This window comes from Podarcis liolepis (genome assembly GCF_965112155.1).
Source record: "Podarcis liolepis genome assembly, chromosome: 10".
NCBI classification, from domain to species: domain Eukaryota; kingdom Metazoa; phylum Chordata; class Lepidosauria; order Squamata; family Lacertidae; genus Podarcis; species Podarcis liolepis.
This window is the reverse complement of record NC_139562.1, coordinates 23,147,330-23,266,903: the sequence shown is the minus strand read 5'-3', so window position 1 is coordinate 23,266,903 and position 119,574 is coordinate 23,147,330. Positions and strand designations below refer to the sequence as shown.

General features: G+C 42.4%; 2 protein-coding genes and 2 long non-coding RNA genes across 10 annotated transcripts; 3 read left to right on the top strand and 1 right to left on the bottom strand.

Annotated features, from left to right (window-relative positions):
- The first annotated feature begins 3,884 nt into the window (after window positions 1-3,884).
- Window positions 3,885-31,309, top strand: SVOPL (SVOP like). Of its 5 annotated transcripts, none has more exons than XM_083462046.1 (16): window positions 3,885-4,109; window positions 5,982-6,111; window positions 7,387-7,478; window positions 9,772-9,870; window positions 11,697-11,768; window positions 12,710-12,834; window positions 14,463-14,526; window positions 15,182-15,307; window positions 15,760-15,888; window positions 17,104-17,177; window positions 20,034-20,245; window positions 21,394-21,505; window positions 25,380-25,461; window positions 26,594-26,683; window positions 27,409-27,522; window positions 31,127-31,309. In XM_083462046.1, the coding sequence occupies exons 2-16, from the start codon at window positions 6,033-6,035 to the stop codon at window positions 31,136-31,138; spliced, it is 1,482 nt and encodes a 493-aa protein (XP_083318172.1). In that variant the 5' UTR covers window positions 3,885-4,109; window positions 5,982-6,032; the 3' UTR covers window positions 31,139-31,309. The 5 variants fall into 5 exon arrangements, with proteins under 5 accessions (XP_083318172.1, XP_083318171.1, XP_083318173.1 ...); XM_083462045.1 differs by having other exon boundaries at window positions 3,885-4,163; XM_083462047.1 differs by lacking the exons at window positions 3,885-4,109; window positions 7,387-7,478 and having other exon boundaries at window positions 6,053-6,111.
- A 1,806-nt stretch (window positions 31,310-33,115) lies between these two features.
- Window positions 33,116-73,126, bottom strand: TRIM24 (tripartite motif containing 24). Of its 3 annotated transcripts, none has more exons than XM_083461925.1 (19): window positions 72,467-73,126; window positions 57,985-58,103; window positions 57,260-57,407; window positions 56,123-56,255; window positions 54,754-54,870; window positions 52,423-52,537; window positions 49,071-49,217; window positions 47,283-47,400; window positions 44,901-45,178; window positions 44,268-44,435; window positions 42,420-42,599; window positions 40,959-41,094; window positions 40,191-40,251; window positions 39,611-39,779; window positions 38,948-39,237; window positions 37,191-37,326; window positions 36,083-36,157; window positions 34,531-34,680; window positions 33,116-33,852 (listed from the first exon to the last, which is right to left on the bottom strand). In XM_083461925.1, the coding sequence occupies exons 1-19, from the start codon at window positions 72,846-72,848 to the stop codon at window positions 33,643-33,645; spliced, it is 3,132 nt and encodes a 1,043-aa protein (XP_083318051.1). In that variant the 5' UTR covers window positions 72,849-73,126; the 3' UTR covers window positions 33,116-33,642. The 3 variants fall into 3 exon arrangements, with proteins under 3 accessions (XP_083318051.1, XP_083318052.1, XP_083318053.1); XM_083461926.1 differs by having other exon boundaries at window positions 44,268-44,432; window positions 72,467-73,117; XM_083461927.1 differs by lacking the exon at window positions 33,116-33,852 and adding an exon at window positions 34,444-34,460 and having other exon boundaries at window positions 34,491-34,680.
- LOC310687256 lies at window positions 69,770-107,234 on the top strand. The gene is made up of 2 exons (XR_014516340.1): window positions 69,770-72,139; window positions 105,412-107,234. It is a non-coding gene; the product is annotated as an uncharacterized lncRNA (long non-coding RNA).
- Window positions 73,262-82,759, top strand: LOC310687235. The gene is made up of 2 exons (XR_014516311.1): window positions 73,262-80,595; window positions 81,663-82,759. It is a non-coding gene; the product is annotated as an uncharacterized lncRNA (long non-coding RNA).
- Window positions 107,235-119,574: the final 12,340 nt, after the last annotated feature.

Genomic DNA, 119,574 nt, shown 5'->3' with positions numbered 1-119,574 from the left:
AAGCAGAAGTAGGTATTACTGTGTTTAATAGGGACATAATTCTAGGTCGAGAGCTAACAGACTCCTATCTTTCATTTCCTGCTCTTCCGCAGACTAGCGTACAGTTAGGGATCCAGGGATCCCATCTCATTTGAAACCCTCTCTTCATAATATTTATGGCATCTGGTGGTAACACACATGAACTATCATGTGGCATGTTGAAACCCATTGACAAAAACCAAGGGCTGCAACAAGCCATTACTTTTCTACTCACAGAATAATACTGTGTGGATATAGCTTCATATCCTAGTGTTAAACTTTTATTTCTCCATGGAAGATAGCTGTTGAAATGTCCTATGTATTTTCATTAGAAAGTTAAAACTGCTTGTTCATTGATTTGGTAGCACAAATGAATAAATTGCTCAAAACCAACTCAGGTGTGGCTGTCTCTCTTGCCAACTCATGAAGATTTTACCCCCCAAAAGCATGTTTAGATATTGAAGTTGATCAGGTTACCAAATGGCCAGTAATCCTCTTACAAGATCACATTTCTTTATCCTGGCAACTGAAGAACACAAACAGGATTCAGGAATGACTGAGTGTTTTCAGCATGTAAACATAACTTCATTGTAAGAACCTGCATATTATCTTAATTGTTCCACAGCTTAACATTAAACTAGCTGGAGATTTTCCCACACATCACCATGAGGAACAGTCTGATCTGGATCATAAGCTATTAAATGTAGATGTAAAAAAGAGGACTTACCAGCTGCAGACCAGAAACAAATACTTCCTCTCTTCTCTTCCCTCTTTGAATAAGATAAATCAATAGCCCTATTGCACCTGAAAGATGAACACATTTATAACCAACTTAAGGTGCTGCAAGATTCTGCTGTTTTTGCAGACACAGTCTATCACAGTCACCCCTCTGGAAACTCTTTTATACGGGATTAGCGCTTTTATAAAGTGCCACATAATATTTGTTCCATATTTGCAATAAATGAACTGTTCAGTGTGGCAGCACCTGTTTTTCTAGAACTCCCTCCTTAACAATATTAGACAGGGCCTTCATTATACTGTTTTCGATGTCTGCTAAAAATTTCATTTAAGCAAGCCTACTCAACCATTGCATTTTATTATGTACATTTGTTTTTAAAGCCTGTTGACTTTATCTACGGGCGGCATTCAGTTTATTATTCCTGTTAGTGGGAGCCCATGCAAAGAATTCTGCTAGTGCCATGTGGCTTTCCCTTCTCTCCTCCCCTTGTGTGTCCCCAGGGCCCCTCAAAATTGGATCAGGTGGAGATCAGCTGAACCCCCCAAAAAGCATGGCAGGGAGAGGGCAGATTGTTCCGTCTGTGAAGCTGAAAAGCTTGTGCTGATGGAACGACTATCCACAGCGCTTTGTTGAATTCCTCCCTGTATTTATTGGGTGTTACCCAACTAGGTTTTACTCAAAGTAGACCTATTGAACTTAATAGACCTACATTAGTAATGTTCATCTGTTTCGATGGGTCTACTCTACATAGTTGAATACCACTCATTATGCCTTCACAAGTCTGGTTTTGTTGCCATCTTCCATATTTTATACCATTTCATGTGAACCTATTTAGTAAGCTGTATATAAATATTGCTAAATAAATGTGGAACGGTGGAAGCTGCTTTATATCGAGTCAGAATCAATATTGTCTACACTAGGTGGCAGCTAACCAGACCTCCTGCCACCGCCTAAATCTTTGGGAAAGCCAACGAACCGGGTGGTCAGGTAGCAGGTCTAAAAGGGCTTCATTCTTCCGTGTTGTCCCTCTGTTCTCGCTCGATATCCCAGATCTTCCAGAACACAATCTGCAAAGAAGAAATACCACACGAAGGGGGTAGAAAGGCAGAGTGAAAAGGGATATCCCATTTCTGTTATCTGAGCTGAGGCCCTGCATGCTGGATTGTTCATGAATGATACAGGAACATAGCAACCTGCCTTATCCTGAAACAGACCATCAAGACATCTAGCTCAGTTCGCCTACACTGAATGGCAGGAGCTCCCAGGGTTTCAGGTAATGGACATCCCCAGCCCTACCTGGAAATACCAGGGATTGAACCAGAGGCCTTTTGCACATCCATAGTAAGGATGGGGGATACATTTTATTCGGATTTAGTAACTTTATGCTTTCTGGAACAATACGAAAATGGAAACATAGCCGTCCTTTGAAAATCACGCTTCTCTGAACTTTGTGGCGCAAAATTTAGCTGCAGTCCTGTATCTGCCCTGTAGTTTCTTATGGAATACTGTGTTTTGATGTGTATTCCACCCCCCCCCCCAAAGCAGTTTTGATCCAAATTGAGCAAAACAAAAAGCTAGCAGAATTTTAAGCCAGTAATGTGTACACAGGGACACTGGTGGTGCTGTGGTCTAAACCACTGAGCCTCCTGGGCTTGCTGATCAGAAGGTCGGCGGTTTGAATCCCCGCGGTGGGTTCAGCTCCCGTTGTTCGGTCCCTGCTCCTGCCAACCTAGCAGTTCGAAAGCACGTCAAAGTGCAAGTAGATAAATAGGTACCGTTTCCGGCGGGAAGGTAAACGGCGTTTCTGTGCGCTGCTCTGGTTTCAGTGTCGTGTTGCACCAGAAGCGGCTTAGTCATGCTGGCCACATGACCCAGAAAAACTGTCTGCGGACAAACGCTGGCTCCCTTGGCCAGTAAAGCGAGATGAGTGCCGCAACCCCAGAGTCGTCTGCGACTGGACTTAACTGTCAGGGGTCCTTTACCTTTACTTTTACCTAATGTGTACACAGCCCAAGACTTTAGACGCAGCTACTCTCAATGCTACCAGACAGCACATCCCCCCTCCCCCCCCTTTTTATTGGCATTGCAAGGTTTTGTTGCAATGGTTTCTTTCCAAAGGATTGGACTTTAAGTGGGGGGAAAGCTGGATGGAACCAAATGTGTGTGTGAAGGCCAAGGCCTGCTACAAAGTTTGTTTAATCTCTCCCAAACCCCAACATTTCAAATGCATGGAAGTCCTACAACATGGCGTAGCTTTTCCCATCCTGGTGTCCTTCACATGCTGTTGACAATGACCAACATCATCCCATGATGTCTGGGGCTGATGGGAGTTGGAGTCCCACAGTGGCTGCAAGGCCCATTAAAGGTGAGCATGTTCTCAAGTGATGGTTGCAGATTCATCAAAATCCTGGCCGAGTACATTGAATAGGACAGAAGCCGGCAACAAAGTCTAGTGGTGCATATTGAAGTTGCCACACTTCCCACCTCACTAGCTTGCACACATGGGTCTCCTATGCAAAGGAAACATTTCGCTGCAGCAAAAATCACTGCCCTTACCAGCTGACAGTCTGCCATAGGGCAGGGACAGCAAACCTGTGGCTCTTCAGTTTACCGCTGCATTGGTCAAGCTGGGTAGCTCAGTGGGGTAGAGCATGAGACTTTTAATCTCAGGTCACGGGTTCAAACCCCACATTGGGCAAAAGATTCCTGCATTTCACATGACCCTCATGGTCCCTTCCATCTCTACAATTCTATGACTACAGCTTCCATCATCCTTGACTATTCACCAGGCTGATGGTAACTGGGGACCAATAAGAAATGGACGACTACAGGTTGCCCATTGCTGCCCTAGGCTAAGGCTGGCTTGGCCTTCTCGTCAGTTCACCAGGACTAACCCACCAGTTTTCTTTAGTAGGCTGCCCAGAGCAGCTGCACGAACAGGAAATTCGGATGGCTAAGGAGTTTGTACTTTTGCAATTGTACTGTAGTCCCTTCTCCGGTTTCCTTCGGTCAACAATAGTGAGCGCTGCCCTTTTCAAGAGGTGGTGATGATGGGGTGGGGGAGGGTGGCTGGTGATGGTGACTCACGGAAATCCAGCCTCCTTATCCCCATTAGAAGTGTGTTTCCTTGAATTGATAAACGTAGCCTATGATTATACCCTCGTTCAGATACTGCAGGTGTAATAGCCACCTGCTCACTTTCTCAAAAAAGGCAAGGTAATAATTGCTCTGAAAAATCTTAAACCTGAAATCTCCCACAAGACAAGAGGCAGAGATTTTAAAGCACGGAGTACTTCAGGCTATGAAGAAAGCCACCACAAAGCTGCAGCAAGCGCAATCGACCCACGAAAAGGTGTGTATTTGAAAAGAAGAGGGGAACAAAATTTCTCCATTTGGTAATTGAAAGGTAAGAAACTTTTACTGCGGAAGCAGAACAAGTCAGGTGCTTGAACAGTTGTTCAATTAACAAATGAGGACTTAGTATTAACTAATAAACTCGTGTGGCAGACTGGTTAGCATGCTGGAGAGAGCTGGATTCAAAGCAACACTCAGCTGTGAAGTTTGAGCCAGACATGCTATCTATCTGCCCAGCCTACCTCTCAAGGCTGCTGGGAGAATGTTAAACAGGATGAGCGAACCATGAAGATCTCCCTCTCTTCCTTTTTAAAAAACGTAACTAACTAAGCATTGAATGGCCGTTAGCAATCCTGTGCATATTTACTCAGAACTAAATCGCATTGAGTTCTATGAGCCCTACTTCCCAGGAAACTGGGTGCAGGATTGCATCCTAAATAAAAAACCTCTGCTAAACATTGCTGCGCTCCCACGTTCCTGCTGTGATTTTCCTGTCTCTTCAGTTACTGCGAGGTTTTCAAATTATACCAACATGCATGCAGTTATCAATTTATAAGAAACTTGCTATTGTTCTTGCCCGAGGCAGAAGGAGGGAGGGGAGATGATGACTTCATTTGGATTTTTAAACTGTGCTTAATGCATTAGAAGTTTTTTTGCAAAAGAGTACCCAATCCAGATGGCGATCACGCTGGGGAAGCATCACAGAACTGATAAAGCAGAATTATGTGTGGACTGTCCAGTATAAATGCACCACTAATGTACTATACTTTTATCAATGGCATGTTCCAGAACACCCCTCGCACCAGCCTGAAGGGGTCGAGGATCTATAGCTGCTCATCTCTATCACTAGAGGCAAGGATGAAGAAACTGTGCCCGCCTTGCCTTGTGTCATGCACAGCTGCAATAGCTGAGGAAAGGGGTCTTGCTCTTTGCAATAGGGTTGTTGTTGTTGTTGTTGTTGTTGTTGTTGTAAGTTTGGTGAAACGGAAGGCAGTATGGCCGAGTCCCTTCTAATTCCAGAGTGGATTCAATTGCTGGAACAGCCAGACCAGCTTCTTGGCCATGACCCTCTAAGTCTGGGTCACTAAGGTTAAAAAAAGGAAGTGGCTCTGTGCCAGAAAGCAAATGGGTCGGGCCTTCTCCCTCCCTCAACTGTCTATTAAAAAGACAAAAGACGGAGTTGAGGTTTGTGAGCTAGAAGATAGAAGCAGGCTGCAGGCTGGGCAGCCGAGAGTCAGAACCATGCCTGATTTCTGCTGGGGTCGAAAGCTGCAGCTATGGGGGAAGCAAGGCCCTTTTGGGGTGTTAATGCAGTGCACCCCTCTAACTGTAGGCTCAGGATGTATATATGTGTAAATAAACCATATATCCTAATGACACCAAAGTCTCTGCAGTTGCACATTCTGAGGAAACCGAACCATGGGTAAACGCCTGGAATGTCGCACTGCTCTGAGATCAAGTGTGCTTATACAGATACATATACAAATTTAATAAATACAAATAATAATAATAATAATAATAATAATAATAATAATAATAATAATACAGATACTTGTTATATGATTAGTGATTGCCGAGACACAAATCTTGCCACACCTCCCTATGCCTGGCGTATACTAAAGAGATTAACCTGGGACATAAACTATATCACCAACTGCCAAGGACCGGGGGGGGGGGGCATCCTTTCCCCCCAACATATGCCTTATATCTAAGTATACGTCTCTTCATGAGCTAACCTGGACTGAATCTTGGGACCTTAATGCACTTAATATTCAATAAATATCAGCAGTCTATGAACATTTAAAGCACTAATGCCACAAATTCAGTTCGTGAAATGTTGGTTTACCATCATCCTCTTCTTCCTTTTTAGCCGTAAATACTTTATCCAGCCAAAACCTCAATATACTAATATAATTTGAAGATGGATGACAAGGAGAAAGAAGGAGTGGGTGACATTGCCCTGGAGGAAATGGGAACTCAGAAACAGGAGCCAAAGATAGGTAATCTACTTCTGGGCATTCTTTTCTTTCTCTACCCACAATAGGCCAGGAGTTCTTGACTAACCTTCCATCCAAGTTCTGATAGACAACCACAGCTGAGGACCTTCTAGAGTTGTGTTTCCATTGTTTCCCAAAGAGGTGTGCTAAGTGTGCTGATCTGCTGGGGTTGGTGGAAGTGGTAGTCTGAAACATCTGGAAGGAACCATTGAGGAAGGATGTTGTTGACTAAATCCCACCTGATTCTCAAGTCCACTGGTAGCTTCAGTCACTCCTCTGGTGGTCTGAGTTCCCCTATGTTTATTCTTGCCTCTGTAGTGTGGAGTTGTCCATGCTTCATTCTAAATCTGAAATGACATTTTGCACAAATAAGACAAAGGGAATAATGTTATCAACCAACTGGCCAAATTCAGTACTTAAAATTACTAAATTCAAAAACAGGAATTGGTAGATCTGTTTCTTTCTATTCTGGGCCATTTTCTCCATGTTTAACCCATACTTTTGTTCCATTTCTGTAAAAATAAATAAATGTATAATTAAAGATCCTCCCAAAATGTATATGTAAATATGTATTTTGATGTATTTAAGTTATCAATACCAGCATTGCAACTTTGAGAAAGGAGCAAAATCCAGTAGACAGCTGAATCTTGGCTTGCACATTAATCCAAGAAGCACAAATCTGGTCGTTTCATCAAACAATTTGCAAAGGCTAAACTGCTCAAGCATCCCTAGATAAAAGTGTCCATAATTGAGAACTGAGGTGGTGGGTGGAGAGAGAGAGAACCAGTTGTGGGGAAATAGACATTTCAAATTTTGCAAGCAAATAGAGTTAGAATTTGCCTCAGGATCCTTCCCCCTTTCCAAATTCATTTCGGCTCTATTTTCTGCCCCCAGGGCGATTCTGCTGATTTCTCCTCCTCCCTAATCTTCAAAGATTCTGGCAGCTAAAAGATCTAATTCCATTTAAGCTAGTAGAACGTTTTGTGCTCTTGAAAACTCCCCGAGCTTTCCTGATCGTTTCACACAGCAGCTTGATAGCAAGCCAGTTCTCTTTTGTAAGGCTGTAGACTCTGTGTGGATAGTGTCCATATATAGATTAATCACTAGGTGGCACTCAGCTGCACAGGGGTGGAGCCAGGAATGTCCTGTTGCTGTTCCGTTCTTGCTGGAAAGAGACAATAAAGTTCTTGTTTACCCTCTTGGCTTGGGTGTTCCGTAAGCCTTCCACTACAGTGGCATTACTACTACTAACACTGCCTCTCTTTCTTAACGTTTTAGAGCAGAAAACGTTTACGGTGGAAGAAGCTGTAGAAACGATTGGCTTTGGGAGGTTTCACATTGCACTCTTTTTGATCATGGGCAGCACTGGTGTAAGTTTCTGATTCTGAAAATATTCATCTATGTGCAACATTTTGAAAGAATAGTTTTATAAAGCATACGGATTTGAGAGGTGGTTTTTGACCACTTACCTTTAGGAACATTACTCATGTGTATGAGCAGAACATTTAAACTTAAAACAATTAGTTAGCCAAGTTCAAAATGCCATCCCTTGCATCATCATCATCAATATCATCATCATTTTATTTATACCCTGCCCATCTGACTGGGTTGCCTCATCCACTCTGGGAATCTTACAGCATATTAAAAAAAATAATGAAACATTAACTTCCTGATACAGGGCTGCCTTGTATGTCTTCTAAAAGTTGCACAGTTCTTTATCTCCTTGACATCTGAAGGGAGGGTGTTCCAAAGGAGGGTGCCACTACTGAGAAGGCCCTCTGCCTGGCATTAAAGTGGAAACTTTGGAACTAGGCTATACAGTTTTATTGTAAATTATCCAGCCTGCGGATTCCAACAGTAACAGAAACAGAAACAAGGCAGGCAAATTCTACTTCTAGATTATAAAATACATAGTCGAGTTCAAAAATGGAGTCTCTACTTGAGTGAAGAATTTCCGTCTGCCTCAGAATCATGGTGGGAAAGGGGCTGAGTTTTGAGACAAGGGGAAGTAGAAAGGATTAAACCCTTTTGCCTTTTTCTCACCAGAGAATTCAAGGGAAGTGACCTCACACAGTGCCTTCTCTAGTAATCAGGAACTCTGAGTCTTAACCCCTTCATATCCTTATTTAACAAACATGCATTTTTAGATTTTGGCTGCAAATCCCCACAGTTTACACACTGAGGTTTCTTTTCAGTGGCTAAATCAGCACATATCAATTGTTTTCCCCCACCCCACTAGATCTCATCTGATCAACATATATCTAAAAGAACAAACAGCCCTAACTTTTGAATTACAGGAAAACAGTTGCAGAGTCAATTACGGTAACCTAACCTACAGAAGCAGAGTACAGTGGTACCTCGGGTTAAGTACTTAATTCGTTCCAGAGGTCCGTTCTTAACCTGAAACTGTTCTTAACCCGAAGCACCACTTTAGCTAATGGGGCCTCCTGCTGCTGCTGCTGCGCAGCCGGAGTACGATTTCTGTTCTCATCCTGAAGCAAAGTTCTTAACCCGAGGTACTATTTCTGGGTTAGTGGAGTCTGTAACCTGAAACATATGTAACCCGAGGTACCACTGTATAGCCCTCCATGCCATGTGACAATTGCAGCATTCTCCAACCTGCTGCCTTCTCTTGGGTGTTGTCGGACTGCAACTCTCATCATCCCTGACCATTGGCCATGCTCCTTGAGACTGATGAAAGTTGGAGTCCAACAAGAAATGAAGGGCACCAGCTTTGGGAAGGCTGTGATAGGGGATGGTCTCAGGCAGAGCGTCTTAGTGTGTGTCACAGTCCTGTGGTGCCAGCCACGGCAGAGTTCAGTGGAGGGGGAAGCCAGCCAACCAGCTGAGGCTCAGGGGTTTACTTGCCTGAAGGCAGAGTCCGTATACAAGATTCAGTCCAATTCTAAGGTCAGGAGGATCTCAGCTCATGTAGTCAGACGATCTGGGGGTCAAGAAAGCCAAGGGTCCAAGGTCACGAGAACCAAGAAGCAGCAAGGTCTGGTCAGGAACGAGGAATCTTGTTTCCAGCAACTGACTGAGGCTGGAAACCCTGCTGAAGAAAGCCAGAGCCAGCTGGTTCTCATCAGGAGCAAGAAGGCTGATCAGTAGCAGGTGGAGTCACTTTGCCTTCTGCTCCTTCAAGTGAAGTTGACTTTTGGCCCATGACAGTATGAGAACTTGGGGGGTGATAAGCAAGTCCTTGTTTTTATTGTCTGTGAAATGGTGGGAGGTTTGCCTATGTACTGTACTTTTCCGTGTATAGGACTATGTTTTTTTTATTTAAAAATTATGCTAAAAAGTGTGGGTCGTCTTATACATGTATAGTGCATAGGGTGGGTGTTTGATTGGTTGCTTCCATGGCTGTCAGAGGCTATTGGGCATGTTATTGGTTGCTGTGTCAAGGCCTGGTGCTGATTGGCTGACACTGTGACAATTGGGCTGGCGATTGGCAGCTTCTGCCGACGAGGGGATAGACGAGAACCAGATTTTGCGCTGCGTGCAGGTGAGCAATTTTTGGCAACCCCCCTCCAAAAAATGCTCAACAACTCTGAGCCATCTCTTAAATTCTTAAATTTGAGTCCCCCCAAATAGGGGGCTTCTTATACATGGGGGCGTCTTATGAGCACAAAAAATGGTAACTGCATGTGCTTATCCCTGAAGGTGGCTGAGGCCATGGAGATAATGTTGATCGCTGTGGTGGGTCCTGTCATCCGCTGCGAGTGGCAACTTGGAAACTGGCAAGTGGCTTTAGTGACAACAGTGAGTAGAGTTTCTAACTTTTCTTCTAGGTTGATAAAGGTGGGGAAAGAAGCTGTAGAAAACGCATTTCCCTCTACTGAATAGCCATCGTATTTTTAACCATCTAGCTAGGAATGTTTGTGTTGTCTCTTCACTGCCCCTGTGTATTTTGATATGTCAATAATAACATCCTTTCTGGTCCAATTCTCACATTATGCTCTAGGGAGGGAGAGAAAAAATATTTCAGTTCACAGTATGCAAACTGAAATGCAGTCGTCCTTTGCACTTCTCCAAATATTGCAATGTAGTTCTCGAAGCAAGTAATGCGTAGAAAAATACATATAGCAGCTATAGTGTGTGTGTGTAACATTTCTGCAAACAATTTTCCCTACTACAGAGCATTTTGCACAGTTTTTCCCTAATACAAAATGCATTGTATTAGGGAAAATTGTTTGCAGAAATGATTGTACTAGGAGAAAATAGCGCTAAATTGCTGATAAACCTTCATGATAACGTTTTAGAAAAGGAATTGTAGTCACAATTAATTCTTTTGGTTATGCAGTACACTGGACAATTTACATATACTAACTGGAAAATTGATTAAGTGATTATGTGATTGGAAATTTGATTAACTGATTAAATGAGTGTTCAATATGTGCATTATGGTTTAGTAGAATATGGAAGAATTTGCTGGGAAGTTTAATTATATGGATATGAATACAAAGGGGAAATCTGACTTTCTTATAATGCGACAGAAAAAAGATTAAAAGTTGGATAGAGGAGAGTATGAGAATATACAGGTGGCAATGGAGGATATAAAGGACATTTTCTCTAATGAATGAAAAAATATGAAGACGGGAGAGAGGAAAAAGAATTTTAAGAGAAAATAAGCTAGAGAAGCTGAGAAATCTAAGCAAGGAGAGGAGAGCATTAAGGAGCTATTTCATGAGAGAGATTCAAGATTAATGGAAAAATTAATGAAGTATCAGAAGCAATTAAAAGCGATGATAAAAAGTTCAAGAGGCTCAGAAAGAGGTTCAGACACAAGATGAAGCAGGGAGAAAATTAAGGAAGTGATTGATTAGGATGCAATAACTGGTCGAGAGATTGCTATTGAACAACACCTACGCAGACGTGATGTTAGTAAATTACAGGCAAAGGCTGAATTGATAGATTTAGAATTAAGACAGATAAATTTGAAGCTGAGAGGAGTTCTGGAGGAAAGAGAAGGGGATTATTTGGTTGGTTGGAGGCAATATTCAGGGGGTTCTTAGAAATAGATGAGGGTTGGAAAACTGGCACTGAAAGGGCATCTAAGATGAACTCAAGACACGCAAAAAAGAACAAGCTGGTTAGATGGCAGGTGCCGGGTGGATGGAAAGTGTTAAAGTAAAGGATGCAGCATTAAAGAAAAGAAGAACAGGAACAGCATTAAAAACCCGCAGTCATAACACTGAAGTACTTGTAAATACAGTCGTACCTTGGAAGTCGAACGGAATCCGTTCTGGAAGTCCATTCAACTTCCAAAACGTTCGAAAACCAAGTCACAGCTTCTGATTGGCTGCAGGAAGCTCCTGCAGCCAATCAGAAGCTACGGAAGCCCCGTCGGACGTTTGGGTTCCAAAGGAACGTCTGCAAACCGGAACACTCACTTCTGGGTTTGCGGCATTTGGGAGCCAAAACGTCCGAGTTCCAAGGCATTCGGGATCCAAGGTACAACTGTATAAGTTCAGAGTTAAGATTTTTAACAATATGCTTGAGACAGAAAACCCATCCTAGATGGCACTCTCCCTTTGGTCTGAATGCCCAATAATTTACCAAGATTCATTTATTTCCAATCCCTTCAGATGGTGTTTTTTGGCTATATGATATCCAGTGTCATCTTTGGAGTTCTAGCTGATAGATATGGCCGCTGGAAAGTAAGTGATGCTCTGTCTTGGTTGGGTCTCCGATTTAAAACTAGGGAAAGTTGCCATTACCTTTTACTGCTTCTGTGTTTTTAACACCAGCCTGACATGTAGGGATGTAGCAGGATACATTTCTCCCAATCAACATAGGAAGTAATTTATTTATTTTGCAATCCTTTTTTACACCATATCAGACCGAGATCTTTTCATGCTATGCTGTCTAGGATCACTATAACTGAGGATCCCAGGGATTGAACCTCGGGCCTTCTGCAGCCAAAGCATGTGATGTAGTAGCAGTAGTAGTAGTAGTAGTAGTAGTAGTAGTAGTAGTAGTAGTAAATGTATTACTTACACCCCAACCATCTGGCTGGGCCTCCCCAGCCACTCTGGGCGGCTCCCAACAGAATATTAAAAACACGATAAAACATCAAACATTAAAAACTTCCCTAAACAGGGCTGCCTTCAGATGTCTTCTAAAAGTCAGATAGTTGTTTATTTCCTTGACATCTGGTGGGAGGGCATTCCACAGGGTGGGCGCCACCACCGAGAAGGCCCTCTGCCTGGTTCCCTGTAACCTCACTTCTCGTAGTGAGGGAATAGTATAAGGAAATACAGTACCCACATAATTTGCTGTAAGTATGATCAGTTCTTTCCACAAATAATAATAATAATAATAATAATAATAATAATAATAATAATAATAATAATAATAAAAAAAAATTTTATTATTTGTACTGAGCTCATCTGACTGGGATGCCCAAGCCTTCCCTACCCAGGGCTGCCTTCCGATGTTTTCTAAATAGCCCCATGGCTATTGTACAACTGAGAATGTTGAACAATGGATGGATGGCCCTAGGCAACATTAAATCAGCACAGTTCAATACTGTCTCAATGGCCAGTGTTGAGTTTTGCTTGGGTGTCAGCTGACCTCCTTTCTCTGTCTGCCCTTTCAGATTTTGTTCATCTCTTTCATTTGGGGAGCCTATTTCTCCTTGCTGACATCGTTTTCCCCTTCATACATCTGGTTCGTCTTCCTCCGGACCATGGTGGGATGCGGAGTCTCTGGCCATGCTCAAGGGTAATGTTGTGTTGCAAACAGCATGGGAGTAGGAGCATCAGCAGATGACAGCTGAGAACGCCACATTGGGCAGACAGATTATCCATATCAATACGCATTTGCTGATCACTCAGTTTTGCGGTTAGGGAGGTGCTTCTGGTTCTGCAGCTGCTCTGGGAAACTCAGGTTGCAGTGAGGCACAAGCCACCTTGTACTGAGGGCTTATCCACACTTCCTCTCATCCTGCTGCTTTCTCCCAGGGAAAACTGCTCTTTAGTGCTCAATCGAAGCAGTGGCAATTGGGTTTCTGCAGATTGCCATTTGTTCCGATTTAAAGCTAAAGAGCAGGTTTTTCTTGGGAAAGGAGCGGGGCAAAGGGAAAACCATGCAGACCCATGCCTTCTAGACACAGGACAAGTGATAGGGTTAGGGTTAGTATTGCCTACACTGACTGGCAGCAGCTCTCCAGGGTTTCAGAGATGCCAGGGATAGAATGGGGAACCTTCTCCATGCAAGGCAGATTCTTTACTACTGAGCTGTGGCTCTTCCCCCTTATCATCTCTCTGTGAAGTTTTGGTGTATTAGGTAATTCATATACAGGTTTGCCCTGGGCAAAGTGTCCTCTGGTGTACTGTAACAGAGATGGATTTAGGGGAGCACGTCTGGTTTGGTTACATTGGCTGCAGGGCATCAGGGACACTGCAGCTATGATGTTGAATGGAATGCAAGAGGTGGGGGCACCAAATTTTGGCGTCGCACAGGGTGCCACTGAAATTTGAGACCCCGAGGTCCATTCCTGGCTGTGATGGACTTTCTGGCTATACTGGAAGCTCTAATGACAGGGCTTGAGGGGGTCTAAGGTAAAGGTAAAGGTACCCCTGACCATTAGGTCCAGTCGTGGCCGACTCTGGGGTTGCGGCGCTCATCTCGCTTTATTGGCCAAGGGAGCCGGTGTACAGCGTCCGGGTCATGTGGCCAGCATGACTAAGCCGCTTCTGGCGAACCAGAGCAGCACACGGAAACGCTGTTTACCTTTCCGCCGGAGCGGTACCTATTTATCTACTTGCACTTTGATGTGCTTTCAAACTGCTAGGTTGGCAGGAGCAGGGACCGAGCAACGGGAGCTCACCCCATCACGGGGATTCGAACCGCTGACCTTCTGATCAGCAAGTCCTAGGCTCTGTGGTTTAACCTACAGCACCACCCATGTCCCTTGAGTGGGTCTAGCCATCTTTAAATTCGCACAATGCCCCAGACTGATAGGGGCACTGTAGATGCAGTAAGATATTAGGTTGGGGGTAAATTGAAAGGAGGGCTAGGTTGAGCTACCAGGCACTGCTCGGAGTGCTGGGTCAATGTTTTTTTTTAAGTGGGTGAGGGTCTAGGGAGCAGACATTAGCAGTAGGCCAAATCAGCTGCTCAAGAACGTCTGGAGTGATGCTAGCTATCTTCCTATACATATCTAACTATTGCGTACCAAGTGAGCAGAATGCAGGAACAGGCACTGCCAGTCACAGAATCACAACTTGGGCCAGCTGGAACTATGGAAATAAACTTGGATATGGCTTATATATTTCTTTGTCTCTCTGTAACCTTTTTCTCTTCTTCTTCTTCTTCTTCTTCTTCTTCTTCTTCTTCTTCTTCTTTAGGCTTATAATAAAAACAGAATTTCTGCCTACAAAATACCGAGGCTATATGTTACCGTTATCGCAGGTAAGCTAGAAGTTATGCTCACTGGAAAACAAAATGTGGAAATTGCTGCAAGTTTGTTTTGGCTCAGTCTGGCTCACAACTGTGCGTTCTGGGTGACTGCAGGTATATTTGCATCTATGGTTGTCTTCAGGTGTGTCACATGAGGCCTGTTTTTGAACATGCGCACCAGCTCAAATTTGAAAGACTCAATATGAAAAAAATCACCTCAGGATTTTCTGTGTTTTCTATAAGGCTTCCACATGCCCCAGAATTGCACAATTTCCTACTTCTGTCTGTGAAATATCTCCATCGTCTATCTGTGTTGCTACCCTTTGCATCATGAAATGTGTGCACCTTTATCCAGGGAATAAATTTATTCTCCAATAAATTGGATGCTCCATATATCACATTCTGAGAAAGTCTGGCAGCTGACATTCAACCTTCCAGGGCCAAGTTGATGAGTACATTGCTTACTTTATCAAAATCCGTATTGACAGTTTCCTAGTCGGAAGCCAGAGCGCATAACTAAATCTCTTTGCTTAATAATATTTTATGTGGCAACAGCAGCTTGGAGGAAATCATGAATGCTGATGTGACTGTGTGATGCTAAAACAAATAATGAGAAGAGAATCCCATCACCTTGTGTTTTAACCTCTGTTTCCCCCCCATTTGACAGGTGTTTTGGTTGGCAGGCTCCTTATTAATTATTGGACTGGCGTCAGTGGTTAACCCAACCATTGGGTGGCGGTGGCTAATACGAATTGCCTCTCTGCCGGGCATCGTTCTCCTCCTAGCATTTAAGGTTTGGAAGACTTACAACCAAGTTACTAGTATACACAGTTACATTCTGCTGTGGGCTAAGTCATGTAAAATGCCTGAGCATGCTTGCTGATCTGATCAGTCTTTGGCTGTGTCCAGTCAGACAAAGCTATCTGGTCTGGAAATTGTGGATATAGCCAGCAGCAAATTCCATTATCATAGCAGCACATTTCCCAGGACGTCTTCTGACTAATTATGTGTGGTCCACCCTCGTCCCCATGTGCACCTGCCGCTCACGTGGGCGGAAAAAGTGTGGTGTGAATTGGCCAACACAGTGTCTTTGTATTAATGTTGCTGTGAGTTCTATAAGCTTGCAAGAGATGCTGAGTAAAATCTGCTCTTTATGTTAGTAAGAACTTGGCAAGAAGGCTGTAACATGCCAGGTGATTCTAGAAGCTCTGCCACTTAACTTTTCTAACCTGTTTGCCTTTGCAGTTTATCCCCGAGTCTGCTCGCTATAATGTGTCTTGCGGGAATGACAAAGCTGCTCTTGCAACGCTGCAGTGGATTGCTAAGATGAACCGATCTGTTATGCCTGAAGGAAAGTTGGTAGAGCCCACTGATGTAAGATTCAGAATACTGCCATGGTACAGACTGATCAGATGACAAAAAACAAGGAGCTCCTCTCAGTCCTCAACCCTTTCATGCCCTCCTTCCTTACTTTGGATAGGTTAACACAGTTAACCTACTTTGCAGTACAGTGGTACCTCAATGGACTTCTCACTTAAATCCGGGGGTGGGGGGGAAGGTTCCCACCGCTGATTTAGGGCAATTTCATTGGTTCTTAGTTTTATTTAGCTTTATTTCGGGTGCTCACAGACAGGACACAGAGATGATGTCCTTCCCCTGTATCAGGGCCAGTCCCACATGAGGAAGAAGCACAAGAGAAACACAGCAGCTTCCCTGGTGCTCCACAAACACACATACACTTCTACAGATCCAGTGTGGTGTAGTGGTTAAGAGCGGTAGTCTCGTAATCTGGGGAACCGGGTTCGCTTCCCCGCTCCTCCACATGCAGCTGCTGGGTGACCTTGGGCCAGTCACACTTCTCTGAAGTCTCTCAGCCCCACTCACCTCACAGAGTGTTTGTTGTGGGGGAGGAAGGGAAAAGAGAATGTTAGCCGCTTTGAGACTCCTTCGGGTAGTGAGAAAGCGGGATCTCAAATCCAAACTCCTCTTCTTCTACTACTACTAGCCTTTAGGCCGCGGCCCACAGGTCTGAGCCCTACAGAGCAGTTGCGGCAACAGTAGGGCCCCTCCCCTCTTCTGGCTTACATGCTCTCCTCTGAGACTTCTCCTGCAGGGAAGTCATTGCTGCTCTTCCCTTTTCAAGCCCCTCCTAGTTCTAGGAGGTGGTGGGACCTGTCTCTTGCCTGAACCATCCCTTCTTCCTCCCATCATGTCCTGTGTGCCTTACTTGAACTGCCCTGACTCTCCCTTCTCCTCTGGCTCCTGCCTTGCACATCCCATAAATCGCTGGTCCTCTTGCCTGGGTCCCCCGACTCCGCCACAAACTCTTCACAGCCCTGCCGTTCCCTGACACCCTGCCCTTTGTCTCCAGCACCTGGTATGCAAAAGTATGCTACCTCTGTATATTTTGTTGTCATGGCTAATTGCTGTTGACAGATACATACTCCACAAATCTTTCCACTTTGCTAGATGACATGGACTCTACCCCTGAAACTGCCTCCAAGCTTGGGGCTTCAGAATTGCAGACTTCAGGGCTTCAGCCACACATTCCCAATGTGTTTCATGCTGTCCCTTTTCCATTCTTTTCAGGAAAGAAGGGGTAGGTTCAAAGACCTAATGGATCCCAAGTACTTACGGACCACTTTGCAATTATGGATTATATGGTAAATGTGTTTGATTTGCTTCTTTCAGATGACAATGCATAAGCAAATTGAAATCGATGGAATCGGTCAAGGGAGTAGGCTCAGATGCAGCCTAAGGATCAAAGCTATTATTCAGAAACTAGTCAGTCAGAATGGGAGAAAATTGGTTATGGTAATTGAACTTACAATTCCCTTTTCCCCCCATTTCATGAAAAGGACTATATTCTGCCAGCTGCCTCTGTGTTGCAGGCAGAGGGACCAGAATTGCAGCTAATGACATTCCGCTTTAAATCTATTGCTCGCTCTCTCTCTCTTTTATAATTTGGGAAAGTAAATGTGGATAAAAGATGAATACAAAACAGATTATAAGACTGTATGAGAAGCACTTGTATATGTCTAGATCCTTTGAAATGGTGCTATTGTATAGAATTACAGTGCAACCGCTGCTTGCCAGAAATTCAGTCCATGATCTTTGTTGGACATGTCATTTAGCTGTTTGAACATGCCCACATGCCCACACACTCTGAATTCTGCTAAATGCATTGTTATAGCTGCGAGACATAGTGGTACGTACACAGCAAACCTGTCCATGCATTTGGGGCAAAATGAGCTTGCTTTATCTTGCAGTGTTGCAACCTGTCATTGGACTCCCAGTCCCTTCATTGCTCAAGTTGGGGTTTTTTGCTCATCTGTCTAAAAAGTGGCTCATGGGTTCAGGGTGGAGGGAACTAGAAGAGGGACTTAGTCTTGGTAGAATCCCCAATACATGCTAGCATGTGAACAGAACCTTTGCCAATCTGGCCATATGTTCAAAATTCTGCTCCAATAGACTATTCAATGTCCAATGATCAAGACATTTAGAGCTGATGTGTTATACAGTCTTCATGTAGAAGTGTAAACCTGTAAGAGAGTTATATGTCCATGCATAGATAGATTCACATACATAGACATTGCATGTAACATTTTACCTCTACCCAGGAGGGATTTCATAGAACCATAGAATTGTAATAAATGGGGAGCTGCCACAGAGAAGGCCCTGCCCCCTGGACCACACCCATCAGCAGAACCACCAGCAACTCCCCCCCCCCATGGATCTTAAGGCCAGAGCTAGTTGATATTGGGGGAGAGAATTTTCAAAGTACTTTGGCCCCAAAGCATTTGTACATCTTGAATTGCACCTGGTAGCTCATGAGTAGTCAGAGCAATGTTTTTAAGATTGGTAGCGCATGGTCCCAACCTGCTGCCCCACTCAGCAGCTGCATTTTGCACCAGCTGTAGCTTCCAGATTATGTTTGCAGGCAGGCCTGCACAGAGTATATGGCAGTGCTTCAAGGGGGAAGTCACCAGAACATGATGCCAGGATGTCCAGGAATGGCCATAGCTAGCAAAACCGGCTGGAGATGGATGTAAGCACTTCTTGCCACCCAAACCACTTGGTCCTCTACTGACAGATTTTAACTGAGGAGCATTCTCAGGCTACATATCTGTTCCTTTAGGCCATAGGTTTCTCTAGGGGAGTGCAACAGGTTGCCCTCCTGATTCCTGGGCAGGAGAACCAGCCACCCAGAGTATGTCTGTCTCATCCAGCCTATCACTGCCTTCAGGCCGCTAGCACATTCAAAGCCTTGTGCAAGCAAGGAGCAGGGAAGGGCAACATGTTTCTGGGTGTTTGGATGTTGCTTTCCCCTCCTTTTGAAACTGCAGGTTTTTTCATTAAACCTGCCAATGTCTTAATCTGTTTATAATTGGTTTGCAAATACTCAATAAACCATTTCTACTCCTTTCTAAAAATAAATAAATGTTATCTTGATTTCTTATTCTCTCGATATAAATTAATTTTTTAAAAAAATAATTGTCCAGTAGCACCTTAGAGGCCAACTAAGTTTGCTCTGGGTATAAGCTTTTGTGTGCATGCACACTTCTTCAGATGTTCAGATTACTTTCCCGGTTAGTTTCACCATTTCTGCGTAGTCCATTAACTTCTGTATCTATTCTTCTCTCGTCGGGACCTCTTCTTCCTTCCATTATTGGGCAAATAACATTCTTGCAGCAGTGGTTGCATACATAAATAAATTTCTATACTGCTTAGGTAGTTCTGATCCCATAATTCCCAAAAGAAAAGCTTCTGGGTTTTTTTAAATAAATGTTATCTTAAACATCTTTTTCAGTTCATTATATATCATTTCCCAGTAAGCTTTAACTTTATTACAAGACCACCACATATGAAAAAGGTACCTTCTTTCTCTTTACATTTCCAGCACATATTTGATTTGGATTTATACATTTTTGCCAATCTACTAGGTGTTAGTTACCATCTATAAAACATTTTCATATAGTCTTCTCTTAAACTATAACATGCTGTAAATTTTATATCTACGTTCCATAAACATTCCCATTCTTCCATTTCTATTATGACCAATATCTATTGCCCAGTGTATCATTGAAGATTTCACTTGTTTATCCTTTGTCTCCCATTCCAATAACATATTATACATTTTAGACATCACTTTAACAGGTCTCTTTCTAGTTGTGATGTTTGTTCCCCAACCCCCAACCCCCCCGCTTCATATCCTTTTAAAATACTCCATTCAGGTGGTGATATTGAACATCCGTGAGATAATCACTAGGTTGAAGAATTTCACATTTCGGCATCTACTACAACGGAACTAGGATTTATTTGTAATTGTTTAAAAGTGCTCCAGAGGTGTAATTTAATAGCAGGCCTTGTTTCCATATTGTAGCACAGAGCTGTTTTATGAATTGCAATTATTTTCAGATCCCACAGTAGTTAAGCTCTGCGTGTTATTAACTGGCTGAATTGCTGTCGCAATGCCCTCAATTCCTCTCCTTTCTAACATTTCCCCCTCTTTTTCATAGGCTTGGGATATCCTTTGCTTATTATGGTATCATCCTGGCCAGTGCAGAGTTGCTGGAGAAGAATCTGGTTTGTGCCACAGGGGGAGGAGGAACCAGCAAAGGGGATGAGTTGGGGGATTATTCCGAGGAGATCCACAGCCCGTGCCTCTGTCATCACTTCGCCCCGTCCGATTACCAGATCATGATCATCAGCACAATTGGAGAGATCGCATGTAACGTCTCCTGCTCTATCTATTTAAAAACAGGGCGTGGGTAAATCTCTAAAGCAGAGGCAGAGAAGCTGTGGCCCTCCAGATAATACTGGACTCCAGCTCCCATCAGCCCAAGCCAGAATGGCCAGCAGTCAGGAATGATGGGAGTTGTGGTCCAACAGAATCTGGAGGGCTACATCTTCCCCACCTCTGTTCTAAAGGTCACAGAACAGGAGCTACAGACCCACACAAAGGAATCTTAGGAAGTGTACAGGGAGGGCTAATTTACTTTTTATTTTCACTAGCTATCATCATTGCAACGTTTAAAAGGCTGGCTGCACAATAAAGTTGTGGCCATTTTTAATCCAGAGCATTGTTGGTTTAAGTTTGTACTGTCCCACCTCACACATTATTAGGCCAGAGACGCTGTGACTGGGACCATGTCTCCATTTCCCTTTTCAATGCGCTCTCAAGAAAATAAATCTGTGGCCCTTTTGCCACTTTTCCTTTCCCCCCATTCAGTGGCGTAGCGTGGGGGGTGCCAGGGGTGCCGGCCGCACCGGGCGCAACATCTGGGGGGGCGCGCTCGCTGCCTCCGGAGTCGCCGAAGAGCCTTGGGCGCAGGCTGTAGCGGAGCCGCATGTCTCGCGGAACCGACGAGCTGTGCGCACGTCCGGGCTGAAGGCGCCCGGCAGGCAGCGGCTCTCAGCGCTCGCCGCGGAGGACGCGCCAGGCAGCCCCTCCTCACAGCCCCGCCTCCGCCGCTGCTGCTGCAGCTGCTGGGCCGTTGCATTTTCCTCGCCTCTCTGCCCCCCTCCTCCTCCGGGCAAGCGGCGTCGTTTGGGCGGCAGCGCCAGCGGCAACTCACAGGTTAGGGGTTGGGGGGGCGCAAATTACTTGCCTTGCCCCGGGTTAGGGGGCGCAAATTACTTGCGTTGCCCCGGGTGCTGACAACTCACGCTACACCGCTGCCCCCATTAACTCCGGTAGTGTATATGTCCAAAACATTCCCAGTAATCACAGAGAAGTAATAAAGCAAGTACTGTAGCTGTTGAAAGTGTCTTCCCTGAGGCTGGAGTGGGGCAAGTATAAACACAGCATAATAGCTCAGTCGGGTCACTTGATTCTGCAGCCTGACGTTCTCCCCTCTCCCCTTTCTTGTTTTCCAGTAAATCCTCTAAACATTCTGGGCATCAATTTTCTGGGAAGGCGTCTCAGCCTGACAATCACCATGGGATGCACTGCCGTGTTCTTCCTCCTGCTCAATATATGCACTTCAACGTAAGTGTTTTCAGGTGGGGTGTGTGTGTGCTAAGTAAGATTTAAACAGTCCTGTTTGCACTGCACCTCGCACCTTTCCTGCACTGGTGCTGTCTACACTCTGTGTGCTAGTCGGTTAATTCTGAAAATGCAACTCACTTTCATCCCTCCCTACCAGAATGGCCATTGCTATTTCAGGAACCACACTCTTCCTAGTTGCTCAGGGTTAAAGATGGCAAGAGCTATCTGCAGCGCGGATGCTTCCGGCGCCTGCAGAAACTCAGCAATGTGCTTCCTTACCAACATAGCATGCCGCAGAGAGCTTGATCCAGAACAGCCACTGCTGCCAACCGGATGCCCTGCAGATGTATTTGACTGCAGCGCTCATCAGACCCAGAGGGAGCCAATTTGGCAAAGGCTGATCTAGAACTTTAGCAGACTCCAGCTGACTGTAACTGGCATCTTGAGGGTTGCAGGAGGTCACCAAACAGGGGGAATCCTGGAGTTAATGCACCTACAAATGTGACAGAACTATAATTCATGGGGGAAATTCAGGTTTCTCAATGCTAATGTAGGAGAGGATTTGCAGGCGAGATTCAGCAGGCAGGAGAGAGTGCTTAGCCCTTGCGGTCCTGCCAATTCTCCCCTGCACAGCAACCCCTCAGTTGTTTTTAGTTAATTTTCTCCCCAGTTAACTTCTGAAACCAGAAGTAAGCCTAGACAGGGCCGTAGAATGACCTTGTGGGACATTTGCTGAGAAAAACGGGCACATTTGGAAGAGGCTAAGAACTCCTCCTTCCCACAGCTTTTCCCTATAACTAGCAATGGGCCCATCTGTCAATCTTTGTTTCTCTCAACTTCTCATTTTTTCTTCAATTTGGTTCTTTGCACATCTCTACATCAGATTGTGATTAAAAACAACTGCTCATGAAAATTCACCAGTTTTGAGTGCACATTTCTCCCAACAGACTCAGCTTTGCAAGCACTTTTGTCTGTTATTTTCACCAAATATATGCACTTTACTTTAAGGCACATTTTATCCCAATAAACACATTTTTGTACACATTACTTGATTGACATCACCTTTCTCCTTCTCTTCCCCTGAATTTCTCCTTCCTTACCTGTGGGGAAGAAACTAAGGTAGGGAGAAGGCCTGGTGGTATGACCAGAAAAGACCAAAGTTGCCACGTATATACAAATGGATGCAGGTGTGGACACCTCCGGTCATGTTCAAATAATGCTCAAAAGTGGGCAAGCTTTTATAGTAAAGGCCTCTTGCACCTCCATTAGCTCAACAAAAGATGGTTTGGAAACTTTCATTTGCCAGATAACGTCCAGTTTTGCCTTCTAATAAATATACATTACAGTTTCCTACAGCAAAGGTGGGGGGACGCGGGTGGCGCTGTGGTCTAAACCACAGAGCCTAGAGCTTGCCGATCAGAAGGTTGGTGGTTCGAATCCCCGCGACGGGGTGAGCTCCTGTTGTTCAGTGCCTGCTCCTGCCAACCTAGCAGTTCGAAAGCACGTCAAAGTGCAAGTAGATAAATAGGTACCACTTCGGCGGGGAAGGTAAATGGCATTCTGTGTGCTGCTCTGGTTCGCAAGAAGCGGCTTAGTCATGCTGGCCACATGACCTGGAAGCTGTATGCTGGCTCCCTCGGCCTATAGAGCGAGATGAGCGCGCAACCCCAGAGTCGTCCACAACTGCACCTAACGGTCAGGGGTACCTTTACATGCAATGTTTAGGAAGCTTATAGTTTCTCTCTTTACTCTAGGCAGTGAGCCTAAACTATGGGCTGAGTCAATATGGCCACTCTAAAATTATGTGACGAAGCAGCGTGAACTTCAAACCAGTTTTGCTCCAGCATGCAGCTCCTGGCAATGAAGGGCGTTTGTGCCAGTGGAGGATGTTTGAGGATGCCAGGGTGAACAAAGTGTACCAGCTGATTAATACCAAGACTTTAATCTTGGTTAATTGCTTGACTTACATAAACTTGCAATAAACCTTCTTGTTATTATGAGAGAGAGAGAGAGAGAGAGAGAGAGAGAGAGAGAGAGAGAGAGAGAGAAAATGTCACAAACAAAAATGAATTATGTTGTTTCAGTGGTGCAGGCGAGTCAGGTATCTATCCTGTATCTATATCTATATATATGCAGAGCTAGAGCTGGAGATATAGCTATATACTGGTTTTCTGCTTCTTCTAAGGAGAGGTTTGAGTAACTGCATCGGACATCAAATCTTTTAGTATCTACTACCCCTCCCCTAACACCCCATACATTATATGCTAGGATACTATAGCTCAAATCCCCTATTTTTATAGAGTTCTGGGAATGATTTGGGATACAGGATAGGTCATATTTGGTGGAGGGTCCAGGGCAGCAGCAAATGCCCATCTGCTAGAATATCTTTTTTTGTTTTTTGTTTTATGCGCTCTCTGCAAATGTATGTGTCTCTTGTGACTTGGCTCATTCAAACCAGTCGGATTGCATTGGCGCTTGGAACATCCAGGTCTTTGTTCTAGAGTTTAGGCACACGGTGAGCACATTGGAATGCACTCCGCCGGGAGATTAGAGTGGTGCCAAGCGTTTGTTCTTTTAGGAAGCCCTTTCCAATGTTTGCTTGTTTTTTGTTTTTTATGTAACCAGGATTTTTCAGGATAGCATTGTTAGATATAGCTCTTGCCGCTTTTACAGAAGGATTTCGCGTATTATTTTTGTTTTAACTTTTTTTGTAAAAAGAACAATAAACTCTAGGTGAGGACAGAATGTATCTTCTGGAAACTCTTGGGAAGATGCCACATTTATGTTGATAGGGTAAAAGGCCATTGCTCAGAGCAGAACATCCGTTTTGCATGCTGTAGGTTCCTGGGTTCAATTCCCAGCATCCGTAGGTAGAGTTGGGAGAGGATCCTGTCTCAAAACATGGACAGCCATTGCCAGTCCCTGTAGTAGAGCCTTGTGTAGGCAATACCGAGCAATAGACAAATGTTCTGACTCATTATATAAGGCATGTTTTTGAGCACAGTTATTTTGCTGAGACCCTTGATCACACATTCTAGTAGTATATGGCCAGGGATGTGTGTGATTGGCTTGTGATAAGACTGCAAGCTACGTATTTATTTGTTTAAACCAGGTTTCCTCAAACTTAGCCCTCCAGATGTTTTTGGCCTACAACTCCCATGATCCTTAGCTAGCAGGACCAGTGGTCAGGGATGATGGGAATTGTAGTCTTAAAACATCTGGAGGGCCAAGTTTGAGGAAGCCTGATATAAACTGTTTATATCCCAACCTTCCATTTAAATGCACCACAGGCAGCTTAGATCATATTAAAACAGAGAAGTTGTGGGGCCTCTCCAGGTGCTGTTGGACTACAACTCCCATCATCCCTGATAATCAGCCATGCTGAGACTGATGTAATTTTAGCTCCAGCGACATTGAGAGAGCTGTAGGCTTTTCATCCCTGAATTAATCTCTGAATCTGAAAACGCATAAAAAGCAACAGGAAATGTCAGGGTTCCCTTGGAGCAGACTAGAACCACAAAAAGGCTTCCAATCTTTTTAAAGCGTTTCAGATGGATCCTTCCCATTCTCTCTCCATTCCCTCACAGCTCTCATCCAGGTGCAAACAGACTTTCTGGGCACCACAACTACCATTACTTGCCGTGGGAGAGTCTAAGTGGCTCTGCTTATTCTAAGGATGCCCACGCACAATTGCTCCAAGCATCCATTCTCTCCTGTGTGCTGTCTTTGAAAAAGGTCGCCACTTTTGAAGTTATTCATATAAAAACCCCCTTTATGGAATTCTTGGTACGACGTACAATCTAGGACCTCAAATCAAATGCTGGATAATGATGTGAATTTCCCCATGCGTCCTCTTTCTTCCTTTTCTAACCAGCTCGGGCCTCATTGGTTTCCTCTTCATGTTGCGTGCCTTGGTCTCTGCAAATTTCAACACCATCTACATTTACACAGCGGAGGTGAGATGCTTTTGAACCCGTGAATTGTGGAAGGGGAGGAACACACAACAGATGTCTTTCATCATAGCTTTCCTTAATAAATGGGAAATGTAGATTGACAATTCAGCTCAGTGCATATTTACTTAGAAGTATCATTTAATCCAATGAGACTCCCACGCTGAGTGAGTATGGGGTTGAAGCCTTAGCTGGGTAGCTGGAAGGAGCAAGCAGGCAGTGCACAGCTAAAAATATTTCTGTTCAGTTCCTGGGATTTGGATGGTGTTGATATGCGTGAGCAGCACCTGACCAAATGATACTTCCTTTCTTAATGAGCACCATGCTTACCAATGAAGGATAGTCTTATCCACACATTAACTACAGTACCACTCCTTTTTGTGATTTAACAGAGCATTGTATGCTTATATTGCATACATGAACAAATGATTTAGCAGCTCATAAAGTTGGTTTGCAGCAGAAGAACCACCTCAGACCAACTCTTGCTCGGTAGTAAATGCTACTCTGTTCTTCACAGGCTGACATAAGAAAATCTATGTTAGATAAGTATGGAATAATTTATAGTCTTCCACTTTGAGTCACCTGTTCTCATGCATATCTGAAGTCCAGAAGTGAATTGCTGAGGCTGATTTTGGCATTAGTTTTTTTTGTGTGTGGGGGGGGGGGTTAGGACAAAAAAACCCCTCCTTCAACATCTGGAAACCTGAAGTTGGACATTTTATCATTTTTTGCTGTCCAAGAAAATATTTGAAATGTCCAAGTAACAAAACAATAACCAAGAAAATTCAACATTTTTATATTTCCAAACAGCAATGTTTAGCTTTCATTGCTTTCATTATTAGCCTTTGTAAACTAAATGGGCACAAAAATTAAGCATATTGTATTTTCTCATTTAAATTAATGGGGCTTTTTAAAATAAAAAAGCCTTATTTTTGACTGGATTCTGCCAAATAAGATTTTTAAAAGCAGTATCTTTTACAACATTGTCAGTAGAATCTTCTGCAGATACCATCTCTGGGTCAACGGCCACCTAAACTCTGAGACCCACAATAGATGCTCAGTTGACAGTTTCCCGGTTTCCCTTTCCTTCAGTCTATACTGTAGATCTGAGCTTGAATTATATATTACTGTATTACAGGTTTATCCAACTATCATGAGAGCTGTTGGCCTTGGCGCTAGTGGTTCTGTATGTCGTATTGGTGCTATGGTGGCACCTTTTATAGCCCAGGTAAGTTGACTTTCAATAAAGTTACTTAAATATATCGATTCTTTGGTTTCTGACCTAAGAGGATGATACCAAAGCTAATGTTGACCTTTGTCAAGCTATTCTTGCTTTTGGAGGATCTTCAAAGGGTACCTCCAGACTGCTGTTTTAGTGCAAGTGTATTCCCCAATAAGTTCTTGACGCAATAGTAGTGTGTTTATGCTGCATTATTAGTTGTTCTGTGATGCTTTTCCAATGCTACCCTGCCTGGAAGGGCTATGGTGCAACAAAAGTGGGGCAGAAAACAAACCAGAACATTCATAATATAAAAAGTTACAAGTTATGAGATGTGCACTGATTGCAAATGAAGTAGTATAGCCGCCCTGAAACCTTTGCCACACAAACAGTATTGAAAGAGGAATCATGCATGACCCCGATAGCATCACGAGCACAAATCACCATGGACATGCAATTAAAAAATGATGTCTAGAGCAGTATTCCCCAACCTTGGGTCTCCAGCTGTTTTCGGACTACAATTCCCATCATCCTTGACCACTGGCCTTGCTAGCGAGGGATGATGGGAGTTGTAGTCCAAAAACAGCTCTTCTTAAAGGCTTCTGCACTGGATTGTTGGCCAACATGCTAAACTTTGAGAAAGCTAGAAAGGAAATCCTATGGGCTTAAAAAAAAAAAAAAGCTTTTGACCAAGTTGCATGGCAGCGTTGCACTAATACATTGTTTCTTTGCAGGTGCTCATGAATGCTTCTTTCTTGGGAGCACTTTGCCTTTTCGCTTCTGTTTGTATCGTGTGTGCTGTCTCTGCTTTCACTCTGCCCATTGAGACCAGAGGGAGAGCGCTTCAGGTTGGTAAACCCGTCTTCCGTAGTGTAAGGTCAGAAGCAGGCTCCTGCACCGCCGAAGGCCACCGCAGCAGCTTCCTTTGAACTTCACCCCATTATGAAAAACAAACAAGTCTCATAGGAGGCCTCTCCACATCAGGAGCAACAGAAATTGGTCTTACCGTGAATTTGTTTGAAGAGTGGACTGAAGGACGTTTGATTAGCAGGATGACTCCTCCCACGTCCTGTTAACTGAATGTCCTCCAGTCCACTCTTGCAAATGATAACCTTTATGCCATCCATATGCCTACCTGAAGGAACTTGAAGACCCCAAAATAGGAGTGATTATTTGTATCATAAGTCAAAGGGGGCTTGGGTTGTATAATTACAACTGACTCAGTCTAGCAAGGCCAATCTATTTGCGAAGGGAGCTAGTTAAGAGACTAACTGCTTGGATATATTGACGTAGGCGCACACCATTAACTGCCCCAATTCAGACTGGGGCCAGTGAGATTTCCAAGTTACAGCTTGCAAGCCTGATGAGCTCCAATTTGTGTCATTCAAGAATAATTCAGGCCTTTGGGAGGAACCAAGGCAGAGAGGCTATTTATGATATTTAGGAGTATTGGTGACTGTTTGTCTCTGTAGCATAACATGCCTTCTTATATTTAAAGAGTATATACTTGCTGTATACTGCCCTATAATTGATTAATGAAACACAGTAATGAAAGACAGTCTAGAAATTCTGTATGTTTATAACTAATAATAATTACCAGCAAACTATCTGAGTTACTGGGAAAATTAAAATCATTGAGTGGGGCCTGCAGCAATATGATATATAGTATATCCCCAGTTTCTGACAAGAATGCTCCTGTCAAGAGCTCAAGCCAGCCTGGAAGAGACAAAGATACCTTTCACCCTTTCCTGAAATCCTTTGTACTGTGCTCTGTAGCACCAAAAGGCTTGGCTTTGGAGATGCCTGCCAACCTCAAATTCAAGCATATTGTTGCTACATCAAGGTTTCTGGAGGTTGGCAATGGGAAAAGGTCTCTCTTTTCCTCTCCTCTCTTCCAAAACCTCAGTACAGTGCAGGAAGGGGGTTTTTTTAGCCCTACAAATGAATATCATCTTGTGCCTCATTCTATGTCCAGGACACCATATAAGTTGTTAGGCACTCAACTGACAAATTTCTTCTGTTTCCCTTTTCTTCTCCTGCCCCCCCCCCCCAACACTGTGTAGGCTGTTGAAGTCACTGACATCCTTGGATAGCTTTGGGTTGTGTGTGCAGTTTATTTTCATATTCTTCACATGCTTTTTCTTAATTAAAAAAATCATGCCCTTAAAAATATATATCATAAGGAGTCCAACAAGTACACAAAAAAGCCCTACCTTGTTTGTGGGTGGCTATTACACTAAGCTGACAGGCACCAGGCCACAGTAATTTGTTATAAGAAGGAATAACATATAATTAACCCAGTGACCCAGAAAACACCTCCCACCAATTTATAATAACTTAACACTGCAAATAAAAACCACGCTTTCAATTAGGGTAATTCATTCCTTACGTACCACTTAGATCTCATTTAGGCCTCTACATGCTACCCTCTGTTACCAGCGGCAAATTGTCTCTTGCACAACCTTCGAAGTGTTAATTCATCTGCAATTGGCTTGGTATGCAGCAGCAATGCAGAGAAAAGAACATTTAATAAGCTATTAAACAATATTTGGAGATTGTTTGATGGTTGTAGAACCACCAGGTTCTTCAGACCTGGGCAAGCCACATTTCAAAGCAGATTTGCACCTAAGCTAATAAATACAGAGACAGAATCTCAGCAGAAAAGAGAGGCCATTATTCATGTACCTCGGTTTTCGAACACCTTTGTAGTCAAACATTTTGGAACTCAAATGCCAAAAACCCGGAAGTAAATGCCTCGATTTTGAACACTCCTCGGTGAAGTCGAACAGGAAACGCAGCTTCCATTTTGAGTTTTCCGTATTGAGGCTCCTGTTTTCAGTTTTTGAACATTTCAGAACTCGGACTTCCGTAATGGATTGTTAGAATACCAAGGTACCACTGTAGTTGGATCAATTTCTGGCTAGCTGTCTCCAGCTTTTCCACTTTGAAACATCAGGTTGTGGTTCGAGGACCCGACCCCGGTGAAGTGAAATGAAGACACAAGGACACGTGATATAAGGTTAATGGGCTAGAGAAAGGCCACAACTTTATTGGTTACAGCATTTGAAAAGGTATTGGCTTAGGCATTGGATCGAACAAGTGGGTTCTTCACCAGTAGGTGGAGCCTGTCGATGCTGATCCGACTATAGGCTCACCCCTGCTGTCACCGAGGGTCGTGCCAAGGCCTCCCGCCAAGCAGGCATCAGACGGAATACACGACCCCCAGATTCCTTTAACGGAATACCCCTAAAACATTGAAGGCATAGGCGATGGCCACACCTAGCACTTCCACACAGCGCAACACATTATTCCAATGCCTAACCTACCCACCAATACCACAAAAAAGTTGTGACGATTGCTACGAGGTAGGCGAAAAAACCAATTAGCCTAGTGCCAAATGGAAAAACTCCTACCAGGCCCCCCAGCCAACCAGGGCGACCAACCTAAGGTCCATAGCAAGGCCGAAAAACCTGAGCCCTAACTAAAGGGAGTGGTGGGTGGGTGACTCGTGAGGGGCGAAGGAAGAATGAGGCCGGGCGAAGGCTGGCGCTGCAGCAAAATGCTGCTGAACACGCCCCCACCGTGGCCCCCGGTTGGATGGCCACCGAGGGGGCGTGAGCGCCAGCCAGGTGAGTGGGCAGCAGGGGGCCACGCCCCCTGCTAGCCGGAGCTCGAGCCCCGACCACAACCCCTCCCCTCCCCTTCGGGGAGGAGAGTCTTTTTTACACCTGGGAGAGAGGTGTGGCATTAGAAGCCAATGGGTTCAACTGAAGATCTTGTGTAATTTGCACTGATTCATTAACTGAATGGGTGGCTTCAGGAAAGCTATTGTCTTATGTTTCCTTCTACAAAATTAAAACATCCCACATCACAACAGATACAGAAATATATGTTGCTTCTTTTATATACAAAAAGTGCTACTTAGGTTGTAAACGAAAGAGATGCCTTGGCAACAGTATAATTATTTTATGGCATTTCCCCCTTGCTCTTTGACAGAAAAAGGCTCCAAGGGTGGCTTACACATATGTAATCATTCATCGAGAAAGACTTCATGAAACGGCAATGTGATTTAACAACTGTGGAACCAACATATAGTTTGGGGGGCCATATCACATGGAACACTTGCTACAGGCAACCATTTAAGGGAATACCACCCAATGGGAATGCTTCTGTGTATGTAGATTGCAGTGGAATGGAAAAAATCCCTCAAACAAAAAGGCTGGAGGGAACCTGGGTGCCAAGCTCTTGTAGGTCAGTGGTTGCTGCATTGGGACATTTGTCCAAGGAAGCAAGTTAAGATAGATGTATCTGCTGCTACATGGTGGCTGAGTGGGCACTAGACTAAAAAAATTAGAAGCATTTAATCCTGATTGCAAAGCTGACACCACTTAACTCTTGCATAGGTAAGTCATGGAGACCTGTTATTCTTAACACCTGTTTTTATCTTTTTAGCAAAGGAAATGAAGGTGACCACTAGAAAGAGGAAAAACCCAAGAGGGCTCTGTTACATTTCATGCATTTGAGCCTATTTCTCAGAAGAGCTACTGAGATTTTCTCCACCCGCATTTCCAAAAAAAGGTGTTTCTTGTCTTCACAACATTTCAATAAACTTCTGCACAAATAAATGGAACTGTACCCTGTGTGATAAGTTGTGTTGTTTTTTTTAAATGTGCCCATCATGCTATATCCAGGCTTGAGAAGGCTCTGTAATGTGTGCAAATGTCTTTGTCCCCCATTCATTCAAATCACTATATGGACATGGTAGAACATGCTGTATAAGCCCACTGATGGCAGATACGTAAACACATTAAAATATTTTTTCTGTTCCTCAGGCAGGTGTTGGCGCTCTATGTATGCAGATGTTGGTAGCTCCTGTAGGAAGTGAGTCCCAGAGTTTATGCACAGCATGAAGGAATCCTTCCATTTATCTGTCTTCAATCTTCAAATGTTCAGCTTCACTGGACATTCATGAGTTCAGTGTTTCAAGAGAGGGAGAGAAACTTCTCCTGTTTCTCCATGCCATGCATGATTTTATAAATTTCTATTGTGTCACTTCTTACTTGCCTTTTCTTTAAACTAAAATGTCCAACATACTATATCAGGGATTTTTTCCATTCCTTTGATCATTTTGCTTGCCCTTTTCTGAACCTTTTCCAACTCTGCAGTACATCCTTTTTGAGGTGAGGCAACCAGAATTGTACACAGCATTCCAAATGTAGCCACGTAAGAGATTTGTAGAATGGCATTATATCAACAATTTTCAATTCCTTTCCTAATGATCCTCTCATGGCATTTGACTTTTTCACAGCTGCCTCAAAGTGGGACAAAAACTTCATTGAACTGTCTACTGCACCCCCAAGGTCTTGTTTCTGGCTAATCGCCACCAATTCAGACCCCATGAACATATATGTGAAAATAAGATTTTTTTGCCCCAACATGCATCACTTTGGACTTGTTTACATTGAACTGCATTTGCCATTTTCCCGCCTGTTCACTCAGCTTGGAGAGATCCTTTTAAGAGCTCTTCATAATATATTTTGTTTTAACAACATTGAACAATTTAGTATCACCAGCAACCTTCTGTTGCTCAGACTCGCCTCCTGCAAAGATTAGTTCAGGCACTGGGATCTGCCCTGTATCTTCCGATGTGAAGACAAATGCAAATAATCCATTTAACTTATCTGTAAGCTTATCCTTCTTTAGCAGCTGGGGAACTGAAGTGGAGGGAAGAATCTTACCACACTGCCACACATTGAATTCCTCTGCAGGCTCCCTCTCATGAGAGCTTGGCACCTCCAGTAGTGTCAAATGGGTGAGTTTACTCCCCTGACTTCTGGAAGTGAATAGTGGTCATTCACTTATTTAGGCCAAATTAAGTTAAAAGGATGAATGAAGGAAATTGTGGTGGAAGCTAAACCAGATGCTGTCATCCCTGTTATCAGGAATAGGGGCAAGTTTTGTCTAGAATAAAAATTATTCCATGGAATTTCCTCATGGCATTTAAAAGTAATTTCATATTTTGCAAGTGCAGTTTACACTTGTTATTAGTTCACATGAAAAGTTCCCATTTCAATGTTGATTTTGATGGCACACTCAAAATTTGAAGTGAGGATAAATTTAAAGACATGATCTTCCTCTTTGTAATCATTCAGGAAAGCATCACACAGTATATTTTAATGAGTAAATCAGTATGCTTCTAATGAAAAATTCCAAACCAGCTTATGGCAGCAGACCACACATTCTAATAAAAGCAGCAGAGGGAGGTTTCCTTCTAGCTCTCTCGGTAGGTGTAAAATAGGATAAACTATAAAGATGAAAGTCAACCTTAATACTTCCATTGCTAGATTAATGTTTAGAAATACATGAAACGCTGACCAGCAGGAAATTACAACCAATTGTATAAAATTTATCTCCATATGAGCACAGCAAGACACTCAAAAGTCCATTTTCAAAGTACTTTAATTCATCTCCCCACTCCTTACATTTCAGAGCACAAGTAGCTCTCTGCGGGCAACGACAATTCCATTGTATCCTAGGCCAATATATGAGCATGTGCTTTTCTCTTCTCAGTGGCTAACAGTTATGTACAGTACAAAGAACTGAAATTATGGCCAGCCACATGTCATTGGTAAATTAATTTCTGGTAAGATCACATTTTCCTGAAATCTACACATTAAATTTGTTTCTAACTTTAGTTTAATTTTTACAAATCCTTTCTAAATAAAAGATTTGAACAGTTGTCACTTTAGAGTGGTGGCAGAATGAATTCTAGAAACCAAGGGTAAATTTTATAGAATTTTTCTAATGTCTCCTACATGCCTCACTTCTTGGCAAATTTGTACCAAGGTAGGACTCCCAGTGAATGTCCACAATTGTAGATGTCAACGTGCTCATAAAATGCCCTCCCAAAAATGAATGTTGATAAATATTTATGAAAAAAAAAATCTTTAGCAGTGCCTATATCCAGTTCATTTTACAAACTGGCGTTCTTCCCATTTGAGACGTTTTTTCCGTGGCTGTACAAAGTCATCGTCAGAGTCATCTGTTGAGTTGGGACTATCTCTATCAGCATGGCAATAAGGCTGGGCAGGGAATTTTGTTTCTGGAAAAAGGTTCTTCAGCAGTTCCTCAAAATAAGCTTCCAGTTTCATGCCAGCATCAGCCACTTCTGAATCAGGCTGTTGGGGAAAGTCAACATATCATAGGTTTTATATTTGCAGTCCCATATATAAAAAAAGGGTAAATCAAATGCCAAAGTAAATCAACTTGAACACACGAACACTACTAATAATTTTAGTTGAATAAAATTCATCTTACTCAAACTAAAATTTGTGGACTCAATCAACACTTTAACAAATCAAAATATGATATGACTGTGATACAGTTGACAGTAGCATTTGTAGTATAAAACTAGTATGCAACGATATGTTAGCACCTTAGTTAGCGCTTTGGTATTTTCTATCACTTCTTGGCTAAGAGAGTTTGTTCACACACAGTGACTTACAGCAGCAGAAGAGAGATCTAACAACCTTATCTCAGAGTACAATATTACTTCTGCTGAGTAGTCCTCATTTCTCTCCCCCATGCAAATATTCTGTACTGTTCAATGTGTAAGGAAATTTATATGATTCAACTGTCACCTAATATCATATCTCAACTCCAATGCAGGCCAGACACTGCTAAAGAAAGGGACCTATAATTATATTCTGCATATAAATTACCAGCTATGTGACTCTGCAAACTATTATAGAATCCACAGTTAGACTCTGGTAACAATGGTAGCTTCCTAGAAACACACACACACACACACACACACACACACACACACACACACACACACTACAGTCTTTTCTGACCTCATTAAATTCTGCACAGTTTTGAAAGATCAGTCTGAAATCAGCTACAACATCTTCTGGTTTTGTGTACAATGGATGATGCAGTTGCAATCTATTTTTGATGGTTGACAAGTCCATTGGCTTCTTAATTATTTTGTAGTAGTCAGGCACCTAGAAAGGAATAGATGAATCTTCTCAGTAATACATTAGCATACTTCTTTGGCATTATCTGGGAAAGTGAACATCTACTGTGCAGATCTTAAGCAAATTACTCCTGCTATGAATGGAGAGAGCAATCTTTCTATCTTATTGAAAATAATTGGAAGGAATATATATACTGTAAACAGCAGTTATTGCAATGTCTCTAAAAGGCATATTATTCATCTAACATACACAAATTCTTAGATTCAATTTGCTATTTAAGATAGTGTCATAATGAAAATCTAGATAAGCTAACTGGAAATAAGTTTCCACAGAAACTGTATTTAGCAGCACATTGCAGGCTATCTCTGTAAAATCACAGCAAAACACAAACACATCCCCTATACCAGGAGAAATGTCAGAGAGCTGGGTCTCAATCTTTTATTATCTCTATTTAGGGCCCACCACAGGATGTACAATGCTATGTATCGCTCTAGCACACTCCTAATACCTGCCTCAGAACAAGGTGGCTTATCTTTTGATCAATTTGCTGTTGCAACTGAGCCAATTACAGCATATGGATAATGGCTCCTATTTACACAGGACAACCTGCTCTAGTTCATATTGCATAGGAACTTCAAAGTAAGTGGAAAGTGTCTATGGAGTGTTTCATTTTTATTGTGTAAACTAATCTAAACATTTTGAAACTGCCAAGCCCGCCTACTACTGGGCTGTTACAAATGCTGGAGTTCCACACACACATCTATGCATGCAACAGAATTTTGTCTCCCTCTCCTATTCCCCCTCAAGCTCCTGGCATGCCCTCAAAATCAGATGCGAAGGATTGGGAGACCTTCTGGAGCATAGTTTTGGGAAACTTTTTTCGGGAGGAGGGTTAAAGTTATGATGTGTAAATGCAATTACGCTCAATATTAGCATTAGATACAACCCACAGTATTTACAGATGGCATTCATTCATTGTTACTAATTAACTTTGGAAATGGAAATTTTTCTGCAGAAAAATAAAGTCTAGAAAAGGTTCCACCCTACATTTTTGGAAAGGGGTGTTCTCTTTTCCCTTTTATTACACTGCTTATGCAAAGTTATGTATCTCTAAACACACTGCATAGTAAAACACATAATGGATGGCTCTTGGTAGCATTTACTTCAATGACATGCAGTAACTAATAAAAAGCTGCAAGAAGATCAGAAACTGAACTACTGCATTAATAAATGTACTTCAATAAAAATTGCCAGTTAACAACTGTACTCAAATATGAGACTCAAATGGCATGCTGCTTTTACATCAGCATTTCGTCTCTCTCTGTTGAAATTATATACTGCATTGAAGCATGAATATAATATCTGACCAGTAATGAACGCCAACACAATCCTCACAGAATGTTAGTGGCAAATAAAATGACCATCATACCGTGGGAGGAACTGGATCTTGAAAAGCAAGGCTCATTTCGTGGCAGTAAAGGTACAGTAGTAATCTTTCACACTTCTGCACAATAGAAAAGATAAATGATTTCAGTTACACAGAGTACCACCTTGAAGAGCAAGAACAGCCACACAGTAGAAACTGCATTTTTCTGAGGCTACAGAAGACAGTGCTGAAATTCAGACATTGTGAGATCCACTCCCACCCTCCTAGTCAACTTTTCCTTCAGTGGCCTTTTTTTGCCACCAGTACATAATTTTCAAGATGTACTGACAAAATGGACTGCAGACACAGTTTGCAGGAACTCAAGAGGAAAAATTGTGGTGGCTTCACTCTTCCCCTGGTCCTGTTGCTGCTGTGTTATCCAGAGTGAATCCATGGTTTGACTTAGCATTGTGTCTGAAAAACAGGATCATGGTTTGTCTTCCGCAGAGAAACCACAAGTGGAAAGCCAGGAACAAACTTGGCTACAGCTCATGATTTGTCCCTAGGGGAGGTAAGATATGACCTTCGGGTTGGTACATTAAGTCAAACCATATCTTAGCACTGCATAGTATAGCAGGACAGGAGGGCTGTGATTTTTCCTCTGAATACATGCAGGCTCATCTGTTCATGCTTAGTGAGGCTATTTGTTCATGCTACTACAGTTCTGCTAATTAATTAGCGTGCTTCCTAAAGTTACAAAGAAAATGTGGGCATGACAAGTCAAATACTCCACACCTGACACACATTTACTTGATCTTCAAACCACTTTCAAAGTAAAGGAAACTCAAGAGTAAAAACCTGCCTGAGGATCAAACTGCTCTGATTTCAAGTGCGGTTTAAACTCAAGAATAAGCATCATGGGTCTCATTCTCCACACCTTCCTGTTTGCACGAGTGAAGTGTTAATATGTGTTCAGTGAGATACTACAAACTTCTGGTATCGAAAAGGCAATGACCAGAGCAGAACCCAGGTGTAAGATGTATTTAGAACATATTCTCAAGTTCTCACTACTTACTAAGAAATTACAGGGGTATAATAATTTTATTACTACCGTGGCATTTTTCAAGGTGTATTCACAATGCACAATACATTTCAATGACTATACTCTCACCCTCTGATCCATAGGTGGCAATCCCATATTGCCTTCCAGTTTTCTTTTTTCTTCAGTCACATGACTTGGGCCATCACAATCATATTCCATTTCTGGCTTGAACAAATCGCGGCAGAATGTACAAATCCATTCTCCGCTAAACAAAGAGAAGACAAACAGGCATCAATCCATGTTCTGAATGTTTCTAAGCAAACTCTTATCTGCTATCTATAATGAATTTTAGAAAATACTGAGGCTGAGATGAAGTCAACTGATAAAAGATAGGCCTTGCCTTCTGCAATTTTTGAATTTCTTCACCCATGCACCATTTGTCATCTCATTATCAGAAAGAAAATCTAAGGGTACATATGAACACTTAAGGGACTTAGAAGGATGTGTGAGGCTTGCTCTATTAAAATTATTGTCTTCACGGTGCCTCCTATTTCTCTCCTCTCAGTTAGACTTGCTTCCTTCTTCTCAGAATTATAAGCATGCAGGCCACGGCTATGCAACATTCTTTTGAATCTATTGTTCTCCCTTCTCACCAAAAGCAAAGTGCTACATTGGTGGGGACAGGAACTTGCTGGGAGGCTTCTCTGAAGATCGAAGTAATGCGGCTTGCCATTCCCCACTGGCTTCAACCAAGTGGCCCTTGCTAAAACTGTCTTCTCATCAGTGCCTTAGAAAAAGCGTGGATGAAATGTTAGCTGCCAGTAAGTACCAAAGCTGCTGCCATTGTCAAAGGAAGCAATAGAAAGTCTATTATGCATTACAAATCACAGGCATATTGTGGTTTAAAAACAGGGAAGTAAATGGGGAAGGTTAAGCACTGCCCTTAATATTGTGCTGTTCTTGATTAACAGCAAAACGGAAGAGACCCCTACAATTAGCAGCACTGGACAGATCACAACCACTGGAGAAAACAGAAATTTCTCTCCAAAAGCATTTTCTCAGTGTGCAAAATGTCTCCCTCAGCCTTTCTTATTTGGATACATTATACTCTGTAACTGGGTGACTAACTTATTTTTATCTCAGTTAGCATGCCACAGGTGGTAACACATATATGTATGCACAGAGAAGCAGACACACGTACATGCATATATTCAGAGAACTTATCTCCTACAACAGCGCTCCTGAAGAACATAATTTTGCCTCTATTTACCATAGAAAAACACATCTTTCTCCTCTGAAGGATCTTAATAGCTTAGAAAACAGGAAGGAGTGCTCCTTCCTGCTTCTTAACTAGGTAAAATCATCTTGCAATGGTACTATATCAGAAGAAGATGCACATTTCAACTGCAAATTCTGTGTGTTTGCATATGCAATTGCAGGAGAGGCTATTTGGGCCCAGAAGTAGCTCTGAGATCCTCGGATGAAAGGTGGTATACAAATTTAATAGATAGATAAGATAGAGAGATAGAGAGATATATCTCATGTTTACATTTTCAAAATAATGTTTCTATTAAAATAGCTGAAGTTGTATAACATACTACAAAAAATATTTCAAATATGACAAACAATAACAAAGAACAAATGCAGTATTAGAACACCAACAGCACTCCTCAGACTAAATAAATACGAACAAGAATACAATGGAGCACTTTTTTAGGAATCACAATGCAAAACTGTGGCACCACAACTGTAACGGGTATGTCGTTTCACACATCCACAATCTGAACTACTGATGGCTCCTGTTTAGCTTTAAAATTAGAAAATGACTGTATATATATAAAAGAATGAAGGTCTGAGCTAATGTTTTATAGTCTAGTTGATTTTACCTTGGAAAATTCCTGAGTGTGGGAACATGACAAGTAAGGTGGAAGACTTTAGGACATTTATCACAACACAAAAGCTCTCCTCCGTTCTGACACACTGCACACCAGTCCTCATTGGGGTCATCATCTTTCCTGCTTTCTCCAACATGAGGTGTCCCTATCCATGCTGCCTTGCCATTGGATGGTTGGTCACCTGTACTGTCTGGTGCTTCTGTTCTCAAGACGGTTGCTTCAGATGAGCGATTGCGATTGTTATTCAACATTGAGGTAAGTACATTTCCTGGAAACCTAGTCTGTAGGGAAAAAGAAAAAAGTATGCAGCCTGAAAAGAATGTAAAATTGTTATATACACGTGTGTACAAAAATGCACACAGTCATGCCTCTTCTGCAGTAAGGGTCTAGCTAATTGCATCAACTACTATAACTGGATAAATTTATGGCTTTAGAAAGAGCTTCCAGCATTTTAAAAAACCCTGAACATTTAGTTCTTGAGTGCGAAAGAGTAGACAGCATGAGTGCTCTATGATTTCCCAGATCAGCATGAAGAACGTAGAAGTTTTCCTTTGTATTCTAGCGTAATATAAATCCTGAGTAGAACAGTAACAACTCAGCCAACTTAATAATTACCCTCCCAAATTTAGAGACTATTTTTATAACTTTGATTACATTTTGCTTCCGGGATTCTTCATCTGTTTCTTGCTTCACTATTACAACAGGGAAATCATAGTGTTCACTTGGCACACCAGACTCTTGTTTTATTCTGATAGGCTCCAACATGACCACAGGGACTCGCTGGGTTGAATCTGCACCTGATGGTCTGCTAGAAGAGCCAGAGCTGTAAAAGGAAGAAGTAGTGGGGAAGAGGACAAAAGATCAAGCAAGACTAAAACAAGACTATTGTGACATGTTCTAGATAATTTGAAGAGGGTGCTACATCATTGTATGAACCAGTCTGTGGTATTTTTTCCACATTTGATCATTCAAAGTTTGTGTTTCAACCATGACAACACAAAAAATCAAGTGCTTTAAGTGAATAGTTACATTAAAAAAAACAAAAATATTCCTCTCCATCAAGTTCAACTACAAAAAAGGGATGGAACTAACATTCATCTGCAAGATGCAAGAAACAAATATGATAACCAGCACCCATCTTCATTTTCCTAGATTTCTGTATTGCCAGATAAAAACATCTTAATTGGATAATTCACACTGACAAGTTTTTTCAGAGCCTATTGTTTTTGCTTACCTGCCTCGACTTCCAACACTAGAGGCACTGGGTGAACGAATTGGAGGATGGACAACCGCACCTGAATTTAAAAAAAAAAAATTGTCAAAAACTTCCGTTAAGTTGATCACATGATCTTAAGATGTAAGCTTAAGTTAAGCATTATTTTGATTTCCACTCCACTGCCCCAATACTGCAGAAGAAATCAAGGAAAATAAATTATGAACAGCAAAAATAAGTGCCCAGAGCCCCTGTGCTACAGATAAGAAGGTGCATGGGGACATCCCTGAATAGGGATGAGAAATATTTTATCTCAAGGCCACATTCATGGCTTGAGGGATGAAAGAGCAAGCATGATTCATTGCATCTCCACCTTAGTTAATTAGAACTATCCTATCAAGCACGTACTTCTTGCAAGAAATGTAGCTTTCATATTTTCCTCAAGTCAATGTGACTCACTGTGTGATTACATCCAGGCTGAAATGTGCTCTTTCAACAGGGATTCAGTGTTCTGCTCAGCTTCTAACAGTGTTAACTCTAAGCACCAATAGTTATCAGAGTGTGAATGACTCTTGTCAGGCTCTCTTAATCTAGGAAACTGAAGCTACCTGGGCCTTCAGTGATAGCACTGGATCAAGGGCACTGCCAGCCTACATACCTGCTCCTTTAGGGGAAAGATAAATCTATCTAGAACCGGTGATTAATCAATTTTGGGACAAGAGAATAACCCACCAACAGTAATCCATTTTATCAGAATATTAGGAGTTTATTAATAAATAATAGCCATACCTGAAAGGCCTGGAGATGGCACTGATGAATTTGGGGACTGGACAGTTTTGCGTGAAGGAGGTTTGGGTTGGCTTTGCTCATCAATTCCCTCTCTCCTCCCAATGCTTTCCAGTGAAATGCTTCCTGCACAGTCAATCTTAAAACAATTAAGAGATAGTTAGGCCAGAGAGGCTCAATGCCACCACTTTTCATTACTCACTCATTTAAAGACTGCAACAGGTAAAACAAACAAATGCAGCATACATATAATCCAACTAAAATTCCCTCCAAGAGTAAAGGGGGTGGCCCTCTGGTGACCAGCAAGGGTGTTTGCATACCTGGGGAAAACTAGGAATGCAGAAAAGTATTGGTTTAATTTTTTTTAAGGGGAAAAATCTTCAAAATATGAGAAGACACAAAGGGCTGTGTAGGTGCAAATCTTGTCTCTGTTGAATGGCCATTGGGAGCATTGGGTTGGGGGGAATTAGGCTCAAAGGATGCTTGCCCCCACCCTTTGCTTTAAGCTGGGGAAAGAAATCCTATTTTGCTGTTGAGAGATGCATTCCCTTGGGAAAATCTGCTGCAAGAAATTCGATCAGGGACCACAAGTTCCCCACCAATACTTTAACCTGTTAAGAGCTCTGTCCACTTTGCATCTCAAAATGCCTTTTCTGGGTAGTTCATTAGGATTGGAGGAAAGACACATCCTTCAGTACTAATTAATGCCTCCTCCAAGTGTTTTTTAATTGCTAAAAAAGAGCTTCATGGCCTGTTTCCTCTCATATTTCTCCCACACACATGGGACAGAAGGTTTAAATTTTAATTTACAGATTTAATCCTCAATACATCTCCATCAGGACCTGCATATATATATTATAAATAGGCTTCTTAACTAGGCTACATACAGTGCTCAACACTGAATATAGCTGTTTGATTTCACAACCACTGCCAGACCTTTACAAGTGCTCAGCCTACAAATCATCCAGGCAAGCTCTACTGGGAGGGAATGTGTATGGACAGCCCACGGATAACTTGGCAGAGGGGTGCATGTTCTGCTAAGGGAATAACTCTAGGCAAGAACCAATTTTATGGAGTTAGGAAAAACAATCATGTCAGGGCTTTTCTTTAATATATCTATCAGATGAAGAAGTAACTACAAAGTGGCTTGATGTCAGAATTTCCCAAAGAATTCTTTTTTGAGTGTTTGTACATATGACAAAGTCTAGACTATAACCACATAAAATATATGCTCTTAGCTCTGCTCTTAGCACCAAAATAAAATAAGGGCAAACAGGCAAAATCATACTAACATAAGCCTCAGTTACTTCTATATAAACTGGTGGAATATGACATAGTATTGATTTGTGGACTAGACTGTTTTCTGTGTAAGCTGTCACATTCCCCATCTGCCAATTCAACACATGAAAGTAATAAAGCTTTCAAGAAGTCGAGATACAAAACATAGCGCAATATCCATCTTACATCAGGAAGAGAAGGCAGTGTATAGGAGCCACCCATTGTTGAGGACAGATCGATCATAGGTGGAACAGGTGTTTTCCCATCATATCCAGCAGCACTATTAATGGTAGGACTGGAGGGAGTGGATGTTGTACTGCTGGCATTTGAGGGAGCAGATGAAGCATGTCCACTGTTGATTTGCCACTACAAAGAACAACAACTGTATTAAGGAAATAACAGTTTATCATATACACCAATAATAAAACTGCAGTGCACTGGGTTAATCTGCCTTTATATCGCTTTGTTATAATATCTGTAGTACCTTGGTGGTGTGAGGTGATTTTGCAAAATTAGATGTTAACAGAAAAAAAATGTTCCAAGCTGCTTTCAGTTGAATGAAATTATTGGTTGCCAAGTTACAGTGAACACTCAGGTTTTAGTTAACTGTGGTTTACACTCAAGCACCAACTTCTCTCCAGCTATGTTAACCTTTGAAAAGGGGAACAGATACATATATCTTGTTGACAGACTAAAGTTGTAGAACTGTGCTTAGCACAGAGTTATAGTAGTGGTCAATAGTCCCATGACAGTGGGTGCTGCCATTCAATTGCAAGTTGGAAGACAACGTGTCATTGCAATGTGTATTCTCTACAGTTTTTACTTTTACATGAAAAGTTAAATAGCATTATTAAAGGTGTGTCTCCTTTCCAGTAACACCTCTTTTTTTGGGGAGGAGCCCTAATCTCTCCCTGCTCTGCTCTGTAGTTAAAACAGATACATCAGACACAGCTGGAAGTATTTTTCACTCAGAGAGATTGTTATGGACAGCAAAGTAGCTCTTATTTACTTACTTCTAAAACCTGCATGTTGCACAGATCAGCCATGGCTTCAAGAGGAGTGCCAGTCATATCAATAGCAAAATCTCCCAGTCTTTTGGAAGCCAACTGGTTCCACCAGCCTTCAAAGGCAAGCCATTCTAATAGATCCCCCATCTTTGTGGAGGGGAGAAGCTGCTAAAAGTCTAAATCTCAGCAGGAAATGATTTGACCATTACAAGGAACTGGCGTTAATATTATCCACCTTAAGATCACTCTCTTCCTGCCCGGATGAGAAGACCAGATTCAGATTGTGGTCAACCACAAGTGTTGGTCTGATGACATGTTGGGACAGCCCCACAGTTGTCATGGAGGCCACAAAGTTCCAAGCCACCTCAGAATGAGTGGCCTCAGCATGTCCTCCAACACCAACAACCTAGCGTGTGGGTGTGTTTCTTCAGCTTCCTAGCTCAGGCAGAGAGACTGTGGAGCAGGGAGTGAGGCAGGCAGTAATCCAGCAGTATCCCTAATAGGTCCTGATTGCCCAAAGCAAGACACACACGCGCTCTAGATCACAATACAAGGTTTCTTAAAGAGTGGTCACAACACTGTCTCCTGCTTGAAGGCAGTTCACATAATTCGCTCTTTCAAAGATGCATTTATCACCTCCTGGACTGATCTTGTCAATCCCCTTTGGCTAAACATAATTACCCAAGAAGGGCAAGGGTCAAAAACCTTGTCTACATCATAGTCCCTTCCAACTCTACAATTCTATGATTTTATGAGGCTGCAACAACTGAAAATCATTCCAAGTAACTAGACTACAAGGTGCTTCAGATGCCTTCATAGGAACTTCTTCAACAGTGGTGTCAAGATCAGAGTGGATATGAGCAATTTTGTCTGCAAAATACTTAGAAAACTTGTTAGAGCAGGACTCCATGTGGCCAATATATCCTTTCTAGGGTTCTGTCATAACCTCTTCGTTGCTCCTTTTTAAGTTACTGTACTCCAGTTAAGTCTTTTGGAGGCAGGGTGTTCAACAATAAAAACATTTTACCTGTTTAATAGCTTGCTGTGCCAAAAATGCCATCTGCAGTGGATTGGGCCGTACAGCTGACTGTGGTATATTCTGATTTTGCGGAAACCTCATTGGCTGAGCTGGAGGAACAGAGCCATTGGGTTTGAGGCTGTGATTCTGAAAGTTAACCAAACGTGGAGGTGGCTGCTAGAAAGATAAAACCAAGTTCTTAGTTGTCTAAGTTGGCTGCTGGGAAGATAAAACAATGTTCTTAGTTTTCTGTAAGTTAAGAGAAATCCATTCTCATATTTTCACAAAAAATGAACAGTAACAGTTTAGAGTACTGTGGGATTCACCCTCAACATAAAGCTATGTAGCCTGATAACTAACAGTTTCACAATCTGCTTGAACAACAGGGAAAGCTACACAGCAATATGACAAGAGATCTCCTTAAGATGTCTGTAAGCATCTAGGAAATCTACAGAGGGGACTAAACTCTTGGACAGATAAAACATATACTGGTGGTCATACAATATGGTGTTACTATAATTCTGTGAAATGCATAAAGTTCATATTAACTGTCTTTAGAGGTTGCCCTGCTGACTTCAGTTTTCCTTTTGAACAAAATACAAATGGCTAAGGGTCTTCTACTCTGGACTTGCCCTAATTTACCTGAGGAGGTGGTGGTGGTGGTGGTGGAGTCTGGTACATGGGCCCTGCAATTCTAGGATTTGGGAGCCCCACAGGACCTGCCCTCCGTTGAGCCTGCTGCCTCTGAGCGAGGACCTGCTGCTGCATGTGCTGAAGTCGCAGTTGAGCTAAACTGATCTGTGTTGGGAACTTGGATAGTTGATTTGAAGGTAAGCCACTTTGTGGCTGTATGTTTGGTTCCATCACAGGGCTTTTAGGCATGTGTGGTGGGGTCTCATTATCTTCAATTACCAGAGAACCTGGATAAAAATAATTATATTTACAAGTTAAGGATTTACTGTCTACCATTAGGCAATGCCCTCTGCCACATTAACCTTTCTGGCATGTGTCATTGCCAAATATCTAAACTAAAAACCCTTTTGTTAACTCTGGAGCTAAGTTGTTCACATACACTTTTATTTAACTGCCTAGACCAACACAAATGTAGTCAGATAATGGTCAGATATTTACGAGCTGATAAGTATGTACTTATCGGTTATCCTCTTAACCTAGCAATGCAGGGGGTTGGACTACATAACCCCTAGGGTCCCTTCCAACTCAACAATTCTATAATTCATTCCAAGACACGGATGGCCACTTCATCATGGCAAATTTCCTAAAGGATGTCACTTCCATGTAGGGATTAATGGATCAGCCTAAATTCAGTTTGCGTCCTTTTCTTATTTGATCACAACAAAGTCTGCTCCTTCCCAGTTTAGCATTTAATGTGTAGATCTTTTTCTTTCAAAAAATCAGAATGAATTACATTTAAAAAGACATTAAAAATATTTACAAGCTTACCATAGGGCCAACTTTAAACATTTTCTCTCTCTTTACACGTAATAGTTGCCTGGAAGTGCTAGAAACATGCTGTGCAAGTTGAAAAAGTTGGCATTAATGCCCCTGAAAGTGGCAGGACATGATGATTTGCTGTCTATCCTAGGGACTTTGTATAGAAAAAATATAATTGGCCTACTGATCTGTGGCAAGTAATTCCACTTCTGCACATTCTGCCTTGGATGACATTGCTCAATGGATTGGACCTCATAGCTGATACTCAAGATGGCCTTCAACCTAATGAAGTACAATTCAGCTTGTTACACTGGGAATGAAGGCATTCTTTGTATCTTTGTGATGTCCTGAACATTTTACAGAGCATCATAGCTGGTGAGACAAGCTGTGCTCACATATAAATCCTATGGTTTCCTTTTCCTTATCTTAAAACAATGTAACTTTTGCCCTGCCATAAAATAATGAAACTTTAAGCAGTTCCCTACTGTAAATCCATAAAACCTTGAACTGACAAACCTCTATTGCATGTGCCGCAAAACAACAAATTACTAATTGAACCCAATTAGCCAGGAATATTGTTTTCACAGATATAGCAAGTTGCAGTAGACTCTCTAATTGATAACTTTTAGTATGCTGAGATGCATGTCTGAGGCACATTCCTGGATCCTATATTTTTGTATACTGATGCAGAGAGATTAACCCTGCTCCACCTTAACGTGACATCTGTAAAAGGAGGAACTAGTGTTGCTTAACCAACAAACTGAAGGTTTACTACACTGAAGTCTTGTCTAGGACTTCCACCCTGAACAGAGCAAAAATCACTTTAAAGCCACGCAAGCACATTCTTTTTCTGTACAAAGTCCTTGGGTGGGACAGAACATAATTCCCCCATTGTTCTTAAGAGCATTTGTGCCCCAATTTTCAATGTGCACAACAGGAAACATACTTTCTAGCCACTCCAGGCAGCTACTACCTATTAAAAACAAACACCGAGAGTCTGCCCTTGGACTATGCCATAGAATCTTTTGTGTGTGTGGATACTAAAAAGAACCATATTCCAATCTGGGATATGCAGATCAGGTGAGTTTGCTTTGGAAATACACACCCCATCTGATTCCTTGAGCGTCCCTACTCCCATCTTTGAAATGTAATGTACTTGATACATACATGTGTCGTGTGACAGCACATTTTTTCAATGTGCTTATGCATGCAGTACAAACCTAATTGGGGATTCCTACCGCCTGCACAGGCAACAAGACAGATGTGTGCATTCGGAGCATACACAAAGAACACAAAATGTCCTGTCAATAAATGATATCTCTATGTAGAAATTCATCATGAGTGGAGGCTTTCTTGTTCATAATCCCAAAGTGGAGGGAAGAAGTATAAAATAACAGAAATAGATATATTCTAAGAAGGGTATCAAGTTTGGAGGGGGAATGCATTCTCTAACTATTCCTAAGACACCGCTTAAAAGAAATCAATGCCAACAGTTATTTCAGAGAGTAAACATGTTTAGTAACATCAACAGTTTCTAACAAAGAGACTAACAAAGATGTAAATGTACCATACCTAAATTGAAGATATTTTGGGCCCAGAAGCTAGGATCACAGTGAAACACGGTGGTGGTGTTAGACACTGGTAAGGCATCACACCTTGCTCTAAGGAGGTATCTTAATCGATATGTAATCTAAAATAAATCAGGAATGATGTATGAAAAAGTTCAACTTTTTCTGCTGTTATCTGGGGAAAGTGTTCCACATAAAGGCTGTTTTTCCCCATGATACCCCCCTAAAATTGATAAAAAATATATAGCGTGTTTCTCACATTCTCCTAGCAAAGTTTTATTAACAAAAATATTACATTTCATGAATTCCCATGACACAAATAGTATTGGTTTTTTAAAAAATTACTATTATTTAAATAGTAAATACACAGCATCACTCCTGGCAATGCAACAGGAACTCTTTCAAAACTGTGCACTAGCATGACAGATAAGATACAACTTACACTAGCTAATAATAAACAGAAATAAATACAGAATATAGTATTGTAATAATAAACAGCTAATAATAAAACTGAAAGACAAAAATGTCTAATAGAGGAAGCTTTGGCTATGAGTTGATGTAAGAACTGAGAGAGGAGATACTTTGACTGAATTTATTTAACTTAGATTCAGCAGTGGCGCATGATGGAGGTGAAGTGGCAGCTGTGTCCTCCCATGGATAACGGTGCTACACTTTTTTTAAAACCTGGTTATTGTGGGTTTTTTTAAAAAAATATATAATAATCAGTTTCTTGTTTCTTTCTGGACTGAACAACTGCCCTTTATGTGGCTTTGCTGAAACAAAGCAACTTCAAAGGGGGACTTCAAAGGGGCAATGTAAAACTGCTGACCTGCATCAAAGGTTCAATGCTTTCACTTGTGGAATTAATTGAGACAAAAGGGTTTTTCTCATGTAAAGGTGCTACACTTGCCAAGACAAGGGCAAGAAGGCAGCAAGATCAAGGGAGCTTTGGGTTGCGGGCAGCTACACAGGTGTACACACAGCTTTAGCACTGCCACCACAAAGATGCTACTGTGACTTCCTCTCTCCCCACACTGCTGCTGAACGGACTGCTTCATCCCGTGCAGTGGTAAACCCATGTTAGCCATCAGGTGCATGCTCACCTTGTCAATCCCAGCTCATTAATACATGCATCTAAAAAGATGACTATTAAACTGATGCATTACATTTTTAATCCTTGCTTGCCCAGTTTATTTTTAAGCGCTCTTTCTAGCTTTTATCATGCTTTCATAGTAGAACTAGGAACAACAGTAGCACGTTTATAGATAACTGTTCAGCAGACTCTGTTCTTATGTTCCTTGCTTTCCCATATCCTGCTAAGAGCACATTGTTTTTGTAATCAACTTGCCATGACTATGGCTTTCCTAGACAAAAGTCCAGTAGCTCTCTATCCTTACTCTTGAAATTTATGCACAGAGTGTGGGGGCTAGCTTGTGAATCTGGTTAGATACTAAGATTGCCTGCTGCAATCACACATGTGGAGACACTTGTTGAGGAAAAATAACAAATCATTTATTATAAGAAATACATAACATGGATAGGATAGATTTTCTAATTCTCAATTAAACTAAGTTGGAGAAAACAAAGGTGGCCGTGCTTGCACCTTTGTGTCTTGGAGAGGCGTAAATTGGAGAGAAGGCAACCTGAAAATATCAGACAAGATCAAAGGATAGGTCAGCATTGAGATCAAAGGGACAGAGACAGTGAAGGAAACTGAAGCTCTCTTACTCTATTTTAGTCCCATGCAAACTCTTCTCTGCAAGCAAGTTGCACCCCAACTTCCAACACTTACTAGGCGTTTGCTGTACAGTAATGCGGTGCTGCTACCACTGGCGACAGCCCATTTAGAAAAGTCCATGACATGTTCCAGTTGCTTAGAAAGACCTGCCACTTCCTGTTGTTGCTGTACAAGCTTCATTCGGTGTTCTTTAGCTAGACACTGCAAGGGACAAACCCAGACACTCATCAGTTCTTTTGCCAAATCAAACAGTTGAATTTTTCAGAGAAGATACAGGAACAGCTATGTTCATAAAAAAGTGTTAACTGCCACTAACACATTACTCTAGTTGTGCGTGTTTATTATCTCCATCTCTTCAAGTGATCAAACACAAGTAAGCCTTGTCTTTTACATCTTATTACTATTCAAACCCTTTGATTTCTACCCTTTGTTGGCTACCCTTTGACTCAAAGTGGTATGCTAGAAGAGTGATGTGCTAGAAGTCATCATTTGAATGATGAGCGCACGCTGAAAGAGAAGTTGTAAGTGCTAAGAAGGTTGTGAAAAATCCAGGGGCTGAGAGAGAGGCACAGACCCCAAGTTCCTAGCTATCTGTCTCAATATGTAGGCTCCCGGAATCTAGGCAATACTAGATCACACTTGATTGACACACAGGCAGATAATGCCCAACAGAGTGCTTTTATTTAACAGCAGAAAATAGACAAGTAAACAATCACATCCTTCCACTGCAAAAATGTAAAACTCACGAACTTAGAAACAAACCAGAAAAGCAAGGTTCTTTATCGATGAAAGACCACACCTGCCCAGATCTGCGCAAACAGTGTCTACCTTGATTGTTCAAGAAATGGTGGTAAACAAAGACCAAGTTCTGCTTTTTATACCCTCTTACTGTATGACTATAAATTTATATGAGAAGCCTATTTAAGTTAAATAACATTTCCATCCTTAAAATGACAAAGTGTTTTTTTTCTAAATAGTGCTCAAGGTTCTAAATGCTATATCCTGTTTTCAGTGACTACTTAACACAAGCTCACGGAAACAGACACCTTTTTAACCACACTGTTCTCTCAATCATTCTTTGCACCTGTTTTTAACCACAGAATGTACCATACTTTTCCAGGTATAAGACTAGGTTGTTTTACTTTAAAATACAGTGGTACCTCGGGTTACAGACGCTTCAGGTTACAGACTCCGCTAACCCAGAAATAGTACCTCGGGTTAAGAACTTTGCTTCAGGATGAGAACAGAAATCGCATGGTGGCGGTGCGGCAGCAGCAGCAGGAGGCCCCATTAGCTAAAGTGGTACCTCAGGTTAAGAACAGTTTCAGGTTTAGAACGGACCTCCAGAACAAATTAAGTTCTTAACCCGAGGTACCACTGTATGGTTAAAAATCTGGGGGAATCTTATACAGAGATAGTGCATATTCACATTTTCTAAATTTGGGGTCCCAAAAGTAGGGGTGTCTTATACATTGGGGCATCTTATGCACGGAAAAATACGTTACTTTCATTTGGTATCTTTGTGCCTGTTTTAGTAACCAGACATTTACCTGCCTTACTTATGTCAGGCTTCCTTAACTAGAGCGTATAATTTGTTGTTGTTGGTTGGTTGTGTCTGACTCTTCGTGAACCCATGGACCAGAGCACACCAGGCAATCCAGTCTTCCACTGCAGTTTGGTCAAACTCATGTTAGTAGCTTCAAGTGTATAATACAGAGGTCTAATACTGAAAGAAGCTCTTATGGCCATTTTACACATGTTTCTTTATGCTTGCATAAGCCTATTGCTAATACATGTATATAAATTGAAGCATGTTGCTGCAAAATAGATAAATCTAAAGCTTAACACAGCTCAAGATAATCTCTGCTGATAATAGAATACAATGAGCCTCTTCAAATGCTGTTTTGATCCTTTGATTTATACCTGGGAAATGATCAGTAGTGGGCCTTGAAAATGAGTATCCCTCCATGGGGAAAGAAAGTACCGGTAGTTATGCATTTTGTTTGGTATTACATCTTGTTCAAACACAAGAGAAGATATCCTGCTTCTCTCACTGCATTTTACCTGCAGCGATGTGGGCAGCTGAGGGAAGATGTTAGCCCAAAGTGTAGTTACAATGGTCCAGCATTCCAATGCCAAACATCAAATATACAAATAGCAAATATGTTGTTTGAACCTCATGCAGTCAAAATGAACCCACACTTACACAAAGGACACAAGGGGAGAAAATCCCTAAACAGTCAGAAGCATCTAACATGCTCAATGGCCACAGAATACAGGTGACAGGGGGCAGAGATGGAAATGGAGTAACTAGGTAAAGATCATGACCAACCTTATTCACATGACATGCTGTATATACATAAAGAGTACTTCAGAGGCACTGCTCACAGGCTCGTTGCTAAGGTCAATTAGGTTGGTAAGAATGAGAGGGCTTTTTGGTGGTGACCACTCCGCCCAAAGCTTTATGCATTTCTCTCCATAATTGTGTATGGATTTTTCTGTACAAGTCTTTAAAACTGAATTCATTTGTTCTATTTTAACTGCTGTTGGTTTTGAAATTGCTGAGCTGTTTAAAGATGTGTTATGCTAACTTACTGAAATGTCTCTGTTATGCTTTAAAGTTGCCGTTTTTCCTACTTTTTTATAAATATTTGTTTGGTGATTTCTGATGTATTTTATAATGTGGGAAGGCTAAATGCTTAAACACACTCTAAACATATTTTTGTAAAAAACAAATAAGCAGGAGTACTCCACACTGCACAATTTGTTTTCAATGTAAATATAAATTATCCAAAGTACAGTGGTGCCTCGCAAGACGAAAATAATCCGTTCTGTGATTCTCTTCGTCTAGCGGCTTTTTCATCTTGTGAAGCAAGCCCATTGACGGATTAGCGGATTAGCGGCTTATCTGCTGATTGGATCAGCTGATAAGCGGCTTAGAAAAAGGGGGGGGGGGGGAAACAGCAGGAACTCGCAAGACATTGTCGTCTTGCAAAGCAAGCCCATAGGAGATTCGTTTTGCGAAGCACCTCCAAAACGGAAAACCCTTTCGTCTAGAGAGTTTTCCGTCTTGCGAGGCATTCGTCTTGCGGGGCACCACTGTAATCACATCCCTAGTGTGATTGTGTTTGCATGGGTAGTATTCAAAGACATACAATAGAGTTTTTAAAAATTACAGGATTGTCTGTCAATATGGAATCCCTCCTATGCAGAAGAAGAAAATTTTGAAATGTTTCAAATTGTTCTTCTGAAAAGAATTTAATAAAGTATAACAAATGCATTTAATAAAGCATGATAAATACATTCAGTTCTATTTAGCAGTAGATATTACTGCAAAGTGATTAAAAAATGTGCAGTAATGTCAGAGTGGGGTCTTAATGTTGCCCCTCAGTAAAGAATAATTTACCTCAAGCTGATGGAGTAGAGCTTTCCCCTTTTTGTTTATTTCTACCATCAATGTGAAAATAGCAACTTTAATGTCCTGTTCCACCAGCTTTTGATTCCGATTCACTTCATGAATCCTAAAAAGGTGGAAAACAGAAATGCTCTTTAATATGTTCAACATGGGAAATGTGCAAAATAACTTATTCTGAAATCTTTGGATACTAGTAAACTTAGTCCTAACTAAGCCCTAGGAAATAAATGGAATGAAACAGCCACGAACTCAAGATCCACTTATTTCAACTGGATTTTTGTTGCGACTAGCATTTGCTGGATTATGTCCAATCAATTTCATGAGCCTTTGGGAAAACCTTTGAATTGTCCCTTCTTACTATAACAATTCTATGATTCTATGAATCTTGAATGCTTGAACTTTAATGGTAAATTGGAAGAAAAGTGAACATTAAGACCCTCAGCCTTATGGATAAAAGAGAAATACCAAAAAAAAAAATGCTTCTTTCACATATTGTGTTACCAGCAGTGATGTGTAGTGGACAATTTTCAATGAAATTTTCCAGTGCTTTATTTTTCCGCAGAAAATGTTCTGTCTCATATTTTTTATTAGTAGAAATGAACAGCTGTGAACTGCAAGTGCAATGTTAGGCAAGCTTGATAGTGTCAAAGTTTTTAGCCTTGTTTACTAAAAACAAGTAAAAGAAGTCCTCTTTAGGCCATCAGAAAATGTTCTTATTTAAATTACGCTAATTTGCAAAGGAACATTTTCTGCAGTTTTTCCATTCAAAATTTTCTGGATAACCCACATCACTATCTACCAGAAAGGTAAAGAATAAAGGCACTGTTCTTTTCCCTGTCCTTTTTATCCTTCTCTGTCAGGGATTTTCTCTCAAAACATACATGCCACTATTCCTCTTTGTAAGTGAACACCTCAAAATCAATCTCCTTCCCTTCCCATATAATTTTATTTTTTGAATGACTAATGTTTGTTTTTTAATGATTAATTATAAGCAGTATAATATTGTAATGTGTGTTTTTATCAATATAATTTTGACTACACCATTATTTGCATTTCCTGTTCCATCTCCCACTCTGTCATACTCCCATGTTTTGACAGCTTGCCTTAGGGCAGAGAGCTCTCATTTGTATCCTTTATAAGTGCCTTGGATGAAGGTACTGAGGCAATGCTCATCAAATTTGCAGATGACACCAAACTGGGAGGGGTAGCCAATGCCGCTGAAAACAGAATAGGGATTTCAAGGTGACCTTAACAGATTGGAGAACTGGGCCCAAACTAACAAAATTATTTTCAATAGGGACAGATGTTAAGTTCTACACTTAGGAAGCAATACCAGATGCACAAATATAAGAAGGACGACTCCTGGATTGCCAGTAGAACATGTGAAAAGGATATAGGGGTCTTAGCAGATGACAAGCTTAACATGAGTCAGCAGTGATGTGGCAGCACAAAAAAGCAATGTTATATTGTAGGCTGCATCAACAGAAGTTCAGTGTCCTGCCGTGGTTGGACCACACCTGGAATACTGTGTCCACTTCTGGGCACCACAATTTATGAAGGATATTGGCAAGTTGGAATGTGTGCAGAGAGGGCAACCAAGATGATAAAGAGTCTGGAAACCAAGATTTATGAGGAATGGTTGAGGGAATTGGGTATGTTTAGCTGGGTAAAGAGGAGATTGAGAGGAGTTATGATAGCCATCTTCAAATACCTACAGGGCTGTCCATCAAATAGAGGGTAGCGCAAGCTTGTTTTCCCCTGCTCTGGAGGGTAGGACCCAAACCAATGAATTAAAGTTATAATAAAAGAGATTCCAACTGAATATCAGGAAGAACCTTCTGACAGTAAAACCTGTTTGACAGTGGGAAAGACTCCCATGAGAGGTGGTGGACTCTCCTTCCTTGGAAGTTTTTAAGAAGAGAGTAGTAATGTATGACTTAGTTGAGATTCCTGCATTGCAGGTGGTTAGATTGGATGAGCCTTGTGGTCCCTTCCAACTCTATAATTCTATTATTCTTTTGTAAAGCAGTATATTTTTAGGAACAAAACAACAACAATAATCCATAGTAATAGTAATGCAAATGCAGTCACATTAGCTATAGTTCATCAAACCTCTTTACAGTGATTCTGATAAATGTTTTGTGCACGTTAAACTGTTATATTGTATAGTACAATTCCAATGGTCATGGAAACCAATTACAGAAATACTTCTCAAGGGAAAATATCACCTGAAACCCACAACATGAGAAATAGATATAAATTAAATTTAGCCTAAAATATATGTCGTATAAACATAATATTTTATTATTATAAAACAAGTACCTATTTTGAATCTGCTCCCCTGTATATTTTATATATTTGCTTTTCTCCATCAGCTTCGTGATTAATGTGTCAATTATAACCTTTTGATTCTGAAAGGCTTCTTCTATAAACTGGTACCTGCAGTAAAAGAAAAATAACAAACCATGCACATAGCAAAATATTCCCCATCTTGCCTTACTAAAAAAAGTTGCTAAAAGGTAAGACAAGTTATGTGACAACAATTTTTCATATGAAATCATTTTATTTTCATAGGTCTTTGGAGGACAATAAAATAATGATCAATAAAGCATTTGATTGCCAAAATTGTATGGCCTATGGCCATAAACATTGTCCAAGATTATATTGTAAAACCTCTAAGGACTTTGGACATTTAGACTAGTCATGCCAAAATTTACCACCTCTTTTTCTGCAAAAGAGGAAAACCAAAATTGTACTGATATAACTACAAGGTAGTGTGCCCCTTAAAAATTCAACAGATGGATGCGTTTTAGCCATTTTGTATTGGGCTTTTGGTTGTAAAACCTAGGTTGTTGAATGGTTGAGTTTTGGTGTAAAGGCATAGGAAAGGTCAAAAGTTTACAGGAAGGTTAAAAGAGCAAGGCCATATTTTGCTCAGGTTGTTCATCCGAGAGTCAAGATGATATTTTGCATGGGAAGGTCAAAGCTTCATGTTAGGAATCTGGCAATTAAGGGGAAATAGAAACTGAACTAATACATTCTTCTCCTGATTAGCTAAAAGGTTGGAAGTGGGGGTGAAATATTGTATATTAGTCAAGCTAGAAAATAGCTAGTTATGGAGTCAGAAACTCGAAGGACTGAGAGTTGAAGAGCTGCAAGAAAGAAAAGGACCTAGACTGCTTTAAGAGAACAGGAACACTGGAATGTGTTAGAGAGCACAATGAAGCCAGAAAGCTGAACCATTCAGGAAACAGTCTAGAACAGGTATAGCTGGGTGCATTTAATTTAAACTGCTCTTATGTGTAGCAACCCAAGCTGAAAAATTAGGTGTGCCCCCCATCTGCTTGGGGAAAAATTGGTGCAAGGTCTTCTTATTCATTCCATGCTCAAGTGCTACACTACTCTACCTAGTATAGAAAGAAAGTTGGGCCACTTAAAGTCCAGAAGGTTCATGGCCTGTTTAGTGGAGGTGGTCAGAGAAAAATAAAGTTACCACATTGGCAGCAATGGTTAAATTAACAAGGAGGAGTGGTAGGTTTGGCTGGTTTGCTTGCCTCTCTTCTCTCTCACGGTTCAGGCTACAACCTGAACCACCACAGAGGTTATAGGATATTTATATTTTTGGAATAAATTGAAATCTGCCTCTAACTTCCAGTTTCACCTTCAATTTGGTTACATGCAATTATAATACCTGTGCTCTTTGTGTTCCAGCAACTGGCAATCCCGACATGTCAGCTTGTCACAAGTTTCACAATAAAGCTTTAGCTGCTCCTTCTTGTGATAAGGACAGAACACAGGTCGCTGACTAGTTACACCAACAGCTTCTGCAAAATTAAACGGGGGAATCAACTTTTGTTGTTACTGCTAGGATTAGAAGGGGCAATTATTACTACAATTAACCCCACATATATTACTGGAAGGGACGTGTTGTGTTTTGGGTTAAACCACAGAGCCTAGGACTTGCCGATCAGAAGGTCGGCGGTTCGAATCCCCGCGACGGGATGAGCTCCCGTTGCTCGGTCCCAGCTCCTGCCAACCTAGCAGTTTCAAATCACATCAAAGTGCAAGTAGATAAATAGGTGCCGTTCTGGCGGGAAGGTAAACGGCGTTTCCGTGCGCAGCTCTGGTTCGCCAGAAGCAACTTAATCATGCTGGCCACATGACCCGGAAGCTGTCTGCAGACAAACGCTGGCTCCCTCGGCCAATAAAGCGAGATGAGCGCCACAACCCCAGAGTTGGTCACGCCTGGACCTAATGATCAGGGGTCCCTTTACTTTACCTTATATATACAAGTATCTACAGGCTATAATACACAAGCAGTTCATATAGTCAAACAGAGTACCTGGCTGCACCTTAGGGCAAATAGGAAGACCTTTCTATCTCTCTCTCTCTCTGACAACACTCTTTTACACCAGCACTTACTGCTGGACAGGTTTCCCTTTTAAACCGATGGCCTGCAATCAACTGACAGCACATTACTGCTGAGTCTTTCTGACCCAGAAAGTATTGCAGGCTGGTTGCATCAGCTAGCAAACTCAAGCCTCCAGACTTACGATCGCACAGAGTATTCTGTGAACCCCGACACTGAATAGCCTCATTCACACGTCACATTAAATTGTAGTTTAAAACAATGGATATCCCTGGCCCCCAAAATAGCCTTGATCAGGAGATATTTCCCTGAAAACATTTGTGTAGCATATCTGAAGACTGGTACAGATGTTAACCCTGAAGTATACTGAAATAATGAAAATGAACAAAACTATACATAGAAGAGAATATGTAAAAAATGCATTAGATAGAACTGAGCATTAAGTAAAAGAACTTTTACCTGGAGATACTTCCTCTTTCTGTCTTACTGTATGATCCTTCGTGAATTTCACCCTTTGATGAGCTCGTATGCAGGTCTTACATAACCATTCAACACACTCCACACAAAAACCATTGGCTTCTGCATTGTCTTCACAGCTTGTACAAACCTGGTTTAAGTAGAAATAAAAAGTATGCCTATTGAAACAAATCAGCATATTTGCTTTCAGTGGTATCATTACTAGTAGGAATGGAAATCAGGTGAGGAACAGAAATCAGATTTCTCACCTACACATATACTTATTTTGTAGGCTTCTGTAACACTGCAATGCTAAAAACCACTGACTTTTGGCTGGAATGTAGCCTACTCTACAAAGGTAAGAATCACATCCATTGCTCTGCTCAGATTTGCCTCTGATCCTGCCTACCACTAGAAGGTTCTTCATGAGTGAATGTAGATATTGGGATGAAGAAAGTTCTCCCCCATTCCAAACCTTGTGCCCTCCCACATTGCAATATTCACTATTACCCTTTGATAACTAGATTCTCTCTGTAAGATGCAAATCTTACACATAAAATGTCAAACAACACAAATATTTTACTCCTTCTCCTATACTTTCATTTCCTAGATGACAACTAGTATTTAAAATATGACTGCAATAACATTTTCATTTTAAGTATACGGCATACAGAGAAGACTGACAAGTTGACAGCTTAGGGAATTTGAAAAGCACCAGACACACTCACCTGATTTGACTTCTCCACCGTGCTACTAGGAACCTCAGTAGTATCCTTCACAAATATGTTATCGATGATGTGTCTTTCTGCACATTCCTGGCCACAAATTGGGCAACGAACAACACCAACTAGGGAGAAAGAAAAAAATGACATGAATTAATAAGTTTAGAAATAAAAAAGGAACTTACGGTCTGGTATTTCCCCCTTTTTATAACCCCTTTTCAGGTGGATTCTTCATTACATTTATTAATCTACAAATTGAGTACGATTTTTCTTTTTGTTTTTGTGCAGGCCATTTATATGATGTCCATTTATATGATGTAGGAAGGCAAATTTTTCAAACAACTTTTATGTTTTAATTCTTCATGCTCCTTGACCAGCTTTATTATGTTGCAGGTATTGACTTATAAAAGAGAAGCAACAAATAACCACACCAGTCTTCAATTAAGGGCCAACAGGAAGACCTTGCAATTCAGCAAACTAAACTTAAGGCTGAGGAAAACCGAAAGTGGACTGTTTAAACTTAACTAATATCTCCATGTCTTATATACTTATTTCTTTCACTTCTGTGAACTAGGAAACATAATATTTTAAAAGCCACAGAAAAACAGAATAGCTGAAAAGTTTCCACAATACTGTACAGTGAAAGAAATGTTTGTTGTGAACTTATGATGAAACCAAGCAATTAACAATTCATACATGTTAAGACCCCATATTTATACCATATTATATCAATATTTTAATATTTATATTATATTTGTCTCCAGGGATGATCCAGAAGATGGCAATAAGTGTTTCCCAACTCCTTGGCTCTTGAGCTATACAGTGCTGCACAGCATTATATTGTGACCTCTATTATTTAACATCTATATGAAGCAGTTGGGAGCAGCTGTCAGTATGCTGATGATACCAATATTCCTCTATAACATCTGAATCAGGAATGACTGAGAATGCCCTGGACCAGTACATGGATGTAGTAGAGTGGTGGGTTGAATGAGGGCTAATCAACTCAGTCTGAATCCTGGCAAGATAGAGGCTCTTTGGATGAGTGATTCTCAAGTCTTGGAAGTTGGTCAGCTAAATTTATTTGCATGTGATTGCACTCTTCTTGAAGGAGGTATATAGTCTAGGCATGTTCCTAGATCCAGTTCTGCCATTGAAGAAACAGGTGTCGTAGGTGACAAGGAGTGCTTTTTACCACCTCTGGCTTGATAAGACAGCTCTAGCAGTTCCTGGATTAGTATAGCTTGACCACAGTTGCCCATGCACCAGTAAACATCAAGGTTGGATTACTGCAAGATTACAATCCAAGGTTGGCTTACCGGCACACGTGTACTTTGAACATGCACAAAATGGCCGTTCCCTGTATACCCTTTTTTAACACAAGTAAAATTTGACTATAAGGTTTGGCAAACAACTACCTCCATGTACAAGAGTTCCAGAAGACAGTTCCAAAACCCATGGCTCTATGTGCGCAATTCCACAGAAAAAAAAGTGCAGAAGGTGCTATTTCAGAAAATTTCAACTTCCAAAGCATCTCAGCCATTTTACTTTTCAGCCAGCTTCTAGCCTTAATGTTTGAAAATGTGTGAGCAATGCTTGATGAAAACTCATGAGACAGAGGGATAATGGAATAAGATATTAAATAACTGGGGCAGAGATTCAGTATACTGCATCACTCCTTGACACTCTCTGGAAAAACAGAATTATGCAAAATACAAATCATGAAGTTTATATAATATACACAGTGCATGGAATTTTGATTGCCTTGGTGCAAAACTAAATTAATAAAAAGTTCACACACAGCAATTTCACAATTTTTAAACAACTCCATTAAAACTGGCACACTTTTTCCTGCACCTGTGGATACATGGTCAGCTTGTCTTGCAGTTCTTTGTGCAAGGGATCCTCAGACAGCGCCTGGTTCAAGGCGATGTTGGGTTGGCTAGGAAGGCTGAACTTCATTAGAAAGTGGCCAGGTCCTCATGCTGCTGCTCCTTGTGCCTGAAGAGACCCTCAAGGCTGCAGGTGTCCAGCATGGGGCCAGCCCAGACTGTTGGTGAAGATGGCCTTCTCCACCTCCCTTTTACACGCCTCAGCCTCTACACCTGCAGCAATGAGCCAAGACTGTTCTCTGTGTTATGACTAATCTTCCTGATGGGCACCTGCATTCAGATAGTGCCTCTCTTGCTGTGTGTGGTTCCATGTCACTTTAATTAGTTCTTTTAATGCCTCATGTTGTTGAGCAAATTCCTTTCTCAAACTCCCTCTGGCGGGGGAGGCGCCATGTTATCTTCAGCCTATTTAAATCTCGGTTAACATGTGTTCTTCATTTTCTGGAGTTTTAAAAAGTTTGTAAGGTCCCCTTGTTTGCTTTGTGAAAGACCCACAGGCATCTCCTTATCTCCTCCGCTAATTTGAGAGCTAGTAGCAGGTGGAAAATTCTTCTCATGGTCAGATTTTACAGGCAGCTCCCAGCATTTAAGGGAATGATGAAATTAACATTTAGTAATATATATTGTAGTAGGTAAGGGTAGCCAATATGGTGCCCTCCAAATATTGCTGGCTTCCAACTCTTATCAGCGCCAGCCAACAAAATTTAACCAAGTAATATTTAAACCATATTAAGTGCAATAATCTTTTCCCATGATATTTCAGGTCAAATATTTGAGAAGTATTAGGTCAAAAAGATAACAACTGGCAACTTTTTCAGGTTTGTGTACTACATAAAAGTAAAATGAACGTGTAAAATTATATCCCTAGGACATCAAAGAATTATCCAATATAAACTGAAATTTTTCTGGTGCAAATTATCCTAATTTATATGAGTATTTTTCTGAAAACCAGCATCACTAGACAGAACACTCAGAATTCCACAGAATTCTGAATTATGTAGAGGTCAGTGTTTCCTGGCACTCGACTGAATGTGAATCTTCCTTCCGGGAAGTATGCAGTCAGTTATGTAATAAATCTCTGAATCCAGCCCTATGTAAAGGCAATCCTCAATTTGTGCAGGGTTTCCACTCTGGAGCCTCACACGCATCGGTGGAGCATGCTTAAGTCCCCTCTGCCCTGCCCAGTCCCTTTCCATGACGTGTTTTGATGTTTGGGGCTACTTCCAGGTTAGGCACCTACACCAGGATTTGCCTGTTATTTACCACGTAGCACTTCTTTAGCTGACATTTGTGCAGATTGAGGTTTTTTCTTAAAAATAATACTAAACGGTAATAATTTGAGTTTAACTGCTTTTGCTTATCAATATTTGTGGCTAAACCATTTACAATGTTTCTTAACTCAGAATTGCTTTCGAAGGACAATAATTTTTGTTCTACTTTAAAAATGGTTGTGTCCTTGAACTTATACTGTTTCTTTGCATCAGTCATAACCTGGCTCCATTGCATCTCTTGATTATATTATCTACTGAATGTTAAAATCAGAATGAGACAAATGTAACAACATCTGTAACAAACATTTGCATTTCTGCCAGGCAATATTGCTTGTCAATTCACCCATTGTTTTCAAACTTACTATTTCTTGTCTGATGATTTGTTTAAAAGGTAGCCCAACCAAATACCACTCATTATATGACATGCTATCGATTTTCATTTTATTTATAGACATCATGGATGTATTTCTGCATACGCAGAAGAATCTCTGCCCTGTGGGCCAATTTGACCAGTGACCATTTTCTGCAAAAAGTGCCATTTACCTATCAGCTGAATAGTGATCTCAGCTAATAGGTGGGAAGACAGGATTTAATTCTGCATTGGCTGCATGTGCTCCCAGTAGGGAACACAACTGTGCAGCCAAGACAGCAAAATTTAAATCTTCACTCATCAGCTCCCACCTTTCAAGTGGGACCCTTTGTAGGTTTCCCCCTTTTACTTTTAAGTCACCAATCTTGCTCTAACTTTAAAGGGGGTGGGGGAAGCTCACAAAGGCTTTTGTAAGACTTCACTCCTCCCTTTAACACAGGAGTAAAAGGGACTTTGACAGGTAGGTGGCTACAGCCACCTACCTATCAATCGTATGACATCTTAACGACATATGATTGATAAGGTTCTGGCCTGTGGAGCCAAAAATGTTTCCTATCCCTGACACACATGGGTGTCCTTCTGAATATACCTTTAACTGGTTTTTGCAGTGCCATTCAATGGTACAAGGTGCCATTTACCAGAGACTGACATACTGAAATATATTATCATATAATATATTTAATGTTAATGGCTTCTTTTTTATATGTATGAATATAGTTTTATTTTTCAAGCTGTGTTTTAGTCACCAAAACAGTTATTAAGTGTTAGAGCTATTAGAAGCACAAGATAGCCTATTACTGAATTTACTTGTATCAAACCTTAACATGCCAATTGTATTTTTTGACTTGTCCTATAACATGTATCCCCTTCATGGATCACTGCCTTGCCAGGGCGAAGGGGCTTGAATAACTCAGAGAAGCTATGAGCTATGCCGTGCAGGGCCACCCAAGATGGACAGGTCATAGTGGAGAGTTTTGACCAAATGTGATCCACCTGGAGCAGGAACCGGCAAGCCACTCCAGTATCCCTACCAAGAAAACTCCATGGACAAAGACAACAGGCATATAAAAGTTATGACGCTGGAAGATGAGCCCCTCAGGTCGGAAGGCATCCAACATGCTACTGAGGAAGAGCGGAGGACAAGTACAAGTAGATTCAGAGCTGATGAAGCGGCTGGGCCAAAGCTGAAAGGACGCTCAGTTGTGGATATGCCTGGAAGCGAAAGGAAAGTCCAATGCTGTAAAGAAAAATATTGCATAGGAACCTGGAATGTAAGAACCATGAACCTGGGTAAGTTGGATGTGGTCAAAAATGAGATGGCAAGAATAAATATTGACATCCTGGCCATCAGTGAACTAAAATGGACGGGAATGGGCGAATTCAGTTCGGATGACCATCATACAGTGGTGCCTCGCAAGACGAAATTAATTCGTTCCGCAAGTTTTTTCTTCTTGCGAGTTTTTCGTCTTGCGAAGCACGGTTTCCCATAGGAATGCATTGAAAATCAATCAATGCGTTCCTATGGAGACCGTCCGGGGACAGAGGGGAAGCGCCGCGCGCCTTCCCCTCTGTCCCCGGACCTGTTTAAAGCAAGGGGCTGTGGGGAGAAGATTGCTTCTCCCCGTTGCCTGCCCCGCAATCTCCGGGGACAGAGGGGAAGGCTCGCACGCCCTCCCCTCTGTCCCCTCTTTTGAAGCAAGGGGCCGAGGGGAGAAGATCGCTTCTCCCCGTTGCCGCCCCTTGGTTCAAAAGGGGTCCGGGGAGAGAGGGGAAGGCGTGCGCGCCTTCCCCTCTGTCCCCGGAGATTGCGGGGCTGGCAACGGGGAGAAGCGATCTTCTCCCCGCCACCCCGTGCTTCAAAAGAGGTCCGGGGACAGATGGGAAGACGCGCTGCGCTTCCCCGCTATCCTCGGAGCTTGCGGGGCAAGCTTCGTTTTGCGAAGCAAGCCCATAGGGAAATGCGTCTTGCGAAGCGGCTAAGAAAACGAAGAACTCCTTCGTCTAGCGAGTTTTTCGTCTTCCGAGGCGTTCGTCTTGCGGGGTACCACTGTATCTACTACTGTGGGCAAGAATCCCGTAAAAGAAATGGAGTGGCCCTCATAGTCAACAAAAGAGTGGCGAAAGCTGTACTGGGATGCAATCTCAAAAATGATGGAATGATCTCGATACGAATCCACGGCAGACCTTTTAACATCACAGTAATCCAAGTTTATGCACCAACCACTGGTGCTGAAGAAATTGAAATTGACCAGTTCTATGAAGACTTACAGCACCTTATAGAAATGACACCAAAGAAGGATGTTCTTCTCATTATAGGGGATTGGAATGCTAAAGTAGGGAGTCAAGAGATAAAAGGAACAACTGGCAAGTTTGGCCTTGGAGTTCAAAACGAAGCAGGGCAAAGGCTAATAGAGTTCTGCCAAGAGAACAAGCTGGTCATCACAAACACTCTTTTCCAACAACACAAGAGACGACTCTACACATGGACATCACCAGATGGGCAGCATCGAAATCAGATTGATTATATTCTCTGCAGCCAAAGATGGAGAAGCTCTATACAGTCAGCAAAAACAAGACCAGGAGCTGACTGTGGCTCAGATCATCAGCTTCTTATAGCAAAATTTAAGCTTAAACTGAAGAAAGTAGGAAAAACCACTGGGCCGGTAAGATACAATCTAAGTCAAATCCCTTATGAATACACAGTGGAAGTGAGGAACAGGTTTAAGGATTTAGATCTGGTGGACAGAGTGCCTGAAGAACTATGGATGGAGGCTCGTAACATTATACAGGAGGTAGCAACTAAAACCATCCCAATGAAAAGGAAATGCAAGAAAGCAAAGTGGTTGTCCAACGAGGCCTTACAAATAGTGGGAGAGAGAAGGCAAGCAAAATACGAGGGAGGTAGTGAAAGACACAGGAAATTGAATGCAGATTTCCAAAAAATAGCAAGGAGAGACAAGAAGGCCTTCTTAAACGAGCAATGCAAAGAAATAGAGGAAAACAATAGAATGGGAAAAACCAGAGATCTGTTCAAGAAAATTGGAGATATGAAAGGAACATTTCGTACAAAGATTACCATAATAAAAGACAAAAGTGGAAAGGACCTAACAGAAGCAGAAGACATCAAAAAGAGGTGGCAAGAATACACAGAGGAACTATACCAGAAAGAAATGGATGTTTCGTATACCCCAGGTAGTGTGGTTGCTGATCTTGAGCCAGACATTCTGGAGAGTGAAGTCAAATGGACCTTAGAAAGCACTGCTAATAACAAGGCCAGTGGAAGTGATGATATTCCAGCTGAACTATTTAAAATTGTAAAAGATGATGCTGTTAAGGTGCTACACTCAATATCCCAGCAAATTTGGAAAACTCAGCAGTGGCCAGAGGATTGGAGAAGATCAGTCTACATACCAATCCCAAAGAAGGGCAGTGCCAAAGAATGCTCCAACTACCGCACAATTGCACTCATTTCACACGCTAGCAAGGTTATGCTCAAAATTCTACAAGGCAGGCTTAAGCAGTATGTGGACCGAGAACTCCCAGAAGTGCAAGCTGGATTTCGAAAGGGCAGAAGAACCAGAGACCAAATTGCAAACATGCGCTGGATTATGGAGAAAGCTAGAGAGTTCCAGAAAGACATCTACTTCTGCTTCATTGACTATGCAAAAGCCTTTGACTGTGTCGACCACAGCAAACTACGGCAAGTTCTTAAAGAAATGGGAGTGCCTGATCACCTCATCTGTCTCCTGAGAAATCTCTATGTGGGACAAGAAGCTACAGTTAGAACTGGATATGGAACAACTGATTGGTTCAAAATTGGGAAAGGAGTACGGCAAGGCTGTATATTGTCTCCCTGCTTATTTAACTTATATGCAGAATTCATCATGCGAAAGGCTGGGCTGGATGAATCCCAAGCCGGAATGAAGATCGCCGGAAGAAATATCAACAACCTCAGATATGCAGATGACACAACCTTGGTGGCAGAAAGTGAGACGGAATTAAAGAACCTTTTAAAGAGGGTGAAAGAGGAGAGCGCAAAATATGGTCTGAAGATCAACATCAAAAAACGAAGATCATGGCCACTGGGCCCATCACCTCCTGGCAAATAGAAGGGGAAGAAATGGAGGCAGAGAGATATTTTACTTTCTTGGGTTCCATGATCACTGCAGATGGTGACAGTAGTCACGAAATTAAAAGACGCTTGCTCCTTGGGAGAAAGACGATGGCAAACCTAGACGGCATCTTAAAAAGCAGAGATATCACCTTGCCAACAAAGGTCCGTATAGTTAAAGCCATGGTTTTCCCAGTAGTGATGTATGGATTTGAAAGCTGGACGATAAAGAAGGCTGATCGCCGAAGAATTGATGCTTTTGAATTATGGTGCTGGAGGAGACTCTTGAGAGTCCCATGGACTGCAAGAAGATCAAACGCATCCATTCTTAAGGAAATCAGCCCTGAGCGGTCACTGGAAGGACAGATTGTGAAGCTGAGGCTCCAATACTTTGGCCACCTCATGAGAAGAGAAGACTCCCTGGAAAAGACCCTGATGTTGGGAAAGATGGAGGACACAAGGAGAAGGGGACAACAGAGGACAAGATGGTTGGACAGTGTTCTCGAAGCCACAAACATGAGTCTGACAAAACTGCGGGAGGCAGTGGAAGACAGGAGTGCCTGGCGTGCTCTGGTCCATGGGGTCACGAAGAGTCGGACACGACTAAACAACAACATAACATGCATATGTTCTAATGGAATAATAAAATATGGTTTAACTACTGAGTTTCCTTATACCAAACCTTTACATGACAATTACTGGTGCTATCACTTTAGAATGCTTTAACTTTAACTATAAAACATGTTTTACTTTTTCACTTGATACTTGCAAGTGACAAGTAGGCTTGTGCTTATATATTTTCACTGTGGTACTTTACTAAACAATAAGTTTCCCTATATGTCAACAGTGCTGACCTGCTAACCAATAAGAAAGAGTTTTTCAATGCATTAAAATGAATATTCTCCTATTTTAAATGAAAATTCTCTAATATTCTTATTAATTAAGAATATTCTCGATAATATTCTCCAGAAAATTATTCTCAAGAATTTAACATCACTAGTTGGGCTACAACTCCCAACATCCCTAGCTAATTGAGCTTGCTCAACACAGCAGAACATAGTCTTCTGGCAGATGGCAAAGGTCATACTTTGCTTCTCTGTGGCTCTGTAGTCCCATGGCTACTTGCAGTTGGAGTAACGGGGTGTTCTTTCTAATAGAAAATGGTAAACCCAGCATCTTACCACTTCTTCTCTGGCTCATAAGTCATCCATACTTAACTCTGCTCCACATTTCTAGGCACAGGTCCGGAGGCTTTCCAGGTTTGTGTTCAAGAACTTTCTTTTACCCCTGGTGCTTTCCCCACACAAACCCACTCTTTACCACAATTAGAGTAAATGGCAAACTATGAAACTGATGTTTGCTCTGATTCATTGATAAAAGACCAGATTTTCCTAAGGAAAGCACCAGGGCCAAAAACACACACCACAACAACAACAAAACAAAACAAATGCATGGGCAGGGAAAGTGAGGACCTGTGCCCAGAAAGCATGGGGCACCAGGTAAGTTTGGATAAGGCCTAAAATAAGCTAAAATAATATATCTTCCCTGTTGCAAGAGTTTGGTAGCTCAAGTGGTAGCTCTAACAATACAAGAAATAAAAGTGGGGGGTTACATATCATATTGCATGTAGCACAGGACATTACAATTACTGCAACAGTCAGAAACATCAGTAAGTGACCTGGAAAAACCATGAGCAATTTTCAAGTGATGGGGGGGGGGGATGTTTGGTAGTTTCTGCTCTAGAACAGTGGATGCCAAATCAACAAACCATACAGACTTTCTACAGCTCTTACTTTTATCTACCATAACTATGTTATGAGTGAAGAAAGGCAGATGGAATTAAAATCATTCCTTAACAATTTAATCAAAGAACAACATAAGTAATAGGTTTTGGCTGTGTGTGCATTGCAACAGATGTTAGATAGCACATACCAAGATGCATATGCTACAGGAAGAACGTGGTTTCCTGCTCTTCACCAAGCAATGATTTTTTGCATGGCTCAGGTGAGCTTACTGGCATAATTATGAGCTATGTGCATATAAACCATTCAATTTCTAACAGATAAATGAGTAAACTAACTTGGAATGTACTGATTGCATTGGTGTTGTTATGCCAAGAACCTCTAGCCAGCAGCCTCAAAGCTAGTCCACCAAGCACTCCTATTTGACCTGCAAGACTGTTTTGGTTAAGGAACAGAATTATAGCCATGCAGATCAATCTCTTCCATTCCTTCATTGCATTTTAGTTCAGCAGAGCATTGAAGTTGCGGATGAAATTTTCTAACTGTTCTTAAAATTCTGTCACACAGGTCTCAGTTGAGTCAGCATGATAGCACCACATGCTGAATAGTGATAGCACCACATGCTGAAAGTTCGCTAGAAGCGGCTTAGTCATGCTGGTCACATGACCCGGAAGCTGTACGCCGGCTCCCTCGGCCAATAAAGCGAGATGAGCGCCGCAACCCCACTATTGTCTGCGACTGGACCTAACAGTCAGGGGTCCCTTTACCTTTTTTACATTGATTATTGCTTTCATTTTATGGACCAATGGTCTTATTATATAGTAAAATTCATGTTGAATTGCTGTTTTAGGGGTTGTTTTAAAAAGTCTGGAAGGGATTAATCCGTTTTGCATTACTTTCTATGGGAAAGTGTGCCTTGGTTTTGGAACGGATTAAGTTTGAGAACCAAGGTACCACTCTATTGGTTCTGCCCACTCAATCTGTCAGGGCCTGTCTTCACATGCAGGGGAAGTTCCTAACTCGGTGAGGGTTTGAGACCCAATGGCTACCCTCACCTGGTTTAGCAAACCAGACAAAGCCATTTTCTGTGGTGTGGCCACTGTCACATGCTGACCACTTCTAGGAGCCACAGGTGAGAGCTGAGAGCAGCGTAGAGACCAAAGGTGGACAAACTACCCCAGGATGAGTACAACGTGTCTTCCACCAGAGGCAGTACTCCTCCCCTAACACCTCATACACCCCAATAACAGTGTTGGGGGCTATGGATTTGTGAAGTCCTTGAAAGTACACAGGAATACACTGAAGCTAAGAGGCAAATTTCCTGCTATAACAAAATAGTCCATGAGGAAATCCCTGCACAAAATATGTAGTTTAAAGTAAAAAATCTAAATGCTGACATAGGGTTACATATATAAAGAATACAATATACTGTACAGGCACCCCATGCAATCTTCTTATATCTTGGGCTGGAAAGTATGAAACACTGCTATGTGCACGTGTCATTAAGATCAATGAGGCAAACACTAGGGACTCATTCATAGTTGTTTAACGTGGATAGTAAGCATCTTGTACTTCCATTAATTATCTGTTGTCTATATGATGTTCTCCTAATCACTGCCTTCTCACACTTTCCCCTCCCCTAATCCAGATTTTTCTCATACCTTTTCCTTTTCAGCATATCCCTGGCATTTCTGAAACTGTGGTTTTATTATTGATATTTGTTATAAGCAACCCCAAGCCGAATTTGCACTGAAAGATGCCCTAAAATATTTTAAATAAATAGTAACCTCTAGTCTCACTTTACAAACAATTATCTCAGCTGTACAATACAGATGTGTAAGTGCAATTTGCTCGCATTCTTTTTCTATCCGAGTCTCTTCTTGCATACCCTGTTCTTGTACATTTCAGATTGTATGCTTCTTGGAGGAGAAGAACCTGTACAATTTTTGTTCACTGACTTCTATAAACTCTTGAGCCATGTATAGTGATGTCAGGATAGTAACAATAGTAAAAAATGAAAAAAGGAGCTGCAGAAGATTGAAAGTCACAAAAATGGAATGCTAAAAGAGCTATTGCAGAATGAATTATGTTCATTAAAATAACATGTGACCAAAGTATTTAAAAGCCACAACACATTTTAGAATAGCGGTGGCGGGTCCCAGCCCACAAACTGAATTAGTCTCACCTGGCCTCCTCTTGGGACTGCCATTTCAGTCAACACACACCTACCTGCCCTACACCTGGCATTACAGTGGTACCTCTGGTTATGTACTTAATTTGTTCCAGAGATCCGTTCTTAACCTGAAACTATTCTTAACCTGAAGCACCACATTAGCTAATGGGGCCTCCTGCTGCCGCCACACAATTTCTGTTCTCATCCTAAAGCGAAGTTCTTAACCTGAGGTACTATTTCTGGGTTAGCGGAGTCTGTAACCTGAAGTGTATGTAACCTGAAGCATATGTAACCCGAGGTACGACTGTATATCAGCGTCACGCAGCAAAGTAAAAAACGCAGAGTCTTCACAGTAAATGAATAAAACTTTACGGAGGCAATCATACTTCTTTACAAACACATAATGGAGAAGAGCAAAGTAAAACAGAAGAAGATTAGACTAGAGAGCACACTGAGCCCATTGTATTTATCTTTCCTGGCTCTGAGTGTCTTTCTGTAATTCAGGGGTCAGCAAACTTTTTCAGCAGGAGGCCGGTCCACTGTCCCTCAAACCTTGTGCAGGTCCAGAATATATTTTTAGGGGGAAATGAATTCCTATGCCCCACAAATAACCCAGAGATGCATTTTAAATAAAAGGACACATTCTACTAATGTAAAAACACGCTGATTCCCAGACCGTCCACGGCTGGATTTAGAAGGGGAATGGGCCGGATCCGGGCCCCGGGCCTTAGTTTGCCTACCCGTGCTGTAATTGATACAATATTTGTACAAGGAATGAGTCATCTAGAGGATGAGTCAGAGTGAGTCAGCACTTTTCAGCATTTTCCAACACTTTCTACACTTTACTGCTTCTGCTCTCAAAGACCTTTGTCACATGACAATCAGGTGTGGGGTATGTAAAACTTGTCAGTGAAAGAGGGCTTATGATCAGCTGATTGTTGGATCTCCAAAAGTCCTTTTCAAAACACTGTTCAATTAAAACATCAGTGGCAGATGGCCCACCAACCTGTGCTTTACCATCTCCATACCTCACTCACAGGTCCTCCTTGAATTCCAGCAGAAATAAGCTATGGCTCTCTCTCTGCCTTTCTAGTCTGCAGCTTTTGTACCCAGTTTCTAGCTAATAGCACTCAAACTCTACTCTGGCCTTTTGTCTTTCTAACAGACAGTTGAGGGAGGAAGGCCCACTTATTTGTCATCTAGCACAGAACCACTTGTTTTGCTCCCCTACTTACTCATACCAAAAGGCCATAACCAGGCAAGTCTGGCTATTACAATAATTAAATCTACACTGGATCTAGGAATTAGAAGAGGGGCTCAGGTATACAACCTAGCAGCCCCCAAACTCATAATACGGATAGGAACTTTTAGAACAAAAATTCCAAACTGGTATACAGTATTTGTGGTCTGGGAAGTGGAACAATGGAAAAAAGAGCTTTCACTCCTTACCATGCAATATAATAATTTTGCTATGGGTGAAAAATTATCGGACAGGTCAAAAGCTGAATTACCTTTACAACAGACATAAAAGAGTGAAAAACATGTCACTGGAATAATTGTATATAGTTTTTAAAGTAAGAAAAAGGCATATTATGCTTGAAATTATGTAATGTATGAGAAATCCTGACAATATAGGAGGCTCATGGAATTTTTAAAAAAGAGATAAATATATAACATGCATAGATGACTATCCTCAAACACACTCATCACTATTAATACAAGCCATCTCCCTCAAGCTCACAACATACTTACTATGAGCCAAGGGTTAGTGACAAATGTTAGCTATATCTGTCATCCAGACAAAATATGCACACAAATAGCTTTTTTCCCCCAGCAAAAAAATGCACCTTCTGAAGAAACTGAGAACTCCAGAGAGGGACAAGAAACTCTCCCTCCAAAAAACAAAAACAAAACAACAAAAAACTACCAAGAAAAGCCTTAGCCTGCTGTACCTTACTGAAGTACAAAGAAATAACAAATTGTTACTACCCTGTCATCTTTGTTGAGCAAAATGAGGACTGATGCTACAGCTCTAACGCTTTACTTTTGAAGTGCTTATCATCAGCCCCAACATCTTCAGTAGAGGAACGAAATAGAGTAGACAGTTGCCTTTTGGACTATGCTGTTAAGCACAAATATCTGCTTCAGCAAGGATAATAAGGAGCCCAGCCCCTGAACGGGGATTTCTTGGCTCGCATCTATGCTAGCACAGGATGCAGTGTATAAACAATGGGAAGTTGCAGTCCATTATGGTTTCCCTTCCCAAAGGTGGCGTTTTACATCGGATCTCGGCGCCCCACGTTTAAAATCCCACAAGTTTCCTGCACAGCAGCATAAACCCCAGAGCTCTGTGGAGAGGCAGAGAGCCTGTGTCTTCATAGCACTTGCCTCCACAACCTCAAAATGACCACATTCCCCCCCGCCACTATTGTTTGCTTTTCGCATGCCAGCTCCCGGGATACTGGATCCTTCGCATGCCTGCTTGCCTTCAAGTCTCTCGACGGCTGCCTCTCAGCCTCTGCATATTTACGCACCCGACGAAGCAGGCTCCCGACTTGGCTACCACAGCTCATGCCGCTACGGAACCAGGGCTCAACTTGAGGTAAGACTCGGCCCAGGAGCCCATTTTGTAAACCCCGGGACTCCTCTATGAAACGTACGTGGAGAAGAATGCTCCCCCCCTCCCCTCACTTCCCCTGCCTTAGGAGTTGGGGGGAAAGGATTTCCATGACAAAGAGCGCTATTCCAACCTCAGCGACACTTTTCGCCAACTGAACCCTGCCTCGGTTTGTCTTTTCTTCCGGTATCAAGTGCTGAGAGGAATCGCGACAACCGCCCTCTCCCGCCCGCCTTGCTCTGAGGTAACTACGAGCTCTCCTCCTCCTCCTCACCCCCAGTCGTGACACGGCCGCCGCGCGGGCTTCCTTACCCGGGTTGCAGTGCAGCGGCGAGGGCGGCGTGGCGACAGGCGACGAGGGGGCCGGGGAAGGCTGAAGCAAAGGCGGCGGCGGAGGCAGCGGCGGGTCTTTGGGGCCGCCGGCTCCCGGCGAAGGCGCGGCGGGAGGCGGCAGCATGAGGTAGCGATGCGGCGGGGGTAGGCAGCGCACGCAGAACGAGTGGAGGCACGGCAGCAGCTTGGGCCGCCGGCTCTGGATGTTCTGACCACACACCCCGCAAGTGTCCAACAGGTTGAGCCGCGACTCTTCGTCGGCCCGGTCCGCGGGGCCTTGCCGGCTTTCAGCCTCGTTTTCCCCACCCATGGCGACAGGACCGGCCGGGGTGGGCCCTGCTCCCGCCATAGGCTCGTCCATTGTTCGGCGGCAGCGGCGGCGGCGGCCACTTCAGGCGCGAAACGCCTCTCTCCCAACGGCCGCTTCTGCTCCCACACCCCCCCTCCGCCTTCTTACGAGCCGAGCGCCCGCCCCTCAACGGCCGCTGGGAGCAGCGACGTCGGTTGCTCCTTGACCGAACCCGGAGAGGAGGTCGCCAGCGAGCACAGCCGCGCGCGGGCAACGGCTACCGATGCCCCGCCCCCTTCACGCCCCCTCCAGTGACAGGACCGCCGCTTCACGCCACGCCCCCTCTATCGACCCCGTCTAAGCTCCGCCCCTTTCTCCTCGGGGTTCTCGCCGTAGCCGCCTCAGAGCGTCATTTTCCTCCTCAGGTGCCTGGCGACCGTTTGGATTCCAACTGCTATTACGTTTGTATAAACGGTGGGATTGGCAGGCTGTTCTGGGCTTGGTTGAATTCGGGGCGGGGGGTTCATTTCGGGCCATGGGAGAGAAATAGCAGGCTGGCGGCTTAAAGAGGACGAAAGACGCCTAGAGGAGGAGGACGGGGACGGCCTGTGGTAGGTGGTTGTGGGTCAATTTGGTTTGCTCCTAGGAACCAGCGATGGGGCTGAGTAAAGTACTAGTGAAGTGAGACTGTTTCCACGACCCCCTCCGCCCTAGTGCTTTGCAAGCCCCTCAGAAAGAGCAGGTAAGCACCATCGAAGCAAATGGGCGGGTGGGGGCGGGAAGAGTGAAGGTATTAATTCTTTCCTTTCTGGAGGTACATCCCTGAGGGATACTGAGCTCCCTCCAAGGAGTTCTGCAGGGCAACTGGTGAAAGGGAGAGCCCTGGTGACCAACCTCTCCCCAGGTCTGCAAACTGGCCAGGACTTCAGTGCCAACTCCACCAGAGGTGACGCTTAAGAAAAACCAGGATCTTCTCTCCTCACACCCCACCCTTGAGAAGACTAAACCCAGAAATGGTCCAAGGGAAAACCGGAACATGTCCTGAACTGAGCTTCCTTGAATTAGAAGGAAAATCTGCTGTGTTCTCCCAGAAATAAGATGGTGAGCAAAGTGGCTCCTGAACCAGGAGAGAGATGGAAGGAGATGCCAAAGACCAACCACCCTTGTTTTTCTCCAGAGGACAGCTTGCTTCCTCAAGAAAGAGCAGCTTTGCCAGCAGAGCTGATGGAACAAGCCAGGCTTCTCATCTTCCGCTGAGACATTCTACTGGGAAAAGTGCACAATTCGTAGGAAGTTAGTTGGAATAGTAGGGATGAGTGTTTGTTTGGCTGTACCACGATTGAGTGGTTGGTGACCACTCCTATAATGTTTTGCTTTCTGTTTACATGGGTATGGAGGAGTATTACCTGCTGTGTGAGTTGATCTCTTGAACTGTCTGCCCAAAGGCCAAGAAGCAGCAGAGAAAGCAAGAGGCTTCCTTATTCAGAAGTAATAAAAACACATACAGGAATGTAGCCGTTTGGACCAGACAGACAGACTAACATATGTTCTAACCGGGTTAAGGAGAATACCACATTTATCTGAGAAACAAGTGAAACTTCTGTTGCTATGCAGGCCTGCTCTGAAAGAGACTGTATCCACTACCCAATATAACTTTGCAGTGGAAAGATGTTGCTGTGACAAACTCCTGGCATTGCAGGGGTGTGCTGGTCTAGCAAAAACACTGTAGCAGACCTGTGTTTAAAACACTGCCATGGAGCTGTATATAATCCTATTTTTAAAAACCTACTACATTACTGGTACCAGTCTGAATATGTAACTGAAGCTTAACAGACCACAACTTTCCCAGTCCATAAGTTCATGTCTCTGAGGGCAGTAACACTGCCATTAACAAATTGCAAAAAGCTAGTTTCACAACAAACAATTTGGTGGAAAGAATCTTGAAGTGAAGGGGTAGCAAGTAAAATCCACTGCTCAGAATCCTGTTTTTATCTTGAACAAGCTATTTATAAATAAAAGCATGTATAACCACAGCTCACATGAAATGCCTAATTTCCCTTTAGGTCAGGTCACCCCAAAAAAGGAACAAATCTCTTTGATGCTGAAATACCTGAAAATTTTGTTTCCTTTGGAGTAGTAAAAGATAAAAGTTGAAATAAATGGAAACTGGTCATCTTGCTGATCATAGGAAACCTGAATTAAGCAAGGAGGAGATATTCATTTACCAATGTGCCTCTGCATTTTGACAAATACTTTTAATAGAATACTAAATGGGGAAAATCATAGTGGTCCATTAACTAGGTGTGACAGGGCAGGGGGAGAAATTGTCTCATTTATTTTGTTCATTTATGAATCACCTCACATGAAACACCTTAAAGCTATTAACAATAAAGACATCAGTAATAACCATTTCAAATGCAATACAGATACACTGGAGTAAGAATCTCTGCTTCAAATGCTTGTTGAAAAAAGGTTATATGGAGGAAATAATTGGGGGAGCATACAGCCTTTGCTCATCTACTTGAAATTGACTAAGTTCATGTCAATTTCATTTTTAATAGTTTTTTATTTTGCAAATACAACAAAAAGGAATTCCCATTATCCCTGACCACTGGTCCAGTTAGCTAGGGATCATGGGAGTTGTAGTCCCAAAACATCTGGAGGGCCAGGTTTGTATGCCTGTTTAGAACTTCTTGTAGTTGTTTAGTCGTGTCCGACTCTTCGTGACCCCATGGACCAGAGCATGCCAGGCTCTCCTGTCTTCCGCCGCCTCCTGCAGTTTGATCAAACTCATCCTGGTAGCTTCGAGAACACTGTCCAACCATCTCGTCCTCTGTCGTCCCCTTCTCCTTGTGCCCTCAAACTTTCCCAACATCAGGGCCTTTTGCAGGGAGTGTTCTCGTGAGGTGGCCAAAGTATTGGAGCCTCAGCTTCACAATCTGTCCTTCCAGTGAGCACTCAGGGCTGATTTCCTTAAGAATGGATAGGTTTGATCATCTTGCAGTCCATGGGACTCTCAAGAGTCTCCTCCAGCACTATAATTCAAAAGCACCAATTCTTCGGTGATCAGCCTTCTTTATGCTCTCACTTCCATACATCACTACTGGGAAAACCATAGCTTTAACTATACGGACCTTTGTTGGCAAGGTGATGCCAACTTCTAGACTAGTATAAATGTGAAAACAGAAATAATGGAAAGTTTTATTGTTTATCTGGATGTTAAATACTAATTAATGTATCAGGGAATGCTGACTGTATTGACCAAAGGCTGTTGACTTGTCAGCTTAACCTGTACTCAAATATGAATGACCTGTGTACCCAAATATGAACACTGTACTTTGTGTGTAATTATAGTTGGCAAGAACTAATGTTGGCATGAATTCATATCAAAAGTTGAATAGTTTGGTATAGTTCTGCTTATTGCTGAGACATCATATGTCAGGGTGGTTTTTTTAATGGGTGTAGAACATACAGTTTCTGAGTAGTTAGCTAGATTTTGTTTTTGTTATGGCAGATGTGCACCTGTTTGTGAATTAACTCTGCTGAGTCTGTAAAGAGCCAAGGTCACAGATCCGAGATATATCTGGACCTCTAAGCTGGAGTTCTTCATTTGTCTTTCATTGCTCTTCAGTTATGAAGTTTTTCACCATCACAGGGGATCCAGTGATGCTGTAACTATGTTCTTAATTTACTGAGGTTCAACAGCTTATTACTGATGAGCTTTGCTGCCTGCATGTGTTTCTGTTTGGACACAGCACTGAATTTCTTCTCCTACTGCACATGTGTGGGCACTCTGCTGCTTATTTTTCATGTGCATGCACTGGAAGTGCTTACCCAGGCATGGAGCCAGGTTGGTGACTGGATTTTGCACCAGCCCTGGCATGGTAGCAAAAGGTAAATAACACTTAATATAGCAATAAAAGACATTAAGAATGTTAGTAAGGTAATTCAATGCATACAGGAATACATATATTCATAGTTGGAAAGTATTAGTTAGCTTGAACATGGTCATAGCATAAAACTGCATAGATCCAAGATCTATGTTGGATTAGGTTAACGATTAACCATTGTGTGATCTGCTTTTGTTTGTTGTTACTGACCAAAGGTTAGTTTATTGTACTAGTATAACTTGTAGGATGTTCCGATATGGAGATGTTGTAATGGCTGATGTGGAATGGACAACATGGAACTAGTTATGTACTTAGCATGATATAAGCTGTATGTAAAAGAGTATAAAAGGCTCCGTGAAACCTGTGATCAGTACAGTACTCATAGGACTGTCCTTTACTGCAATAAAGTTAATAAAGGGTATTGTCTTGCTGGAATCCTTGGTTGCATTTCTTATTGAATTTCCTACCAGAAATGAACCGGACAGGGTTAATTTAACACAAGCAATTGTGGTCCACTATGCATCACACTAACTTGAAACCCACTGGGTGACCTTGGGTCAGTCTAGCCCTGTCAAACAAAGGAATCATTGCCAGACCTGTCCTACAACACCCCAGGCTTATAATATTGGCAAATAATGTTCTAGCACCCAGCATAATCACTCCTGCAGTAAACACCCCCTGTGACGAAAAAGTTGGTTTTGCTGGACCAGTTGGATCAAAATGTTTGTTTTTTCCTTGTTTTCCTTACCATCAAATGGTTAATGAATGGCAGCCTCTGATTGGCTGTGGTTCCAGGAGGGAGAGTTTAAAAGGAGGGGATTTGAGAGAGGAAGGAGAGGGTTGGTTGAAGTGGGTTGGAATAGCGGTTGGAGAGGGCAAGAGATAGGTAGGGAGACAAGTTAGGAGACAGGTTGAGGTAGAAGTGTAGCCTTATTGAACCCTACCAATTGGTAGGGTGTGCGTTGCTCCCGGACGGGAGGAAGGAAGTCAAATGACACCGAGGGTTGGTTCAGAGAAAGAGTTTATTCTGCTCTCCGGATAGCAGAAGGCACTTGCGTGGTCAGCTCACAGCAAGTCCAAAGAAATGAGAAATTTCATGCAGTATATATATCCTCCAGGCACCCTCTCCCTGCTTCCCCAGGAATTCAAGCACGTCAGCTTATACACGTAAGTTGACATCCATGACCATAAACAGTTATTCCTGTTCCGGCACTCTTGACCATAAAAGGTTGTTCCTGTTCCTATACTCTTATCTTGGGGTAGGAGGTCACCAACTCCTGGCACCGTTCCCGGATCTCTTGTCAGACTTGACAAGGTCTGTGCGTCTTTTGTGGTCAGGATGTAAGATAAGACCCAGACGCGTCATCCCTGCTCTACTGGAACTGGCAAGGTCACTCATTGCCGTCATGGACTGATAAGGGAGAGAGCTTTGAGCACTTGTTTATACAGCTGGGTTTTGGCTCAAGAGCTCAAGTTAGAGCATTTTAGAAATGCTCCCTTGGAGGAGGAAAAAATGGGATTTTGGGTCAGTTTCAAACTGACTGCACAGAAACCCATTCCTTCAGAAGGAGTGAAAGCAAGAAAAAGTTGGTTCTGGAAAACAAAACAACTTCCACTCTGAGTGTATTGTGAAGAACAGAGTGTGGTGTCCTGTTGGAGGAACAGACCTGAATTTTACTGGGAGGCAGAGGTTGAGCCAGGAGAAGTAGGAGCTGGAAAGGAACAGCCTACTTGGGACTCAAATCTAGTCTGGAGGGGAGAGATTTTTCTAAAGAAAAGAAACTCCCAAACCCAGGGAAGGGAGGGGCTGTGGAGAATCCATGGGTCTACTGCACCTCAGCAGCTGGATTGTTGAAGGGGGTGGATAACTGAAAGAAAGTATCAGTATAAAGGATATATCAGTATAAAGGAACCAAACGGATAAGGCAAAAACAACTGAGGACAGCATTAAAGTGAAATTGCACTGTATCACTGAAGTATCACTGTATCACTGAAGTAGCCTAAGTTTAATCCATTTGTGTTAAATACTATCATGCCTTAAATAAATCTTTGTTTATTTAAAGAAACCCTGTCTGAGACTCCAACTTACTAGAATTCCCTTCACAAAAGTCCCCTTCGGGTAAAGGGTTGTTCAGTGAGGTGGGGGCAATTTATCTAAGTGGGAGCGGGACCGAGGCATGAGAGGAAAAAGTGCCGTCGTCGCGCCCCCCCATATGTTTTTCCTTCTCTATACCATAGCATTTCATGTAAATGAGCATATTGTTTAGTTAATATTTTCCTATCCCACCTTTCTTCCCTCACAGAACTCAATCCACTATACATGGATATTCCTGGAGGCACTGATCTACCTTGTCTTCAGTGTAGTCACTTTATCATATGCCTTCATATCATGCCTTGGGATTGTGTAAAAAGTGAAGACCTTCTTCCACAAGTCCCTCTTCTCCCCTATGCATAGTGGATGTAGCTTTTCCATTACAAAAGAAATCTGGAGCATGCATGATGGAATATCTTGATTTCATGGTGCTTGGCCTGCCCTTTATAATGAAGAAGTGAGCAGACAGCAAAATTGAAAGATGTGGCCTTGAATTCCTCATTCCTTTCAGTTCCTCAAAGTTTAAAGTCTTTCCGTTTGAGGAACTGAAAAATGGGCCTAGCACATGGGTAGGCAAACTAAGGCCCAGGGGCTGGATCCGGCTCAGTCACCTTCTAAATCCGGCCTGCACATGGTCCGGGAATCAGCGTGTTTTTACATGAGTAGAATGTGTCCTTTTATTTAAAATGCATCTCTGGGTTATTTGTGGGACATAGGAATTTGTTCATTTTTTTCTTCTTCAAAATATAGTCCGGCCCCCCACAAGGTCTGAGGGACAGTGAACCGGCCCCCTGCTGAAGAAGTTTGCTGACCCCTGGCTTAGCACCATGAAATCAAACGTGGAGTCATTCAATGTAATCTCTTTGCTGCATAGGAAAAACAAGCATATTTGCATTTAGACAAACAGTGACTGCACCTATTTACATGAGCTGGACAGATTTGCAGAAGATATGCACAAGGTTTCAAGAAATATGGTCAAATTAGCTGCAGGATGAAGATCTCACACACCTTCATAATCACAGTTGGTTACAGGAAACAATTTCTCTGCAGCTTGTTTCAAAACTGCCCCCCCAACCAGTTGCTTATGAAATCTCTTGCAATAGCTTGTGAATTAAAAGCTAAAAAGTTTGAGCAAGTGGTGTTTGTAGCTATTGTGATGTTCTGTAGTTTCTCTTGAAGGAAGCCATTTTGAACCAGAGAAGAGGAGAAAGAACACTGTGAAAATATGAAAGGCTTGTCAGGGCAGAACTAAACAATGCAGTACATCAGCCTTCTCCAACCTGATGCCCTCCAGCTGTTTTAGACTACATCTCCCATCACAGTTGGGACAGATGAGAGTTGTAGGCCAAAGTAGCTGGAGAGTACCTGCTTGACAAAGGCTACAGAGAATGAATGGCTTCTGCTGAAAGCAGTAGTTCCACATCTCCCTCTCCTGCCCCCTGGAACATCTACCAAACCAAAATGCATTATGTGATACCGCCATGCTGAGATTATTCTCACACCTGCTCCACCTCACTGGCAAGCATTCAGTGTGATAATATCAGAGCTTGGAAAGCTTATCTTAAAAAGGAACTACTTATAGCTCAAGTGCAACACGCCCCAAAAGTTTGTGTTTTCACATTCTAGTTCATGTTTGTCCCTTTACAAAATGAACAGTTTGTGTTCAAATCACAGTTCAATTTAAGTTCCTCCAAATGTGCCTCAACTATTTTTTTCCAGCACCCAGAATGTTACAAGCAGCTGGCTGAAGGGTAAAATATATTTTAAAAGAGTAGAATGTGAATTGATTTTTCAACAATTACAGTCTTTAAGCTTAAAGACCCAAAAAATCTTAAGAGTATGGAAGTTAAAACCATATGAGGAAGTCAAGGAATATGTTAATGATTGGTTGCATTACTATCAGATTAATGAAATGTTTAAAAAAGAGTTAAAAGAGAGAGGCTTTTCGGAAAAAGAGTCAAAGTTTCAAAAAGAAATAGTGAGAAATGAAATTAAAAACCTGTCAAAAATGTATGAATTGTTGCTAGAATGGCATACTAAAGATGAAGAGGTAAAATCAGTAATGATACAATGGGCCAGGGATTTTGGCTATAATATACAATTTGATGAGTGGAATAAATTATGGAATGAAAGGATAAAATTTACAGCCTGTACTGCACTGAAATAAAATGTGATGAAGATGGTTTATAGATGGTATATCACTCCAGTAAAACTAGCAAAAATGTATAAAGTAAGTAATAAATGCTGGAAATGTAAAGAAAAAGAAGGAATATTTTACCATATGTGGTGGGAGTGTAATAAGGTTAAAGTATTCTGGGAACAGATATATAATGAGTTGAAAAAGATGTTGAAATATACATTTGTTTAAAAACCAGAAGCTTTTTTGTTAGGAATGGTTGGAAATGAAATAAATAGAAAAGATCAGAAATTATTTCTATATGCAGTGACGGCAGCAAGGATACTACTGGCCCAAAAATGGAAACAGGAGGAACTACCATCTATAGAAGAGTGGAGAATGAAATTAACAGACTATGCAGAACTAGATAAATTAACAGGGAAAGTCCGAAACCAACAAGATCACAAGTTCACTGAGGACTGGAGTAAATTTGTGGATTATATGAAAAGCATATGTGATGAACAAATAACGTTTGTGGGTTTACAGGAAGCTTTGTGAAGAAATATATATAGAAACATTGTAAAAAAGGGAAGAGGGGGAGTAGGTGGATATTAAGATAAAAGACAATGACAAATTTTGAACTTGCAGTATAAAGACGAGAACATGGAAGATTCACGGATGAACTGATGGAAGTCAAAAATATGTATTTGTGATTGTATTGAAAATTTATGACTAAAAATTCTTTTTTATTGGAAATTAATAAAAAATAATTGGAAAAAAATCTTAAGAGTAGAAAACGCATGTAAGAGAATGTACAGTTGGGCAGAAGTTCTGCTAGTGGGATGCCTACTGATAGCCAACTGTGTAAAGCCTTAAAATTGGGTATTTTGAGGGCGGTGGGCAGGACAAGGAGCAGAGCTTACCTCATGCTCTCACTTGATGGATCTAGGCCCAATGAATTATGCCCCATTTCCCAAGTGGCATGAGCACCAAGGCTGCAAATGTGATGGTAGCTCCACCACACCATTAAGCCCTGCTGCTGCTCGGCCAGGATTTAGATTGCAGCGTAAGCCTATAATTTCAGCATGCAGGAGCATGTGAGTCTGAGGAACATGTGATTATTGCAGCCTACTAAGAAAAATGATACTAAATCAAATGTGACAAGTGCGTTTGTAGACTGAAGACACAGCTTCTGCTAATGTTTGCCCTGTTGAAATTAATGCTGTGTGCACTGACTAAGTGCTTGAGAATCAAAACTGATACCTTAGGCTAACTGTTCATATCATGGCTTTCAGAATAGATCTCACAAGAAAAATACTACTCACCAATAACATTATTTAAAAATAACCATTTGAAGCAGATGTAGAAAATTTGGAGACTCTGTCATGTCTAAAGATAATATTTTTGCAAAATATATTCCTATTTAGGCAATTTGTCGGTTGTTTCATCTAGAGAAGGTTCTCACTGCAGAGAAAATGTGTCAGGATTTCAGTGTTGTGATTTATGATTCTGTCATAATGGCAGATGTTCCCTCATGTATCTTTGATATTACAAAGCTGGGGCCAGTGTGTTCTTCTCATATTGACTAATAAAAATAAAGCCAAGATAACATCTCAGACATGTTTAGGTTGCTGATTTTCCCACTTGATACCTTTTTGGTAAGAGCTTATAGAACTGAATTAGAACTGAATCTTGCAATGAGTGATTTTCATCCTCAAAATTCACATGAAATAAATCTGCTACAATTGATTGTCCATTTTCTTAAAAACAAAAACTTAATCTACACCTTTTCGTTTCGCTTCCCTATTATTATTGTTGTTGCTGTTGCTGTTGCCTCTGCTGCTGCAGCAGCAGTTTAATAAAATTGACTTTTAAAATCTGCAAATGATTATTAATTTATTATTACAAATGCATTGCACTGAATCCTGCTTAAATAATTTTTAATTGAATAAAACTCATACAATTAATCAGTCTCTTCCCGCATATCAAATAAATGTGCATATGGGTAAAATCCTGTATGCAGATGACACCCAAGTCTTCTCTCACTTCCATCAGGCACCGGTGAGGCAGTGTACATCCTGAATTGGAGAAAGGCTGAAAAAACAGACTCAAAATGCAAATATGCAAATATAGAGTGTTGGTGAGTGTTTCCTCACCCAGGTAAATGGTATTCAACTTGTTCTAGAAAAGATTGTGCTCCATCTAAAGCAGGAATCGGCAACCTGTGCTGCTTCAGAAGTTGCTGGACTATAACTCCCATTATCTCTGACTATTGGCCATGTTGGCTGGCACTGATGGGAGCCTGGAATCCAGCAACATCTGGAAGGCCACACATTGCCTAACATTATCATTAAAATCTTAAGTAGCTTCTGTGGCTCCAATTGCCTTTTATCAGCTACAGCTGATACACCAGCTGTGATCATCTCTGAATGAAGATAGCTTAGCCACAGTTATCCATGCTGTGGTGAACTCACATCATGCATTGCAAGTAGGGCTCCCTTTTAAAACTGTCTTGATGAAACTGCAGGTCTATTAACTAGATCTGGGTGTTTTGATTATATTTTGCCAATACTTTGCCAGCCGTACTGGTTCCTGGTAGTTTCCCAATTTAAAGTGCTACTTTAAACCTATCAATCCCTAAACAGCTTGGGAACAAATCACCCGAAAGATTGCCTCCTTTCACAGATGCCTACCTGAACCATGAGATCTTTATCCTTTTCAGAGGCCCTGGGCTGTGCGCTCCTTCCAAGTCAGGTGAAGCAACTGGCTACTGAGGAGACAGCCTTTTAAGTGGTAGTACCTCCCTAGAGAAGCTTGCCTGGTACGCTATGGCAATTTCAGCTCCAGGTAGACACCTTTCACTGAAGCTGTTGTGGTTTAATGTTAGTTTCAATCTGAGCTATAAACTCTATACTTATCTCTACTATATGGAACAATTTTAATATTGTCTTGCTTTGTATGTCCCAAGAGTATTTTTTAGATGATCAGCGAACAAATGTCATAAATAAATGAAACAGTATTTCTCAAGCAAAAAAACATTCTTTTTCGATTGTGCACATACATGAATATATTTAATTAAATTTACATATAATTTCTATATAATACTCCCATGCTCATTCAGCAAATTCTTAGAAGTACAGATGCATCAATGTACATATTAGTTTGTTTTAGTATTCAAAATATTTATAAACTGCCTTTTCGAGCCAACTTGAGCAGCCTAATATAATATAATATAATATAATATAATATAATATAATATAATATAATATAATATAATATTTATATATATATAATATACCCGTTGGTTTTTTTTTTAAAGTTCTAGTACTAACCATGAAGTAGTTACAGTAACTGCCACACTTTTAACACTGGCTGGGGGGAAGGTGCTGGTACTGCAATACCTTTGAGAACCGCCAGGAAAAAGCACTGAATAAAATCAGAAAATACCACAATTAATAAATAGCAATAACGATAACATTAGAACACTCAGCATGGTATAACAAAAAAAGTTAAAAGTCAAATGGCATATGAAGTGTTCCTGCCAGCAAGGGTTGCCAAATTGTAGGATGCCCCACTCCTCCAGGAAATAGGAGCTCCCAAGCCTTCATTGCCAAAAGTAGTGCAGAGGCAGGAGAAATTTGGCAAGTGATTTGAGTTTTCAAACCCATCAATATTTTCCTGCACTGCTCTTGGGACACTTTCACTAGTTTGCAGGTATGGGATTCAATTGCTTTCCAAAGAAACAAAAGCCCCTTTTTGCAGTAAAAAGTAATAACGGAGAGTGTACTGGAAAGTGCAGAATAACCTCCCTGCTAACAAAATGGAATGGCTGTTAAATAAATAGCTTCCACTGTATAACTTCCTCTCAAACTGTGTAAACAATTCAGGATGGTTGCTCGGCCAACAGGTAGACTGGAAGCAACCTCACTGTCACTGAAGATGGTGGGGTGATTCTCTTCAGCCAACAGATCATCAAGTATAACATCACCTGGAAAGAAAAGAAGTGATAGTTATACCAGCTTTCTTTGATTTCGGTGAAGATCACCGTAGATGTAAATTTTAAAAAGCATTCAAGGAACTTCAGTAATAGTTGCAAGGTAGATATTAGAAATTAGATTTATTAAAAATAAGTTTAATTATGATAAAAGTGTGTATTGGCAATGAGTAATATGAATTTGAAATATGGAATAGACGGGAGGTTGGGTCTTCAGTGTTAAGACCAATAGATGTTTTATTGTTTGCTAAGAAAATTATGTGTCTATGGTTATTCTTGTGTGTAATTTGGTATTTGTGGTTTTTTTCTTTTTTTTTCTTGTATCAATAAAAAAACTTTATTTTTAAAAAAAATTAAAAAAGCTATGGTTGGAGTTGTGTGCTTCAGTTATAAATAACCTTGTTACTGGAATCAATTAAAAAGGCAAAGTAGTCTGATCAGGAGCTAATTCCTACCCCTCCAGGTGGATTTTTTGGAGGGGCGGGCGTTTCACAAATTCGGGGGGGGGGGTAAGGCTGTGCTTTTTTAAAACCTTATTGTGTAGCTTGGCAAAGAGCCAGCCAGAAAGAACACTAATTGCAGACTTGGTTATGCAAGTATGAACAATGTTTAACCATTCTGAAAGATCAGAAACTAAATTATTCAATGAGATTGTGGTCATTCCCAATGGAGATGTGAAGATTCCTATCAACAGTTGAGATTACTGCCAAACATAGCTCTTTGTTCTGCCTTTGTACATGTATAACAAAACCAGGGTATCCAGAAATCTGGCAGAAATACCTTTCTTGAAAGAAGATTTTCAGTGCTTCTGGCACCTGTCTCCTCAGAATATATTGCTGCTGGAAGATCTCCCTATTCACTACTTTTGCCTAGAAAGGCAGAAACAAGGAAGCAATCGTGCTGCATAGTGATGATGACCTTTGAAAAGGGATTGGAACAAGCTCTCTCCCCAGCCCTCATTCTTGTAATGACACGTGTACAGCTTCTTAATAAAATGCTTTCATCTTCTAGGAATAGATAGAATGGTATCAATCCAGTTTGTATCTCTTGCACATGAGTAGACTGGTAAGCTCATCCCGTTGAATGTCTATAAGGAGGGGGTTGGTTCACTCCACAACTTGGAGTGAAACCTTCCCAGTGCACATTCAACAGATCATGCTCAGACCGGAACACAGGCATGTGTATTAGATCTCAAGTCTATGAACTCTTTCCAAGTACTGTTTGTCCCCATTTACTTTTTTTTAAATGAGATCATCCAAGGGCTTTCTGGTTCGTTTAAAAAAAAATAAAAATCTAGCTTCTTGAAGCACCTAGAAAGTGTGGTGCTTTCTGCATGTATCAACAAGTTTTCATTAATCAGTTCCTGGAAGCAGTGGTATTTTATGAAGTGGTATTTTATGCTCTGAAAGGTTCACAGGCGTCCAGTCTGATCTGCGTGGTTGTGTTCCAACCCTGGATGTGGGCAGAGGAGTGAATCAGAATTCTCTCTCCCTATTGTCTTCACCTCTCTTCCCATCCTTGCGTGGGCTTTGTATGAATTCTTACACCCCTGCTACACATCCCCTCAATAATGCTGGAAACTGGTAGGCCCCTCACAAAACTACAATTCCCAGCACCCTTAAAAATCTATGGTTCCCAGGATTCTTTGGGGAGTGCCTTTAAATGTATGGTCTGTATGCATTCTCAAAGTGCAGTAGTAGCCATTGTGAATCTGCCACCAAAAGGAAATCTGTTGCTGCTTGTAAACCACCCCACCCCCCAAAACCTACATAAATCCCCCCTTAAGTAAGTCCCCATCATTCACCCCAGGCTGAAAAATTCCAGTTGAAAGTTCTCTTCAGATAACTTTTTGCTCAGCAGTAAATGGTGCAATCTTGCATGAGCGGCAGTTCCATATGCATGTCAGAGTGCACACAAGACTCTGGCTCCAGGCATTGTTATTTAAATAAGAAAATCCATTATATTCACCAGCAACAGCCAATTTACCTAAAATTATTCCTCCTTCTTGCCATCATTCACACGCCTTGGCTATAAATTAACTGGTTTGTTTATAGATTAATGTTAAAAGAGTATAAATTGCCGTACCTTGAAGAAGATATTTTGAAGATACCCAGGTCTTTCTTGCTTAAGTAATGCACACAATTTATTCTTTGGAAAATTCATCTTAAGCACATTGCCTGCATTTTGCATTCATTGCCCATATTGCAATGCCATCAGCCACAACAGTTTTTGCAGAGGATCAGCTCTGATTAACTGAAGTTCAATGGGCAATCCATATTTCTAATCTGTGATGAGTGCATTGACTCATTCATCATACTAATTAATTAATTCATGCTTTCAGACATAAATGAACAGGCAGTTTGCAGCTAGGGACTGATGGTACAGTGTTGCAAATAGTAGTTACCTGGGAAGTGGTTTGGATGTCTTCTGTTCTGCCCTAATTGCAAGCCGCTGCTAATTTTGGCTCCTGAGAAAGACTATCTTATAAGATGGACAAGATGGATCTCTCGTCGTCCCCCATCCTGCCATCTAACTGACCTTTCCCAGTCCAGAATAAGTACCTAGGGTGGCACAACCATGTTCAGGGAAAGGGGGTTGATCATGCCAATGGCTGGGTTGAGGTGTCCACAACATGGAAGAAGGAATGGGTTTAGATTGAAGGAATGGGTTTCTGTGCAGTCAGTTTGAAACTGACCCAAAATCCCCATTTTCCTCCTCCAAGGGAGCATTTCTAAAATGCATTAACTTGAGCTTTTCAAGCTCAGGAAGCTTGAGCTTGAATCAATGTATAAACAGAAAACCCAGCTGTATAAACAAAGCGTTCTCCTTTATCAGTCCGTGACGGCAATGTATGGCCTTGACTGTTCCAGTAGAGCAGGGATGGCGCGTCTGGGTCTTATCTTACATCCTGACCACAAAGACCACACTGATGCACAGACCTAGTCCAGGAACAGTGCCAGGAGAGTTGGTGACCTTCTTACCCCAAGATAAGAGTGCCGGAACAGGAATACCCTTATATGGTCAAGAGTACAGGAAGAGGAACACCCTTTTATGGTTAAAAGTACCAGAGCAGGAACATCTGTGATGTCAACCTGCGTGTATAAGCTGACGTGGCTGGATTCCTGGGGAAGGGGGGAGAGGGTGCCTGGAGGATATATACACTGCATGAAATTTCTCATTTCTTTGGACTTGCTGTGAGCTGACCACACAAGTGCCTTCTGCTATCTGGAGAGCAGAATAAACTCTTTCTCTGAACCAACCCTCGGTGTCATTTGACTTCCTTCCTCCCGTCCGGGAGCAACGCTCACCCTACCAATTGGTAAAGTCCAATAAGGCTACAAGATCAGGGGTAGGGAACCTTAGGTCCAGGAGCCAAATGTGGCCCTCTAGGAATCTGTCTCACACTTGGACCTCTCCCAAAGCTACACACCTCTTCTCCTGCCCAGACACTTCACTGGCCCTGCTGCACATCCAAGCACCTGACTGGATTGTATCCTTGAACTCTGATGATAACTCATTGCTCAAGATCAGGATTTCCCAAACTTGGGTCTGCAGCTGATTTTGGACCACACTTCCCATCATCCCTAGAGAGCCAGTGTGGTGTAGTGGTTAAGAGCGATAGACTCGTAATCTGGTGAACCGGGTTCGTGTCTCCGCTCCTCCACATGCAACTGCTGGGTGACCTTGGGCTAGTCACACTTCTCTGAAGTCTCTCAGCCACACTCACCTCACAGAGTGTTTGTTGTGGGGGAGGAAGGGAAAAGGAGATTGTTAGCCGCTTTGAGACTCCTTAGGGTAGTGATAAAGCGGGATATCAAATCCAAACTCTTTTTCTTCTTCTCTTAACAGGACCAGTGGTCAGGGATGATGGGAATTGTAGTCCAAACACAGCTGGAGACCCAAGTTAGGGAAACCCTGGTCAAGATAGTGGGCAGAGAGGGTGTGTGTGTGTGTGTATGTGTGTGTGTGGAAACTAGCTTGAAATATAAAGGTAAAATTTTGTCTGTTGCTCCACCCATTTTGGCCCTGCCCACTACTGGTGAGACTTCAGAAGGTTGACCAGAAGAGAATGCAGACAAAAAGGTTTCTCATCCCTGGTCTAGATCCATACATCAGGTTCTTTGAGCTGCTGTCTCAGCACGGGAGGGAAGGGACAACATGAATGGAACTAAAACTTATAGGAGACATGAGCCTGATCTCTCCCTTCTCAACCATGTTTAGTTATATAGTCCAGTGTTTCCCAACCACTGTTCCGCGGCACACTAGTGTGCCGCGAGATGTTGCCTGGTGTGCCGCGGGAAAAATTAAAAAATTCGAAAGATTATTTTTTTTAAGTCAAATTTTCGATTGGGGCGCCGTCACTAGATGACCCCTGGGGTTCCCTCCCTCCCTCCCGCTCTGCGCCTCCCTCCTCCTCCTCCTCCGGGGAGGCTCTTCCTGGCTCTCGGCCAAGGCTTGGCGGCTGCCACTCACTCACTCGCTTGCCCACCCGTCCCTCCATCCCTGCACCCGGCCTCTCCCCCTCCGTCCCCGGCGCGGGGGCTGCCGGGATCCGTAGTCCCCTCGCCCTTGGGCTCCGCGGCCGCGCGGGGTGCACAAACTACGTTTCCCAGCATGGCCTGGCGGGCCGGGCGGTTTGTTTGAAGCGCTCTTCTCCCGGCCATGGAATGAGCGTAGCGGCGGCGGCCGGGCGGGCAGGGGCTCTTCCGTGCAGACCCCGCGCAGCCTGCCTGCGCCCCCGCGGAGATCGGGCGGCAGGATGGAGCCCGGGGATCCCCGCGGAGGCGGAGCGGCGGAGGCGGAGGCTGCCCCCCAGGTAGGGCTGCGTCGGGGTTTTTTTATTTTTCCAATGCTGCATCCGCGCCGGAGGGGACGCATCGGACCGCGGGGAGACCCCTTGGCGGGCGTGCAAGGCAATGCATGCGTGCAGGCGTTGCATGGAGTGCAGTGCAATGCAATGGCAACGCGGCGCCCTGCATGCATGCATGCAACTTCCACCGGCGCTCCGGACTTGGCAGATGAGGGGGGTCCCCAGTGGGCGGCAGAGAGAGCCGGGAGGGCGAAGGGGAGCCGGGGGGAGCAGCACTGCTCCCCGAGCCGAGCCCGGGGGGAAACTTCGGCGTCGTTGCGCCGGGTGTTGGAAGCGGAGGCTGGCGGGGGCCCCTCACCTGCAAAACCTGGTCGCCTCTCATATATTTCGTGCATTGCATTCATCGCCTGCTTTCTCCTCCAAGGAGCTCCCGGGGGCGCGCATGGTTCTCCCCGTGTTATCCTCGCAACAACAGCCCTGCGAGGTGGGTCAGGCGAGTGGCCCAAGGGAGCACCCAGGGATTGTCCTGGCCAGGTGGGGCGATTTGAACCCTGCTCTCTTCGTCCTCATTTAGCCCCCACATGTGCATGACTGTGCATGACTGAGGTTTTCCCCCCTCGTCTTGGCTATGGTGTGAGTCTGTGCTGTTAATTAATGGGGTTCTGCCTTCGGAGAAGATGAGCCAGCCCTCAAGGAGGTGATTATGTAATTTGCTAGCAATTCATGTCCCTCCCGGCGTGACGCTGCGCGCTGACGTCACGGGGCTGTAATGGTGGTGTGCCTCGAGATTTTTTTCATGAAACAAGTGTGCCTTTGCCCAAAAAAGGTTGGGAAACACTGATTATAGTCTAGCATCACTGAGTCATATGCCATCTCTCATGACAACAGCTGGTGATGTGAGTTGACATCAGGGTGATGAACCAAAGAATGCCATGTGTTGTAATGTTTGTATTGTTGTTGTTGTTTAGTCGTTTAGTCGTATCTGACTCTTCGTGACCCCATGGACCAGAGCACGCCAGGCACTCCTGTCTTCCACTGCCTCCCGCAGTTTGGTCAGACTTATGTTTGTAGCTTCGAGAACACTGTCCAACCATCTCGTCCTTAAATAAGAAGTCGAAAATGTTAGGCTTGGGGTCCAAATGTAGCCCTCCATGCCTCTCTGTCTGGGCCTGGGGGCTGTTCCCATGCCATGCTCCTCACTGCCCCTGTTCTGTGCCCTGTTGTTGTTGTTGTTTAGTCGTGTCCGACTCTTCGTGACCCCATGGACCAGAGCACCCTAGGCACTCCTGTCTTCCACTGCCTCCCGCAGTTTGGTCAAAATCATGCTGGTAGCTTCGAGAACACTGCCCAAACATCTCGTCCTCTGTCGTCCCCTTCTCCTTGTGCCCTCAATATTTCCCAACATCAGGGCCTTTTCTAGGGAGTCTTCTCTTCTCATGAGGTTGCCAAAGTATTGGAGCCTCAGCTTCACAATCTGTCCTTCCAGTGAGCACTCAGGGCTGATTTCCTTAAGAATGGATAGGTTTGATCTTCTTGCAGTCCATGGGACTCTCAAGAGTCTCCTCCAGCACCATAATTCAAAAGCATTAATTCTTCGGCGATCAACCTTCTTTATGGTCCAGCTCTCACTTCCATACATCACTACTGGGAAAACCATAGCTTTAACTATACGGACCTTTGTTGGTAAGGTGATGTCTCTGCTTTTTAAGATGCTGTCTAGGTTTGTCATTGCTTTTCTCCTAAGAAGGAGGCGTCTTTTAATTTCGTGGCTGCTGTCACCATCTGCAGTGATCATGGAGCCAAGGAAAGTAAAATCTCTCACTGCCTCCATTTACCCCCCTTCTATTTACCAGGAGGTGATGGGACCAGTGGCCATGATCTTCGTTTTTTTGATGTTGAGCTTCAGACCATATTTTGCGCTCTACTCTTTCACCCTCATTAAAAGGTTCTTTAATTCCTCCTCACTTTCTGCCATCAAGGTTGTGTCATCTGCATATCTGAGGTTGTTGATATTTCTTCTGGCAATCTTAATTCTGGCTAGGGATTCATCCAGCCCAGCCTTTCGCATGATGAATTCTGCATATAAGTTAAATAAGCAGGGGGACAATATACAGCCTTGATGTACTCCTTTCCCAATTTTGAACCAATCAGTTGTTCCATATCCAGTTCTAACTGTAGCTTCTTGTCCCACATCGAGATTTCTCAGGAGACAGATGAGGTGATCAGGCACTCCCATTTCTTTAAGAACTTGCCATAGTTTGCTGTGGTCGACACAGTCAAAGGCTTTTGCATAGTCAATGAAGCAGAAGTAGATGTCTTTCTGGAACTCTCTAGCTTTCTCCATAATCCAGCACATGTTTGCAATTTGGTCTCTGGTTCCTTTGCCTCTTCTAAATCCAGCTTGCACTTCTGGGAGTTCTCGGTCCACATACTGCTTAAGCCTGCCTTGTAGAATTTTAAAGCATAACCTTGCTAGCATGTGAAATGAGTGCAATTGTGTGGTAGTTGGAGCATTCTTTGGCACTTCCCTTCTTTGGGATTTTAGTTGATGTTGTTGATGATGATAAATAAATAAATAAATAATGATACTACGTATTATGAGAAGGAGAGAGAAGCATGGAGCATCATTTCTTCTAAAGTTTAATTTTGATCTGTAGATTTTCCATAGAGCCATCAATTTATTTATTTTTAATAAATGCTTTTTTTAATCTTCATTTGGAGAAAACGTTTCCAGACAAAGTATATTATATTAACTCTCATTTATCCAAGTTTCTTCAATATGAGCTGCTCTTTCTACACTGCTTTTTTTTGGGGGGGGGGTATACGCAAGGGGATGCCGTACCCTTTTCTTTTTCAAATGTTAGAAGTGTGGCACTTACTATAACAACCTAATGGTGAGTACCAGCACCTTTCCCCACCCCCCACCCCTAAAAAAGAGCGCAACTTCTACGGGAGATTTTTCTGTTTCGTTTGATGACTATATCTCACATCAACCTTAATTCCCACCAATCTCTTTTGTCCATTTAAAAAACCCCAACATTTTTATTGTTTTCAAATAATTATGGAACCACAATAAAGTTCAATAATACATCCAACCAAAGGCAGGCCAAATAAAACCTAAACATTAAATAACTACACCCAATTCAAAATCATGGCAACCATATTTCTCTAGATGGCACGGGGAGCGATGTCTGTAAGTCTGAAACAAAAGTATATTAAATAAAGTCCCATTATACTGAATAGAAATTATCAGGATCTTCCTGTCTGTTAGAGGCCTGTCACTTATGTATTATTTTGTCTGCAATAACTAAATTCCAGAGATTTTTATACCATAAGGATATAGTCAGATTTTTTTCAACGATTTGCCAGCATCTGTGTCAGAAGTTTCTTTTGGCAAAATGTCTTCATAGCATCTGTCCACACACTGAGTAGTGAGAACGAGGAGAAAACTGAATGTGTGCTTTAATTATCTTTTATATCTCCTGATAAATCTTATTCCAGAAGAAAGCAAGATGTGGGTATTCCCACTGAAGCCTTATTTACCTAGGGATCCATTAGCCTCGCCATCCCCCTGGACCTCGGAGGGAACAAAAGTACCAGGAAATCTTCTTTGGAGAAAAAGAGTTTATTGAGATCTGAGCACAGAGTCAAGGTCTGTACTCAGAGACAGCCAACTGGATAGTTCCTAAAAATATTCTGGCTGTAAAGCAAGTCACTTCAACAGACTTTCTTATACCCGCCGGACTTCCCCAATCGACTAGCAAATATTGCTTGCTAAACACAAAATATTGCTTGCTAAATCATTCCTGTCTTTCTGCTAAGCCAAGCACTCCCTCCCACCTCCTTGTACACGTGTCTTCTTTTGCTAGTTAAGCATTTCCTTCGTATCTCTTCCTATCTTGCATTACTTAAAAGCAGAAGTAAAGCAGGAAACATCTTGCTAGTGGTTTATCGGTTAACAGCAGTTTCTGGCTGGGCAGGAAGCGACCTTCTGACCTGTAGCTAACATCAGCAGTTCCAAATAGCTGATTAGGCAGGAAGCGGCCTCTTGACCTGTCTGTTTTAGACTTTGCAAGCTACTGCAATTTTGGGCCGTTTTTAACCATCCTAGCAGAGTGCAGGAATTTACTATGCGTAGATAATATTTAAGAGCAACAGAATAAAATATTAAGAGAAACCTTTCCCATCTCCCTTTACTCCGTCCTCTTCTTTTGAACAATCTATTACTTAGATTCGTTCTGGGGTAGGGGTCTATATTCTCTCATTACAGCAATCACGCGAGGTCCCATCATGCGAGACATCACCTTTCCCATCATATGTTGCAGGCATTGCATTAAGCAGGGTATACAGAAGCAGAAAAGCAATAGAAGCATTATTGGGCCTATTCTTCCCACAAATACGATACCGTTCATGCCAACAGAAATACGAGAGCATCCATATGACAAGAGCGGTACATATCACTCCTACCCACCAAACCCAATATCTCCATGGTTCCTCCCACCAATATTCAGGGGGTGTGCTCATTGTTGAAGAGCCCACTGATATTTGTGCCCGACTACCTGTTGAGCCTCAAGGATGAGAGCCCACCGGTGAGCTGATGCTCCCACTATGTGGGTCAATTTTTCTACTAACCCTGTTGGGTGGATTGAACTCTCGTGCTGCCTCCCTAGTGACCAGAGCATATGGAAGCTGAAATCCTGGGGTGGCAATTCTTAGAATATTCTCCCAAGGTGTGCTTTAGCAGCTGGGCCTCCCAAATGGGTGGACTCGTGGTAATTCTTTACAATTGTGCTGGCCAGATGTTGGGGCACAAAAACATGGCTGTCTGGTCCTTCCTGGAGCGTTGCTCCTTCTTGGCTGGTCCACTGCTGTTCATCAAGGGTGTAACGTGGTTCCACATCGTCTGGAGTGAGTTCTGGTACCAATATCAAAAGTTCTGGTGGTGCCTCTAAATTGGCTGGAGAACAAATGTCTACGTTGGGGGCGCTGCCTGTGGGCGCCCCTCCCATCCAATTCTTCACCGTGCGTAGAGATATCAGCCTCTGGAGTGATATCAGCAAGGCAGTCGTCACTGGAGGGGATCTTCAGGATGCTGAGACACAGTCCAATCTGAAGCAGCTTTCTTCCTTGAATGTGGTGGACCCAAGGGGTGGTGCCAGCGATCTTCACAGCTGTGGGTGTGGAGAGCAGATGGGCCCTTCCAGCACGGTTGCAGTGGTGCCTGGGACCAGTCTTATCCACACCTCGTCACTTGGCTCAAACTGGTCACGCAAGGAGTTCGGGCCTGGGTTGAGAGAGAGAATCTCGAGAGAGAGACTGTACATAATTGTTCAATTCCACATCTTGAGCAGGGATAGGTGAAAGCATGCACACATAAGGAATCGGTCTCCCAAACATCATTTCAAAAGGGTGACAAGTGAATACGTTTCAATGGGAGGCTACAAACTCTAAGCAAAGCCAAGGGCAACATGAACACCCAATTAGACCCTGTTTCTTGGGTCACTGGTTTTTCAAAGTCCTGTTCATCCTTTCCTATTTTCCAGAACTTTGGGGCCTATATGCAGTACCCACCATCTTCCTTCTTCACTGGCAACAGTGGGGTGTTTCACTGTGATTGGCATTGTTTCAAGATTCCATGTTGAAGCAATCGCTTCAAATGCACCCACATTCTTTCAGCTGCCTGTCGTGGGATGGGGTATTGGTTTTTATCCTCCGCCCATAGTCCAGGGTCAACATCATGAAGCAGGCTAACAGGGAGGATTCCCTCCTCTTCTTTTACCATCATCAAGCACCAATGGTCTCTCAGGGGTATTTCTAAAGAAAACTCTCCTGCTGGTCCAGTTGTCATCATTACTTTCCCATTGGTTGGAAGGAAATCTGGGCTTGCAATTTTGTTAACAAGTCTCGGCCCAATAAGGAATGGGACACTCTGGTATATACAAAAAAATTGTGCTGGATTACTTGGCCACCTAGGCAGCAGGTAACAGACTGCAAAAACGGGGCCTTTTGTGATTTACCTGTGGCTCTAATTATATTAACCACTTGGTTTGTGGGTTTTGTTACAGGCACAGGTAAGACTGAGTGGGCAACTCCCTTGTTTACCTTCTCCTACCTGTAATAAGGTAGCTAGGTTAAGGGCTGTGGTAACCTGAAACTTCAGGCGTGAATGTAATAACAGCATCTGGCACTTCCTCTTGGAGTTACACAGCTGGTGTCCTGTCCAAACGTGAATTTATCTGCCTTTGTGAGTAGGGTGGCCACTGCCACAATCACTCTCATACGGGGGGGGGGCAACCTCTGTTCTGTTGGGGTTAGCTTCTCTGACAAGTATTCGACGGGTTGCTGCCAATTTTTCAGTTTCTGGCATGAGGCTCCCTTGGCTACCCCCCTGGTCTTCATCTGTGAACAGGGTAAAAGGCTTCTCGGGGTTTGGATGCCAAGCACTGGGGCTTGTTGTAATGTCACTCTGAGATCCTGAAAAGCCTGCTGCTGTTCCCTGCCCCATATAAAAAGGATCCTTCTCTATTCCCCTAGTTGACTCATGCAGGGGCCAAGCAATGCTTCTGTAGTTAGTAGTGAGTCCAGGGGATATTGTTCATCATCATAAGTGGGATTATAGGTTTTTAAAAGAAATCCCTTCAAGCAATTTTACAATCTTTGCTGGATTCTCCTCAAAAGAGGGGTTCTGATTTCTTCAATTACAAACATCTGCACTTGAAAAGGGTATATGCTGTCTGTGGTGCCTTCGTTTGTCCAGCTGGGACAGGGGCTGGTGGATCATAAACCCTCTGAAGGGGCATTTCTCCAGCTGCCTGATCCTTCCTGGTTTTCTCATACTGTCTGTGAGACATAACTCTCTTCGCCGCCTGTCCCCACTTACGTTGCCATCTCTTCCTCTTTTCAGGGGTGCAGCATTCTGCTGTCTCAACTAACAAGGGGCTTACATCCAACTTTTTCCTCAAATGGCTTTACAAACTCCTTTTAGTCTCTTTTTCTGTCTTTCTGTCCACATTTTCTTTCCTTGATTCATATCATCTAGTGTTTTCCTAAACTCTTCGTTATCTTCCTCATCTTCCTCTTCTTCCGTCTCACTATCTTCCTTCGCAGGTCCTCCTCCCCCTACACCAGCACCTCCCTGTGCTTCTTGATTTTGGCCTGGGGGGGGGTTGGAGGGGGCTGTTGGTGGAGTGTAAGGTGGTGGCTTAATCACTCCCCTCTCCTCATCTTCTGGGTCTTCTAACACCAGAGGCTTCACTGTACAAATCCTGTTCTGTGTGTTGCTGTCACAGCAAGACTTTAGCCATGGTAGATTCTTTTTTTTTTTTTTTTACATTGGTCTTCCATGTAGAGATATAGGGGATGTGGTCTGGGTGGACATTTAATATATTTTGCCACAGGGGGTTGATTTGCCACAGGGGGTTGATTAATTGCAAATCAAAGCCACACAGTTCCCTGGGTTGGCAAGTCCACCTCACATAAAGTTTTGAGTCTCCGTTTCTCAATTTGAATCCCCAAATCATCACTCTTCGTGGCTGTTTTCCAGTTATTTAAAAAGCATTCCAGAGGAATACATTGGCTTGCTCCAAATCCTATTTTTTCAGATACTCTCCTCCTAACTGGGTTTCAAAATTCTTTCACACTCCACATGCTACAGTTTGTCAGAAAATGCACAATCCTACAATCGCTCGGCCAAGGGGACACTAAGCCTTAGCCCTCATTCAACAATTCATCCACTAGAGTATCTGACACACAACATGCCAACAAAACACTCAATTCCCTCTGCCCCATTCCCTTTCCCAAACCTTTACCAATTCCTTTCCTGGTGGCATTCTTACTGCCGGGCACCCTACTGCCAACTACCAGGTGAGGCTGATCAGGCCTCTGGCCCTTTCCCTCGGGCCCCTAGCCCTTTCCCTCGGGCTTACCTTCTCCGCTGCGGACCTGTCCCCTCGGCGCCGTTCTGTCTTCTTATTCTCCCTCAACCAGATGTCTCTGCTCCAGGACGGTGTGGCAATCTCCCCCTACAAACTGGCAGGGTGTGCACTGGAAATGCGAACGCCGATTGGAGCTGTTCACCTTGGTTGAGCCTGGCCCTCCGGTCCGTATTTGGGAAGGGGGCTGATCCCGGACGAGCCCCCAGAGAGATGAAGCCTTATTTACCTAGGGATCCATTAGCCTCGCCATCCCCCTGGACCTCGGAGGGAACAAAAGTACCAGGAAATCTTCTTTGGAGAAAAAGAGTTTATTGAGATCTGAGCACAGAGTCAAGGTCTGTACTCAGAGACAGCCAACTGGATAGTTCCTAAAAATATTCTGGCTGTAAAGCAAGTCACTTCAACAGACTTTCTTATACCCGCCGGACTTCCCCAATCGACTAGCAAATATTGCTTGCTAAACACAAAATATTGCTTGCTAAATCATTCCTGTCTTTCTGCTAAGCCAAGCACTCCCTCCCACCTCCTTGTACACGTGTCTTCTTTTGCTAGTTAAGCATTTCCTTCGTATCTCTTCCTATCTTGCATTACTTAAAAGCAGAAGTAAAGCAGGAAACATCTTGCTAGTGGTTTATCGGTTAACAGCAGTTTCTGGCTGGGCAGGAAGCGACCTTCTGACCTGTAGCTAACATCAGCAGTTCCAAATAGCTGATTAGGCAGGAAGCGGCCTCTTGACCTGTCTGTTTTAGACTTTGCAAGCTACTGCAATTTTGGGCTGTTTTTAACCATCCTAGCAGAGTGCAGGAATTTACTATGCGTAGATAATATTTAAGAGCAACAGAATAAAATATTAAGAGAAACCTTTCCCATCTCCCTTTACCACCATAGATAAGCCGTCTGAAGGCAATCCTGTACTGTATAAGGAAGCTTTTTTTAACGTTTAATGCTTCATTATGTTTTTATATACAGGATGTTAGAAGCTACCCAGAGTGGCTGGAGCAACCCAGTAAGATGTGTGGGGTATAAATAGTAAAATTATCATTATGGAATAGGACTTCCCTATTTTCATTGGAGAAATGTTGGAGGGTATGTTTGTCCCTTTTAATTCTAAAGATGTCTCTGATATATTAGATGTGGGTCTACCAACAAGAGTAAAGTCAGCCAGTCACTTTCTGGGTTGCCTTATTCTTTTAATGATTCTGAGATTATTTGCATTCGATCATTGGCAATCGTAATCCTACATTTCAAAGGAATCATCACCTAGAGATGTCTAATCAGATCAGTGCAGACCTCTTAGAGAATTATGATCTGACACACAGGAAAACACTGAGAAACTGCATAGCTTGCAGTGGGAAAGTGGGTGGGAGGTTGGGGTGGGAGGTTGCATGGAATTGAGCTATTGAAAATGCACAAATACATGCTTGATTTTTGATAATGACTCTTTTAAATTGTTGAATATAATATACCTGATCATAAAACTCCAATAGCAGTATTTAAACAACCCCCCCTGTAAAGTGGTGTCATTGTTTCTCCCCAATCCTGCCCTCTTTTTACATAGATGTCTTCATGCCTCCTCTCCAAGAGCTTGGCCAGACCTTAATATATCCTGTCTGGCCCTCGTCAAACTGTATTTGTGCCTGCATTCCATTACCTACAGTTCATTCCCCTTTAGATGGTGGCCTTATATATTACCTTAGCAACCTTTTTTTTGTATGCATGACACATCTCCGCATGAAGTCCTAGGTTCTCCCTGCACCCCTTTTTCTCTCATCTTTTGTTGAAGCCTGCATTCATTTCCAAAGAATGCCTTACACAGCCTTTTATGTAGGACACTTTAAACTCTTTCATTTCTCCCTGCATTCTCAGACATCCATTCTCTTCCTTATTGGGTGGCAGATCTTCCCTGAACTCATTATGCAGCGAGAGAGAGAGAGAGAGAGAGAGAGAGGGAGAGAGAGAGGGAAGGCCCCATTATTTGTGGACTCTGTGTTTGATTTCACATGCCATTTAGATTAATGGGAATGATATGTGCAACTGGCAGATTCTCATTAATACAGCTAAATTCAATCACGTCCTTTAAGTGGTAAAGAAAGGCTTCGATGGGTGAAAGAGAAAAGAGCCAGTCTTTGGGAAGCGTTCTCTAGTTCCGAATAAATATTATATGGCTACATAAAATCTTACAGTATACTTCTACGGCTTTGGTATTTCAACTAAGTCAACCACACCCTACTGCTAGTTTTATGATAAAATGATGTGGAAGAATACTTGATGCTATGATCCTAAAGATATATGAAGGCAAAATTTCATTGAAGTCAGGTGTGGGGATGCTTTATCAGATCAAGGACCACCTTCTCATCTGGGCAATCTTCTGGAGGCCACTTGTCAATAGTGGGCAGGGCTTGCGGCATAAGTGAGTCAAGCAGTACATGTAAATTTCACCTATGCAGAGTAGGCTGGTTTCTACACACACTCATCTGCAAATAACACAGATAATCAACAAAGACACTGTAAGCTTCCAGTGGTCTCTCATCCAAAGGAAACCAAACCCTGTATTGCTTCTCACTAAACCCTCTAGCACTGTTGAAAATGGGAGATAGGCTTGGTTTTCGGTATTATTCTGCTGCACCATCACAACACACACCTATTTTGTGCCTCCACAAGAGGAAAAGCAATATGAGATGTACAATACAGTCTCAGGGCTCCAAATCTGTGGGCTGAATATTTATGACCTGTCACAGATGGCTGCAGGGCTTGGTGGATGGGTTTAGCCAGTCTTCTGTCATATAATATTAATTGTGGCTGCAGACGGGGACGATATCTTCAAATACCCAGGAGCTGGGCCTTTGTTACAGAGCTAGTGGAATATGGGAGATAAAGGTGGATGGTTGCGGTATCTGCAGGGGGAAAAAACTGTGCTGTGATGTGCATGATTAGTATGCTGTTTGCCTTTATCCCTATGGGAATTCCCCAGCTTTAAGTTCAAATATTCCATTTTTAAGTATTCACGGTTCCAACAATGATAATGAACTAGCAAATTCACAGTGAACAATGTGTTTTGTTCGTAGGTCTTTTGGCTTGAAATCCCATGGTTTATGGCTTGGACCACATTATCTCAAATGCATGAATGGCATATTTAATGTTAAAATTAATAAGAGAAAGAAAGAATTTGTCTCTGTGGGCCTTCTATTTAATGAAACAGGTCAAATCTATACAAATGAGGTTGAGAAAATCCTACATTTCTGCTATATTATGGGGGGGATTAAGGCACAGATGCCTTTGTGAAAGGAAGATTTGACTACTGATGAACTGAAAATATTTTTTGCTTTCCTAGTAACCATCTTATGAACAAAAAGAACTATTAGAAGATTATATTAACTGAAACAACCCCAGAGTCGTCCGCGACTGGACCTAACGGTCAGGGGTCCCTTTACCTTTACATTACTAAGGTAGTTGCAAACAACCAAAGCTCTACATGAGAGTAAGGAGTTTTTGTGGTACGGAGAACAATGTACAGTCTCCGTGCAAAAACATATGTTACTGTGGCATGATATATCTTGGATCTTACTAAATCCCTATAAAGTGATGGAGAATGTGTCTGTGTGTGAGTTCTAAAGCTCAACATATATAGGAGTAGAGAAATGAACGCTTTTCTTACCTGCACTTTCTTTTTAAGGCTGCTTTTTATATGATATTTTTTTCTCCTGGTCGGGGTTATAGCCAATCAAAACAGCCCATCCAACAGCAAGCCCACCCAGAGGTAAGGAATCACCAGCCCACTGGCCTGCAGTGCTCATCTTCCAAGGTGGCTGTACTGAAAGAGAGATACCTCAAAGGGAGACTTCAACACGAAACCACCAAATTACAATTCAGCAAAGGGTTCGCTGCTCTCTAATTTATGGACCGATTTGATACAGTGAATGTTTATTGCACTACACATGCTAATTGGCTTACCAATGCCAAAATGTCTGTTCTCAACACGCCACTTGCAATGGATTCAGTTTGGAGAATCAGAAGATCATCACGATTATAATCTTCTGTCAAGCTTTTTGTCAAGCATTCTGTGCCTCAGTTTCAAACTAGTATAGGTAGCTACAAACCCACTGGCATTCTTCATAAATTTGAACACATATACAGTATACACATCTATCTACATATATACACTGTTGACACGTGAGGATCTACTCTTGAGTTGTATTCTTCTTCAGGCTTGCAGCAGAGTTTCTTTTTACAGAGAATCTTTATTATATACAAAAATTTACACTGGTCAAATAAAACAAATAAAACATAATTCCTTCTCCTCTAGCCATCCGGCTCTGAGACTCAATTGCTGACTCTGTTCATTTACATACTGACTGACCTTTATTGGCTACATGCCCTTAATAAAGGCACCTGTTGCTGGGGGAATTTTCTGTTGCCTAGCAACTTGTTCAAGACCATTTTTCACATTTCTTCTGGAATATTCCAACATACACAACAGGTGTACAATATTACTGACTGTACTTCTCTGCCCTTCATTTCCTTCTGACGTCACTGTTTGCAATTCTACCCCAACCATGTATGTGCAACTCAGGATAATACTTCATGCACCTAAAAGTTTATGCCTCAATAAAATTGTTAGTCTTTTAAGCTGCCACAAGATTTGTGACTTCATAATCCAACTCCTCCTGACAAGAGATACAGGAGAATTAGTATGCTCATTCAATGTGAATCACAGGTCGAATGGTCTACCTGCATTGTTTTCAATGAATGCTCCCTCAGATGCACAAACAAATCAGAGTTTCAGATAGATGCAACATTCAGTTATGGTGCATGGTTGTAGCTATTATGGATTGGGACCTAACACCCTATCTAGGTGGAGAGGGGTGTTATGTATTCAGACTGGCTGCAGTTCTCACTCTGGGCCACCAGTATGCAAATGAAGTATTGAGAGTTGTTTTCACCGATTGGGTAGTTAGTTGGAATTCGTTACTGTTACAAGTTATTTAGCATTATATAAGGCAGCCAGCTTTGCTGTTGTTCAGAGAGACTTAAAGCAGTGCTAACTGCTGTAATAAAGAGCTGTTGCTTAAAAGAGCTTTGTCTGTCATCCATCTTTCCCATTATACCACACATATTATCAAGGCCACCGCACAAAATGTGGCCATGTTGCCAGTGGGTCAGCAGGAGTGGAAACTGGAGAAGCCATTCTTTCTTGAGATACTGACAGAAGCTGCAGGGCTGGGAAGGGGACAGCAGCTCAAAAAGAAAGCAAGTCCTCCAGAGAGTCTTTCTCAGTCTCTCGCTCTCTCATGCCCTGAATTAAATTGATTGCTTCATTACCATTTTGCACAGTAGGATAGAACCACTTAAAAAAAAAACACTCCGTGATCAGAGGGCTTATTAATGCCTCTCATCTGCAACCTGGCCTGCTGTTCTGTGGGACTCAGGAGTGTCAGGTCTCATTTTTACAGGAGAGAGCTGAGGACTTAAATTGGGACAGAACAATATTCACACCCCAAATTTTTAGGTTTATAGTTCAATGAAGTCCATTTTCAATATCAAAACACACTCATACCCCTTAAAAACATACAGTTTAGTTTTAAAGTTAAATGTTGAAACCCCACGGATACTTCCCTAATTTCAAAGTACTTAACACTGCTTCTGTGACCACTAGCACGAACAGTACACTTGAGCAGCAGATTTGAGAGCATCTTTCCTCACAGAGACCTCATCCCATATAGCAGGCTTATTTATATGAACAAAAACACATGCGTTTTCATACCCCTTTCTATAGTTGGGAGACAGCTCTGTACTTCATAGGCCATGAATCATATTATTATTCCCCTTCTAAACCACCATCTCAAGGCAATTTACATAGATGACAATTAAAAACAGTGAAAAACACAAGAAATACATTTAAAACGTAACTAAAACCTTAACAAGTTAACACTCATGGTAAAGACACAATGATCTAGGTGGGAAAGTCTGTCAGAACAAACATGTCTTCTATACCTGCAATTAAGTCCCATTTAAGTCAGTGAGGCTTTTTCCAAATGGACTTGTATAGGCTTATTCTGTTAATGCTATGGGAAAAGCAGCCTCATATAACCAGCATGCTTAAGTCTAATTAATGCATGAAGGGGTTAAAACCATAGAGTAAGCTGTCCTGCCAGGTTTGGCTCACCTTGGGAGGGGCTAGGTAATGAAGATTTGTTCCCCTAAGCTGGTTGTTCCAGCTAAGTCACATGGTTCTGTTAACGGAAAAATCCAAGGGCTCCCTTGGACAAAAACAAAGACACCAACCAGGATAACTTGGAGCAAAACAGCAGCCTGTAGGCTTGGCCTTTATTGAACTGTTGCAACAGGGTGTTCCCCTCACTTGCAAGAGAGAGGAAAAGACCCAGAAAGATGGTCTGCAAGACCTTATAAAAACTTTTTGAAATTCCCATCCTCCAGGTCAAGCCCACCCCCAGAAACATCATGCATACATTACAGAAGGGGCTGACATCATGCATACATTACAGAAAGGAGGGGTTGAGGAAGGAGTTGTGGTGGTAACCTGAGTGTCCTGTCACCTGGCTGGTTCCTCCTTTCCCCCTGCCCATGAGTCACTTCCAGGAGACAAAGGGGAGTTTGCTGTTTCCTGCCCCCAGAGGGAAGATCTGATTATTGTCCTTTGTTTCAGCCCATGCTGAATCCACTACCATATGCAAGTTCTTTGTGATTTTGATTGTCTTCTGTCTGGGATTATCAGGATTGACATAGCAACTGGGCAGGGCTCCTGTGGATGTGCTGGGATGGTGAAGGGATTATGGCTGACCAGAACCAAGCCCCCCCCCTTTGATAGTCCTTGTCATATGGAGTAAAATAAAAATGGAACAGTGCAAATCCGATGTATGGTTGATTTTCTATGAATTTATAACAGAAATGTGGCGTATGTAATGTGTGAGTGTGAGTGTGTGTGAAGTTTGTGCAAACAGAATGATTGGGGTGGGGGGTTCCTGCTACAGTTCTAACAAGGCTCTCTTGAATTCCTATACTAATAACTTAGGAACTTTCACCACTTTGCAACTAAGCCAAGTTTTACTGCCTGGGCAAATTTTCTGACTGATGCATGAAAAAGCACATAAATCTGACCTTTGGAGTGTTTGTAAGTAAACCTGTTTTTAACTTAGCAAACGTGTGGTCTACACTGGGGAAGAGGGAAGTTTTGGAACTCTCAAGGGTATATTTTAAAGGTCTAAGAGCCTTTATTTCCATGCTTTACTTTGCTGCATATTTTGTGATTTAAAAATCTCTGCCCTTTCACCAAACCCCAAACTTGGATCTTGGCATTGAGGAATTCTCATTTTATACCTATATTTTTCCTCCTGAACTAACAAATGGTCCTATTTAAATTATTGTTCCAATTCAACTTTTAGCTCATTTTTATTAAAAACATTTGTATCTCACCTTTTGGTCTTAGGACCCCCAAGGTTACCAACAGCAATTAACACAGCAATTTAACATCTAAACCTTGAAGATGATAGTGATATATAACAGATATATTGCAATCCTATGCTATGCAAGATTACTCAAAAGGAATTCCCACTAACATCTATGGGCTTTTCTTACAGATAAGTATTAATTGGACTGCAGCCTTAAAGGGATTCCTCTCCCCCTTTTAAATAAGGTGGTATAATTTTGGGATGTTATCAAATAATTAGCATTGCGGGCCTGGAGTCTTACAAAAAGTTAAATATTGGCAATTGGTTGACTTCTGGGAAATATGGTATCATTATAGTTCTCCTCCTAACACTTCTTTGTTTTATTTGCCTCAGGGAATAAGTGGCTCTGGTGTGGCGTAGTAATGGAAATCTCCATTGAACAAAGCTCAGCATGGATTGTTTTAATCAAAACCCTTTTGGAAAGAGAGAAATTCCAGTGGCTAGCCTACTGCTGTCTTCCTGAGCTCCAGACAATTCAATAGTTTAGCTATCTGATTTCCCAAAGGAAGAAGAAGCATTAATATTCAGCTGTATCCTTTTATAGTATCGTGCTTTATTTATACTTTACTCTGCATTGAAGGAATACTGAACTGTATGTCTTTCTGCATACAGAAATAGTAAAGATCTCAACCGCTGACAACACAAGCAGATCAAACAATGTGATCAAGAAACTATTCTTTTTCCTTTGCTTCTTGGTTTTGCACCCCTTTTATCTGCCCTTGCTTTCTTGCTCTTACAGCTTTCATATAATTGACATAAACCGTGTGACATTTCTTGGGGCCAGTGACATCCCAGTAACTCACTGTGATGACATAGCTTCCAACACCTTTAAATATGAAACTAGGAAAAGCCTTGCCTATTCTCATCCCAAGGATTGCAGTCCACTACACATGGTTATAGAAGGTTATAAAGAAGGCTGATCGCTGAAAAATTGATGCTTTTGAACTATGGTGCTGGAGGAGACTCTTGAGAGTCCCATGGACTGCAAGAAGAACGAACCTATCCATTCTTAAGGAAATCAGCCCTGAGTGCTCACTGGAAGGACAGATCGTGAAGCTGAGGCTCCAATACTTTGGCCACCTCATGAGAAGAGAAGACTCCCTGGAAAAGACCCTGATGTTGGGAAAGATGGAGGGCACAAGGAGAAGGGGACGACAGAGGACGAGATGGTTGGATGGTGTTCTCGAGGCTACCAGCATGAGTTTGGCCAAACTGCGGGAGACAGTGGAAGACAGAAGTGCCTGGAGTGCTCTGGTCCAGGGGGTCATGAGGAGTCGGACACGACTGAACGACAACAACAACACATGGTTATAAAGACCCTTCTCCTCCAGCTGAATTCTCCACTCATTTATTTACTCCTCCCATCAATTTAAAGGCAAAGAAAGTGAATATTTGTTGCTAGAAAAACATAACTACAATATGTTCTCAACAGTTCAAAACAAGCCTAACCAGCAGCAGATGGAATGGCACCTTAATATTTACTGTGTTGACACACACAGGCATTAGAAACAAGATACTATCACCATCCCATTTAGACTTGCAGGGTCTGATATTCCATTAGTATGGCTGATTCCCCACCCCCACCCCCTGGAAACATGTACAGTGGTTCTTTGGTTTAAGAACAGCTTAGTTTATGAACAACTTGAATTAAGAACGCTGCAAACCTGGAAGTAGGTGTTTGGGTTGCGAACTTTGCCTTGGAAGCAGAACACGTTCTGCTTCCTGTTGAGTGTGTTCCATTTGTAAATTGAGTCCCCCGCTGCTATGGGAAAGCACACCTTGGTTTAAGAACGCTTTGGTTTAAGAACGGACTTCCAGAATGGATTAAGTTCGTAAACCAAGATACCACTGTATTAATAGTTTTATTATATCAGGGATTTGGATTAGCTGGCTCTCAGAGTCCCTTCCAGCTCTATGTTCTAGGATTCTATGATTTTATGATCTACTAACCTTTGTTTCAGAAAAAAACCTGATGATTGGTCTTAAAATTCACCATGGCCACAAAAATATTTCTTTTACATTCAGATTGTTCCTTCATGCCTTTTTGCCTTCATTCACTTCATATATTTCTTTGGGGCCAAAGAATTAATTAATTAATAAATCCTAACCATTTCATTTCCCCTCCATAGATTACTAATAAAACATGCAATGCAGAAGCTTCTGTGGTTTTGTCTGTTTTTTGCAGGGGAAAATATTTGTGCATAGTGCATATCAGCTTTAGGTGTAAGCTAATTTATTACGTATTTGCACAAATATGAGGAAGTCTGAAAGGAAGTTCTAACAATATGTGCCTCTGACTGACAGGAAATGGAACTGTGCCCTTGCATGAATATATTTTAACATCCTTGACAAACAAGAATTATTGTTGCATTTAACCCCAGATGGTAACCATAAAGCTACTTAAATCAAGCTATTAGAAAGGAAGTTAAAAACCAGGGGTGGATAAGGAATTATTTATTTAGCTGTTCTTTTGTACTTACGTGCTAAAAATATTTACTTACTTTTTTTAAAAAAAAATCTTTCTACAATGTTAACTCATATAGAAAACATCTAAGCGGTATACAACAAATATCAAATTAGAATGTGAGAAAAATATAAAAGCAGAAAACATCACAAGGAACTTGCCAAACACATATCATTCATCCAAATAAAAAGGCCTATTGATGCCAGAAAGTCTTCAAAAGGCTTCTGAAAATAAGAAACAAGGAGGCTTGGCAGATTTCCATCAGGAGAACATTCCTCATTGTATACTCAATACTTAATTTCTCATAGCGATCATGACCTCATTCACACGGGCAAGGGAGGCCCATTCTGAGGTGAAACAGTAAGATGCTGCAGCCACAACCATCCTGGTTTTTTGCTGGAACCTGGAGGGTGGTGCTAGAGTCACTTTTCCTTGCTTCTCTGGTGGTAGATGGTGAGTGAGAGGCACCTGCAACGGCACCAGAAAAGTGAGAAGTGGTGGCAGTGGCAATAACTCACACAGAGCCCTGTGAGAGCTTGCAAGAGCTGCTTGAGATCTCATGAGATTTCACAGGGCTCTTGCAAGATCTTGATGGAACCTGCTGCTGTTTCTCCTGGCTTTCCAGTGGGGTTTGGTGGGGTTTCCACCCCATTGGGATTCCATCACCCAAGGCAGCTTCTTCAGTCTGCAACATGGCATTCCCCCAGTAGATTTCTGTGATAAAGCTGGGATATAAGTGCTCAGGTGGTCCTTAACCCTCATCTAGTGTTGGACCTAAAAAAAAAAAATAAACCACCCGGTTTTTGAGGCATATTTTCTACCCCAGGAGATTTCTACCGTATGGTGAGGTAGAAGCTGAACCCCAGATAACGTTTGTTTCTACGGTGTCAGATGAAGGGTGGGAGTGGGGGAAATAGCCTGGGCAAAGAAAGGTGGTCCTTGAGGGTGTGATTACAAGCTTGTTTACTTCTTTGTCACAAGACTGCAAGTTTGCTTGACTCCAGTGCTCTTTGGTGGCCTGCTCCTGGCCATTTTCCTACGAAGAAAACAACGGGGTGCTTTTATTCCCCTAATCCGCTAACATTGACTGGGTCTAGGACGTTTTATGCCGCAGGTGTACGATCAGGATAATGCCCCTCTCTTAGAAAAACAGAGTAGAACAAGCAGCATACCCAGTACTAAGCCTTGTCAAATGTGGTTTGCAGTTACATACTACAATACCACAATGGAGTTCTTTCTGGCCTGGTGTTTTGTGAAAATACATTCAGTAACTCAAGCATCAGTGCTTGATACAATGATACAATAAAGCCTTTGCTAGTTTGTTTTGATAAAATCCAGTGTGCATTTACAACCACCTTTCCGGTTCCCGGTATACTGGAGCTGATTTTTCTTATTGTTGCTCAGTGCGTGCAGTAAAATGCATTACTATTGCATTCAGTGGTGAAAAACCCCACAGCCTCTTGCAGCTAAACTAGGTGAAGGTAGCCAAAGGGTTGACAGTGAGTTAGGGACTTCCCTTGAGTGTGAAGACAGGCTCTGGTGGAGAGAGCGGACAAGACCAATAGTGGGTCCAACAGTCAAGAAGGTGGTTTCTGCTCAAATTGCAACACATGCTACAGATGTTGCTTGGAGAGGAAGGCAGCGATGGAGTGGAGAAGAACCTCATACTGGTCTTTCCTCTTGAGTTATTTTGGATGGGGCAGTATGTGCTGACCTCACCCTTGTCCCTGTTGCACAGGGAGGCCAAAAAATGGAATCAGCCCAGAGGTAGAATGTGGTTTGTGGGGATCAAATGCAGTGAGAAAGCACCCCCCCTTCTGGATGCACAATTGGGTTGCAATCCACCAGCAAGTGGGCCATAAGCTTGTGTGAAACTCCCATTAATTTCAGTCGGGCTTAAACAGAAGATTAGCAATACAGTAGATGGTACCCTTAAATAAAAAAGGGAAAAAAAGAAGGTGGTTTCTGCATATGTTGTCGAGGGAAGCAAGGGGCAGATGGGGCTTGTCAACCTGGGAAGGTTGCCCATCTAGGGGAAGAAAAGCTCTGGTCCTAAATCTCCACTCCTTCTCGCAAGAAGAGAAGTCTAAGCCCTTCACAAATCCAGAGTGAAGTCCCTAAGGTGTTTGAATGACGCCTTGTATGCCTCCTTCCAGCAACTCCTGCAGCCAAGCTGGTGCCAAACGTATTGCTCTGCTTTCCTTTGGACCATATCAGCAACCCAGGACCTCCACACACAACTGCCCAGGCCTGTGTTCCAGGGAGGTCACTTTGGTGCTGCTAACAACACAGTTTGACTTCACCCCCGGAGGTGCACTCCATTGTCTCTCGAGACGGACGGATGTCAACAACAGCTTGTTGTACAACAGCTTGTTTTCTCAGATGTAAGTCCAGGACCTTACTTCCTTGGCTGTAAATTGGTATACTTTCAAATAGCAAACTCAAGCAGTAAAAGGAAGTGACGTCAAATTTTATGGTAGGGAAGTGGCGAGAAAGAACAGACAATGGAAAAGACACAAAGAGCAGCCCTAGGGCCTATTAGACTAGACCACACCGAGTAGAAGAAATAGCTTGCACAATCAAAAACTGTTTGAACGCTGTCAAAATTGCTACAGTAATTCAGGGCGGGGGTAGCCAACATTTTGTCCTCAAAATGTTGTTGGACTACAGTTCCCATCATCCTTGACCATCGGCCATGCTGGCTGGGGCTAACAGGAGTTGGTGTCAACAACAACCAGAGGGCACCATGTTGCCTATCCCTGATTTGAGGGCACTATCAGGTTAATAATACCAATCCTCAGTGCTTTTTTTCTAGAAAAATGTTTAGGGCTGCTCTCATTTTCCTACTCATATTGAAATACTGCCCCTCAATGAGGCCAAACTTAGATTCACAAAAGGTTTAGGGGTATGCGTACCCCTGCTTCCCCCCAGGAGAAAAGCACTGCCAATTCTTATATCCCAACTTGGCCCTTTCTGAAGCGTACAGCTGAAACTAATCAGAAGAGTACAGAACATCAATACAATATATTCCTTGATCTAGTTAAAATATATTGTGAAATTGCAAGAACCTGATTTGAAATGGAGAATAATTTGGATTTGAATTTATAATGTTAGCATTCTATTACTGGGTCATCTCCTAGATCTGTATTGGTAACTGAGTGGTTTGGTTGGTCTCTTAATATATGAGAAAATATATTAAGATTTATTTCCAGTTCCTTAAAAATTTGCTCACGTTATGGATTCTCTTTCCTTGCTCAGTGGAAATAGTTATTTTGAATGGTGAGATTATTCTCCGATTCACCACTGAACTGAAAAGTCATTAAGCAAACACTGCTCTATTAGCATTGACACCAATGATACTCAGAGGAATTTGGGAGTTTTGTTGATGCACACAAGAGATCAAATAAGGGGTTCTTTAGGAGCTCAAGTGAGCTTGTGTAAAGGACTGAGCTAACCTTCCTGAAGCTAACAGCTGCCTTCAAGGGGGGAGGGGAGAGGAATCTAGTCTCCATGGAAACATTTGAGGTGGACCGAGCATGGATTAATCAAAATACAATGAATCCCCCTTTTTTCTTCTTCTTCTTCTTTTTGCAAGATACTGGAAGGGGAAGGGGAGAATTCATTCACACTTGAAAGAATGGGAAATCCACCACAGATGTGTCTTGAACATGCACTTCAATGCATTTATAATTAGTGTGTGGCCATGGGTTTCTCAGCGAAGAAAGTGTTTTCCATGTTAAAGGGCCAAAAGTAAATTGTGTATGCTAGTTAGGTTTCTCTTTTTCATCCACTGCTAGTTTTCATATCAAATTCACACCATTTGAATTACTTTTGGCGGGGGCAGGGGGTGTGCGGGAAGACTTCAAGTGAATGTATAAAATGGCTAACCTTTTAATACCACCATATCCAGCATTTCATTGAATAAGCCAGCTGTTTCAAACTGGAGGTGGTGGTGGTTAGAATCCTCTTTCTGTTGACACCATACTCTGATCAACCAGGCTGCTTCCTGTTGTGTCAAAACCTACAGGCTCTGCCTTCTGACATGCCAAACTCGCCACACCTTTCCTTTTGATGTGCAAAAGCTTTTCTCGACTCTGTTCCATGGGAAGCTGCCTTTTCCTGAGCAGAGGCGAATCAGCCCGGATAATGAAGTCCAGCTCTGAGGGCCTTCTGGTGGATCCCTCACTGTGAGAAGTGAAGTTACAGGGAACCAGGCAGAGGGCCTTCTCAGTAGTGGCGCCTGCCCTGTGGAACACCCTCCCATCAGATGTCAAGGAGATAAATACCTAGTCAACTTTTAGAAGACAACTGAAGTCATCCCTGTACAGGGAAGTTTTTAATGCTTGATATTTTATTAAACCCAGTCAGATGGATGGGGTATAAGAATAACAACAACAACAACAATAGTAATAGTAGTGGTAGTAATACCATCCAGTGTGGCAGAACTGGTTGAGCTGCTGCTGCTAATAATAATAATAATAATAATAATAATAATAATAATAATAATAATAGTTGACGTTGTTATTTAGGGTAGCTCAACCAGTTCCGCCACACTGGATGGGTAGCCTAGGGGGCGCTGCAGGTCGTCATAACTACCATACTTACTCAAATCTCACACTCACCTTTTTTGGCTAAATTATGTTGCAAAAATTAAAGTGCACATTAGATTCGATGGCACATTAACATTCCCCAGCAAATACGTTTTTGGTTTCAAGGTTCTGAAAACTGAGGTGTGCCTTAAATTCGGTGGTGCATTAGACTTGAGTAAATACAGTGGTGCCTCGCAAGACGAAATTAATCCGTTCCACGAGTCTCTTCGTCTAGCGGTTTTTTCGTCTTGCGAAGCAACCCTATTAGCGGCTTAGCGGATTAGCGCTATTAGCGGTTTAGCGGCTATTAAAGGCTTAGCGGCTATTAAAGGCTTGGCGGATTAGCGGCTAAAAGGCTATTAGCGGCTTAGCGGCTTAGAAAAAGGGGGGAGCGAAAAAAAATCGGAACACGTTTTCGTCTTGCAAAGCAAGCCCATAGGGAAAATCATCTTGCAAAGCAGCTCAAAAACGGAAAACCCTTTCGTCTAGTGGGCTTTCCGTCTTGCGAGGCATTCGTCTTGCGGGGCACCACTGTACAGTATGACGTTGTGAACCGAGCAGGACAGAAGGCAAGAAGCAAGGCGTACAGCAAATTTTGGCCTAGTACAGGACGTCAATGAAATCTGAAAGGCCAAAGTCTGCCCCATAGATCCATCTAGGTCAGTATTACCTGCAGTGATTGGCAGTGGCCAGATTTTCAGACAGGGGACATTTCCAGGTCTCCCAGGAGACACCAGGAATTCAGTCTGGAACATTCCACATACAGAGCACTTGCTCTTCTACTGAGCTACAGCCCTTCCTCTGACCTGTCAATCCCTGCTTTGAGGGTCACAGTAATTTATGTTAAATGTGCACATGGAGAACAAAAAACTCTCCTAGGTTCTTGTAGTTTCCAGAGTCACATGTGTCATACGTGTGGAGGGAAAACTGAAACACGTTGCAGAGCTCCCAAAAAGTAGACCAGAGGCAATTGTATTTTATCCAACAGTGCTTTACTGCTGCTGAAGGCAAATGAGCAGAATGGTCACAAATCCAATACAGTGGTACCTCAGGTTACATACGCTTCAGGTTACAGACTCCGCTAACCCAGGAATAGTGCTTCAGGTTAAGAACTTTGCTTCAGGATAAGAACAGAAATCGGGCTCTGGCGGCGCGGCGACAGCAGGAAGCCCAATTAGCTAAAGTGGTGCTTCAGGTTAAGAACAGTTTCAGGTTAAGTACAGACCTCCGGAACGAATTAAGTACTTAACCTGAGGTACCACTGTACATTCAGGATTGGCACAGTCCATAAGAATCCAGTTGCAGCAGACTTAACTAACTTAAAATACTTATAATAATACTAAACCTTAACACTAAGCATACTATGTACAGAACACCACACCAGAAGGAAAAGAGATAAAAAGAGAAAGTGAGTGAGTGAAACCCAGGCTCCTTCTGGCCTCTTGTTATAGTCAGCATGACTTTGACAGAAAGATAACAGAACCAGTTTAAACCAGCTGTTCTCAGCTTCCCAGAAGGTATAACCCAAACAACTCATGAACCATCTTGCTTGCTTCTTTCGCACAGAGAAGCTTCCAGCGCCCTCCTGAACTAATCAGAATAGGAAAGATCTCTACACATCAGATCAATACTTTCTGCACTAAGAAATGCAAACTGACAAATATATGTTGCCCAGTAACTTGTAGTAAGCCGACACATATTCTGCCTAGAGACATGCAAGTTATCTCTCAAATGGATTGTGTGTTCTAACCAGCCAGAAATACCTGTACGTATGCTTTTCAGTGAAGCCCATCAGCAAGCAATTTCCTCACCATCATATTTCATCTATTAGCTATAGTGGTCGCTGGTGATGTGGTAGGGATTGGTGAATCTGTCCGTTTCAGTTTCTCATTTTCCCAGTCTTCAGTTTTCCACATTTCCATATCAGGTTGTGGTTTTTTTAAATGAAAAAGTCCTCATGAAATGTCACCAGCATTTTAATACAAATTTCTCCTAATATACACATTTTTCTACACAGCTTTGCCTAATACAGACAAATTTGACAAGCAATTTCCCCCAAATATAAAATGATCTGCATGTTATTTGCATGAAGATTTGCATTTGTGTGTACGCATTACACATGCATTTTTGTACATGTACGTATATCCATTTTTGAACACATTATGTGGAAAGTGCAAATTTCACAGGCTGTGTTTCATTCCCCAGATTCTTTTGGAAAATGCAAATCAGGTGGGTTCGCTTTTAAATGTGAAATGAATTGGATTTCTCCACTATCTCCATGAAGCACTAATGCTATTAATTGTAAGTGGGATACACAGACAACGGCAAACACTGGGCAAATAAATTCATTTGCTACCACCAGAGCTGGTGAGGAATAAAATTGTGTGGAATGGCCTGTTGAATAATGAACATCAGTGGAGTGTTACTTTGATATCCTTATTAATCAGGCATCAAGTAATTGGGGGGGGGGGTTGAGGGCACTGAAGGAGATTAATAGGGTCATAAATCTTAAGGTGAATATAGGTTTCACAAGCACAGCATACACATATAATAACAACAGTTAATAGGGCAACGTTCTCAGCTAAAAAGGACTACTGTGGGCACCAGTGCTTTATTTCTTTAAAAAAAATGTTTAGGGGTACTCTCATTTTCCTACTCATATTGAAATACTGCCCCTCAATGAGGCCAAACTTAGATTCACAAAATGTTTAGGAGTATGCACTGGCAGGCACTAAGATTAATTAAAATATTGGGAATGTGTAAATCTGCCTATAGGAGGCCTACATAACAATCGGATAAGGATCAGGCGGTCCTTAAAATATCCAGATGTCAAAGAGAAAAACAACTACCAGACTTTTAGACGACATCTGAAGGCAGCCCTGTTTAGGGAAGCTTTTAATGTTTGATGGACTATTGTACAGTATTTTAATATTTTGTTGGAAGCCACCCAGAGTGGCTAGGGTAGGGTATAAATAAATTGTTGTTGTTGTTGTTATCCTGGACTCAAGGGCCTTGCAAATTAAAACAAGAACCTTCCTGGTAACCTATAGACAGCCAGTACAAAGTTTTAAGCACTGAAGTGATGTCCTGGTGGTAGCCTGTCCCCATTCAGTGTTTCTCAAACTGTTGTTGGACTACAACTTCCATCATCCCCAGCTAGCAGGACCAGTGGTGAGGGATGATGGGAGTTGTAGTACTACAACAGCTGGTACTATGGACTGGTTGGATGCAGAGAAGTGGGGGGAGGCACCCGCCTGAGAACCCCCCAAGGGAAGAAGGCTCAGAGCCCAGGGATTGGTGATGGGATGACGAGTGTTCAGAGGGTGAAGAGGGGTCAGACTGGGAAGAGGAGGTGTCAGAAGCTGAAGGTGTAACAGGGTTTGTGAGCAGGAAGAGGCTATGGCAGACGGCAGCCCAGAAGCAGAGGCAGAAGCAGAGGCTGGAGAGGACTAAGGGCCAAGAGACAGAGATGAGGCCGATGGCTGAAGAAGCCAGGGAGACCGCCCCCCCACCCTGTGACCAGCTTCCCTTCTCCCTCGTCTCCCAGAACCAGAAGAGGTATGAAGAGGGCACGGCAGAGACAGATGTGTTGACCGAGGAAAAGCAGCGGGGGGAGGAGGAGGCTTAGGGAAACTGTGGGGAAATGGGAACCTTCAATCCTCACAAGTGCCTCATTGGGGCAAGATCTACCAAGACAAGTTGCCATGGTCAGTAGGCCTCCTGCGCTGTTTGTTTCTTTGAATAAAGAGTGAATTTCACTGATGTCGTGTGAGTTATCACGGACCTGCTCCTGGCACCTGCCCCTGACAATTGGCATCCCAAGTTTGAGGAACACTGGCTGCAGCATTTTGCACTGGCCAGAACTTCTGGCCAGTTCAAGGGTATCTCCATATAGAGCACACCGCAAGAGCATATTACAATAATCAAGTTGGTTTTTTTTATTTTCCCACCACTTTAATTCTTTTCATTTCTTAAAAAAATGTTTCTCCTGTTTTATTTAACTTTCTTTTAAATCTTTTAATATCTCTCAGTTGTATCACTCAGCCACTTTCTACAAAAACATCTACTGAAACAGCTTAACAAGGGGGGGAGAAGAGTAATACAAATATTTATTTAGCAAGTTTTATATAGTGCATTCAAAAAATCTCTAAAGTGGCAGGATGGATGTTTGTATTCTCTCAGCGTAGAGTGTAAATAAAATAAAATTAGCAATGTAGCACATTTACCTGCTTATCCTTCTGCTGTGTGGACTACTCTGCTTGGGCTCAAGATAAGACGAGCCTGTATCAGCTTCAGATGGGTCGAAGCTGGTCAAAATCTCACATGGACTTTGAGAATGGATTACGTTCAAGAACCAAGGTACCACTGTATGTCATTTAAGAATAGCCACCCTAAAAGGGTTCATCCACAATAATCGATTATGAAACCCTAAACACTCCCCCCGGCACAACACCACAATGAACACAAAGATGTAGAATTCTACAGATGTTCAGGAAAATAATCTAAGGAACAGTCAACTCCTTGGCTGCAACTACCTTTAGTCTGTTATCAATATTGGTTATATTTAGTCAAATATTGTGGATGAAAGAATATGTTTGGGGGAAATGGTATTTCTAAGTGGCTTGTGACATTTTTATTAGTTGGTTTTGAAGAGCCATCTAGTGGTTGTTTTTAGTTTTCTTACATATGAGGTTGCAGAAATGCCAAGGCTCATTTCAGTAGATTTCGCTCTAGCCACCAATAGTTAAAGCATAGACTCTAGAAGAAACTAAGGCTGAGTGGACACTTTACAGCCCATTTAAAGCACCCCCGGCCCCTATGAATCCTGGGAAATGTAGCTTCTTAAGGGTACTGGAATCGTAGCTCTGTGAGGGGCAAACTACAGTTCTCACAATTCTCTCTCTTTCTCTCTGTGTACTTTAAATGCGCCTCAAATGTATGGTGTGTGCACAGCTTGAGATTTCAAAGTTTCAGGCTCCCAACAAACTTAATTTTGGAGCATTTATTGTGAAAACCTATACATTTCTAACCAGAAGTAAGTTCAGTGGGGCTTTATTCCAGGTAAGTGCGTACAGTCATACCTCGAGTTGAAGTAGCTTCGGGATGAATATTTTTGGGTTGCGCTCTGCGGCTACCCGGAAGTAACAGAGCGTGTTACTTCCGGGTTTCACCACTCGCGCATGCACAGACGCTCAAAATGACGCCACATGCATGCGCGGAAGTGGTGACCCGTGCACGCGCAGACGTGGGTTGCATTCGCTTCAGGTTGCGAACGGGGCTCTGGAACGGATCCCGTTCGCATCCAGAGGTACCACTGTATAGGACTGCAGCATGTGACATACACAGTCTTTGCGCCAGGCAGATCTGCACACCTGTCACAAACCCAGCCATCTATACCCCTAAGGATCCATCCATGATCCACTACCAGGACTGTCCCACTGCAATCTATTGGCAAGAAAGGGAGCCAGAAATAATAAAGGATTTTCATTTGTGAGATGTATTCACAAAATGAGAAGAATCAAGAGGGGCTGTTTGGTGCCAGGTTTGGTACATGTAAATGAGCATTTCGGAAGAACATCCTTTGGTGGATGTCCGATGACACCCTTTATCTTACTCTGCTAATTGATGATTTAGTACCTTATGTTCTTGTAAAAGGGTTAGCTTCCCATTAGGGTGCCAAGCAGCTTAGCAAATTCCCCACTCCAGAGACTCCCAAGTTCATTATCAGCTCCAAACTAGGCAGGCATTTCACCACTCAAAATGGAGTTTCTTTTCATCGTGAACTTGTGCCCCATGACTATAATATTCCCTTTATACCAATCCACATGTTTCACTAGGACTCTTCCATGTGAATCCATCTTCAGCAGCACTCTTTGTTGGTCAACCTGGGTTGACCTCTTGCTGATCTAACCCAATTGCTTCTCCCGGGATTAGTTCCTTAGTTCATTTTTCACCCTCAGATTTATTTAGATATCCAAAAGCTGAATCTCAAAGAAAGTCAGCCTTCAAACAGAAGAACTCTCAAGGGATCAGGACTGTTTGCCTGTTGCATCTTGACTTCTGGGTTCAGACTGACACAGTAACCAACAGGACCAGCTCTACCATTAGGCAAGGAGCAGTTGTGAGATGTTAGGCAACAGCTGTGTCTGCCACATTGCCTGCTTTGTGTTCCCTAAACTGGTCTGTTGCCATAAGATGTGGTAGAGGATACTGCCCCGTCTCCAGTGTTGAAGTAAGCCAGTTTTTTGGCTTCTGCGAATGGAATACAGTGGTACCTCAGGTTACAAACACCTTGGGTTACAAACACTTCGGGTTACAGACTCCGCTAACCCAGAAGTAGTACCTCAGGTTAAGAACTTTACCTCAGGATGAGAACAGAAATTGTGTGGTGACGGCAGTGGGAGGCTCCATTAGCTAAAGTGGTACCTCAGGTTAAGAATAGTTTCACATTAAGAACGGACCTCCGGCACGAATTAAGTTAGTAACCAGAGGTACCACTGTAGTGGTAAGGTGCCTTCTCGGTAGTGGCACCCGCCCGGTGGAATACCCTCCCACCAGATGTCAAAGAGAACAACAACTGCCAGACTTTTAGAAGACATCTGAAGGCAGCCCTGTTTAGGGAAGCTTTTAATGTTTGATGCATTACTGTATTTTAATATTTTGCTGGAAGCCACCCAGAGTTGCTGGGGAAGCCCAGCCAGATGGGTGGGGTATAAATAATAAATTATTATTATTATTGATCATCTCAAGAACCAAAATGCCTTTGGCTTATGTGACCAAATGTTCCTGCACAAGAGGGAGGTGTCAGCAGGCTCAGGGGAACCTCAGATTTATAGAAGTACACAAGGGCTTTTTGAAACGTTAGTGGGAAAAGGATTTCTAAAGCAAATCAATCCATGACCTAGCCAACATAGTGCCTCCAGGTTTGCTGTTGGACTACGGCCCTCATCAGCCTCAGCCAGCAAGGCCAAAAAGTTCAGGGATAATGGGAGCTTCAGCCTACCCCTAGTTTAGTGATACGTTGCATGTAAAAAATCAATCCCAGGTTCAGTTGCCAGCATTTCAACTGAAGAGGTTGTGGACTCTCCTTCCTTGGAGGTTTTTAAGCACAGGTTGGATGGCCACTTGCCATGTACAATCCAGCTGAGATTCCTGCAGTACAAGGGGTCAGGCTAGGTGACCCTGGGGGTCCCTTCCAACTCTGCAATTTTATGATTTCCAGTTAAAACGGTCCTGGCTAGCAGGATAGAGGAAGGTCTCAACTTGAAGCTTGAGAGCAGCTGCATGCTGGAGTAGCTGCATGACTGAGCTAAACAGAGTGTGTGCTGTTCCAGTCACAGTACAAGGATATCATAGAGTGAGGAAAGCGTTTGGGACTTTTCCATTTAGAGAAAAGGTGAATAGGAGGTGTGCATGGCACTGGATAGAGAAAAGTCCCCCCCC

Bases quoted from the DNA above. Each gene is read 5' to 3' on its own strand.
- TRIM24 (XM_083461925.1), bottom strand. From the start codon at position 72,848: ATGGACGAGCCTATGGCGGGAGCAGGGCCCACCCCGGCCGGTCCTGTC. The intron at 40,252-40,958 runs GTATGGCTATTA...TTTTAAATTCAG, and splicing joins GCCATCTCCAGGCCTTTCAG to GTGCGGTTGTCCATCCTCCA. The intron at 34,681-36,082 runs GTATGATGGTCA...ATTCCTTTCTAG, and splicing joins AAGATCCAGTTCCTCCCACG to GTGCCTGACTACTACAAAAT.
- SVOPL (XM_083462046.1), top strand. From the start codon at position 6,033: ATGGATGACAAGGAGAAAGAAGGAGTGGGTGACATTGCCCTGGAGGAA. The intron at 7,479-9,771 runs GTAAGTTTCTGA...TTATCCCTGAAG, and splicing joins TGATCATGGGCAGCACTGGT to GTGGCTGAGGCCATGGAGAT. The intron at 12,835-14,462 runs GTAATGTTGTGT...CTTCTTCTTTAG, and splicing joins GTCTCTGGCCATGCTCAAGG to GCTTATAATAAAAACAGAAT.